The sequence below is a fragment of the Bos indicus x Bos taurus genome, chromosome 2 (genome assembly GCF_003369695.1).
Source record: "Bos indicus x Bos taurus breed Angus x Brahman F1 hybrid chromosome 2, Bos_hybrid_MaternalHap_v2.0, whole genome shotgun sequence".
In the NCBI taxonomy this organism is placed as follows: Eukaryota; Metazoa; Chordata; class Mammalia; order Artiodactyla; family Bovidae; genus Bos; species Bos indicus x Bos taurus.
In genome coordinates, this window is record NC_040077.1 from 4,201,435 (window position 1) to 4,345,613 (window position 144,179).

A 144,179-nucleotide genomic window follows, 5' to 3' on the forward strand; every position below is an offset into this window, starting at 1 on the left:
TTTTGTTTTAACAGCAGTAGAAAACTAGATGCATACTAGAGAGCACACAACCAAAGGAAGAGCTGAAGGCGTGGATGGGGCAGAGGGGTGGGGGTGGGAGCAGGAGCCCAGGCACCCCAGCTTTCTGTGTACCCCTGAGGGGTTGCCATGAGTGACTGGGCTCCATGCAAGTCTCCAGTTCATGAGAAAGGATTCACTCTTCCAGTGCGGCCCACACTCCTCCTTGTGGTCAGGGGCCAGGGCCAAGTGATGGTCAGAATTACACTCAAGGGTTGTGAAGATGAGTAGTTTCTAACAGGAAGGAATATGGATCAGTCTGAAACCCCAGTTGCTCACTGCAACATTCAACCATGGTTCTTAACTGAGATTTCCAAGTCCACCCAGGCCTGGGAACAAAAGCATTGTTATAGTAATGGTCATGAATTATTAGTTCTTATAGTCTGGCTTCACCTCTTTGTAGGGCAGGTTTTTGTACGTATGTAATGGTTCCTAAGGGTGGCAATGGACCTGTTTTGTTGGGCTCTGCACACCTAGCCTCTGTGGAATCCCTGCCGCTCAGTCTATTGGTACAGTGAGTGGGTGATTCTTCCTGTCTGCTCCATGGGACATGTGCCATTGTCTTCACCTCTGGCTGCTAGGATAATCTTTCTTGTCCCTGCTCATACCACAGGCAATAACCTAGGCTCTGATGTGGGCACGCTCGGCTCTGATCTGGCAGCCATTCTTGGGAATGGGTCCCAGGACGCTGCTCCAGGACACAATGTTCCCATGTAGTGGTTCCTTGATATCTCAACTTCCCACAAAGTCAAAGAACTCTCTACCTTTTGTGTTTATTCTATCCTTTGGGTAAGGTCTGGACTTCTCTGGTGCCTCAGACAGTAAAGCATCTGCCTACAATGGAGGAGACCCTGGGTTCAATCCCTGGGTTGGGAAGATCTCCTGGAGAAAGAAATGGCAACTCACTCCAGTATTCTTGCCTGCAAAATCTCATGGACACAGGAGCCTGGTGGGCTACAGTCCATGGGGTTGCAAAGAGTCCAGCATGACTGAGTGACTTCACTTTCACCTTAGGTAAGGTCTATGCAAATACTACTGGTTGCCTGCTGCTGCTACTGCTGCTAAGTCACTTCAGTTGTATCCGACTCTGTGTGACCCCATAGACAGCAAACCACCAGGCTCCCCCGTCCCTGGGATTCTCCAGGCAAGAACATTGGAGTGGGTTGCCATTTCCTTCTCCAATTCATGAAAGTGAAAAGTGAAAGTGAAGTCGCTCAGTCGTGTCCAACCTCAGCAACCCCATGGACTGCTGCCCACCAGGCTCCTCCATCCATGGGATTTTCCAGCCAAGAGTACTGGAGTGGGGTGCCATTGCCTTCTCCGACTGGTTGCCTACTCAATAGCAAATCTTCCCTCCTTTCTCAAAAATAATATCTTCACAAATGAACATATTTACAAAACAGAAGCAGACCCACAGACTTCAAGTATGAATTTATGGTTACCCGGGGCTGGGGGTAGGATCAGGGAAAGGGATTGTTAGGGAGTTCAGAATCAGCATGTACACACTGCTATATTTAAAATGGACAACCCACAATGACCCACTGTATAGCACAGGGAGCTCTGCTCCATGTTATATGGCGGCCTGGATGGGAGGGGAGTCTAGAGGAGAATCGATACGTGTATACGTATGGCTGAGGCCCTTTGCTGTGCACCAGAACCTATCACAACACTGTTGATTGGCTATTCTTGCAGGTTCACTTGCTCAGTCATATCTGACTCTTTGCAACCCTATGGACTGTAGCCTGCCAGGCCATTCTGTCCATGGAATTTTCCAGGCAAGCATACTAGAGTGGGTTGCCATTTCTTCCTCCAGGGAATCTTCCCATCCCAGGGATTAAACCCGCGTCTCCTGCACTGGCAAGCAGATTTTTTACCATGGAGCCATCCAGGAAGCCCCAGTCAGTCCTTATTATTTATCTCTTTTATATATAGTACCTAGATACCTTTAGAATGAGGGGTAGGGACTTTCAGCTGCCCAGCCTTCAGGGAAGAAACGACAGCTGGAGATTGAGTTCAGTCACATAGCCAATAACTTAATTCATCATGCCTAAAGTGAAATTCCAGTAGAGACTCTATAAGTTCAGAGGAATTTCTGGAATGGTGAAAACACTGATGTGCTGGGAGCATGATGCACCCAGTTCTATGAGGAGAAGGCATGGAAGCTCTATGCTCCCTCTCAGACCTCACCCTATGCGTATCCTTTATAATAAAACTGTAATAGTAAGTATAGTGCTTCCCTGAGTTCTGTGAGTCATTCAGGTGAACTATTGAACAGATTCATGGCTGCAGCCAGTGAGCCAGAAGTATAGATGGCCTGGGGAGCCCCTGAGACTTGTGGCTGACACCTGAAGTGAAGGGCACCCTGTGGAGAACTCTGTTCTCAATCTTTGGGCCTGTGCTAACTCTGGGTGGTTAGTATCAGGACTGAACTACAGTCCACTCAGCATTAGACCATTTAGAGTGGAAGCAGAATAGATGGCTGGAGCTGGTGCTGCCGACTTGGGTGATGAGGCAGTAGGTGAGATTTGGCAGAGCAGAAGATAGTAATCCCATTCTGGAGAGAATTGAGAAGGTTGGTTAATTGCATCCTTTCTAGTTTGGACAGAACTTTCCTTCCAGACAGCCTGTAGTAAGAACAGCTGCCCTAGGATCAAATGCCATCCTACTCTGGGTGTATTAGTTAGTTATTGCTGCATAACAAATCACTACAAACTTAGCACTAAGAACAACACACACTGATTATCTCACAGTTTCTGTATGTCAGGAGTCCAGGCATGCTTTAGGTCAGTCCTCTGATCAGGCCTCACATGCTACAATTAAGGTATCATATGGACTAGGTTCTTATCTGGAAGCTCAATGAAGAAAGAATCAGTTTCCAAGTTCACTCAGGTCGTCGGCAGAACTCATTTCCTTGATGTGTGGAACTGAGGGTCCAACTTCTTGCAGGTGTTTGGGTGGAAGCCACCCTCAACCGCTAGAGATTGCTTGCAGTCCTTAGAGGCCACCCGCGGTTCCTTGCCATGTGAGCTGCACAGCTGCCTCCTCAGGCCAGGTATGAGAACCCCTAGACTGTCTTGCAGCAAGAGAAAGTTTTCTACAATGTAACACAGTCAAGGAAGTGACCTTTGCCATATTCTATTTATTAGAAGAGTCACAGGTCCTGCCACATACAATGGAAAGAGATTACAAAAGGACATGAACGCCAACAGTGGGATCATTAGAGGTCGTTCAAGAGTCTGTCTGGGTTTCCCTTGTGGCTCAGCTAGTAAAGAATCTACCTGTAGTGCAGGAGACCTGGGTTCCACTCCAGTATTCTGGCCTAGAAAATTCCATGGACTGTATAGTCCATGGGGTCACAAAGAGTCGGACATGACTGAGCAACTTTCACTTCACTTTTAGCATCTGTCCACCATACTTTGGAGGAGACAGAGTCTGAGTTTGGCTTGGGTAACAAACCAGATGAAGGTAATAAAAACAATGGTTGGGAGTAAGCTCACATCCTTCACGTCCTTTATGTGTGTAGCCTGGAGGCTTACAGTCCATGGGATCGCAGAGAGTTGGATACGACTTAGTGATCAAATAACAACAACGATACTCTCATTTTTCAGATGAGTTAACTGGAAGAACTATACTTTATTGGCTGGGGGGGTTGGACCAAAGAGAGTATCTAGACCTACAGGAACCAAAGAGTCATATCATCAGACCCCACAGGGTGGACTGAGAGCCAACGGGGTTCAGCGCCAGAGGCCAAAGACAGCTTCACCAGTACCTGCAGACCAGAGGGTGCAGATCACCCACTGACACTTGACTGACCACTACAGAACACTTGTACTGAGAATCTTCCTTCTTTGTTACCAGAGAACCACCCAGCAGATGTGGTGCCTAATGGTGTCTCTGTTTAATCCATCCAAACTACTTTCTTCAAGAACCCAAGATACTAATAAGCCCCTGCAACTGGCAGGGGGTGCTTGAAGACCTGCAAAGTGTAGAAGGTTCAACCTGGATGTGCTACACAGAGGCTGTTTTCAGCACACCAAGTTCAGTGAATGGGAATCCTAAACCCTAGCAACTCAACCAGGGGTGAAACATCTATTTTCCTTCAAGTATCCATTATGTGAAGGGCCAGAGACATAAATGAATAAAGCAGTAACTAATGAAAATCTAGATTTCATTCATGTACTATGGATGTGTTTGGGATTATACTTAGCAAGTATTTATTGAATCCTTCCTGTTGATGGGAGATATAAAGAGGAATAATTTATCTCTCTGCCTAATCCAGGAAGAAGACAGGGTAGATATATTAGTGCTATAATAGTGGTACTGAAGAAATATCTAAGGAAGTATCCCGTAGTGTATGGGAAAGAGAGGAATTCAAGGAAGATTTCTTGGAGAAGATAAATCCTTTTTTTTCCCACTCAGGCACTGTAAAATGGGCAGCACTCTGCTATACGCCGCCTGAAAGGTGGGGCCTGCAGAAGGCAAAGCTTGAGCAAAAGCTTGGAAGCCAAGCTGTGTGGAGAACAAGTGGAAATTATGGTTGAGACAGTACTCAACCATACGTGAGAGGCAGGAGGGACTAAACTCAGCCTTTGATTTGGGTTTAGGGATTTGGAATATTAATAGATTCTAAAGTCACTGGAACATCATGGATAGGAATAACAGATTCAGAGGAATGCTTTAGAAAAAGAACTCTATGGAGGACAGGTTGGGGGTAGGAAGAGGTCTAAGTGGAGGCAACACTAGTAAAGTCCAGACAGGAATTAATGAAACGTTGAGCCAAGTCGATGAATGCAACAGGAAAGGAAGTACAGAAATCCACAGGCTGACTCTGGAAGATGGAAGAGTGGAAACCAACAAGAATAAAACCAAAGGCAGAAAGGATGGATGGTGATGCCATTGCCATTAACCAAACCCAGAAATCAGGAGGAGTACAGAGGTGAGGCAAATCAACGAAAGTGTCCAATATGTTAAGTCTCAGAGGTTTGTAAGACATATTTATTGAACTGTAGGTGTACAAATCATGAGAGAGGTCACCAGGTCAATCAAACTGAATCATTTTTCAAAATGATATTTGAAACTGTAAGGGTGCATTAAACTAGTCAGGAAGATGGCACAGCATTGATAGAGGGCTGGAGCCTTGGAGAATGTTGTACATGTGAGAAAAGACAAGGCGTAAAGGAGCTTAATAGAGACAGAAGTAGCATCAGGAAAGAGTGTGTTTCTGGAGACCAAAGGAGTTTATAATTGATTTACAGTGTTGTCAGATTTTTTTTTTTTTTTTTTTTGGAGTATAGTTGATTTACAATGTTGTGTTAGTCTCAGGTGAACAGCAAGATGATTCAATTACACATATACATGTATCTATTCTTCAGGATTCTTTCCCCATAGGGAAGAAGATTTTAAGGAGGAACTACTGTTGGTAAACTAGACAAGCTGAGAGGTGAGAGGGTCACTGGAAACTTAGGGGGAGCAGTTTGAGAAGCAGTGGCAGAAGCAGAATCAACTGCCTAAGGAGAGGAGGCTAAGGTATATCACATCAGTTACTTTTAGAAGAAATTTGAGAAGGGAAGAGAGTGAGAAACGAAAGTGGCTTGAGGAAGGACAGGGGTATTTTAGGTTCATTCTTGTAGCCACAAGCTACGCTCTTCTTGGCAAGAACATAGCTGTGCATGAAAGGAAGAAGGATGTGAGCCCTTTTTATTTCTTAACACAAAACTCCAGACCTAAATTACCATCTGGGAAGGAAGGAGGGAAACATGATCTCTATTTATCAGACTTAGATTTTGCTTCGGCAGTTTTGTCTAAGTCTTGCACAGCCGTATAAACGCCATCCCTCCACTCTAAATAAAACAACAAACCACCACCACTCCCTCCGCTTCTTCGTAATCTGGAAAAACCAAGCAGGTACAACGTGTCCTAGTCCTTCGCCTCTCCGAGCCGGCTTTAAACCTGAGAGTGCTCAGCTCAGCTCTCTGGTGGGTCCGGCCCGATGAGCAGCTCCTGACGCAGAGTCCAGCGTAAACCCAACAGAGTCGCTCCAGTTTCTTGCATCTGATCCTCCCACGACGCTAAGGCTTCGCGGGCCATGGCCTCGGTGCGAACATCAAGTACAGTTAGAAAACCCCTCGGCCCTGCCTGCAGCTCCTTCGGCCCACTGTAGTCGGCCTCCATTACTCTTTTCCCGCGAGGCACCTCCCTCGAGAAAATGAAACCTGGTGCCATCAGCTGAAGCAAAAGGGTGGGACCTTTTTACTAGGCACACGGAAAAGCTAGAATCGACTTCAGACAGCAAAGGGGTGTGCTGCCCGGCCGGGTCACCAGGACGCCCCGCCCAGGCCCGCCCTCTACGCATCAGGGACTACATTTCCCAGAGGCCTCAGCGGCCCCGAGGGGCTGGCCGGTCCGCTCTCCGCTCACACTGCGCGGTGACTGGCTTCCTCGGAGGAGGGCGGGGCCTAATCCAGCCAATGGGTGAGGGGCTCGTTACGGCGGCGGAAGCAGCGGCGCTGGGTTGAGGGGTGGGGGGCAGAGTGCTAGCGCCTCGGCGGTGGCGGCGGGTCCCGGAGCCCGAGGACGTCGGCTCCACAGGCGGAGAGCGCACGGAAGCAAGCTCGAAGTGGCGCGGCGGCCACTTGGCGCAGCACTCAAGTAATGGCGGGACGGGCGCCCAGGAGCGAAGGGGAGGGGAGGAGACGAGGGGGCGGGGCGGCCGAGCCGGGCTGCAGCGTCCGTCCCGCTGCGCGTCCCCGGGGAAGGGCAGCGGTGCCTCGTCTCTGCGGCGTAGACCTGGGCTCTTTCGCGAGCTGAGCATGGCAGTTGGCCCGGCGGCAAAGGCCCGGTGTCCTGCGGCAAGGAAAGGAGAGGCGTCGGGAGGGCTGGGCTGATCCGGGCGTGGGGGCGTGGCGGGCGTGGGCCTTGGCGGGGAAGCTGAGAGGCCGGGGGAGCGCGGGCGGGCGGGCGGCCCAAGGAGTTTGGCTCCTGGAGCAGTTTAAAGTGACTCTCCACATCCGGGCCCTGCGCCCGCCGCTTTCAGACCCCGACCGAGGCGGGGCCTCCTAGCTCCCCGCCCCTTTTGCCGGCAGCGCTTGTCTTCCTCTGCTATTGGCTCAGCCTCGAGGGCCTTGGGCTGCCCCGGCGAGGCTCGCGCCTGATTGGCTGGCAGTCGGCGGGAGGGTGGGGCGGGATCAGAGCTGGCAGACCGCGGTGGATTGGTCTGGGCACTGGAGTGACGCGCCCGGCGTGGGGCCAATGGGCAGACTGGGGAGGTAGGGGCAGGTTCGGGGGAAGAGGACTGGAGCGGAGCGGTGGCCGGCTGGCCCGGGTGAGCGGGGCCAGAGGAGCTGGACAGCGGCGGGCTCGAGGCGCGCTGCGGCGCAAGCCTTCCCGGCGACCTCGGACCCCAGCGCTGCCACCGAGATGGGTCCTCCGCGGCCCTCTCAGCCTGGCGAGGTGGAATCGGGAGGGGCGGGCGGCGGGCGGCGGCTTCAGGTAAAGAGGCGTACTGGTCCTGAGCTCCTCAGAATGCCTAACCCCTCTCCGGAGAAGTCTTAGAGACCCCATGTGTCTGGAGACCCATGTTCTCCGATCTTAGCTATGGGCTTCTGGGTGGGGGTAGGATTGCGGGTGTATCGAGGATATCGGCAGAGCTTGCTTGGCTCCTGAGAGGAAAGTGAGGGTAGATTTTAGGGAAGGTGGTGAAGGTCTCGGTTCCCTTTGGCTCGATGGCCGTCTGTGAAAGGGGTGGGATGAAATCCGTCACTGAAGGCCTGTGCAGAAAAACATGAGAATTCCTTTTGGATCCGGTCTTGATGTAAGGTTTCTGGTCCTTTCTTAGGACAGGGCATCTGCCTCCGATTCCTCCTTTGACACACTGATGACAGTTTTGTACACCTTGGTGTGAGGTTTGGCTTTCAAAGGCACAAGCCATTTGTCATGAAACTTTACAGAGAAATATATGTATTGTGTTAATACATGTCATGTGGCTGTTGCGCACGATGTAGTGTCGACTTTTCCGTTTGGCAATTCACAAGTATTTGGGGGGGAGTCATAATATCCCTCAGTATCATATAAGTGATTTTACCATTAATTGAACCTATGTACATGGAAAACTTAAACAATTTAGACCATTTCTGCACTGTATATTGAACACAAGTATTATTTTCAATCAATGATGCTGCATTTGCTTTCCTAAAAGAAGGTATAGGTACTAAAAATGTTTTAATTTCTCATTATTGGTTCTAATCTCAGAATCCAGTAATAACCATGTGACTATGCACTGCAGGTGGAAATGAGTTCTCAACAGTTTCCTCGGTTAGGAACCCCTTCCACCGGGCTAAGCCAGGCTCCTTCACAGATAGCCAACAGTGGTTCTGCAGGATTGATAAACCCGGCTGCAACAGGTGAGATGTGTGATATTTTTCTGCATTGCTTTCTGCTTTTAAAATATTGCAGGTTTTCCAACTTAAAAATTAGCAAATTCTTGGTGGGGTTTTAGTAAATACTAGGTTATTGAATTTGAAGAAAGGATATATTACAATACTAATGTACATAAGGCTTTTTTTCCATCCTGTTTTAATCACTTGATTCACATGTGCCAGAGTATAGGTGAAACTTAAAGCATGCTTACAAGATACATTTTTTAAATGTATTAATGTGTTGTTATTTAACTAAGGCCCAGAAGTATAATAATAGTGCCATGAGGGTGGGCAGAGGCATAGGAACTTATAGGAACTTAGCTTTTAGAAACTTGCCTTTTAGGAACTTACTGTTTAGGAAAAGAGATTTTTCTAAAATGTGTATGCACACATATATGCAGTTTGGGTTTTAACTGTATGCTCTGAGTGCTGTAGATCAGTGAGTGGCCTCAGCTGGTAATGATTCGGCTGGCCAGGGAATGTTTGGCAATGTCTGGATACAGTTTTAGTTGTCACAGGTAGGGGTGCTACTGGCATCTGATATTTATTTAGAGTCCCTGGATGATGCTGTTGAATATCCTACATTATGCAGGACAGCCCTCCCCACCCCCAACAAAGTATCAGTCTAATCAGCAGTACTGAAGTTGATTACTCCTTCAAATAATCTGTGTATTATATATATCAAGTAAAAAGTATTATTACTTCTGTGTTGGCAAAGTGAAATAAAGTACTCCCTTTTTCTATTCCTTTCTTTAGTGCCTGATTTCTGTGCTCCTTATCATGGTATTACTCCTACTTAACAGTAGCTGCTGACATTTTCTGAATAAGCAATAAGTTCCCAATTTTCTTGACCTTGGGACTTTACATAGTCTGGTTTTTGTGCTTTTTGTTTTTTGTGGTTTTTTTTGGCTACAGTCTTACTTTTTCCTCTCCACACTTACTTATCTGGATATTCTTTGTTCTTTCCTGAGGTTTTATCTCAGATATCACTCTTCTTTGGGAAGTCTTTACTGACTTCATCATCCACAGCAAGCAGTTCAGGGTAGGACCTCCTCCTCGAAAGAAAGCCAGGACTTATCTGTCCATATTCCTTTGCATGTGCTATTCTTGCTACAGTGTAGACATCAACAAATTATTATAGAGCTGCCTCAAGTTATTACTCTTTAACAAATATTTTGACAGTGTTTTCTCTGGTATAAATTCACAGCAGAATTTTTTTTTTTTTGCCGAGCTGTGTGGCTTTCGCGATCTTAGTTCCCCAACCAACAATTTAACCTGGGTCATGGCAGTGAATACACTACGTCCTAATCACTGGACTGCTAGGGAATTCCCGAACCAGAATAATTTAAAGGAGCATAATGAAGAGAATAGTTTTGAACATCAATTTGTAAGAATTATACTGCTCATTAAGAAGGATATCAATTAGCAATAATTGCCCTCAGATTTTGTTGAGAAGGAAATCATTGACTTAGGCCAAAATTGTGTGTAATTTTACTTCTGAAACGTGTATCTTTTTTCCTTCAATTGGTCTAAGAAAGAAAACAAAAGTTTTCCTTACGTGGTTAGATATCTTTCTGTAGTTCCTGTTGCATTTATTGAAAGAAGTAATTTGGGATCCTAAGCATGTCAGGATTTTAAGTACATGTTCATAGTTCAAAAGTATAGATTACAATCAGTTGTCTTAACTACTGCTTGAAGAATTTTTTTTTTCTTTCTGATGAAAATAACTGCAAATGCCTGGAAGGAAACAATAAATGGTTTCAAAAAGAGCTTAATGGAAAATGATCAGTGCATTATAACTTAATGAAAGTGTTAAAAATCAAAGTCTTCCTGGACAAATAGGTTTGGAAGAAAGTTATGAAATTGTCCATTTTCTTTAAAATTTTACTTAGAGGAAAATCTGGGTAGTCAGGAAGGTTAAAAATCAATTGAAAATGGAAAGACAGAAGTAAAGTGGTCTTTATTCACAGTCATCGTATATACAGAAAATACTAAAGAATGTTTTAAAAAGCTGTTAGAACTAATAAGTGAAATTAGTAAAGTTGCAAGATAAAAGTTCAGTGTACAGAAATCATTATATTTTTAAATACTAGTAATGAACAGTGAAATTTTTAAAATGTCATTTACAGTGGCATTGCTGCTGCTAAGTCACTTCAGTCGTGTCCGACTCTGTGCGACCCCATAGACAGCAGCCCACCAGGCTCCCCCGTCCCTGAGATTCTCTAGGCAAGAACACTGGAGTGGGTTGCCATTTCCTTCTCCAGTGCGTGAAAGTGAAGTCGCTCAGTGGTGTCCTACTCCTAGCGACCCCATGGACTGCAGCCTACCAGGCTCCTCTGTCCATGGGATTTGCCAGGCAAGAGTACTGGAGTGGGGTGCCATTGCCTTCTCCGACAGTGGCATTAAAAAAAAAACCTAAAAAATACTTAGGAATAAATTAACAAAATATGTGTATGACCTTGGGTTAGAAAACTATGTGAAACATTGCTGAGAGAAATTAAAGATCTAGGTAAAGAAAAGATCTGTCACGTTTATAGATTGGAAAACTCAGTATTTTCTTTTACCCAGAGAGACCTGTAGATTCATATAAATCCTAATCAAATTCACATCAGGTACTTTTCCAAAAACTGACAGCTGAATCTAAAATTTATGTAGAAAAAACCAAAGGATCTAGAATAGCCAAAGCAATTTGGACAAAAAAGAAGAAAGTTGCCTTTTCTCTGCTGCCTTACTTCAAGACTTGGTATAAAGCTGCACTAATGAAGATATTGTTAAATTGGCATAAATCACTGGATCATTGGAACTAACTAGAGGATCCAGAAATAAACCACAATGGTTTATTAACCACATAATAGTTAATTGATTTTTGATAAAAGTACATAGAGAATTCAATAGGGTATTGACAAAAATAGTATTAGAACCCTAGAATATTCATATGAAAAGAAAATGAACCTTGACCTCTATGTCCACCATGCATATAAATTAACTCAATGTGTAATTGTGAACCTAAATATAAAATTTAAAATTTATAAAAGAAAACATAGAAGAAACTACTTGTTACTTTGGAGTAAGTAAAAATGGCTTAGGACACAAAAAATGCTGATTATAAAGGAGACAACTAATATGTTGTACTAAAATGACTGCTCTGCAAAAGACATCATTAAGTAAGATAAAAGGACAAGCCACCAAATGAGAGAGAACATTTGTGATAAATGTGTCAACAAAGAACTTACATCCCAAATATGTTAAAAACTCCTGTAACAACAAAAGCAAAAAGACAAACAGCCGGTTTGGTTTTTTTTTTTAATGGGCAAAATATTTGAAGAGACACTTCATCAAAGATGCTGTATAAAAGCCAAATAAACACATTAAAAAAATTAAACTATTAATCCCAGGGCAATGCAAATTAAAAACAATAGAAACCACTGTACACCCACCAGAATGACTAAAAAAGACTGACAATACCAAGTTTTGACATGTTTGTGGAGCAAGTAGAACCCATATATTGGTGGGAATGCAAAATAATTTAGCCACTTTGGAAAACAGTTTGATACAGTGTCTTAAAAAATTAAACAAGAGCTTACCATACAACCCAGCAATCTCATTCCTAGGTATTTACCCAAGATAAATGAAAATATGTATCACACATACAGTGATCTCCTCAGTGGTTCATAGAAGCCTTATTCATGATAGCCAAACACTGGAAAGAACCCAGATTTTATCAACTGGTGACTGGATGAGCAAAGTTTGGTTTGATCCATACAGTGGAATTCTACTCAGTAATAAAAAGAAGCAAACTAGCATTACATGTAATAAAATGGAGGAGTGTCAGAAGCATTTTATTGAAAGAAAGAAGCCAGACCCAAAGGACCACTTATTGTGTGGTTCTATTTATGTGAAATTCCAGAAAAGACCAAATAATAGTGATAGAATGCAGATCAGTGGTTTCTAAGGAGTAGGGATGGGCGGGGAGGGAATTGACTGCAGAGGGGCATGAATGAACTTGTTAGAGTAATAGGCAATGTTCTATGTTGCGATTGTGTTGTGATTACAGTACTGAATACGTTTATGTGCATTTAATTTTATAGAACAAATTAGTAGATTTTATATGTAAATTATACCTCAGTAAGGCCGATTGATTAAAAAAGATCTAGAGATATGAACATATATTTCCCTTTGTGAAATATGACCTGTGATCATATAAAACGAACTTCAACATGGAAATGTTACTTAAAACCACAATAAGATACCCAGTACACACCCACTAGAATGTCTGCATATCAAGAATTGGTGAGGATGAGGAGCAACTGGACTACTAATATGCTGCTGGTGGAAACTTCAGATGAGTCAACCACTTTGGAAAGTAATTTGACAGTTTCGTATAAAGTTTACTATTTGACCTAACCAATCTGCTGATTTGTTGGTGAACGCGTGCTAAATCACTTCAGTTGTGTTTGAGTTTTTGCGACCCTATGGACTGTAGCCTGCCAGGCTCCTCTGCCCATAGGATTCCCCAGGCATGAATACTAGAGTGGGTTGCTATGCCTTTCTCCAGAGGATCTTCCGACCCAGGGATCAAACCCGTTTCTCTTACATCTCCTGCATTGGCGGGTGGGTTCTTTACCACTAGTGCCACCAGATGTTGGTGAGAATGTTTAAAAAAAAAACACTGAACTCTCTTAGAATAGCTGTTTTATTGTATGCAAATTATACCCCAATAAAATGCTTAAAAAAATTTTTTTTAATCAAAATTTTTCAAAATCTAGGAGAAAAATCAATATATAACAAAATATAAAATACACTTTAATCTTTTCTCCCAGCAATCTTGATTCCAGCTTGTGTTTCTTCCAGTCCAGTGTTTCTCATGATGTACTCGGCATATAAGTTAAATAAGCAGGGTGACAATATACAGCCTTGATGTACTCCTTTTCCTATTTGAAACCAGTCTGTTGTTCCATGTCCAGTTCTAACTGTTGCTTCCTGACCTGCAACAAATTTCTCAAGAGGCAGGTCAGGTGGTCTGGTATTCCCATCTCTTTCAGAATTTTCCACAGTTTATTGTGATCCACAGAGTCAAAGGCTTTGGCATAGTCAATAAGCAGAAATAGATGTTTTTCTGGAACTCTCTTGCTTTTTCCATGATCCAGCGGATGTTGGCAATTTGATCTCTGGTTCCTCTGCCTTTTCTAAAACCTGCTTGAACATCAGGAGGTTCACGGTTCACGTATTGCTGAAGCCTGGCTTGGAGAATTTTGAGCATTACTTTACTAGCGTGTGAGATGAGTGGGGCTGTGTGGTAGTTTGAGCATTCTTTGGCATTGCCTTTCTTTGAGATTGGAATGAAAACTGACCTTTTCCAGTCCTGTGGCCACTGCTGAGTTTTCCAGATTTGCTGGCATATTGAGTGCAGCACTTTCACAGCATCATCTTTCAGGATTTAAAATAGCTCAACTGGAATTCCATCACCTCCACTAGCTTTGTTCGTAGTGATGCTTTCTAAGGCCCACTTGACTTCACATTCCAGGATGTCTGGCTCTAGGTCAGTGATCACACCATCGTGATTATCTGGGTCATGAAGATCTTTTTTGTACAGTTCTTCTGTGTATTCTTGCCACCTCTTCTTAATATCTTCTGCTTCTGTTAGGTCCATACCATTTCTGTCCTTTATCAAGCCCATCTTTGCATGAAATGTTCCCTTGGTATCTCTAATTGTCTTGAAGAGATCTCTAGTCTTTCCTATTCTCTTGTTTTCCTCTATTTCTTTGCATTGATCGCTGAGGAAGGCTTTCTTATCTCTTCTTGCTATTCTTTGGAACTCTGCATTCAGATGCTTGTATCTTTCCTTTTTCCTTTGCTTTTTGTTTCTCTTCTTCTCACAGCTATTTGTAAGGCCTCCCCAGACAGCCATTTTGCTTTTTTGCATTTCTTTTCCATGGGGATGGTCTTGATCCCTGTCTCCTGTACAATGTCACGAACCTCATTCCATAGTTCATCAGGCACTCTAATCTATCAGATCTAGGCCCTTAAATCACAAGCTGGAATCAAGATTGCCAGGATAAATATCAATAACCTCAGATATGCAGATGACACCACCCTTATGGCAGAAAGTGAAGAGGAACTCAAAAGCCTCTTGGTGAAAGTGAAAGTGGAGAGTGAAGAACTTCGCTTAAAGCTCAACATTCAGAAAACGAAGATCATGGCATCCGGTCCCATCACTTCATGGGAAATAGATGGGGAAACAGTGGAAACAGTGTCAGACTTTATTTTTTGGGCTCCAAAATCACTGCAGATGGTGACTGCAGCCATGAAATTAAAAGATGCTTACTCCTTGGAAGAAAAGTTATGACCAACCTAGATAGCATATTCAAAAGCAGAGATATTACTTTGCCAACAAAGGTCCGTCTAGTCAAGGCTATGGTTTTTCTAGTGGTCATGTATGGATGTGAGAGTTGGACTATGAAGAAGGCTGAGCGCTGAAGAATTGATGCTTTTGAACTGTGGTGTTGGAGAAGACTCTTGAGAGTCCCTTGAACTGCAAGGAGAACCAACAAGTCCATTCTGAAGGAGATCAGCCCTGGGATTTCTTTGGAAGGAATGATGCAGAAGCTGAAACTCCAGTCCTTTGGCCACCTCATGCGAAGAGTTGACTCATTGGAAAAGACTCTGATGCTGGGATGGATTGGGGGCAGGAGGAGAAGGGGATGACAGAGGATGAGATGGCTGGATGGCATCACTGACTCGATGGGCATGAGTCTGGGTGAACTCCAGGAGTTGGTGATGGACAGGGAGGCCTGGCGTGCTGCGATTCATGGGGTCTCAAAGAGTCGGACACAACTGAGCGACTGAACTGAACTGAATCTTTTCTCCTAGCACATTTTTCCTACAAGAAAAAAATTTCTAATTTTTTCCTGAGCAGGTCATCGAATAAGGGCTCAGAGTGCATGTGGTTATTTATTCCATAGTCATTGATAATAGCAGAAATTTGGAAATAACCTAAAAGCTCGTCCGTGATATAAGGGTTTAAAAAACTATAGTACAACTATACAGTGGGCATTTAGCCCTTTTAAAATGATACAGTATATGTCTATTACTCAGTGATTTCTCTCTTAGGTATATATATGTATTTAATAGAAATGATATGAATGTTCACCAAAAGACGTACATGAATATTCCTAGCACTCCTATTCATCAATAGTGAAAGAACTGAAAACTAACTGCCTGCTGGCAGTAAAATGGATAATTTGTGATTTATTCAAGAATTGGCATACTGTACTGAGAAAGAAAGATCTACAGCTACGTGGAGTAACATGGATGAAGTCTCATACCTGTAAGTGAAAGAGGCAGGACACAACCGTTTGGTACAAGTGTATTTATATAGAGCTCAGAAATAAGATAGCAGTAACGTGTAGTGTTAGAAGTCAGCATAGTAAGTATCATTGGGAGGAGCAGTGACTGGAATCGGGCTGAACAGGGGGTTTCTGGGGAACCAGTAGGATTCTGCTGGTTGATCTAGGTGCTGGTAACTCAAGTGTGTTCAGTTTGTGAAAGTTCACTAAGCTATAACATTAGTATTTGTACACTTGTCTTATGAAGGTTGTAGTTAAATAAGGACTTCCTTGGCAGCACAGTGCCTAAGATCTGTTTTCCACTTCAGGGTTCACGGGTTCAGTCACTGCTTAGGGAACTAATATCCCACATGCAGTGCGGCACACCAAAAATAAATAAAAACCCACCTAAAATTAAAGAGCCGAGGAGTGTCTGAGGTTTTACCAAAATAGTAACTTGGAGCTTTTAGGGGATAGACTTTGGGAGCAGTTTTACTTTCTGTATAGTTTTCCAAATAATTAAAAAAAAAATTTTAAGTGTAATCTTTATATTCAGAAAAACAGCATTATTTTAGGAAAATGTTAGTGCAAATTAATATCTTCACGGTCTCTCCTCTTTCATTTACTTTAGTTCCTTGATTTTGTTTTAACTTTTAAATACGTTACAAGTTCTCATGGTCCAAAATTCCAAAAGAAAAAGAGTACACACTAAAGAGTATCTCTTCTCCCTGTCCCCCACTCACCGCTTGCTTTCCCTTCAGACAACCAAGGTGATTTGGAGGTACATGATCACTGTTCAAATATAAATGTGTTCATGTTTGTGTGTATTTTATTTCTTCTCTATGCTATACCTGGCTATTTTCATGTATCTTTTTCATAATAGATATTATACATTTTTTCCATAAAAGTACCTAAAAAGTTTTCCTGCTTTGTTTTTATATTTGCATGCTAGTGTAGTGTGTGACTATGTCATAATTTATATAACCAGATCACTGTTGATGGACATTTAGGTTTTTTCAATTTCTTTCCTGGTATAAAAATGTTGAAACAAATAACTTGTACCCGGCAACGCACTCCAGTACTGTTGCCTGGAAAATCCCATGGGCAGAGTAGCCTGGTGGGCTGCAGTCCATGGGGTCCCTAAGAGTAGGACACGACTTTGCACTTCTCACTTTCATGCATTGGATGAAGGAAATGGCATCCCACTCCAATGTTCTTGCCTGGAGAATCCCAGGGACAGGGGAGCCTGGTGGGCTGCCGTCTGTGGGGTCGCACAGAGTCAGACACGACTGAAGCGACTTAGCAGCAGCAGCAATTCATTTTATATATATGTTCTATATCTATAAGATATGTTTGTTTCATGGTATGCACACTCAAAATGATAGCTGTGTAAATTAATAAATATGTTAACTATCTTCACTGTAGTAGTTATTTCAGAATATACCATATATTAAATATTCATGCCCTCTACCCAAAAAAAAAAAAGATACATCCCTACAAGTTGAAATGTTGAATCTCAAAGAGTGCATGCATTATAGTAACAGTAGAGCTTTACTTGTTCACTCTGTAGGGAAATTTGTTTTTAAATATTGTATGTTCTTAGACTTAAGAACTAAAGTAATCTTTTTAATATTAAGTTTTTATAACTTTTTAAATAAATATTTTAAATGAAATTGTCTTACGTCTCCTATTACAGTTTCAGCTACTTGAGTTCATTCTTTCTCCTTCATGTCTTCACTAGTCAACGATGAATCTAGTCGAGACGCTGAAGTCGCTGCCAGGGAGCACATGGGTTCCAGCAGCTCCTTACAGTCCCGTGAAGAGAAGCAGGAACCTGTTGTGGTAAGGCCCTACCCGCAGGTGCAGATGCTGTCTACACACCATGCTGTCGCCTCGGGCACGCCTGTCACAGTGGCAGCCCCACCAGCACACCTGACGCCAGCAGTGCCACTCTCATTTTCGGAGGGACTTATGAAGGTAATGGAGAGGTTTAAAATTTCACACTGAACCGCAGCTAAAGACTGGCTAGTATTTCTGACAATGCTCACAAAGTCTTAGGCTAGAGCCTAGGATTGTAGCCTTTTCTTGTTGACCCATCAGTCCAGCTCCTGCCTGTAACTCAGAGTTTCGCCGTTCTGCAGTGCCTAGTGCCCTGCTGCAGGGCACTTGGCATCACAGGATCTTTTCTAGTATCCATATTGACATAAATTTTATTCACAAGTTATGGGCATACTAGTGTAGCTTTTATCTTGGAGTGGCATTCTTTTCCAAGATTTTATTTGCTAATTTGGGGATATCTGAGAACATCGCTTTGTGTGTATTACCTTGTGGATATGTTTTAGTTACTGGGAATTTTGTTTATTTCCATCCAGACTTGGGGAGGCAGCACAGTATAGAAGAAAGAATGTGGGCTGTGAGCCATACAGATCTGGGCTTTATTCCCATTTCTTGTTTTTACCATCTGTGTGGCTCTGAGCAAGGAACTTAGCCTTGCTTTGTATGTTTGCACATCTGTAAAATGGAAACGGTAGTACTTCAATGGAAAGGCTGTGATGCTAAGAGATAAAATATACAAGGCTTCTAGCATCTTTCGTGGCATTCTCCAGGTTTGATTTGTGTGCGTATATAGAATGAAATGCATCACTAGTAAAAAGCTATTGATATGTTTCGTGTGGTTTTCTGTTTGCAGCCGCCCCCGAAGCCCACCATGCCTAGCCGTCCCATTGCTCCTGCTCCACCTTCTGCCTTGTCACTTCCCCCCAAGGTTCCAGGGCAGGTTACCGTTACCATGGAGAGTAGCATCCCTCAAGCTTCAGCCATTCCTGTGGCAACAATCAGTGGACAACAGGTTTTCTTCCTCTTAATTTGCTGATTTTCCAACTGAGATGCCAGAGTGTTGATCATTATTTATTGAATGCCAGCAGTACATTAGGCCCTGGACTAAGTTAAAAAATTAACTAGTCACAGTATCTGCAAGGGGACGAGAGTAGAATTGACAGAGAGGGATGGCATAGGGAGTAAGGCCAACACGCACAGTGGTCTTGTCATTTAGCCCATACGTATTGAGTATCTGCTCTGTGGAAGGTTCCATCCGCAGTGTGAGAAACAAACCTAGATAAGACAGCCCATGACTTTGAGCTCAGAGTCCATTTGTGCTTGGTTTACAGGTACAGAACTGTAGTGGGTTAAGAACAGCCTCACAGTAGCAGTGCTTCTCTAGGTTATTCTCTGAGGAGCGTAATGTGTATCTTTTGGGGAACTAACAGGTTCCCTCAGCAGCCTACCAATCGTGAACATTTATTTTAAAGTCTCATATTTAGCTTCATTTTTAAAAATTGTAATCCTCCTCCATGATATGCATTTTATTTCTTTAAATATTTTAAATTACCAATGAAAACTGAATCTCAGAACTTCTCCTTAAAGTTTACGAGAAAAAAATCGGTATTCCAAAAAGACGCACTGTGGTTTTTTCATTTTGTCACACTGCTGAATACTCCCAGAAGTGTTGAAACGTCCACCTGAGAAGCACTGGCATCAGGGTTGGGCGAGTGTGAGGAAGGGACACTGAGGGTTGAGCTGAAGAACTCGCAGGGGAATGCCCGTTGGATATTGACTCAATTTACTTAGAAATCCTGGCTGGCATAAAGAATGCGTGAATTTAGTGGCATGCAGAGGAAATAGTGAGAGTAAGAAGAAGTAAGCTATTGGCCAAGATAGAGAAGATAGAACAAGATAGAGAAAACAAATAGAGAAAGACTACTGCTGGCAACGCGGGTGTCTGCAGGGATTCGGTCAGGTGTGTCATCAGTGACAGGGATGTAGCAGCAGCTAGACCCGAGGCAGCCGATGGGTCCCCCGTCACCACGTGCCTGCTGGCCCAGGCCATCGTGCAGTGTGCTGTGTAAAGAAAGCTAACGTCCTATCCCTTGGGTGCTCACTATCTACAAGGAGCAACCCAGCCCATGTTTAGAGGTAGCTGGCTTCCCAGAAGCAATGTCTAAGCACTCATGGCTAAGACCAGACACTTGGAAATAACATCCCATCCTGTTCTTTGAAGGGACACCCCAGTAACCTGCATCACATCATGACCACAAATGTACAGATGTCTATTATCCGCAGCAATGCTCCTGGGCCCCCTCTTCACATTGGAGCTTCTCATTTACCTCGAGGTAAGGCTGCGTGTTTTGTTGAAACTCTTGAAAGGCAATGACAGGTGTACATTTGGTAAAAAATACGGTAACACAAAGCATATCCAGAATGAGCTTTTTGAAGCTGCAGGACAGGAAAAATAAACTTAGATAAATGCACATTTTTAGCATGGTCTAATAGTTGCTTATTATAGTAATAACAAGTATGTGTCTGTGTGTAAACTTAAAGCAATTCAGGTTTTTTATGGTCTAAAAATTGTCCTTTAGTAATGAGGAGCTCCTAAAAGCTATGGTAATCTAAATGTGGTCTTCCTTTTTAATAAATAACTCACAAATGTTAATACTGAGCATTTTTGAAGTTTAGTGGAAATGGTTACTCAGATCTCTTTGTTCATCTGGCAATAAGCTGAATTTGTTCTTACCATTACATTCTAATAGTTTCTACAGTATTAAGTTTAGTGAGAGTTTTCAGCTACTTGGTCAGAAATTGTCACCGCCTATGAGAGAGGATGAAATTATTTTGGCAGAAGCATGCTAGTGGATGCTCTCTCTTAACATACCTTAGTGGTTCTCAGGATGAAGTTCAGATACTGCAGGGGAGGCTGGTGAGGTCAAAACTAATACATGTGCCCTCTCTGTGCTGACGTGGGCACTGACGGTGCAGGGCGGTGGTGGTTCATGCAAATGCAGCTGCCCGGTGGTTTCCCTGCCGGAGCCTCGGCCTGAACCAGGGCAGCAGCACCTGCCGGAGCCTCGGCCTAAACCAGGGCAGCAGCACTGTGCTGTGCTGCACTGCTGAACACCTGTAGTTAGACCAAAAAGCCGGTTTCACTGAAGAACATCCTCAAAGAAGCAATACAGATTGTTAACCTCAACTTCGGGCCTTGACTGCACATTTTCTTAATAATTTCTTACGTGATGAAATGGGAAATACACATAAAACACTCAAAATACTGACCTACTGAGCTTCTGGGGGATATAATTGCAGCTGTTTAAATTGTGAGCCCAGACGCCATACTAATGAAAAACTGCTCTTTCTCCAGGTGCAGCTGCTGCTGCAGTGATGTCCAGTTCTAAAGTGACCACGGTCCTGAGACCCACTTCGCAGCTGCCAAACGCTGCTGCAGCTCAGCCAGCAGTGCAGCACATCATCCACCAGCCCATCCAGGCACGCCGGGGCTGCGGGGAGTCAGCCAGCAAGTGTTAAGGGCCTGCTCTGAGCTATTCGCTCTGCTGGGCACTGCATGAGTCCTTAAACTTTAAGTGACTTTTGATCTAGTTGCCAGGATGTAGAGCAGGCTGAATTATATACAGTGTCATGTGGTCTGCTGTGAGAATTTAGGAGAGAGGTAGGGAGGCCAGGCTTTCTGTTGGGATGGGTGTGGCAGTGGGGATTCAGAGAAGTGAAGAGGGAGTGAAGGGAGCAGTGTTCTGAACAAGGCAAGAAAGCTGGTGGTTGGTTGTACACAGTGTGGAGTAAACACTAGTTAGAACTAAGTAATTCTAATTTGGATAGGGATATGTGAACCTGTAAACTTTTTAAGCACATTTTTATGCACATACGTATCTGTTTTGAAGAAGACGGTCCATGCCTTTCCACTTTTTTCAAGGAAATCTGTGGCCTCAGTACTACTGAAATATACTGTGTGGTACCATGTCTCTAAATTTGAGACTCTTAAGAGTATAAACTTGGTTTTTTACACGGTAGAGAGCTACTTCATTTTTTAAATACAGTGATAGATGATCAAAGAAATATCTCTGAAAGTTTAATCTGGCTGAACTATATACAGAACATGGAAGTTCAGTGCCTTTAGGGGCAAGGCTGGCAGCATGTGTGAAACAGCTTTAAGATAGTGCAGGAAAGTGCTGATTAGAAGGTGGGGTAAGCGATATCTAGCCTAGAGCATTCACATTAAAACAAAAGGTCTTGCTGGCTAATGAAAAACATTTGGAGACTAGACTAGGGCCCCAGAAGTATATGTTAGGAAGGATTGGAAAAAGAAGAGAACCAAGGTAAGGCGCTCGCTAGTGAGGAAGACAGTGCAGCAGACCCAGTGTGAGACGACAGACCATAAGAGCAGCGCTGTGGGCGCAGGCCTGCAGGTGAGGAGCAGAGCAGGAGTGAGAAGACAGTGCAGCAGACCCAGTGTGAGACGACAGACCGTAAGAGCAGGGCGGTGGGCGCAGGCCTGCAGGTGAGGAGCAAAGCAGGAGTGAGAAGACAGTGCAGCAGACCCAGTGTGAGACGACAGACGGTAAGAGCAGGGCAGTGGGCGCAGGCCTGCAGGTGAGGAGCAGAGCAGGAGTGAGAAGACAGTGCAGCAGACCCAGTGTGAGACGACAGACGGTAAGAGCAGGGCGGTGGGCGCAGGCCTGCAGGTGAGGAGCAGAGCAGGAGTGAGAAGACAGTGCAGCAGACCCAGTGTGAGACGACAGACCGTAAGAGCAGGGCAGTGGGCAGAGGTCTGCAGGTGAGGAGCAGAGCAGGAGTGGACAGAGCCTGCCTGGCTGCCTGCACGTGTCAGGATCGGGAGAGAGGGACTGCTCTAGAGCTCAGCTGATGGAGCTGACAGCAGACAAGGGCAGTCCAGCGTGGAATTAGTCTGCAGGTGAAGATTTGACACTCGGACGTAGGAGTAAGGGAAGTATATCCACATGAGAGCATCTGGGACCTGCATCTTCCTCGGGTAAAGAATGCTGTTTCCAGGTACTCACTTTTAGCGTGCGAGCCAGCAGTTCCATCTAGTTCTGTGAAGGATTGCATAGTCATGAAAAGTGTCTACTCTCGGACCAGCACCAGATCTGTGGTAACCAGAGCTGAAGGGTTAGCTTCCAGTTTGTACTAATAGTAGGACAGAATTTTGAATCTGGTCATATTGGAAAAGGAGGGACTTGTGTACTGTCCAGTCAGAATTGGGTTTTTTTGGACAATTCTGACTGTTCGCCTTCTAACAGCCTATCTCTTAAAAAGAGTTCCTTAATGAGAATGGTTAGAGTTTACTTTCATTTGGATATAAACACACTTATTAGAGGCCCAGGGTTCACATTATACTTGTAGTGTTTGGCATACTTTATTTCGCTTTTTAAGTGAAGTATTTTTTTTTCTCTTCTCTTGGTAGTCTCGTCCACCTGTGACCACCTCTAATACCATCCCTCCTGCTGTGGTAGCAACCGTGTCAGCCACCAGAGCTCAGTCTCCAGTCATTACTACGACAGCAGCCCATGCCACTGATTCCACACTTAGGTATATTTGGGGATCTGAAGATCAGCCATCTTGTCATCTTCCCTTCTTATCTCCTCTTTTCTCTTCCTTTTTTCGTTCCTTCATTCTACTCAATATTTATTGAGTGCTTTTTTTTTTTAATGAGCCATGGTAGTGTTCTCCATACTGAGGTTAAAGCCATGAACAAATAAAAAGAAATTCCTGCCCTTATAGAGTTTCTCTTTTTGAAACTGTGACTGGAGACATGCAACTGAAAAATATATGTTTTTTCAGGTGGCAGAGAGTGCTTTGGGGAAAAATTAGGTAAGGCAAATGGGATTTGGAGTGACAGGTAGGCAGTGCAAAGGGGCTTACTATTTCATATAAGGTGATCAGGGAGGGCTTTGTTGATAGGGATACATTTGAACAGAAAATGGAAAGATACGGTAAATGAGCCGTCTGGGATAAGAGTGTTCTAGGCAGTGGGAGCAGTAAAAGCAAAGGCCCTGAGACAGCACAGGGAAGCCTTAGCAGAGTTTGGAGCAAAGCATCACCATAATCTGAATTAGTTGGATCAGCCTGGTTGCTGGAGAGAGTAGGCTGCGAGGAGGCCAAGTTAGAAACATTGTTTAGAAGGGGATGGCAGGAATCCAGAGAGATGATCGTTGGAGGTGAGAAGACATAGATTCTGAATAGAATTCTGCAGTTAGTCAAGAGGGTTTCTGAGGAATTACGTATGGGGTTATGGGAGAATGAGAACAGTCAGGATTATGGCAGCACTGGTTGGCTCTGCAGCTGGGAGAGTGGAGTTGCCTTAACTTGAGATGAGAAGCAATGTGAGGAGCAGGTTTGGGGCAGGAATTCCAGACTTTGATTTGGGGCATTTTACATTTGTGCTGACTTCTGAGCCCCCCAAGTGGAGATGTTGAGAAAAGTTAACATGTGAATCTGGGGTCCATGGAAGAGTTCTGGACGATATAATTTAGGAAGAAAGCGTGGATAAGGAAGAAGTTTTTGAGAGAGAAAATGGCTTCCAGTTGAGAGGTCTTTTGAGGGAGGCGGTGTTCTCAAAGGAAGACCAAGATTCATTAGGGCAGGAAGATAGGGGATATATTCACAGAAGAGGTTGAGGATATAGGGGATTTCGCTAAAGACCAATTGTGAGTCCAGAGGGTATAGCGGAAAGATTGAATGTTTGAAAAATGAAGATAGTACAGTTGATTTACAGACCATACGGGAAAGAGTCTGGTCAGTGAGGGATGCCCACCAGTGTTTTTTGTGAATGACTCAGTAGGGATAAGACACGATGTTATTTGTCCTCACAGCCTTCACCATTAATATGCTTGGAGGGCCATGGGGGAAGGCAGCAGGGTGAGTCTTCCCGGGAGCATGCAGAATTCTAGTGGTCTTTCTTGATTCTTGCCATTGCTTATGTGGGTGCCAGGGAAGGGGCTTTCGACAGTGTAAACAAGAAATGATTCGCTGAACAAAAGAAGGGGTAGTGGACGTGTAGAGCAGAGCTGTCAAGAACTAGAGACCATCTGTAAGACTTGTCTATCAGTTGGAAACAGTTTGAGGTGCCTTCTTGGTTTCTTCCTTGTTTGACCAAGTAAATGAAAAGGAGGCAAGGGAAAGAAAGCAGATTTTAGAGAGAAGGTTGAGTTTTGGGATACTGAGTTTATCTGTGAAATGATTAATCAAGCGGCTGTGGCAATAGGTTATTGAAGAGATGTCTTTGCCTGAGATACAGGATTTTGACGTCATTAATACAGGCTGTAGTGAAGCTTTAGGTAACTGAGTCTATCCAGGGGGAATAAATACAATGAGAAGAGGGCCTGGAATAGAACTCTGAAGACAGTGACACTTAAATGCAGGAAAGTGCCTAGGACTTAACTTCAACCACTAGCTCTGTCATTTGCTAGTTGTGTCATTTACTAGTGACTTCTGTGTCAGTCACTAGTCGTGTCTGACTCTTTGTGACCCCATGGACCGTAGCCCACCAGGCTCCTCTGTCCATGGGATTCTCCAGGCAAGAACACTGGAGCGGATTGCCATTTCCTTCTCCATGTCTAACCTTCAGCAAGTTTTAAAGTTAATCTAATCCTTAGTCTCCTTTTCAATAAAATGAAGACACTTTACTTTTTGGTAATAGACTATATTGTCTGAGGTACAAAGAGATATAATTGCCCACTATAAAATAGACTATGTGTTATTCATGTTAACTTTATAGCACCTTTAAAAAATTAATACATTCAGATGGTGTGATGAAATTCAGGGTTAGATTTTTTTCTTCAAACTATGTTGAATTATCTGTCTTTTCCAGTGTATTGTGTTTTTACTAAAAAAATGGATGTTGAACTTTGTCAGGTATATTTTCAGCATATAACACTATCTCTTCACTCATAAAACAAATATGTGTTGTATACCCCCTCTGAGCCAGTCACTACTCTAGGCATTAGAAATGCACTAGGGAGTTAAACAGACATAAACTGTAATGATCAAATGATTTTTTTCTGTTTAAATGATCCATAACTATGATAAATTTCAAATGTCTCAGTTCAGTTCAATCACTCAATCATGTCCGACTCTTTGCGACCCCATGAACTGCAGCATGCCAGGCTTCCCTATCTATCACCGACTCCCGGAGTCCACCCAAACCCGTGTCCATTGAGTCAGTGATGCCATCCAACCATCTCATCCTCTGTCGTCCCCTTCTCCTCCTGCCCTCAATCTTTCCCAGCATCAGGGTCTTTTCTAATAAGTCAGCTGTTCGTATCAGGTGGCCTAAGTATTGGAGTTTCAGCTTCAACATCAGTCCCTCCAATGAACACCCAGGACTTATCTCCTTTAGGATGGACTGGTTGGATCTCCTTGCAATCCAAGGGACTCTAAAGAGTCTTCTCCAACACCACAGTTCAAAAGCATCAGTTCTTCAGCGCTCAGCTTTCTTTATAGTCCAACTCTCACATCCATACATGACCACTGGAAAAACCATAGCCTTGGCCAGACGGACCTTTGTTAGCAAATCAATGTCTCGGTTGCTTTTTCATATGTCTAGGTTGGTCATCACTTTCCTTCCAAGGAGCAAGCATCTTTTAATTTCATGGCTGCAGTCACCATCTGCAGTGATTTTGGAGCCCCAAAAATAAAGTCAGCCACTGTTTCCACTGTTTCCCCATCTATTTGCCATGAAGTGATGGGACCAGATGCCATGATCTTAGTTTTCTGAATGTTGAGTTTTAAGCCAACTTTCTCACTCTCCTCTTTCACTTTCATCAAGAGGCTTTTGAGTTCCTCTTCACTTTCTGCCATAAGGGTGGTGTCATCTGCATATCTGAGGTTATTGATATTTCTCCTGGCAATCTTGATTCCAGCTTGTGCTTCTTCCAGCCCAGTGTTTCTCATGATGTACTCTGCATAGAAGTTAAATAAGCAGGGTGACATATACAGCCTTGACGTACTCCTTTTCCTATTTGGAACCAGTCTGTTGTTCCATGTCCAGTTCTAACTGTTGCTTCCTGACCAGAATACAGATTTCTCAAGAGGCAGGTCAGATGGTCTGGTATTCCCATCTTTTTCAGAATTTTCCACAGTTTATTGTTATCTACACAGTCAGAGGCTTTGGCATAGTCAATAAAGCAGAAACAGATGTTTTTCTGGAACTGTCTTGCTTTTTCGATGATCCAACGGATATTGGCAATTTGATCTCTGGTTCCTCTGCCTTTTGTAAAACCAATTCTAATGTCTAATTCCCTTTAAATTCTAGAGATAGATGGTGGACTTCCCTGGTGGTCCAGTGTTAAAAACTCATCTTGCCATGCAGGGGATGCACGTTTGAGCCCTGGTCAGGGACCTAGAAGCCCACATGCTTCAGAGCAGCTAAGCCTGCACAGCACAACTGTTGAGCCTGTGTGCCATAACTAGGCAATGAAAGATCCACATGATGCAATGAAGGGCCCACGTGCCCCAGCTAAGACCCGACTCAGCCAAATAAACTTAAATTCTAGAGACAGAAAGTTTAAACAGACCGATTTCCATAGAAAAACATAGAAAATTTCAAAGCACTATCTCCCAGAAAATCACCTGGCCCAGATGATTTCATTGAACTCTACCGTACTCTAAAAGATCCAATAAACAGAAGATAATTAAATTAGTTCAAGAACTGGAAAAAGAAAGGAAATTTCCAAAGAAATTTAAGTGGTATGTCTTCATCTGTTAAATAAATTCAGTCCTGTCTGCCAGTTCTTTGATCATTTTTTTGTTGTTCTTCATCACTTACTGGAACAAAATTTATTCTCTTTTGCCAAGGGCCGAAAGGATATTGTATCTGTAGATCCAATATTTTGAATTTTCACATGCTCTAAATTGTTTCCCAGATGAATATCCTTACACTTAAAAAATAGTTTGGCAGATAAAGAACTTTTTTGGTTCCTGTGTTATTTTTTCTTTTAAATTTTATTTACTTGTTTATTCATTTTGGCTGTACTGGGTCTTCATTGTTACACATGGACTTTGTCTAGTTGGGGCTAACAGAGGCTACTCGCTAGTTGGGGTGCACAGGCTTCCCGTTGCTGTGGGTTTTCTTGTTGTCGAGCACAGGCTTTGGAGCGTGCGGGCTGCAGTAGTTACAGCTCTTGGGCTCTAGAGTGTGAGCTCAGTAGTTGTGGCAGATGCGCTTGGGTGCCCTGCAGCATGTACAGTCTTCCCAAAGCGGAGGTTGAACCTGTTTATCATGCAGTGGCAGGCAGATTCTTAACCACTGGACCACCAGGGAAGTCCTGGTTTCTGTATTTTTTTCCATGAGTATTTTCATGAGATATTTTCCCTCTGCTTTCTAGAGCTGCGTAGTCTATAGCCTGATTTTTTTTTAACCTTGTTTGTCTTTGAATTTCAAGAACTTTATTAGGACATGTTTCACCATTACCATTATGTATCGGTTTGTTCTGGAATATGATGTGCCTTTTTAATCTACACCATAACACTGTATTTATGAAAGTTTTTGTGAATTGTATCTTTTTATATTTATTCAATTTTGTTCTATTTTTTGGGGTGGGGAGGAACATCTGATGATGTGCTTGTTGGATCTTTTTGCATGACTTCCTTGTCTAACCCTTTTATACTATTTTTTTCCTCTCTTGACTGCTTCCTCTTCTCATGGTTTTTCTGCCCCTTACCAAACCCTCAGCACTGTGTCTCAAGCTCTACTGCTAATTCTGCCTTCATTCCTGACACAGCTGAATGTTTTTTTTCTGGTTCTCTCTCAAGTGCTGCCCTTTTATTTTGTCTTCTGTTGTCTCGTCGTCACTTCCAGTGAGCTCCTAGGTCTCTGCTTTGCGTTTTCATTCCATAGTAGCAGGTATGTCATTCACTTCCTTAATTCATGGCACAGTTTCCATCTGCCTGGTGAGAACATTTACAGTGGACACCCTCACTTCTGTCCACCTTTTTTCTTGCACCATCTTTAAGTAGATACTGTGCTGCTGCTTTTCTGAATCCTAATCTTTGAATGAACTTACTCTGGACCAACCAACCGTCTGTAGTTGGTTCTTATAGGCAAGCTCTGTACTGGGTTAGAAGTTTTCCTGAAGACTCGGGATGCTGTTTTGAGGGGTTTTGGCCATTACTTCTCTCTTGCCAATGAAAATACACTGCTGAAAATGGCAGTTTCTCTCTTCCTGAGTTTCACCACACAGTTGCCCTGTGGAGCTTATCTGTATCTGTGCAAGTCCTAGTTCATGCCTTGCCTCTTGGATCTTGAAACTGGTCAGGGTCCAGGTTCTACTTTAATGTCATCTCCCACTATTACAGACCATTTTGGTTTACTGGGTCAGAGTATACTCCTCACTTTGAAGAACTATACTGGATCTTATCTCTTAAATTCAGTTTGTAAACCCATTCACTAATATCCCACCAGGTCTGATTTTAAAGCATTTTGAGAGAGGATCCCTATGGTGAAACCATTGCTTAGTTTGGATACATGAGATCCCAGTCACATCACCTTTACAGCTTAAATTTTCGTGTTTTCTTCCTCCTAATCTATATTCACATGGTTCCAAAAGCATAAAAAGGTGTGCAGTAAGGAGTATCACTCCTCTATCCCCCATCTGCTAGGTTCCTGTGATCCTTTCCCTTTGCCTTTGTAAGGTAACATGTTAATAGCTTTGGGGGTATCCTTCTAGTGTTTCATAACTGCAGTTGAACTCAAATGCAGTTCTTAACTTTTATCCTTTTACCCCCAAAATTGTATAATTCATGGATTCCTAAGCTGCTCTCTTACTGCAGCTAGCTGCGTGTGAGTCTCATAATTCATATATTCCTCTTTGGGTTGGTTTTTATATATATATATATATATATATTTATGGCAACATATATTGAAACTTTTTTTCAGTATGTGGAATTTCATTGTTCTTTTAGGACCAATATGATGATCCATTGTATAAAAGGATTTGAGGTTTGTTTCCTGTCCTATACTATCATAAATAATATTACAGTGAATAACTTTATACTTAGGTCCTAATGCATGTGTGCAAGAAATCTGTAGGATAAATTCCCAAAAGTGATCACAAGGTGAATGTGATTGTAATTTTGATACCTCTGTCTTAATTGCCTTCCTTAGGGTTTGTACCAATTCACACTGCCTCTAGAATATTTAAAATTTCCTGTTCCCTTACAGCTTAAACAACAGAGTACACTGTGAGTTTTGAGGATTTTTGCCAATCTGATAGGTGAATGATGCTATATCAGTGTCTTTTAAATTACATTTCTCTTCCTCTGATTAAGACTTAGAGTCTTTGCACTTTGTTAAGGGGCCATTTTTGTTTTCTTTTTAGCAAACTGCCTACTCATATCCTTGGCCTCTTTTTTTATTGGACTGTTATTTTTCTCTTGGATTTCTAGGAGTTGTTAGTATATTAAGATTACACTTTCATCTATGAGTCTTTATGATACTTTGCTTGTAGTGTGTTTTAGGAGGTTTGCTTATTTGTTTAGAGTTAAGTTCATTGATCTTTTATAGCTTTTGGATTTTGAGACCAAAAATCTCAAATTTTTGTTAGATTGTTAGAAAGCTCTCCCCAACTCCAAGGCTATAAAAAAATTCTATATTTTTTTCATGTGTATGTTTTTTTTCCATTAAACCTTTCATTATTTTCATATTTATCCTGGTGTATTGTGTGAAGGTAGGGATTCAGTCTTATTTTTTTCAAATGACTACATAGTCTTCCCAGCATCATTTATTAAATAGCCCATTCTCCCTCTCTCTAATTGGAATTCAGCTTCAATTATCTTACCATTTTTGTAATTTCAGTAGCTTGCTGCCACTTAATTTGACATGCTGTCTGTGTTGATATCCTTTTCAATTAGGTATTCATAACTGTAACTTTATCATGTGGTAAGGGATGATATAAAACTGGGGGAAGAAAGAAGTGCTTCAGGGATCAAGGTTAAACTTTTAATCAGGGTTTTCTGTAATCTTCTCTCATAACAGTTAGAACCTTATCTTCACTTTGTTCACAGAGTGAAGTGTGTTTATTATAATAATACTTGCTCGAGATTGTCAGAGAGTGTTGATTATTAATGTTGAAGATACTCAGATGATTAAGGATTAATTTATTTGGTTCGTGGGCTTCCCAGGTGGTGGTAGTGGTAAAGAACCCACCTGCCAGTGCAGGAGACATAAAAGATATGGGTTTGGTTACTGGGAGGGGGAAGATCCCCTGGAGGGAGGGCATGGCAACTGAGTGCAGTATTCTAGCCTGGAGAGTCCCATGGACGGAGGAGCCTGGCGGGCTACAGTCTATAGCATTGCAAAAAGTCGGACACGACTGAAGCGACTTAGATCGCACACATCTTGATACCTTTCCAGATGAAAGGTTATGGCAGTTTAAAGAGAGAAAATCGATGGACAGTTAAGTTTATTGGTTCACCTGTGGACTTCATAGACATGTGAAAAAGTAAAACTCTGACTGATCTTACACAAGACTGCCTGCATTATGTCTGGAGAAAAGTCATAGATTGTCATGTCTTTTCTGTCTTCCCAGTCGGCCAACTCTGTCTCTCCAGCATCCACCGTCTGCAGCAATTAGTATTCAGCGTCCTGCCCAGTCACGGGATGTGACAACAAGAATCACACTGCCATCTCACCCTGCGCTGGGAACACCAAAACAGCAGCTGCATACCATGGCGCAGGTAAAACCAGAGGTGAAGAGCCATCTGTATACTCTGTGGGTTAAAACCAGAATTGTGCAAGTCTGGCTTAAAGCCTGGCAATATTGAAGGGAATGGTTGCTTTTAAAGGAGATTGAGTGGGAGAAGTTCTTGTTTATAATTGTGTTGTGGGCTGTTCCACACACAGAAAACGATCTTCAGTACTGGCACACCAGTGGCTGCAGCAACAGTAGCTCCTATTTTGGCAACCAACACCATTCCTTCTGCAACCACGGCCGGTAAGTCAGCAACCCTGCTCTTTCTGCCAGGTAAGGAGGAGGCATAAGTTGTGGGTTCCATTTTTACTTCTCAGTTTCAGGCAGAGAATGAGAATTAGGCTAGAAAAATTCTCTTAACTTTTCCCAAAATCTTGGGATTTTGAGAGTATGTAATAAATGCACAGAGGCCATTGTTGAAGAATTTCCCTTTCTCTCTTGTTCCAGGATCAGTATCACACACACAAGCTCCAACAAGTACAATTGTTACCATGACAATGCCTTCACATTCGTCACATGCTACTGCCGTGACCACCTCAAACATACCAGTTGGTAAGTGTCATGCAATGTGCAGACAGACGCTTACAAGGAATTTTTCAGCCCATCTGACTGGGTCTTCATATAGATGGTTAGTGTTGACTTTTTTTTTTATTGTTAATTTTCAAAGCAACGCTGACTTTTAACTTTGAATATTATTTGACATACAGATTTGGCATTTTGATGGTAGAGCAAGAAAAGGTAACAGTCTTTGAGAGCTCAAAATAAACTATTTTAACTCCACTGTGGACTTCCTCATCAAACTTTGCCTCTTCTATGTGTACCTTTTAAAAAATAAATTAACTTCACTGGTAAAAGTTTGAGAGGAACAATAGGAAAAGCAAGAAAGAAGCAAAAATCAGGAATGGAAGGAACTTGTACACTAATAGGTTGTTCGGGGAAAATCTCTGGGTGATGCAACAGTGGGAAGAATGGTAAACCTCAAGTCACTTCCCCAAGATTCTTGTCTTGAGTGACACCCAGAGTACTTCATGACCACCCTAAAATTCCTTCCAGGCTTTGTTTATTCCCCCTTTAAATATGTGTATATTTTCATTATTAAGAATCTTTGAGCGATTTCCCTGGTGGTCTCGTGGTTAGGACTCAGCACTTTCACTCTCAGGGCTTGGGTTGGATCCCTGGTCAGGAAATCAAGATCCTGTAAGCCATTCAGTGTGGCCAGGAAAAACATCTGTTAAGGTTTTGGCAGCCAGACTTGAGTGATGGAGAGAAGAGATTGGCAGGCTTTTTCCATAGGGCCAGATCATAAATGCCTCAGGTTCTGCAGGCCTCATAGGTGTGTACAGCCACCTAGCTATAGACAAGTGAAAGTGAAGTCGCTCAGTCGTATCCGATTCTTTGCCACCCCATGGACTGTAGCCTATCAGGCTCCTCCGTCCATGGGGTTTTCCAGGCAAGAGTGCTGGAGTGGATTGCCATTTCCTTCTCCAGGGGATCTTCCTGACCCAGAAATCGAACCCGGGTCTCCCACATTGCAGGCAGACGCTTTACCGTCTAAGCCACCTAGGTAAACAAAAGAGTGTGGTTGTGTTTCAGTAAGACGTTTAATGGGCATGGAAATTTGAATATCATATCATTTTCACCTGTCACAAAATATTCTTCTGTTTAATTTTCCCCCAACCGTTTAAAAATGTAGACCCATTGTTCGTTCATGGGCCAAAACAGGCAACAGCAAGGTTTGGCCCGCGAGTTGCCAACACCGGTCCTCAGAGCTGATAGCTCACTTCAGAGCTTCCAAAGCAGAAACTGTGGTGTGTGCGGCAGAACACGCCCCTCTTTAACCCACAAGTCACAGGTTTCAGGTTGGTAGTGTTGACTGTGCCCTGGTTCTGTAACAGTGAGTGTGCCGTCTTACTTCCTTCACTCCTAAAGATACGAGACAGCTGCTGTATTTATAACATGCTGTGCTTTTCAAAGTAGAGACCTGGTGACCAGACACACAAGTGTGACTCCCTAGCCTGCTGTGTCCCAGCTCTGAGGTTGGCCCTCCCTCCCCGCGTCCTTCCTTTGTGCATGTGACAGGCTAGAGCTTCCACAGCCCTCGTAGCAAACTTTGAGGGCACATTTCCAGAATATCGGTAGGACCCAGGAAACTTGCTCCGTTTTTCAGAGAAGCCAGAGTGCCAGCCCCTAAACTGGTGCTCAGCCCCACAGCACGCTCTTAGTGAGAGGATACTGTGGTCTTTCTCACGCTCCTGCTCACTGTGGCTTGGCATTAGAGAGCCCAAACTTCTTTCCCACCCCTCTGAATTTAACATCACTTCTGTGAAGTTTGGGGGTGGCGTATCTAGCATTAAAGCGCTTATGTTGAAGAAGATCGCTGACTGTTCCATGTTGCCATTTCAGATTATTTTCTGGCTGCACCTAACAGTGTCATCAGTCATCCTCAGCACTGTATAAAGTCAGAGCCAAGCCCTTTCTTTTCATTTTATAGTCGAGAGTCTCACTAGGGAATGTGTAGCTATGAAGAAAATCAGACCAGTAAAGAGGAGCTGTGTACCCTGGAGGGGCTCTCTGGTTGTGTCTTGAACCCTCTCTGTGAAGAATTACTTAGAGATCAGTTTTTATTAATGTCACTCTATCTTCCTAAGAGTAATATTGTGGAAGTAAACTCACCAAAAGTACTAGGAGACAAATTTCATTCATTTGGCTGAACCTACCAATTCTGCCTCTTCTGAGTATTTGCAGTTACATTCTCTAACTGTAGTCTGTGGTTATATTCTCTAGCTCATTTATCTTCGATGTTTCACCATTTACTAAATTCTAGATATGAAAATCATTTGACAGACGTGTCCAAACAGATTTAAACATCTGCCACTTAATGTGATTTTGTCTAAGTTCCATCAGGATTTTTGCTCTAGTTTTGTTTTCCTCTTGTGTAATAATCCAAATATTTGTTACATCATAATAGGATCCGTGTATAGAAGTGTCTCGATTCAGAAGGGATACCTGATAAGAACCCTCGGAGTATTGATTTTCAAGTTAGGGGCATAAGAGGTGTATTAAAGCCACCTGAGTGTTTTCTGTGTCACTTGCTTTCTCCAGGTGAGATTAAGTATTGGATTCAGCCATTGTTATTACTAGGAAAGTATTGGATCAGGGGAAAAAGTCTGATTAACCGTAAGCATAGGGTTCCTTCCTGCCATAAATGCCTGTTTCCAGTGGAATGACATCCTTATTTTTCTCTACACATGACAGTCGTCTCAGATTAGGTGATCATGGTGTTCAGAAAACAGGAATCATCTTTGAAAATAGCCCCAATTTATGAATTCTGCATTGTGATTTTCCTGAAGGGTTTTTCTTTTTTTTTTTTTTTTTAAATAATTGAAGACATTTTTAATTAGGAAAAAGTAAAAATATTTTTCATGTGTGTGTTTGTGGTAACCAACCTCTGCTTAGCTACTCTACCAAATGACAGGTACTTCCCTATTGGAAGCATTATTTTTTCTCCTCCCTTTTATGGGCATACTGACAAAACAAGGCTTAATTGCTTTTTACTCAGCACAGACTCTACTTATTACTGATGAAAAGCGCATCATGCCAACTTCTGTCTGCATTAGACATCAGGGCCATCCTCAGTGGTGAACTTGGGCATCCCACCGTCTTCCTGCAGAGACTCCCCAGCTGCCTTCCTTGGAAGCTAGTTGGGCATGGGTGCGGGGGTGGGGAGCTGGTGCTTAGTGTGCTGTTCTTTGGGTGATGTGCTGATGCCAGCCCAGTCTCCGCTGTTTGTGTGCCTGTCATTGCTGTGGTTGGGTCTTTATACAGGTGGAATTAAATTTGAAAACTATTATTTTTATTTTTGCCATAAAATATGCAAAATCACAGGACACTCAAAGAGACTTTAAAAATAAAGTGGTCATCTAAAGAAGACTTCCTCATAGATGAGAAAACTGAGCTTGAAATAATCTCATTACTAATTAGCTACATTATTACTAATTGGTTAAGGGCCCTGGAGAAGAATCAAAAGTATTTGCCATTTCTGTATTCACTTTTTTTTTTTTTAAGTCTTCTCCTTTAAAAAAAAAAAAGTTTCCAGGAAGCCAAGTCAGGGGGAAAGGGCCCGCTTGCCGATGTTTGTAATAAAGTATTAATATTTCTGGGCTCCAAAATCACTACAGATGGTGACTGCAGCCATGAAATTAAAAGACGCTTACCCCTTGGAAGGAAAGTTATGACCAACCAGATAGCATATTCAAAAGCAGAGACATTACTTTGCCAACAAAGGTTCGTCTAGTCAAGGCTATGGTTTTTCCTGTGGTCATGTATGGATGTGAGAGTTGGACTGTGAAGAAGGCTGAGTGCCGAAGAATTGATGCTTTTGAACTGTGGTGTTGGAGAAGACTCTTGAGGGTCCCTTGGACTGCAAGGAGATCCAACCAGTCCATTCTGAAGGAGATCAGCCCTGGGATTTCTTTGGAAGGAATGATGCTAAAGCTGAAACTCCAGTACTTTGGCCACCTCATGTGAAGAGTTGACTCATTGGAAAAGACTCTGATGCTGGGAGGTATTAGGGGCAGGAGGAGAAGGGGATGACAGAGGATGAGATGGCTGGATGGCATCACTGACTCGATGGATGTGAGTCTGAGTGAACTCCAGGAGTTGGTGATGGACAGGGAGGCCTGGTGTGCTGCAATTCATGGGGTCGCAAAGAGTCGGACACGACTGAGCGACTGATCTGATCTGATCTGATTAATATTGAACCCTGCTTTGACAAGTAACAGTTGTGAATGTATCAGTGTATTATCAGATTGAAATAATTCAGTTGAACCCATAGGTACTCATCTTTTCATTTTTTATTTTGATTAAGTATCTAGGCTTCTTATTAACATTTGCATTCTTAAGATTGTTCCTGACCGAGAATGTTTCAGCATGCCAGTAGAAGCATTTGAGTAGTAATGTAATTGGATGATACTTTTTTGTAGCTAAGGTGGTGCCTCAGCAAATCACACACACGTCTCCTCGGATCCAGCCTGACTACCCTGCAGAGAGGAGTAGCCTGATTCCCATTTCAGGACATCGAGCCTCTCCAAATCCTGTGGCCATGGAAACCCGCAGTGATAATAGGTAGGAGGGAATGTACCCCATCATGTCACCAATTGTTTTGATTTTTCAGTAAAACAAATTATCCCACAAATATGGCATATATTTCCTTATTTTCAAATTTACCCCTGAAAATCCAATACAGTATATGATTTCTTTAATTTTATGAATGAAGCTGTGCTGTATTTACTCATTCTCCTTCTGATGAATGTTCTAGTATTGTTGTTTTTTTTGCCTTGTGTATTTCTCGGTTTAATTTATTTTGAGCCATTTTGAATGTAAGGGTGACAGCATCATGACCCTTTTATACCTAAGTGTAATTTCCCATTTTCCTCCAGAGAACAAAACTGTTCTTATTTAACCACAGTATGGGCATCGGAAATGATCCTTTAGCATTCCAGTCTCTTTCATACATTGACATTTTAGAAGAGTATGGATTGGCTAGTTGTTTTTGCAGAATATTCTTCAGTTTGCGCTTGTTGGATTGTTCCGCATGGTTAGATTCAGCCTGTGCGTTTGGGGCTGAATGCCGTTAGGGGATAAGCTCTTCTCGTTGCTGTATACCACAGGGCTCATGCTCTCCTGTTCTCCCATCATTGGTTGTGTCAACACTGTTTCATGAAGTTGATGTTTGTCAGATTTTTCTACTGTAAAGGTATATCTTTCTTCTTTGTAAATAACTAATTTGTGTGGAAATACCTTGAGACTATAGACATCCTACTCCCCAGTAAACTTTTACACGGTAGTCTTTGCTTCTGTTGATTATTGGCTGGATGTGTTGATGCTTGCAATATGATGGTTGCAAGATAGTGATTTTTTTTTCTATCATTTCCTTTATGTTTATCGATTGGCATCCTCATGTAGAGAAATTTTATCAATCCTCATTTATTTCTTTTGTTTTGTATTTTATTTTTTAAAAATCCACATGGGCTCATGGACTTGGTTTTGTTTATCATAATTATAATCCATTACTGTCACCTGTATTAATGCTCAAATTGTCTCCAGGTTGGTCCTTGGGAGCCCCTTCGGACTAGTTCCTGTGGGTTTTACTGTCCTGGTCATTCTAGCCCTTCCTTACTTCTCACCACAACAAAATACTTGTAGCTCCTCTTGAACTTGATCTCTCTGAGCCCTGATTCCTTTTCATCATTTAGAACCAAGATCTAGGCATTAGATCTTTTTATCTTGACTGGATTGTCATTTCTTCTAGGCCCTTTAGCAGGAGAGGTAGGAAGTAGATAGCATTTTTAACACGAGTGCATCCGGGTGCCTCTGGTTCAACCCCACTGCCTCCCACGTTCTGTATTTGTGGTTCACGTCTCCTGCCTCACAGTGAAAACCAGGCAGAGTGTGTATGCAGTGATTTCATGATTGGATCCTTTTTAAATACTCGTGTTTGATTATTATGGTGTATAGAAATGCTTATTTTTTTATATTTTAAATTTTTGTATTTTTAGTTGAAGGATAATTGCTTTACAATATTGTGTTGGTTTCCAGCAAACATCAGCATGTATCAGCCATAGGCATACATATGTCCCCTCCCTCTTGAACCTCCCTCCCACCTCCCTCCCCATCCCACCCCTAGAAACGCTTATCAGCTTGGGGATATTTTGTTTTTATCAAGGTATGGTTGATTTACGGTGTTGTGTTAGTTTCTGGTATATAGCAAAGTGATTCAGTTATATGTGTATGTATACATTTTTTCCCATATTTTCCATTATGGTTTATTATAGAATACTGAATATGTTTCCCTACACTGCATAGTAGGGCCATGTTGTTTATTTTGTATATAGTAGTTGGTATCTGCTAATGCCAAACTCCCAGTTTACATCTCCTCACCCCTTGCCCCTTTTGTAACCACAGGTTTGTTTTCTGCCTCTGTGAGCCTATTTCTGTTTTGCTCCTTTGTATCATTTTAGATCCCAAATATCGATGATACATGACATTGGTCTTCTCTGACTTGCTTCACTTAATATTGATAATCTCTAGGTCCATCAATGTTAAAATACTACTTTCTCTAGGTCTGTGTCCTTTGATATAATTGTTTGGGACACAACTTGAGAAATGTTGGTAAGGCAGTTAAAAGTATGAAGAGTTTGTAGGCAACAGGACCATTTGAAGGGAAAGAAGGAAGTAGACCATTTTGGTTCATATTATCTGTGTTCCGTCTGTAGACCATCTGTTCCTGTTCAGTTCCAGTACTTTCTCCCAACGTACCCACCTTCTGCATACCCACTGGCTGCTCACACCTACACCCCAATCACCAGCTCTGTGTCCACCATTCGACAGTATCCAGGTATGAACCCCACTGTTACGGTGACTTAACATTTTAGTTTTTGCAAGCAATGAGATAGAAATTGATCAGTGGGTATTACTAGTATGAATTTAATGATTCTAGCTTCAATTTTCAGAGTCAGATAAGGCTGAAATCTAAAGCTTTAAGGTTGTAAATCACTATTTCTATGACTGTAAAAGGTTGTTACTTATTAGTGATATTAGCATGATTTTATCCCACCCTGAGGATAATTATGGTAAGTTTTGTTATCCCTTAAAATGGTAGTGCAGTTAAAAATGAATAAAGCTGTACTCTTATGGGTCATCTGTTTCATGGGTTATTTGTTGTATTTTTAATGTTAGCCCAGTTATGCTCAACATTCACCATCCAGTCTTGTTAATAGCGTTCTTTTTGCCAATCCAAAGTAAACAATGCTTAAACTGCAAGGTTTGTATAATCTTTTGCCGTGAGACCCTCTGCTCACTTTAGGCCTGAGAAAGCCAGGTTGTCAGACTATGGCCGTTGTCCTTCTCATGTGCCTCTGGGGCTGCAGCCAGGGCCGCCTGTGGCCATTGGGCATTTGAAGCCGACCTGGCACAAATGAAGAACTGAATTTTTTGTTTTAAATTAAAATGAGAGAAATTTCAAATATGTTTGGAACAACTTAGCAGTATGAAGCTACTTTTTGCAAAATTGCTGATTTTATGGAATCAAAATAGAAATCAAGTATTTCTGATAAAAATTTAGTCTCTGAATTGAAATGTGATTTGAGAGTAAAATATACCCTGAATTTTGAAAACATATGGAAAAGAGAATTTATAACACGTTACTAATAACCCTTAGTAAGATTGTTATTTTAAAATTATCATTTTTTGGACATATTGAGTTAAACGAGATGTGTCATAAAAATTAATTTGGCCTATATTTTATTAATGTGGCTACTGGAAAATCTAAAATTGCGTGTATTACTTATATTTTTGTTGGACAGCGCTAATCTAAAGCTTTCAAACACTGTGATGTTTAAACAGCTTTGAAAACAGGTTCCTCCACCTCTACATTTTTTGTGTGCTTTGATTTTTTTTTTTTTTGCTGAGGGTGGGGGAGGAAATGTTTGTTTTTAAAAATTTTCTTTTTAAAAGGAATTCATGACTGTTCTTTATTAGCAATCTTATAAAGTAAAATCTTGTTTAATTGATTGTTGCCACAAGTGGAATGCTAAAAGTATTGTAGAAGCATGTCTGTGTGTTACACTGATTGCTGAAAACTTTGAGTCTCTTTATCAGTAATATCACTTGCCTTCAGGTTCCTTCCTTCATCCACTAGCTCAGCCCATTGATACTTCCCTAACAGTGTGGTTGTTTCACGTTTCTGGAGAAGGCATCAATCATTCATGACCACTATATATTTCTCTGAACGCTAACCAACGGAAAAGAGCATGCAGGCTCTCTTGAGCTAGAGCTGACTATGCAGACACTATCACTTATGTATAAACTTTTATTGTAAAAATCCTTCATAAGAACACTGTCTGAAGTATTGGGGAACCTGCCAGTCATCTGTGTCTACATTATTCTTTTTTCACCCCTGCAGTAGCCTTGATGGACACTAACACAGAAAAATAAATAGCACAATCAGTACTTTGTTTCTTCCAGTATCAAACCATCCTTGTTGGTGCAGATGCGAGGTAGTGTAGTATTTGTCAAACGTGTAAGTCTGCACATGGATGGACACAGATGAATAAGTCATTTAGAAACCAGCTGACAGTATCCTGTTTTCAAGGACCGTGAATTTATTAGCTTATTTTAAAACAGATATTTTTAAGTCAAGAACAGAACAGGAAAATTTGTATATAATAGCCTCTGATCTTGCCAAATATGGATCACTTTACTGTATAGTTTATAGTAATTAGAACAGTTGTTCATGGTCTTGGTTGCTTTTACAGATGAGATCTTTTTGGTCTATTATAAGTTAGGTGGAAAGATGAATATATAAGTCTAGATATATAACTATATGTAACTATAGGGCTTCCCCAGTGGCTCAGTGGTAAAGAATCTGCCTGCATTGCCAGAGATCAGGTTCAGTCCCTGGGCTGGGAAGATCCCCTGAAGGAGGGTATGGCAACCCACTCCAGTATTTTTACCTGGAGAATCCCATGGATTGAGGAGCCTGGAGGGCTACAGTGCGTAGGGTTGCAAAGATTAGGACATGATTGAAGTGACGGCACATATATGTAACTGTATATATATGTGTGTGACTATAGGTACATAATCTATATATTTTGCAAGGAATTGATCCCTCTCATATTGTTCCTGAAAATTCACTTGTTGTAGAGGTGTTTTCCATTTCATTCATTCGTTTATTCATTCATGCATTTATTAATTCCACAAATATTTATTGAAATTCTATGTAAGATCCTATGCTAGCTCTGTTTTAAAATTGACTTATAAACAGATGTTGCTTTCAACAAGCTGAGAGTCTAGTAAGGAGATGAGATGTGAAAAGATACTGTAATATGCTCAAGCTCACAAGAGAGACTTGAGCAAAGCCACGCTGTTTCTGAGGTAAGAGGTTACTTCTACTTGAGAAGTCGGGTTGGAGGTCAGGAATGATTTCCTAAAAGAAATGACATTTGGGAAGCATCTTTCAGAATGGATAGGGCAGAGCCATGGTAGGACTGGAGAAAAGCACATTTCTGTCTGTGAATAAAGTATTAACTAAAATATGTGCTTGAAAAACCAGAGTGGTTTTGTTTTGGTGGAAGCATAGTGTGAGTAAGAATGCAAAGTGTGGAATAAGATTAGATCTCGCTCAGTACTGAAGAACCTTAATGCCCATGCAGGAGACACAGGATCAATCCCTGAGTTGGGAAGATCCCCTGGAGGAGGAAAAATGGCAGCCCACTCCAGTATTCTTTCCTGGAGAAACCCATGATTAGAGGAGCCTGACAGGCTATAGCCCATAGGGTCACAGGCTATAGCCCATAGGGTCGCAGAGAGTCGAACACGACTGAGCACGCATGCACACATGGTGTGGGTGAGAATATAAAGTGTGAAATAAGATTGGGTCTTAAAAAGGCTTGTAGTAGTAACTAGACTACAGGTTCTACAGCAGGCAAATGACCAAAGAACTATTGTGTAACAGAAATAACATGGGTACACTTCTCAGGAAGAAACTGTAATGCTCTGGAAATTGTGTATGTGTGTATTCTACAAAGGAAGAATGGTACTATAACAGTGACTTCTAAGTTTACATGTTCTATCACTTCATTATTCTTAATGCATAATAATAATTTACCTTTTTATTTGTCATTTATAAAACATTTTTAATTATATTATTAAAATTGAAGTATTTGTTGTTCAGTCACTAAATCGTGTCTGACACTTTGCCACCCCATGGACTGCCATGCCATGCTTCCCTGGCCTTCACTATTGCCCAGAATTTGCTCAAACTCATGTCCATTGAGCCATCCAACAATCTCATCCTCTATCATCCCCTTCTCTGCCTTCCCTCAATCTTTCCTAATATCAGGGTCTTTTCCAGTGAGTCAGCTCTTCACATCAGGAGGCCAGAGTATTAGAGCTTCAGCATCAGTCCTTCCAGTGAATATTCAGGATTGATTTCCATTAGGATGGACTGGTTTGATCTCCTTGCTGTCAAAGGGATTCTCAAGAGTCTTTTCCAACACCAGTTTCAAAGCATCAGTTCTTCGGAACTCAGCCTTCTTTATGGTCCAACTCTCTCACATCTGTACATGTCTACTGGAAAAACCACAGCTTTGACTAGATGGACCTTTGTCAGCAAAGTGTTGTCTCTGCTTTCTAATATGCTGTCTAGATTTGTTGTAGCTTTTCTGCCAAGAAATTCTAAAATTCCAAAATTGAGATGTAATTGACATACCTTAGTTTCACATGTACAGCATAATGATTCATTACTTATCTATATTGCAGAATAATCACCACAGGTCTAGCTGGCATCTGTCACTATACAGTTCCAGATTGGTTTTTTTCTTGTGATGAGAACTTTTTAAGATCTACTCTTAGGAACTTCCAGATTTACAATACTGTATATTTAACTATAATCATTATGCTGTGCATAATATCCCCATAACTTAATATCTTTAACTGGAAATTCGTGCCTTCTCACTACTTTAGCCTGTCTCACCTGCCCTCTGCCCTTGCCTCTGGCACCACTGGTCTGTTTTCCCTATCCAGGGGCTCAGTTTGTGATTTTCTGCATTTTAGATTCCATATGTATGTGAGATCAGATGATGTTTGTCATTCTCTGTGTGACTGACTTCACTAAGCATAATACCTTTATGATTCATTCATATTGTCACAAATAGCAGTATTTCAGATTTTTTCCTTTTTAATAGCTGAGTGGTACTCCATAGTGTGTGTATATACCATATCTTCTTGATGTACTCATCCACTAGTGGACATGGCTTGTTTCCATATCTTGGCTATTGTGAGTAATGCTGCAGGGAACATGGAAGATACATATATCTTTTTCCAGATTTGTTTTCTGAGAAGAAAAGTCTTTTGTTTGTTTTCTTTCCACAAATAGTGAGAAATCTCTTCTTTTTTTGTTTCTTCCTGGGAATGTTTGTGTTTTCAGTTTTGTTGTTGAGTCAGTTTTTAATGTACACAGTAGATGATTGAAAAAGGACAGGTTGATTGTTCTCTTAAGTGCATATTTTAGAATTTAAAATTAATAACTACTATATTTCAGAAATTCCTCTGATAGTGGTTCTTCTATCAATTAAAGCAAAGATTCTTGACTAGGAGGCATGGATAGATCGCAAAAGTTTGTATTAATTATTCACATAGTTGCCTGGCTCACATTTGGCTTTTAATAAATGATTGCTTTTTTCTCATTTTAATGCTATTTCTATAGAAAGATCATCTCAAATTAATAGAAAGTAAGGTGGAGAAAACGTCAGTGTTTAGAGATTTATATAGCACTTTTTTAATTGAGAGTTTAGATCTTGAACGTGGAAAAATTGTTTTGATTTGAGTGTTTTTCTCCTTAGGTCGATCAGAGCTAACATTCTTGTCACTTTCTGCATCATTTGTAGTTTCAGCTCAGGCTCCAAACTCTGCTATCACAGCTCAGACTGGAGTAGGGGTGGCATCCACAGTCCACCTGAACCCCATGCAGTTGATGACAGTGGATGCATCTCACGCTCGACATATCCAAGGGATCCAGCCAGCCCCCATCAGTACACAGGGGATCCAGCCAGCCCCCATTGGCACCCCGGGGATCCAGCCAGCCCCCATCGGGACACAGGGAATTCACTCAGCAACCCCCATCAGCACCCAAGGACTTCAGCCTGCACCAATAGGGACCCAGCAGCCTCAGCCGGAAGGAAAGACTTCAGGTACTTTTAATTTTTTACATGGAATTTGGTATGGAGAGAAAAGATACATAGGGTTTATATCATGGTTCTGCCACTTGCTGGTTTTGTGGTCTCAAGTAACCTCACTAAATCTTAGTTTCCTCTTTGGAATGTGAGTTGCTTAGAACTTACCTGTCAGGATCATTGTAAGCATTAGAAACTACATATGTAAATAGCTTAATACGCATTTACATGGGGGGGGAAGCGCTCTTAGTTGAGAGGGTACATTCACCCTTACAAAGGTAGTATTTACATTCCATTTTAGGATTTTCTTTTTCATTTTAATTTTTTTGGGTCACTGCGTAGCTTGTGGGATCTAGTTCTTCAACCAGGGATTGAATTCAGGCCCTAGCATTAGAAGCACAGAGTCCTAACCGCTAGACAGCCAAGGAATTTCCTAAGATTGTTTTTGGAGTTGTTTGTAAAGCATAAAGTTAAGATAGACTGGAATGTTAGTACCCTTAAGGAATTGAGAAGCGGTGATATTTTACAAAAAATCTATAGGAGAACATTTCTTGAAGTATGGTATGTACTTTATGTATCTTATTTATTAGTAATTATGATTGTAGAGCAAAGAAAAGTGGGTTTTGATCAGTAGGCTTTATAACTTCTCCCATTTTGCCATCTGCTTTTGTTCTTATCCCTCTGCTTGAAATTGGAAAGTCCTAACATGGGTACTCTTCAGTGTGGTAGTCTAATCATTGTTCTTTGTCTTGTGTGACATTTTAGTAATGTTACTTCTGTTTCCTTCTTCTCCTTGTTCTCTCCTGCCCCCTCTGTGTCCTCTAGCAGTGGTGTTGGCGGATGGAGCCACAATTGTAGCCAACCCTATCAGCAACCCATTCAGTGCTGCTCCAGCAGCAACAACTGTGGTGCAGACTCACAGCCAGAGCGTGAGCACCAACGCTCCAGCCCAGGGCTCATCCCCACGGCCAAGCATACTCCGAAAGAAACCTGCCACAGATGGGTGAGTAGACTCAGAAGTGTCAAATGACACCTCTAGTTCTGGATATCATTGGTATAAACCGTAGGCACTAATCCAGTGCTGTAGCAAACTCAATTTCTGCCAAAATAACTTGCCGACCAGGTTGTTCAGTAGAGCCTTACTGAGCTCAGACTGTAAGATGGTAAGAATCCAGGGTTCAGTTGGGTGTCAGTTTGTAAACATCTGTTGCATATTAATTACTTTGAGAGTTCTCTGTGGTTCTGAGAGTTTAATGCTGGAACCCCTAGCTTGTACTGAATTTTTCGGGCCTATCTAGTTAGGCACAGTAATGTGTGCTGTCTGTTTTTTCCTCGTTATCCTAAATGAATTGTAGCTTCAGGCAAGCAGTGTTCCAAGTAAGTGTATTAAGGGTCAGATTTAGTAGCAGATAGTGTTCCCTGTTGTCATAGAAGCTTCTGAGTTGGTGGGTCGTCGGCGAGAAGATACGTGCTCTGCTGTGAAACAGAGATCCAAGTCTTTGTCTTTTAATAAATACTAAGTCTGTTCATGATAAAGTAACCTTATCAAGGAAAATGCAAGGCAGAGCCTGTAATGAAGATGGCAGATTGAACATGCTCTTCTTAATTTCTCCTCCTGTCAAAACCCCACAGAACTTTTAGTAAAGAGGCTTTTTTAAAAGATCATAAATATATAGGGATGGGGAGAATAGGAGAAGACTCAACAGCAATAAGACTTGGAGGCTAGAAAGCAGATAGGCAAGCACTCACTCACTCCCTTAGCAGTGAGAATGGTGGATGTTAAGTCTGCAGAGAACAATTGAGAACCATCCTCATTTAAATTGTAAATCTTCAGAAGAACCAGAAACAGGAAGAACTGAGGGTGAAAGGAAGCTCGGCTGAAATCTTCTGAAAAGTGGTTAGGGCCCTGCCTTGTCTGCCCACACAACAGATCTGTGCTGTGCGTCCTCCCCAGCCCCACCCCCCACCCCCCCCCCCCCCCCCGCCCCAGGGAACTCTGCAGGTGGCCCGCTAGGATCAGCCAGCGCAGCAGAGGACAGGGCACTGTACCAGAAGCAGACTAGATGGCCTGGACAGCATGGCGTGTTGAGACTGCCTGTCCACTTCTCCCATTTGGCTGCCACAACCCTGGCAATTAAAGAGAAATTGAGACGAGGACTCTACTCTCCTAGGGCCCATCAGCCCGATGGGAAGGATCTAAAAATACCTACACTAGGGATTTAAGGACCCTTCAGACAGGGATCAGGTCACCCTTAAGGTAGACAAACCCTGCCACAAGCTCAGAGCATCCCATCAGCTTTTTAGTCCTCCTCCATCATGAGCATGCAGCCCAGCATATGAGGTGCCTGCTGGGGATTCTAACAATACAAGATAGAAACCACTGAAAAAGACAGTTTGAAAGATGCAAAGGCTAGGCAAAGAGAATAAAACTAAAAACTTAAGAAAGCATGAACAGAGACAGACACCGTCAGTGCCATCTTCAAAGGACAAAAAAAAACTGCATCCATCAGACGGGAAGGCCATGATTCTCAAAGGTAACAGTCAGAGAACAAGAGTGTGTCCTGAACTTAGAAGTGTGAGAGCAGAAATTGAAAACTCAGTAGAGAAGTTGAAATGTAAAACTGAGGAGATCTCTCAGTAGAACAGAAAGACAAAAGGGGAGAAAATACCAAAAAATTAAAGCACCAGTTGAGGAGAATCCTGCCTTGGAAGAGGAGGGATCATAGTAAATTACCAGAACTGAAGAGTAAGCGTTTCCTGATTTAACAAACCACAAAATGCTTGGCGCGGTATGTGCAGTAGACACACACTGGCTCCAGGATAAAATATTTAGAAGCTTCATAACACGGGACGCAGGAGACCTGCCTTTCTCCCACGCTTTGTCGTGTCCAAAGGCCCTTCTTCTGCACCTTCCGTGATGACCTGTTACCATCCAAGCCCCCTGCGGCCTGGCTTCTCTGAACGTGGCTTTTTGCTCTAACTGGGTCCTGGCTCTTCTCTGGGGTCTCAGTGGCCTTTTCCTCAACTCTCCCCAGAGTGGTGGCTGTCTCTTCCTCCCCATCCCTCCCTGTCGCTCGCTGTGCCTGGAGATGGGGTGACGGTCCTCTTGGCGCCTCGTCGCCACCCTCAGTCCACTCCTCCTCATCAGCAGATATGCTTCCTGGTCTGTATTTAAATTTCATAAAATTTGCTATTGAAAAAGTAGTTTCACATAACCAAGTTCATCTAGACACACTGAAAAGTTTTCCAATAAGTGGATCAAATACCAGTTTTAATTTTTTATGTTTTTTTTAATGTTTCTTTTATTGTGGTAAAAGTCACATAATACAAAACATACTATTTTAACCATATTTAACGTACATTTCAGTGGCATTAAATACATTCACATTGTTGTGCAGCTCTCACCATTATCCACCTCCCCGATTTTCACCTTAAACTGAAGCTGTCTCCACTAAATACTAACTCCCCATTCCCCCTGTCCCTTCACCCTTACAGTGCCTTCACCTCCTGGCCCCTGGCATTACCAGTGTACTTTCTAACTCTGTGAATTTGACTGTTCTAGTCAAATACCAGCTTTTAAATTCAAATTAACTTCAGTGAAACATTCTTTACCGTCTGAGCCGCCAGGGAAGCCCCAAATGAAACTTTCTTAAAAGTCCTGCTGGTCACTTGCATTTACTGCCTTTCAAGTGTTTAGTGGCCCCATGTGACTGGCAGCCACCTTGTTGGGACAGAGTCAGGTTTGATTTAGAGACTGTGTGTGTCCTTCAGAAGGTACCTACTGGCTGGCTGTCATACTTTCTTTAACATAAAGAGAAATTTGACATTTCCCAGCTCTGTGGCCTCTCCGTTGCTTGAATGTGTCCCTTGCATCCACCCTTCCGTAGCAGAGCACCCCCAGGAGCGCAAGCATTCCACAGCTCAGAAGTTTAGCAGCATTTTCTGTACCCCAGTGGCCCACAGCCTGCCTCCTTCCACGCCCCTGGCAGCAGAACTGTGACTCAACAAGACCCAGCTGGGAGCCTGCAGCCTCTTGGTCCTTAACCACCCTTTCACTCTTCTAACTGCCTTTCCTGACATCTTTGTCTGCTCTCCCTGGTTCAGAGTCTGTGGTCCGTTGCAGTCATTCCCTTGCATCCATCCTCAGGTTCCTTACCCTCCTCTTCGCTTTGTCAAAACCAGAGTTAAGTCCTGATTTGTGTTAGGCTGCCTGCATATGTGCAGCAGTGTGTTAGGGAGCACCACACTGCCTGGTCCTGCCTAACGTCACACACTTCCACTGGGATCTCATGGTGGACCAGCACTGTCTGCTTTCTTCCACCGCCCTTCCAGACAACCAGGTATCTCTGTTCTTTTCCAGGCTTCCACAGCTTCTCCCCACATTCACTAGTAGCTAATGAAAGTGCCACCTACTTTCTTGAGAAAATGGCAACAAACGCAAGAGAACTTCATAAACTAGCTGTCACATCCTACCTGCCAGCCTCTTCTCCCCACTCCACCTCCATTTCCCAGTACAGGTGGGCCCCAGGAGTGTCTCTTCAGAGCTCTCGTCACAACCTTTGTCACCTCTTCCAGCTCCAGCTCTTCTCTCTCTATCCTCCTTCATTGGTTTTTTCTTGCACATCCCACCTACCAGCCTCTTTCCCCACTCCACCTCCATTTCCCAGTACAGGTGAGTTCCAGGGGTGCCTCTTCAGAGCTCTGATGACAACCTTTCTTACCTACTCCAGCTCCAGTTCTTCTCTCTCTTCCTTCATCAGTTTTTTCTTGCAAGTGGGTTATTCACATAAAAAGTATAATCTTGCTGTCTGTTCTTCCATCTTAAAAAAAAAATTCTTCTATTAGGCCACTTTCCTCCATTCTCTACCCCATTTTATTTCTCCTGTTTGCAATGAAAATAAAGGAGTTGTCTCTGTTTGCCAGCACTACTTCTTCCAGTCTCTCTCTTTCTCTTTCAGCATTTTCAGTGATGTATAGGAAACTGTGCAGATAATGTATGTACAGTGTAATGACTTAGCACAAAGGGAACCCAATGTACATCTGTGTGATTACCAGTACTTCCTCCCAGAGGTTACTAAGCAGTTTCTCTTCTTACCCTCTTTTGCCTCTTTCTGAGTTCCCATAGAATCATATATGTATTTTTGTGACTCTGTCATCTTTCACTTGGTTTTGGACAATTCATCCATGTTACTACATGTGATTGTAACTTTTCATTGTTGTTTAAAATACCCTTATATAAGAATAGCATCATTTATCCATGGATCTTTGGGTTTTTTCCAGTTTGGGGCTGTAATGTTATCCCAACATCTTTGTACATCACCTTTGATGTGTCCATAAATGTGGTACCCCAGAAGGGATTTGCTGGGATGTAGAAGGCAATGGCACCCCACTCCAGTACTCTTGCCTGGAAAATCCCATGGGCGGAGGAGCCTGGAAGGCTGCAGTCCGTGGGGTCGCTGAGGGTCGGACACAACTGAGCGACTTCACTTTCACTTTTTACTTGCATGTATTGGAGAAGGAAATGGCAACCCACTCCAGTGTTCTTGCCTGGAGAATCCCAGGGACGGGGGAGCCTGGTAGGTTGCCGTCTATGGGTCGCACAGAGTCAGACACAACTGGAGCGACTTAGCAGCAGTAGCAGCAGCAGTCTGTGCTCATGTTCAGATCTAACAGGTAACGCCAGCAGTTTGTTGAGGTTTTATACCCATTTGCACTCTCACTAGCAGTGGAATCATTGCCTTTGTCATCACCAACACTTGTTATTTGGCACCCTTTGTAAGTTTGGGCATTCTGTACATTTATAGTATATCTCTTTATGGGTTTGCAGGGGGAGTTGTGTGTTTTCTGGGGTGAGTGGAGTTGGTCTTGCTTTTTTATTTTTATGTGGAAAGTTTAAACATAATACAAATTTGAACATAAGAATTTATTCCCATAATCCAGCTTCAGTTATTAACTTAGTCCGTGTTTCATCTGTATGCCTATCCACTCCCTTTTTTACCGGCTCTTTTGTCCCATGGAGTTTTCCCTTTCCCCCGCCATCTCTTTCCCTGAATTTGTCAGTTGTATCCCCATTGTATTAGTTTCCTTAGGGCTGCTATAACAAATTATCACAAGTTTGGTGGTTTGAAACAACGCAAGTTTATTCTCACAGCACGATGCCTAGAAGTCCCTTCTCAGGGAAATCCACTCTGCCTCTTCCCATTGTCTGCTGGTGGTTGGCAGGCCTCTGCGTTGCTTTGCCTGTGGATGCACCACTCCAGTCTCTGTTTCCATATTCACATGCCCTTGCCTCTGTCTGTCTCAGATCTCCATCTCCTTTCTGTTACATCAGTCATTGGATTTAGGACCAGCCCTATAACTTTTTTGTTGTTCAGTCGCCAAGTTGTGTCCTACTGTTCGTGACCCTGTGGACTGCAGCACGCAAGACTCCTCTGACATCCACTGTCTCCCGGAGTTTGCTCAAATTCATGTCCATTGAGTAGGTGATGCCACCTAACCATCCCATCCTCTGTTCCCCCTTCTCCTTTGACCTACAGTCTTACCCAGCATCAGGGTCTTTTCTAAAAGACTCTAAGTCTAGAATGATCTTATGTCAAGATCCCTAACTTAGTTACATTTGCAAAGACCCTATGTTTTTATATTCACAAGCACCAGGAATTAGGACTCCAGTGGCTCATTTTAGGGAACACAGTCCATGCCCCCCTCTCCCATCGCTAGTTTCACTTATTCTCCTCCGCGTTTTCCAAGTTGTTACTTTAATCTAAAGGCTTGGTTTTTCCCCCCGTTTAGCAAAATTCCTTTATAAGTTGGCAGTTTAGTGTTTTGTTGTTTAGTTGCTAAGTCACATCCAACTATTTTTGTAACCCAATGGACTGTTGCCCACCAGGCTCCTCTGTCCATGGATTTTCCTAAGCAAAAATACTGGAATAGGTTGCCATTTCCTTCTCCAGAGGATCTTCCCGACCCAGGAATGAAATCCACATATCCTGTGTACAGGTGGATCTTTGTCCCTGGCCACCTGGGAAGCCTGGTGTTAGTATTATACCAGGAGAAATATGCTGTCTGCCGTTCACCCTTTTTTGAGATATTAACAGTCTTGATGATCATTATCTGAATTCATTGCATTGCAGAATGGTATGTTCTCATTCTAGACGTGTTCTCTCAAACCAATTCTCTTCTAGCATTTGCTTCTACCACTCTGCCAGAATTACACATCAGGATCATTGATGATTTCCATAGCACTAAGCTGTGGTCTGAGCCGCATGTGGCCTCTCTACTACATTACACATTTGATCACTAACTATCTTAATTGACTTTTTTCACTCAGCTTCCATTAACTTGCTTAGGTCAGTATGAATACATAGGTGTAATAATGATTGTGAATACTAAACGAATTTAAATTTTAAGTACAAAGGAAATGTGTAGGTAGAAAGTAGAAGAAGTAGGTAAGAATCAAAATAGTTGCTTCCTGAAGAGAGACAGGCAGGAACTGATGAAGGATGGGAAAGAGATCGGCTGTGTTTTGTTAAAAGCTCTTTAGTACTATTTGACTTTTTAAATAATGTGCCTTTACTACATTGACAAAACTTTTCAATCCATTAAAAAGTACCTGACAACATAGTGCTTTAATTTTACCGTAGATCCATGTAGCAGATGTGTCATTCTTATCCTTCGAATGCCCTCAGACTCTTGTATTCTGGGTTTGTCTCTTGTCTCTTCTAGAATGGCAGTGCGGAAAACCCTCATTCCCCCTCAGCCTCCTGACGTGGCCAGCCCTCGCGTGGAGAGCTCTATGCGGAGTACGTCTGGGTCGCCCAGGCCTGCAGGGTGAGCACATAATTGAGGACAGGACAGTCTAGTAACATGCGACAAACTTCACATAATTTGTCTGTGTGCATCTGAAAAACCCATTTTCTAAGCTGTGTGATCTGGACACATTTCTCAACCTCTCTGGTCCTTAATTTCCTTATTTATGAAATGGGCATACTTATAACATCTTCCTCATAGGATTCCTGTGTATTCACAGCACTTAGAATAGAGCCTGCCTCATAGTAAGCACCCAGTTCCTGTTGCTATCAAAAATGGCATTAAGACGACAGTTAATACATGCTATTTTATTTATCTTCTTAATTCTAAAAGTAGTATTTTGGAAAAGAAAATGAGACAATATAAAAATTAAGTATAAAGTAAAAATCTTTGTCCCATTCTCCACTCACCTCTCTAGTCCCACTCCCCAGAGTAATTTGTTACTGTTTTAGCCTCTGAGTCTTTGCAACCCCATGGACTATATAGCCTGCCAGGTTCCTCTGTCCATGGGATTTTCCAGGCAGGAATAGTGGAGTGGGGTTGCCATTTCCTTCTCCAGGGGATCTTCCCATCCCAGGGATTGAACCTGCATCTCCTGCATTGGCAGGCAGATTCTTTAACACTGAGCCACCTGGAAAGCACCCCCAGAGTAATATTAATTGGTTAAAGTTTTGTTAAGTATCTTTCCACATACGTGTGTAGATAGGCTGATAAGTTCTTAAAAATAAGATTTTATTGATTGTTTATTATATGGCATTTTTTACTTATATCAGTAATATCTTACTGTGTTAATATATTTAGATCTACTTCTTCATAAAACTCATTCAAAAAATTATGAATGCCGTGTGTGTACTAAGTATCATTTCAGAATCCAGGGAAGTAAAAGTGACTGAAACAAAGGGTCCATTCCTTAAGCTTGCCGTCTTGTGAATGTAGAGAAGTAATAAATATGTGAAGAAAAAGAAACCAATGTAAAAGGAATATAAGTGATGGGAGAAGGGGTGATGACTTACAGGAAGGCTTCTCTGAGCATAGGTTTTAAGAGCCACGTGTTCCCTGATGTAAGACTGTGTTGGGCAGAGGAAAGAGCCGAGACCTGGTCTTTGATGTAGGAGTACTTGCAGTCACCATTTTGTACATTAGTGCAAAAATGTACAAATAACCATGTAATCAGAAACTGTACATGGTTACTTATAATTTTTTTGTGACCTTAAAAACATTTGTGAAAATATTAAAAACGCTCTTCCTATTTCTCTAGGGAATCTCTGTGGCCTAGGGATCAAACCTGGGTCTCTTGTGTTGCAGGCAGCTTCTTTACCATCTGAGCCACTGGTTCAGTTCAGTTCAGTTCAGTCGCTCAGTCGTGTCCAGCTCTTTGCGACCCCGTGAATCGCAGCACGCCAGGCCTCCCTGTCCGTCACCAATTCCCAGAGTTCACTCAGACTCACGTCCATCAAGTCAGTGATGCCATCCAGAGAAGCCTATAATATATAGGGAAATAGAAAAAAAAATAATAATAAAACTAAAATTTACTTAGTACACTGTAATTTGAACATCAGAAGCACTGAGACATTAGAACATTAAAATGTTTTATTTCTTTGTAAAAACTCATCAAGAGTTCACCCTCTGTATCCGAGGGTATAAACACATGCTGAGCATCCACAAGTTTGGTATCTGGATTTTCATATCCCCTGGGGGATGAGTACTAAGGGACTTAATTGGAATTCAACTTAATTGGAACAGTGCTTGCCTTATTCACATTATATAATTTGTGCAAGAGTCCTGTGCTTTAGTGAATTGTCATATTGCTTTCTAAATTTGGATCTGCCCTGACATTTTATCTTTTGTATTTTCATTATTGTAAATTTTCTCCATGAGTTCCTTTAATGTGAGGTTTTTGCCAGTATCACTTACAGGGATAGCTTATCTACCTTAACTAATCCTTGGAATCTTTGTGCACATTTCATAGTAGCATCTTTATCCTTGCTAGTGCAGATAAAGATTTCTCTTTGGAGAAATGTGTATTTAGGCTGTTAGGTGTTTTGAGCTGTTAGTAAATTTTGCGATGTATCAGTCGCATCGTTTGCAAATATTTTCTCCCAGTCTGAGGGTTGTCTTTTCATTTTGTTTGTTGTTTCCTTTGCTGTGCAGAAACTTTTGGGTTTAAGTAGATCCCATTTGTATATTTTTGTTTTTACTTCCATTACTGTGGGAGACAGATCAAATAAGATAATGCTGTGATTTATGTCAGAGAGTGTTCTGCCTATGTTTTCCTCTAGGAGTTACATAGTGTCCAGTTTCACATTTAGGTCTTTAACCTATTTTGAGCTTATTTTTGTGTATGGAGTTAAGGAATGATCTAATTTCATTTTTTAAACATGTGTGTCACTGTTTTCCCAGCACCGTTTGTTGAAGAGACTGTTTTTCCAACGTTGTGCACTCTTGCCTCCTTTGTCATAGGTTAATTGACCACAGGTGCGTGATCTTATTTTTGGGTTTCTGTCCTGATCCATTGATCTGTAATTCTGTTTTTGTGCCAGGACCTTACTGTTTGGATGACTAGTTTTGTAGTATAATCTGAAGTCAGGAGTTTGATTCCTCCGGCTCCATTTTCTTTCTCAAGATTGCTTTGGCTATTCGGGGTCTTTTGTGTCTCCAAACAAATTTTGAGATTTTTGTTCTAGTTCTGTGAAAAATGCCATTGCTAATTTGATAGGGATTGCATTGAATCTGTAAATTGCCTAGAGTAGTTCAGTCATTTTGACGATATTGATTCTTCCAATCCACGATCATGGTATATCTTTCCATCTGTTTATGTCTTCTTCAGTTTCTTTCCTCAACATCTTATACTTTTCCGAGTACTTATACTTTTGTTTCCTTAGGTGGGTTTATTCATAGGTATTTCATTCTTTATGAGGTGGTGGTAAATGGAATTGTTTCCTGAATTTTCTCTTTCTAATCTTTTGTTGTTAGTGTATAGAAATGCAACAGATTGCTGCGTGTTAATTTTGTAACCTGCAAGTTTACCAGATTCATTGATGAGTTCTAGTAGTTTTCTGGTAGCATCTTTAGGATCTTCTGTGTATAGTATCATGTCATTTTGTCAACAGTGACAGTTTAACAACTTCTTTTCCAATTTGGATTCCCTTTACTTCCTTTTCTTTCCTGATTACTGTAGCTAAGACTCCCAAAATTATGTTGAATAAAAGAAGTGAGAGTAGAATCCTTGTCTTATTCCTGGTTTTAGAGGGAATGCTTTCAGCTTTTCACCACTGAATATGATGCTAGTTGTAGGTTTGTCGTATATGGCCTTTATTATGTTAAGATATCGGAGAAGGCAGTGGCACCCCACTCCAGTACTCTTGCCTGGAAAATCCCATGGACGGAGGAGCCTGATAGGCTGCAGTCCATGGGGTCGCTGAGGGTCAGACACAACTGAGCGACTTTACTTTCACTTTTCACTTTTGTGCATTGGAGAAGGAAATGGCAGCCCACTCCAGTGTTCTTGCCTGGAGAATCCCAGGGACGGGGAGCCTGGTGGCCTGCCGTCTATGGGGTCACACAGAGTCGGACATGACTGAAGCGACTTAGCAGCAGCAGCATGTTAAGATATGTACCCTCTTTGCCCACTTTCTGGTTTTGGTATTAGGGTGTGATGGTGACCTCAAAAATGAGTTTGAAAGTGTTCCTTCCTCTGCAGTTTTTGGAAACAGTTTCAGAAGGATAGATGTTAACTTTTCTCTAAATGTTTGATTAAATTTGCCTGTGAAGCAATCAGGTCCTGAACTTTCATTTATTGGGGGGTTTTTAATCACAATTTCAATTTCGTTGCTTTTGATTGGTTTGTCCTTTTCTTCCAGGTTGTCCGTTTTGTTGGCACACTGTTTCTCATAGTAGTCTCATGATTCTCGGTATTTCTGTGGAGTCAGTTGTAATGTCTCCTTTTTCATTTCTAATTTTATTAATGTAAGTCCTCTCCCTTTTTTTCTTCATGAGTCCTACTAAAAGTTTATCGATTTTATCTTTTCAAAGAACCAACTTTTAATTTCATTGATGTTTGCGATTGTTTTTGTCTCTATTTCATTTATTTCTGCTATGATCTTTATGATTTCTTTCCTTCTGCCAACTTTAGATTTTGTTTGTTTTTCTTTCTCTAGGGGTTTTAGGTGTAAGGTTATGTAGTTTATTTGAGATTATTCTTTTTTTGTGAGGTAACATTATACTGCTATAAACTTCCCTCTTAGAGCTCCTTTTGCTGCATCCCATAAGTTTTGTGCTTTAGTTTGCATTTGTCTCTAAGTATTATTTTATTTTCTCTAAATTTCCTCAGTGATCCCATTGCTTGTTTAGTAGCATGTTGTTTAGCTGCCATGTGTTTGTGTTTTTTATAGTTCTTTTCTTGTACTTTATTTCTGATTTCATAGCAGTTGTGATCAGAAAAGATGTTTGATATGATTTCAGTTTTCATAAATTTACCAAGGCTCACCTTGTGATCCAACAAGTGGTCAGTCCTGAAGAATGTTCCATGTGCACTTGAGAAGAATGTGTATCTGCTGCTTTTGGTTGGAATGCTCTGTGAATATTAATTAAGTCCATCTGATCTAACGTGTCGTTTAAAGCCTGAGTTTCTTTATTAATTTTCTACCAGATAATCTGTCCGTTGTTGAAAGTGGGGTTTTAAACTACCCCACTATTGTTGTGTTACTGTCGATTTATCCCTTTATAGTTGTTGGTATTTGCCTTACATACTGAGGTGTTCCTATGTTGAGTGCATATGTATTTATAGTTGTTATATTGTCTTCTTGGATTGAACCCTTGAACATTATGCAGTGTCCTTCTTTTTCTCTTATAACAATATTTGTTTTAAAGTTTGTCTGATACAAATATTGTTACTCCACCTTTCTTATGATTCCCATTTGCATGGAATACTTTTTGCCATCTCCTTAATTTCAGTCTGTAAGTGTCCCTAGGTCTCACATGGGTCTTGTTTTTATTTTCATCCAACCAGTCTTTTGTCTTTTAGTTGGTGCATTTAATCCATTTACTCTAAGGCAATTATCAATATATATGATTCTATTGTTGGTTCAGTAGCTAAGTCTTGTCTGACTTCTTGAAACACGATGGAATGCAACATTCCAGGCCTCCCTATCCATCACCAACTCCCAGAGTTTACTCAGATTCATGTCCCATTGAGTCGGTGATGCCATCCAACCATCTCATCCTCTGTCATCCCCTTCTCCTCCCACCTTCAGTCTTTCCCAGCGTCAGGGTCTTTTCAAATGAGTCAGTTCTTTGCATCCGGTGGCCAAAGCATTGGAGCTTCAGCTTCAGCACCAGTCCCTCCAGTGAATATTCAGGGTTGATTTCCTTTAGGATTCACTGGTTTGATCTCCTTGCAGTCCAAGGAACTCTCAGGAATCTTCTCCAGCACCATATTTTGAAGGCATCAGTTCTTCGGTGTCAGCCTTCTGTATGGTCCAACTCTTAAATCCATACATAACTACTGGAAAAACCATAGCTTTGCCTATACTGACCTTTGTCGGCAAAGTGATGCCTTTGCTTTTTAATATACTGTCTAGGTTTGTCACAGCTGTCCTTCTAAGAACAAGTGTCTTTAAATTTTGTGGCTGCAGTCACTGTCCTCAGTGATTTTGGGAGCCCAGGAAAATAAACTGTGCCACTATTTTCCACTTTCTCCCCCTCTGTTTGCCATGAAGTGATGGGACCTGATGCCATGATCTTAATATTTTGAATGTTGAGTTTTAAGCCAGCTCTTTCACTCTCTTCTTTCACCTCCATCAAGAGGGTCTTTAGTTCTTCTTCACTTTCTGCCATTGGAGTGATATTATCTGCATATGTGAGGTATTTCTCCCAGCGATCTTGATTCCAGCTTGGTATTCATCCAGCCCAGCATTTTGCACGATGTACTCTGCCTATAAGTTAAATAGCAGGGTGACATTATACATCCTTTATGTACTCATTTCCCAAATTTGAACGTCCATTGTTCCATGTCCATTTCTAAGTGTTGCTTCTTGACCTGCAAATAGGTTTCTCAGGAGACAAGTGTAGTGGTCTGGTATTCTTTAAGAATTTTCCATAGTTTGTTGTGATCCACACAGCCAAAGGCTTTAGCATTGTCAGTGAAGCAGAAGTACTTTTTTTTGGAATTCCCTTGCATTTTCTGTGATCCAGCATATGTTGCCAATTTGATCTCTGGTTCCTCTATCTTTTCTAAATCTAGCTTGTACATCTGGAAATTCTTGATTTATGTGGTGTTGACGCCTAGCTTGAAGGATTTTGAGTATTACTTTGCTAGCATGTGAAATGAGTGCAATTGTATGGTGGTTTGAACATTTTTGGCATTTTCTTTCTTTGGGATTAGAATGAAAACTGATCTTTTCCAGTCCTGTGACCACTGCTGAGTTTTCCAAATCTGCTGGTATATTGAGTGCAACACTTTTTAACAGCATGGTATTTTAGGATTTAAAATAGCTCAGCTGAAATTTCATCACCTGAACTAGCTTTGTTCATAGTAATGCTTCCTAAGACTCACTTGACTTCACACTTCAAGATGCCTAGATCTAGGTGAGTGATCACACCATCATGGTTATCCAGGTCATTAAAGACCTTTTTTGTATAGTTCTTCTGTGTATTTGTGCCACCTTTTCTTAATCTCTTTGCTTCTGTTAGGTCCTTGCCTTTCTGTCCTTTATTGTGCCCATCTTTATATGAAATGTTCCCTTGCTATCTCTAATTTTCTTGAAGAGATCTCTAGTCTTTCCCATTCTATTGTTTTCCTCTGTTTCTTTGCATTGTTCACTTAAGGCTTTCTTATCTCTCTTTGCTATTCTCTGGAACTCTGCATTCAGTTGGGTGTATCTTTCACTTTCCCCTTTACCTTTCACTTCTCTTCTATTTTCAGCTATTTATAAGACCTCAACCAGTTTGCCTTCTTGTACTTCTTTTTCTTTGGGATGGTTTGGTCGCCACCTATTGTACCTGGTTACAAACCTCCATCAATAGTTCTTCAGGCAGTCTGTCCTTCAGGCAGTCTGTCTGTCAAGTCTAATCCCTTGAATCTCTTTGTCACCTCCATTGTATAATCATAAGGGATTTGATTTAGGTCATACGCCAAAGAATTGATGCTTTTGAACTGTGGTGTTGGAGAAGACTCTTGAGAGTCCCTTGGACTGCAAGGATATCCAACCAGTCCATTCTAAAGGAGATCAGCCCTGGGATTTCTTTGGAAGGAATGATGCTAAAGCTGAAACTCCAGTACTTTGGCCACCTCATGTGAAGAGTTGACTCATTGGAAAAGACTCTGATGCTGGGATGGATTGGGGGCAGGAGGAGAAGGGGATGACAGAGGATGAGATGGCTGGATGGCATCATTGACTCGATGGACGTGAGTCTGAGTGAACTCCGGGAGTTAGTGATGGACAGGGAGGCCTGGCATGCTGTGATTCGTGGGGTCACAAGGAGTCGGACACGACTGAGCGACTGAACTGAAACTGAACTGAACTGAATGGTTTAGTGGTTTTTCCCTACTTTCTTCAATTTAAACCTGAATTGTTCAATAAGGAGCTCATGATTGGAACCACAGACAGCTCCATGTCTTGTTTTTGCTGAGTGTATAGAGTTTCTCCATCTTTGACTGCAAAGAATATTATCAGTCTAATTTCAGTATTGACCATCTGGTGATGTCCATGTGTAGTCACCTCTTGTGTTGACGGAAGAGGGTGTTTGTTATGACCAGTGTTTTTTCTTGGCAAAACTCTGTTAGCCTTTGCCCTGCCTCATTTTATACTCCAGGGCCAAGCTCCTGTTATTCCAGGTATCTCTTGGCTACCTCCTTTTGCATTCAAATCCCCTACAATGAAAAGACTTTTGGGGGGGTGTTAGTTCTAAAAGGTCTTGTAGATCTTTGTAGAACTGTACAGCTTCACTTCTTCAGCATTAGTATTTGGGGCATAGACTTGGATTACTGTGATATTGAATGGTTTACTGCCGGGGTCCAGCCCCGGTGGATCCAGGGGTTTCGAAGGGGAGACGGCTTCGGCAATCAGGAAACAATAGCTTACTTAAATGTTAATTAAAGATATAAAGAGTGGTTAAATAAGGATAGCTCAGTGAGGAAATTCAGTGGAGAAAAGAGGCTGAATAATTCTGCCAGAAGGTGAGAGAAAGAACGACATGGGGAGACCAAGTTTCGGTGAACAAGGCCCGCACTTTATTTTCCAAAGTAGTTTTTATACCTTAAGTTATGCATAGAGGATAATGGGGGAAGGGGTAGAGTCATGCAGTATGCCAGGCTTTCTTCCTGCAAACTTAACATATGCAAAAGTTTAGGTGATTTGCATCATCTTCTGGCCCAGAGGCCTGTTAAGATTTTAAGACCCTTTCTTCAGAAAACTTATTTTTCTCTAAAGGTGCTTGACTAATTCAAGCACCACCCTCCAAAAGCATTGGTGTGGTGGGCTATAACAGGGCAAAGGTGTGGTGGGCTATAACAAGAAAAGAATTAACTCAAGGGTCCAAGGTCACAAACATTAAAGCTACTACTTACACCAAAATCAATACACTGCCAGGGACACAGCAGGTAAGGGATATGGAAACTTAGCAGCAAACATTGGCCCAACAAGTGAAAAACCCTTCACCAATACAATTTCTAATCAATCTTTTAACTGCTCAAAGGAATCTGTATTTAGACAGTTTAGAACATCTCATGCCTCTCACAGTTGGGAGGCTCCGAACAATCACATGTGGCCAGAAAAACCTATTCATGCAGGCTAGAGGACTTCCAAAGGAGTTTATAGGTTGAAACACTATCACACCCAGGAACTTTATTAACTGGAGCTATAAGTTGACCTCAGAGAGAGGTAGTGGGGGACAGCCCCCCATAAAGTCAGAGGTGTAGGTGAGAGCACAAAGCAGAAAGTAGGCAGACTCTGGTTTTGGGGGGTAGATGCTCGAGAATTTCCAGGGGGGAACTCCTGAGGCTTGATCCCGCCTTTGCATATGCCGAGCCTCCTTCCTCATGACCATTGCCATGAGTGGAGCTCCTCACCGCCAGCTCCACCGGCATTTCCCCCTTTTTTATTTTTTAAAACAGCCAGATGCAGCTCAGTCATGAGCTTCTGAATGTTCTGCCGAAGAATCCTGACAATACAAGGAAGAATGATTATGAGAAGCAAAATTAAAGCACCAGCAGTGATATAACCAAGGATATTAGACAAGATCATTCTGTCATTTTTGAGATTGCACCCAAGTACTGAATTTCAGATTCTTATTGACTATGAGGGCTACTTCATTTCTTCTAAGGGATTCTTTCCCACAGTAATAGATATCATGGTCATCTGAATTAAATTTGCCCATTCTGGTCCATCTCCTGCTTGACATGTCCAGTTTACCTTGATTTATGACCCTGACATTCCAGGTTCCTATGCAGTATAGTTCTTTACAGCATCAGACTTTACTTTCACCACCAAACACATCCACAACTGAGTGCCATTTCTGTTTTGGCCAAGCCTCTTCATTCTCTCTGGAGCTGTTTCTCTGCTCTTCCACAGTAGCATATTGGACACCTACCAACCTGGGGTGTATATATATATATACACACACACACATCTTCCTGTGTCGTATCTTTTTGCCTTTACATACTGTTCATTGGGTTCTCGAAGCAAGAATACTGAAGTAGTTTGCTGTTGCCTTCTCCAGTGGACTATGTTTTGTCAGAACTCTCCACCATGACCTCTCCACCTTGGTTGGCCCTGCATGGATGTCATGGCTCATTGCTTCATTGGGTTAGACAACGCTGTGATCTTTGTGATCATTTTTGTTAGCTTTTTGTGATGTGGTTTTTGTTCTGCAAGGTGTGGTATTGTGGCACTTGATTCTTCTGTCTGCCCTCTGATGGATAAGGATAAGAGGCTTGTGCAACCTTCCTGAAAACTAGGTCTTACTCTGATGGGCAAGACAATGCTCATTAAATCTTTAATCCAATGTCTGCTAGTGGGTGGGGCTGTGCTCCCTTCCTGTTAGTTGTTTGGCCTGAGGCGGGCCAGTCCTGGAGTCAGACAGGCTCTATGGTAAGGCTAAAGGCTACCTTCCAAAGGATCTGCCCCAACATATACCTCCCAGGACTGCTGCTGCCAGTGCCCTGTCCCTGCGGCAGGCCACTGCCAATGCATGCCTCTGCAGGAGACCCTCAGATACTCACAGGCAGGTCTGACTCGAGTCTCCTGTGGGGTCACTGTTCCTTTCCCCTGGGTCCTGGTGCGCACATTGTTTTGTTTGTGCCCTACAAGCATCTCCGTTTTCACCAGTCCTATGGAAGTTGTGTAATCAAATCCCACTTTCCTTCAAAGTCGGATTCCCTGGGGATTCCATCCCTTTGCCAAATTCCCAGGTTGGGAAGTCTGACGTGGGGCCTAGATCCTTTGCAGTGGGAGAACTTCTTTGGTATTGTGGGTCTCCAGTCTGTGGGTCACCCACCCAGCAGGTATGGGATTTGATTTTATCATGATTGCGCCCCTCCTGTCGTCTCGCTGCAGCTTCTCCTTTGTCCTTGGACATGGGGTATCGTTTTTTTGATGCAAACGTCCTCTTGTCAGTGGTTGTTCAGCAGCTAGTTGTGATTTTGGTGTTCCCCCAGGAGATGAGTGCACATTTGGAAATCACCATTCTGCTTTCTTTTACAATGAATTTGACTACTCTAGGTACCTCATATAAATGGAGTCCTACAGTACAATCACCCCTCGATATCCCTGGGGCATTGTTTCCATAACCCACACCACTGCAGATACCAAAATCCATAGAAGCTCAAGCCCCTTATATAAAATGGCACAGTCTTTGCATGTAACCTATGCATCTCTGGATTACTTAAATACATACAGTGTCGTTGCTGCGTAAGTCATAGCGAGTATGCAGCAAGTTCAAGTTTTGCTTTGTGGAATTTTTTTTCCCTGAATATTTTCCATTTCCTGCTGGTTGAGTCCGCAGATGTGGAGCCTGCCAGGTATATAGAGTGCCAACTGTCTTTGTCTTTGTGATTGGCTTATTGTACTTAATGCAGTGTCCTGAAATGCACCCCTCAGATGGTTTTTTGGTATTTTTTTTTTTCAATCTGTGCCTAGTTTTTTCAACCTTTTGTAATGGTCTTTAGCATAGCAGACTTTTTGAATTTTGATGATGCCCAATTTATCTGGTTTTTTTTTCTTCTATGAATTATGCTTTTAGTATCATGTCTAAGAACTCTGATCATGAAAGTTTCATGGTTTTACATTTTTGCATTTAGATTTCTGATTCCTGTTTAGTTCATTTTTTGAGGTCTCAGTCAATATTGAATTTTTTGCCTATACAAGTCCAATTGTTTTTGGCCTTGAGCTTGAGTGTATTATCTTGTGTTGCTTTTGATACTTTTGCATTTTCAGTAGTAGTAATATAAATAGGCAAACTTTTACAGCTGTTAAATGAAATATTTGACTTAAAAAAATGTTTGAGAAGAATTTGTAAGGACATTAATTTTGTCGTATAAAGCTGACAAAAATCAATACATTTTTGAACAGTATATTTGTAGATGTCTGAAGTATCTCTGATGAAACATATACTGGAAGGTTATAAGAGTGGTGCCTGTGGGTAGAGGGCTGGGTATGCAAAGTGGAGGGAAGTTATTCTCAATTTATATTGTTTTGCATCTACTCAATTTTTGAAGCTCCCAAGGCAACATACACAGTAACAAATTCTTGGAGGGAAAAATACACTACCTTGATGAAAACTGAATGCCTTTCAGTGAAGTGACTTTCAGTAATTTGTTTAAACTGCTCTTTGTTTTCTAAGTTAATTTTATTACTGCCTATAAAAACTTGATGGCAATGGTTCTAAAACTTGAATTCCCTGTAAAAGTTACCTTAAAGTTCAACTTCTAAAATCAAGGAATAGAGTTTTAGTTGTACTGTGTGTTGGACAAATATTCACGTCTGAGATAATCCAGGTTAAGTAAATTTTCTGTTGTTTGCTACATCATCTTTGCTTTTATTTTTCAGTGCCAAACCCAAGTCAGAAATCCACGTATCAATGGCCACTCCAGTCACTGTGTCTATGGAGACCATGTCCAGTCAAAATAGTGATCAGCCCACCATTGCAGTCCCACCCACCACTCAGCAGCCTCCACCAGCCATTCCAACTATGATTGCAGCAGCTAGTCCCCCGTCACAACCAGCGGTCGCCCTTCCAACCATTCCTGGAGCAGTTCCCATCACTCCACCCATCACTACCATTGCCGCTGCCCCTCCACCGTCAGCAGCCGTGGGTGGCAGTCTATCTTCTGTTTTGGGCCCTCCTGTACCAGAGATAAAAGTTAAAGAAGAAGTGGAACCAATGGACATCATGAGGCCAGTTTCTGGTAAGTTCATTTGTAGGATACTCTTTGCTGGCAATTGCTTCTTCCCCTTTTCTTACTCTCCTCGAGAGTCCAAACTCTTGTATGACCCTCAGTCTGGAAGCCTGACTCCTAGATTCCCACTTGAAATTTCCATTTCATTAGTTTTTAATAAATAGAAGAAAGCATCCTTTTCCAAACTTAAAACCATATTGCTGCCATTTTTGTAACTAATTTTATTCCTCACCCAAATCAATGAAAAGATTGTTTCCCCAAGAGTATTTTTAAACATAGCTTCTTATATTCATTAAGGAAGTATTACCATATAAAGAGGATCACAATACTGTCAACTTAAAAAATAGTCATAATCTAAAAATTGAGAGTTATGTTTTATTCAGTGGAAATTTTTAGGACTTTTAGCCTGGGAGACAGCATCTCAAGTGACCCTTAAAGAACTGCTCTAAGGAGGCAGGGGGAGGAATCGGGTTATATAGAAGTTTGCAACACGGGACAGGTGGTCTGAACTGTGAAAATATTTTTGTGAATTGAAGAAAACCAGATATCTCAAGTTAAGGAATTTAGCGCTTTTCTATGTGTAGGAAGATCAGAGAGTCTGGGCTCACTGAAATCGTTCCTTTCATACGTATCTCAGCTCTCTCTGGCCAGGATCCTTCATTTTTCCTCAGTGCTCACCACAGGGAGTGGCTGCAGCCTAACGGCTGCCAAACCACAGATACAGTTCTCCTTCCTGGTTATCTTGGAGAGCTAGGTGAGTGTGACATCCTTGTTGATTGATAAGGCAGATGATACTCCATTTCTCAGTGTGATTATAGCTAAATGCTGGTTAATTTATGATTGATTACCTCCCAGTATGCTTTGCCTTTGTTTATGTAATAAAGTAAGATTTGCATTGTTAAAATTAGTCTCTTGATAAACATTTATGATTAGTAAAATCTCAAAAGTACCACTATCCCTTTTTGTTTTCTTCTCAACTCTAAACTTCCAGTTTGTAGAAAGGCAGGTCACTTGAGAGGCTTGCTTTCTGTTTGCTTGATTTTCCAGGCATTTGTTTGTTTGTTGGGTTCTTTGTTGTTTTGGGGCGGGTTTTTGGCTGTGACCCTTGGTTAGGCATATGAGATCTCTGTTGTGGCACTCAGGGTCTTCATTGTTGCCTGCCAGATCTTTCATTAAAGCACATGGCCTAGTTGCCCCGTGACATGTGGACTCTTAGCTCCTTGCCAAGGGAACCAAACCCATGTCCCCTGCATTGGAAGGCAGGTTCTTAACCACTGGACCACCAGGGAAGTCCCTGTTTTCTGTTTTTTTCATAATTTATTGTGGAGTCTTATTTTTCCTGACTATAAAAGTAACATTCAGTGTATGAAATTTATGTAATACAGACAAAGCCAAAGTGAAAAGCAAGTCACTTTGTGCTGTAGTTACCTACTATTACCCTCTACCATTTTGGCATGAAGGCCCCCACCTCCCATAACATTCGTTCAGTTAAGAGGCGTAGTCATACTGTGCCTACAGTTTGTAAATCTGCTGTGTATTTATTTGCTTATTTATTTTCATTTATAATGCCATGAAACATCCTATGGTAACACCCTATGATACTTCAGCACTTCTGTTGAAAGATGCTATGGGTCACCCCGGAGGGGAAATGAAATGCTGTTCATCTGCTCTGTCACCCTTCTAGACAGTTCCTCTTACCTTCCCATACTAGGAATCTGACCCTAGTTCTTCCTCAAATTGTAGGGCTCAGCACCAGCCTTGGTTCTGTCAGGCTTTTCACCAAGCACTTTGTACAGATCATGCACATCTCCCATCTTCTTGAAGATTACATTCTAGTAAGAGTTCAGTTCAGTCGCTCAGTCACGTCCAACTCTTTGCGATCCCACGGACTGCAGCAAACCAGGTGTCCCTGTCCATCACCAACTCCCGGAGTTCACTCAAACTCCTGTCCATCGAGTCAATGATGCCATCCAGCATCTCATTCTCTGTCGTCCCCTTCTCCTTCTGCCTTCAGTCTTTCCCAGATCAGGGTCTTCTCAAATGAATCAGCTCTCCGCATCAGGTGGCCTCAGCTTCAACATCAGTCCTTCCAATGAACACCCAGGACTGATCTCCTTTAGTGTGGACTGGTTGGATCTCCTTGCAGTCCAAGGGACTCTCAAGAGTCTTCTCCAACACCACAGTTCAGAAGCATCAATTCTTCTGCACTCAGCTTTCTTTACAGTCCAACTCTCACATCGATACATGACCACTGGAAAAACCATAGCCTTGACTAGACAGACCTGTGTTGGCAAAGTAATGTCTTTGCTTTTGAATATGCTATCTAGGTTGGTCATAACTTTGCTTCCAAGGAGCAAGCATCTTTTAATGTCATGGCTGCAATCACTATCCGCAGTGATTTTGGAGCCCAGAAAAATAAAGTCAGCCACTGTTTCCACTGTTTCCCCGTCTATCTGCCATGAAGTGATGGGACCAGATGCCATGATCTTCGTTTTCTGAATGTTGAGCTTTAAGCCAACTTTTTCACTCTCTTCTTTCACTTTTACCAAGAGGCTCTTTAGTTCTTCTTCATTTTCTGCCATAAGGGTGATGTCATCTACATATCTGAGGTTATTGATATTTCTCCCGGCAATCTTGATTCCAGCTTGTGCTTCTTCCAGCCCAGCATTTCTCATGATGTACTCTGCATATAAGTTAAATAAGCAGGGTGACAATATACAGCCTTGACGTACTCCTTTTCCTATTTGGAACCAGTCTGTTGTTCCACATCCAGTTCTAACTATTGCTTCTGACCTGTATACAGGTTTCTCAAGAGGCAGATCAGGTGGTCTGGTATTCTCATCTCTTTCAGAATTTTCCACAGTTTATTGTGGTAAAAAGTAAAATAAAGGACAAAATGTAAGGGAAAGTTAGGGCTGGAGGTGTGATTTTTTTTAAGAGTTTTAAAGGGAAAGCTTTACTGAAGAAATGATCTTTGAGTAGAGACATTGAAGAGATGAAGTGCTGGCCATGAGAGTATCTGGAAAAAAAGCATTTCAGACTAAGAAAGCAGTAAATGTAAAAGCCTAAGATAGTAATGTGCCTCTTGTGCTCAACACAGCACAGAGGCATTGACAGATGGAGCTGAGTAAGCGAGGGCAGTGGGAGAGAGAAGGCCAGAGATACGGGTCAGGACTGTGAGAGCTTAGGAGCCTCTGGAAGGACTTTAACTTTGCTGAGGGAGCTGGGAGCTATGAGAGGGTTCTGAGGAGAGGAGGAACTTGAGTTCACTTCTGTTTTTAATAGACCACTCTGGTTACTCTGTAGAAAAAAAGACTGGGAACAAGATTAGAATTAGGGAGATGTGTTTAGAGGCTACTGCTTTAACAGCAGGGACCAGTGAAGGTTTCAGCCAAGGAAGTAGCAGTACCAGTGGTGTGACGTGGTGAGAGTATAGATATTTTATTGAAGAACTGAGAGGATTTCTTTAAATAGGGATATTGTGCATGAGGAACAGCATCAGAGGAAACTAAAGATTTGATCTTAGTAACTAGAAGCATAGGACTTCCCAGATGGCACAGTGGTGAAGAATCCACATGCCACTGCAGGAAGCGCAAGAGACACAGGTTCGATCCCTGGGTCAGGAAGATCCCCTGGAGTAGGAAATGGCACCCCACTCCAGTATTCTTGTGTGGAAAATTCCATGGTCAAAGGAGCCTGGCAGGCTGCAGTCCGTGGAGTCTCAAAAGAGTCAGACATGACTGAGAGACCGAGTACAAACACAAAACTGGAAACCCTCATTTTCAGTACAGCAGGGGGACTCCATTGTGTAGGGAGAGATTAGGAGTTAGTTTTTGCTCTGGTGAGTTTGAGTTAGACTTTCAAGTGGACATCAAGTAGTCTGATCTGTAAGCCTAGCTTTTAGAAGAAAATTAAGTTGCCGGTGTAAATTGGGGAGTTGCCATTATATGTATGAATTATGTTTAAAGCCATGAGCCTGGCTGGGTAATGGATAGGATCATCTGAGGAATGAGTGCTGATAAGAAACAGAAGTAGTTGTAAATTGAACCCTGGGGCACTGCACCATTTTCAGAAGGGAGGAGTCCAAAACCAGCAAAGAAGACTAAATGGACAGGCTGGAGTGATAGGAATAAAACGTGGAGTGTGTGATGTCCTGGAAAGCCAGGACAAGGGTTACAGCTGCTGAGAGAGAGAGTAAGGTAAGCACTGAGCAGCGACCATTGGGTATAACAACATGAAGGTCATGCAGATCTTGAGAAGAGCATTTGCCACGTAATCATATTGGGCCACAGCATGGTGGGGTGTGGGTTCAGGAGAAAGCTGGGAGATAACTGTGAGAGACATTGAGTATAAACAGCACTTGAGGCACTTGTTATAAAGCACCAGAAAAAGGAAGGCCAATAACTGAAGGGAAATGATGCCAAGTTTTCTTTTTGGCTACACTGGGTCTTCGTTGCTGCACGTGGGCTTTCTCTGGTTGCTGTTCTTCATTATGGTGCCCAGACTTCTCACTGTGGTGGTTTCTCTTGTGGAGCACAGGCTTTAAGCGTGTATGCTTCAGTAGTTGTGGCAGGTGGGATTTTCCCAGACCAGGGATCGAATTCATGTCCCCTGCATTGGCAGGTGGATTCTTAACCACTGGGCCACCAGGGAAGCCCCAAAGTTATTTTTAAGACAGGACAAATGAGTTTTGTATGTTAATGGGAATGAGCCAATAAAGAGGAAAGAACTGATGATGCAGGAAAAAGATGAATTCTTGCGGCGATGTCTGAGGAGATGAGAGTGGGTGGGACCTACCTTGAAAGTGAAGGAATCTGCCTTTCCTGAAAGCACAGAGAGAAAGGAAGTGCCTGGTCACCGTGCAAGTGAGTGGGTATATGTGGTGGGAATTTATGGACGTTTCCTTCTGATGATTTCTGTGTTTTTCTGTCAAATAGAAAGCATAGGCATTAGCTGAGGGAAAGGGCAGTATGGGAAGTGTGGAGGGCAAATGGACCTGGCAGATGCGGGAGGATCTTCCAGCAGCAGTGCCGGCCTGCTGTCAGGAGGCCTGTTTGCATTGCTGTGTGTTTTCCTCTGGCTGCCCTCAGCTGCATAGGTGTAGACTTAGTTGGAGAGTTGGGTTTAACCTGCTGTGCTTTTTGTTCAGTGAGTGCAGTATAGCATGAGAAGGGACAGTAAGTGAATAAATAAAATTGATAGGAGAGCTAAAACCCGATGATCAGAAAGAGAAGATATTACAGGGATGAATGACAGCAAAAAAACTACTATGGTTAATGGAAAATAGTTCTTAATGGTGTATAAGAATTGTTGGAGGTGAGTTGCTAAGAGAAATGACCTGGAAAGAGAGTTGCTTTTGACTGGAAAGTCAGATGTTAGAGATTGAGATTAGATGACAGAGTTGAGGCTGTGACTGTTGGGAATGGATGGCTGAGGAATGGTAGAAGGAAAGGACGGACCAAGGATACAGTAGAAGAGTTGAGGTGAGCTTTTATCATGAATTGCAAGTCACCAGATATATGACCCATACAAGCCCAAACAAACGCTGTTGGCTTTGTGCTTAGCATGCTCTTTGTCTGGAGGCACTGGACTGGCTGTGCTCTGAAGCCAGACCGCCTCTCTCACCACCCAGCTCTCCATCACTCTCTGTGCGGTGTGTGCCGCATTTCCCATCATTAAGTTGAGGGGCAATACTGTCCGCTTACCCAGATTATTATTGAAGCCTATATGAGGTGATGGGTTATCTCCTAGAAATTACTGTTGAAAGACTTGAAAAATAGTGGCTTGAACATGTAAGTTTTTATTGTTTCTCTTGAAGTGAATCCTGGGGCAGACAGTCCAGCCATGTTATGTGGATTCCATAAAATCTTTAGGGATCCAGCCTTCTACCACCCCTAGAATTTGACCCTAATGCTCTTGACTCAAGATAGCTGCTGGAACTCTAGCTATCCCATCTGAGTTCCAGGGTCACAGGAAGAAGACACGGAGTGGGTAAAGCCTTCGTTCTTTTAAGGAAAGTTCTTAAAATTTCTGCAAAGCACTAGAATTTTCATTTCAAATAGCCATACCATACCGTAAGAGAAACTAGTAAATATAGTCTTTCAGCTGAGTGGCAGTGTGCCCATTTCAGGGTGAGGAGCACCTTGTACTAAGGGAGATGAAGGTGTGAGGCGTCAGAGAGCAGCGGGCAACCTCTGCCGCAGTTAGCGTGCTTTAGCAGCGTCCTGGGCACGTGTAGATATTGGCTGTCTTTTCTGTCTTTGTTAACGCTCTCTCTGATGGAAGTCAGCTGACACTCTCCACCGTGTTTGGGTTCTCATACACGTGCACCCTGTTTCCTATGACAGCAGTTCCTCCTCTGGCTACCAACACCATGTCTCCGTCTCTTGCATTGCTGGCTAACAACCTGTCCATGCCTACAAGTGACTTACCCCCTGGTGCTTCGCCAAGGAAAAAGCCTCGGAAGCAGCAGCATGTGATTTCAACAGAAGAAGGGGATATGATGGAGACAAACAGCACTGATGACGAGAAGTCCACTGCCAAGAGTCTTCTGGTGAAGGCAGAGAAGCGCAAGTCTCCTCCCAAGGAGTATATTGGTAATGCTCACTTGAGTTAACTTTGGTCATGGAAAGCTTCCCACTTAAGCTAGGAGTTTATCCCTGAGGCTGTTTACAGTAACTATTTCACTTACAGCTCATCTGCAGAAATTGTACCAGGAAATATTGTTGCAAATATATAGTAAGCTATATAATGTTTTCTTTTTCTTCTCGTTTAAATAGATGAAGAAGGTGTAAGGTATGTCCCAGTGCGTCCAAGACCTCCCATTACTTTGCTCCGTCACTATCGGAACCCCTGGAAAGCTGCTTACCACCACTTTCAGCGGTACAGTGATGTCCGGGTCAAAGGTCAGTTTTGCCAGAAATGGTTAGTGTTGACTCATGCAGTTGGTTTTTCATTCAGCTGTGTTAAAGTCACAGTAGAATGAAAAGACAGAATCACAGTTTTCCAGCTTCAAAAAGAACCCCGTCAGTTTTGTTATAAATTTATTGTTTACTCTTAAGCATAATATACAGTTGAGCATAAAATTTGGAGAATTATCCTTTGCTGTAGAAAGCTATATGTACTTTACTGAGAACACAGTCTAATGAATAAGACTACTGTGTTGCCACTCCCCAGGTAGTGACAGATGACCTCCTTAGCCCCTAAAGTAGTTGAGGAGGAGCTATACTAGATTGTTATGGGACATAGACCACAGTAGTCCCGGGCTGCTCAGATGTACATTCAGCATAAGCCCTAGAAAGTGTATTTTCCAAAAGGCCTTTTGTTTAACATATGTGAAACAAAAGATCTTTTGTTCAACATTTGTTCAAACATATGTGGGATGATCTAGTGTGAGCACACAGTAAATGTTTTTGTGGTTGTTGAACTTGAGAATAACATTCTAATAAACACACTTACAGTGAAAATGGATGATAGCAGTTTGCTTGAATCTGCAAATATTTCTGTGGATAGACTTTAAGTGTTATTAGTCTCAAATATAATCATTGCATAGAGAAGTGTGAGTTTTCAGAGAATTGGCCATATTTCCTATTCCCTCAAATAAATTGTATTTAGAAGCTTCTCCGAGGGTTCCCTTGAAGCCTCAAGATGAGTCCAAGTTAGATGGTGCAGACTAAAGCCCATGAGCAGGAGTGAAGATCCTGACAGTTCAGTCTCTGAATGGGAGCACAGAGGTGGCTGCACTGCCCTGCTTTTCTTCCTCGTGAGTGTACCCTGAGTTTAGAAAAGAGGGTGAGACTTCCAAAGAGAAATCAGAGGCTGTGGGCCTTTGGTGAAAGTAGGATATGAGCCACCAAACATTTCTTCACATCACAGAATTCCATATTGTAGCAGGAAAATATTTACAGTTTCCCTAGTAACATTTTAAGGCTTATAAGAAAATACCTATTGCTTATTGGAATTCACTCTTCATAAGCTATCTCAAGGTAATTTGACAGCTGAAAATATTGATGATTCCTAAATCTGCTGTTCAAATATGTATGTATTAATCATTTTGTGCCAAGTCTCTTGACTATTAAACTTTAATTGAACTGTTTTGCCTAAGCTGTAAAGTCATATTCGTATAAACAAGTAAAGACAGAATACTGAAAACAGGTAATTCACTTGAAGAAAAGGAAAAAAAGAAATGGCAAGAAGCACAGGAAGCAAACAGAAAACAAATAATAACCTGGCAGACTTAGCCTTACATATCAGTAATTATCTTAAGTGTAAATAATCTAACATATCAATTAACACACAGATTGGCAGAGAGAATGAAAAAAAGATGCAACCATATTCTGTCCGTAAGAAGCTTCAGATACAGTGTATCATAGAGTGACAGTAAAAGGATGGAAGACCAAACGTTGCAAACGTTGATTTTAAAAGAGTGGTTATATTAATATCGAATAAAATAGACTTCAGAGGAAAGAAAATTACCAGAAATGAAGAAAGGCATTACATACTGATTTAAAAAATAGTCAGCAAAACCCAAGAGCTTCAGAAATATGAAGCAAAAACAGCTGAAAGAAATAGTAGGCAAATATGTGGTTATAGTTAGAACATCAACATACTCGTCTCAGCAATTGATAGAAGCACTTGATAGAGAATCAGCAAGAATATGCAAGAAGTGAATACCACAAACCAACATTTAGTAGACATTTATAGGACACTTGAACTGCAGCAGAATACATATTCTCTCAAGATGCACATAGACCTTATTTAGGATCATGCTGCTGCTGCCGCTGCTAAGTCACTTCAGTCGTGTCCGACTCTGTGCGACCCCAGAGACGGCAGCCCACCAGGCCCCGCCATCCCTGGGATTCTCCAGGCAAGAACACCGGAGTGGGTTGCCATTTCCTTCTCCAATGCATGAAAGTGAAAAGTGAAAATGAAGTCACTCAGTCATGTACGACTCTTTGGGACCCCATGGACTGCAGCCCACCAGGCTCCTCCATCCATGGGATTTTCCAGGCAAGAGTACTGGAGTGGGGTGCCACTGCCTTCTCCATTTAGGATCATAAACCTCAACAATTTGGAGAGAGTTGAAATCATGTAGAGCATCTTCAGTGAAGGCAATGGCACCCCACTCCAGTACTCTTGCCTGGAAAATCCCATGGATGGAGGAGCCTGGTAGGCTGCAGTCCATGCGGTTGTGAAAAGTCGGACACGACTGAGTGACTTTACTTTCACTTTTCACTTTCATGTATTGGAGAAGGAAATGGCAACCCACTCTGGTGTTCTTGCCTGGAGAATCCCAGGGACGGCAGAGCCTAGTGGGCTGCCATCTATGGGGTTGCCCAGAGTCAGACACGACTGAAGCAACTTGGCAGCAGCAGCAGCAGAGTATCTTCATTGGCCATGATAGACTCAAACTAGAAACCAATAACAGATAACAGAAAAACCTTCAACCCATGGGAATTAAACATGGGGATGGCCGTGGTTCACTATAGGGACAAAGATACTGGCGGCAGCAGTTCTGGGGAGTACTCATTGGGATAGCCCTCCCAGAAGCTGCCATTAGCTACCCCCAGCAACCTCTAGGCTCCAGTGCTGGAATGCCTCAAGCCAGATAACCAACAGGGCAGGAACACAGCTCCACCCACCAGCTCATGCTTGTGCTAAGTCATTTCAGTCCTGTCTGTGATCTGATGGAGTATAGCCCTCCAAGCTCTTCTGTCCATGGGATTCTCAAGGCAAGAATGCTAAATTTGGTTGCCATTTCCTACTCCAGAGGATCTTCCTGACCCAGGAATCAAACCTGACTCTCTTGCATCTTCTGCATTGGCAGGCAGGTTCTTTACCACTAGTGCCAACCAGCAGACAGCTTAAGTCTCTGAGCACTGCCCTGACCACCAGAGAGACAGAACCCAGCTCCACCCACCCCTTGGCAGGAACCAGGCCCTCCCATTAGGAAATCTGCACAAACCTCTTAGCCTCATCCACCAGCGAGCACATAGCAGAAGCAACAACCACAGTACTGCAGCCTGCAGAATGGAAACCACAATCACAGGAAGCTAGACAAAATGAGACAGCAGAGGGACATGTCCCAGACGGAGGAACAAGATAAAACCCCAGAACAACCAAGTGAAGTGGAGACAGGCAGCCTACCAGAAAAAGAGTTTGAAATAATGATAGTAAAGAAGATCCAGCACAGAAAAAATACAGAGGCATAGATTAAGAAGATACAAGAGATGTTTTACAAAGACCTAGAAGAACTAAAGAACAAAGATGAACAACACAGTAACTAAAATGAAAACTACACTAGAAGGAATCAATAGCAGAATAACTGAAGCAGGAAAACATATGAGTGATCTAGAAGACAGAACGGTGGGAATCACTGCCGTAAAACAGGAGAAAGAAAACCGAGTGAAGAGAAATTAAAACAATCTGAGAGAGCTCAAGACAACATTAAATGTACCAACACTCACATTAGAGGGGTCCCAGAAGAGAGAGGGAAAGGACCTGAGAAGATACTTGAAGACATAATAGCTGAGAACTGCCCTAACATGGGAAGGGAAATAGTCACCCAACTCCAGAAAGCAGAGTCCCAGGCAAGAAAAACCCAAGGAGGAACACACCAAGACATAGTAATTTTTGTCAAAAAGACAAAAATAAAACATTAAAAGCAACAAGGGGAAAACAACAGGTAACATACATGGGAATTCCCATAAAGTTATCAGCTGATTTCTCAGCAGAAACTTTGCAGGCCAGAAGGGAATGGTGCAATATATTTTAAGTGTAGGAGGAAAGAACCTACAACCAAGAATACTCTACCCAGCAAGGCTTTCATTCAGATTCAATGGAGAAATCAAAAGCTTTACATACAGGTAAAGGCTGAGAAAATTCAGCACCACCAGACTAGCTTTGCAACGAATTCTAAAGGAACTTCTCTAAGTGGAAAAGACCACAACTAAAAATAAGAAAATTGCTAATGGAAAAGTTCACTGGCAAAGGCAAATGTACAATAAAGGTAGGAAATCACATCCACACAAATATTATATCACAACCAGCAGTTGTGAGGAGACCACAAATACAGGATATTGGAAATGCATTTGAAATTTAAAAACCAGCAGCTTATTAACAATCTTGTCTGTATATAGACTGCTGTATCAAAACCTCAGGATAACCACAAAGTCGACAGTAGATACACGCTTAGAAGAGGGATCCAAACACAACGCTAGTCACTAAATGACAAGAGAACAAAAGAAGACCTGCGAGAAGACCTGTGAAGAAAAAAGACTAGGAAAACAATCCAAAACAACAAAGTGGCAGTAAGAACATACATATCAATGATTACCTTAAATGTAAACGGGTTAAATGCTTCAACCAAAAGACGTAGACTGGTGAATGGATACAAAAACAAGGCCCCTGAGTTTGCTGTCTGTAAGAGAACCACTTCAGATCTAGGGACACATACAGACTGAAAGTGAAAGAATGGAAAAAGGTATTCTGTGCAAATGGAAATCAAAAGAAAGCTGGAGTACCAGTACTCATACCAGGCAAAATTAGACTTACAGAAAACAAAGGACACTACATAATCATCAAAGGATCAATCCAAGAAGGTGTAACAATTGTAAATGATACATGCACCCGACATAGAACACCTCAATATATAAGGCAAATACTAACAGCCATAAAGGGAGAAATTGACAGGAACACAATAATAGTGGGAGACTTTAACACTCATCTTTCATCAATGGACAGATCATCCAGACAAAATCAATAAGGAAATACAGTATTAGAAATACTAATAATGCCACATGCTGCTGAGGATGTAGAGAAACTAAATTTCTTATACATTCCTTTGAGCATTTTGATTGTTACCCCACTGCCTTCTAGACTCCACTGATTCTCCTGAGAAGTCAGCTGTTGATTTTAATGGGATTATATTGTAAGTGATGCATCATGTTTTATCTTACTTCTTTGAAGATATTTTTAGCTTTGACTTTCAACATTTTTACTTTGATACATCTGTATGCATGTATCTTCTTTGGAGTTAGCCTTGAGCTTCCTGATATATACATTACTGTTTTTCAGTAAATGTGAGAAATCTTAAGTCATTTTTTCTTTGAATATTTCTTCTCCTTTATCTCTTTTCCTTTTGGTACCCCATTATACATGCATTGGTGCTCTTCAGTTCAGTTCAGTTCAGTCACGCAGTCGTGTCTGACTCTTTGCGACCCCATGAATCGCAGCACGCCAGGCCTCCCTGTCCATCACCAACTCCCGAAGTTCACTCAAACTCATGTCTATCCAGTCAGTGATGCCATCCAGCCATCTCATCCTCTGTCGTCCCCTTCTCTTGCCCCCAATCCCTCCCAGCATCAGAGTCTTTTCCAATGAGTCGACTCTTCGCATGAGGTGAGGTGGCCAAAGTACTGGAGTTTCAGCTTCAGCATCATTCCCTCCAAAGAAATCCCAGGGCTCATCTCCTTCAGAATGGACTGGTTGGATCTCCTCGCAGTCCAAGGGACTCTCAAGAGTCTTCTCCAACACCACAGTTCAAAAGCATCAGTTCTTCAGCGCTCAGCCGCCTTCACAGTCCAACTCACATCCATACATGACCACAGGAAAAACCATAGCCTTGACTAGACAGACCTTTGTTGGCAAAGTAAAGTCTCTGCTTTTGAATATGCTATCTAGGTTGGTCATAGCTTTCCTTCCAAGGAGTAAGCGTCTTTTAATTTCATGGCTGCAGTCACCATCTGCAGTGATTTGGGAGCCCAAAAAAATAAAGTCTGACACTGTTTCCACTGTTTCCCCATCTATTTCCCATGAAGTGATGGGACCGGATGCCATGATCTTCGTTTTCTGAATGTTGAGCTTTAAGCCAACTTTTTCACTCTCCACTTTCACTTTCATCAAAAGGCTTTTTAGTTCCTCTTCACTTTCTGCCATAAGGATGGTGTCATCTTCATATCTCAGGTTATTGATATTTCTCCTGGGAATCTTGATTCCAGCTTGTGCTTCTTCCAGCCCAGCGTTTCTCATGATGTACTCTGCACAGAAGTTAAATAAGCAGGGTGACAATATACAGCCTTGATGTACTCCTTTTCCTATTTGGAACCAGTCTGTTGGTGCTCTTAACGGTGTACAATTTCTGTCTCTATGTTGATACTCTGTTTAATGTGACATGATTATCATCCCTTCTTTTACTTCTTCACTCATACTTTCTTTTCATTCTGTGAATTTATTCATAATGGCTACTTTGAAATCTTTTAAATATGACATCTGGTCACTCTTATCGAGCATTTTCTGCTGCCTATTTCTTTTTCCCCATGTATGGGTCATACTTCCCTGTTTGTTTGAATGCCTCATAATTTTTGTTGGAAACTGGACATTTTAGATAATGTAGCGACTCCAGGTACTGGTCTCGCTGCCTCCTCAAAGACCCGCTATAGTTATTTGCATTTTTAGCTGTTTAGTGACTGGCTGGATTCTTTTAGTGAAGTCTGATCAGCTCCACCCCACCAGCACCACCAAGTGGTAAGCCTCTGATGTTACTCCTTGGGAGACAGAGCTTTGAGTATACCCACAGCCACCGTGGGAGGACAGTGGCATGGGCAGGCTTCTCTCCTCCTGTTCCCCTGACCACGTTCAACTGATAACCCCACTTATTGCTTGCCATTTGGTCTATTAAGAACACAGTGCTGGAATTTGCCCTTAAACACAAATTCCTCTGCAAACTAATCCAGTCGTATTGTAGCTCCTTGCCAGAATGGTTTCTGAGGTCAGTGTTTGATAATCATTCTGACCCCAAGGAGAGCTCCTGCCAGCTCTCTTGCTCTTTGTTCTCTCCTGCAAATGGGTCAGCCCACAGTCTAGGCTGTGTCTTCACTGTGTCTGCACATTTCCTCCCACTTGCCTTACCTACACCCTCCACTGCTCATGGGAGCACCTTTAGGTTTGAACTTCACACTCTGTTGAAATTGGAGCCAGCTCCTTTGGGAAGAGATTAGAAGCTTCCTGTTTTATGGCCTGTTTGTTTCTCCAGGCAGAATGTCTGAGCCTAGGGTTCTGGAGGTGGGGGTGGGCCAATGGCAACTTAGCAGGTGAGTGCTCGTTGGAGGGGAGATGGGGAGCAGCCTGTCTTCCACGTGGCCTGCCTCTCCTAGGGTGATGCACCACTTCACAAGCCAGGAGAAGGGCTCCTGGGCCCCAGTGTTCTCAGCTCACCTTGCCTAAGGTACAGTCTCCCTTCTACAAGTGGGGATTAAGCAAAAGAAGGGAACCCCCACATGTCGACTAGACTCAGGACCTGAGACTTAGCCTCAGCAACAGGGAGCAGGATGGGAAATGCCCTGTTCCTTTTGGGAACTGGGGAAGAGGGAACCCTGTGCTTGGGGCTATAGCAATCTGGAACAGAGTCTCCACCTTCCAAGCTAGAGGGAGAAGGAGATAGGGATCAGTCTTGGTTCAAATGCCACAGACCTACTGGTCTTTCACCTTTTAGTAGATTTGTTTGAATAGATGTTTCTGCCTTGCTGTTTGCCCTTAGGACCTTTTTCCAGAGGTTTAAAGGGTTTTTTTTAATTTCTCCAGTTCCACTGGGGAAGCTGCTTAGCAGAACATTGTCGTATTGCAATTCAGCTGTCTTTTACACATTACTGAGCTACCCTGGAAAACAGTTTGGCAGTTTCATAAAAACTAAACATACACTTACCATATAACCCGACAGTTGCCCTCCTGGGCATTTATCCCAGAAAAATGAAAACCCTCTGTCCACACAGAAATCTGGATAGAGGTGTTCATAGCAGCATCTCTGGTAATAGCCAAGAGCTGGAAACAACACAGATAGTATCAAACAGTTAAACAAACGAGCCGTTGACTCTTGTCAGCAATGGACAGGAAAGAACTATTGATTATGCAGCAGCTTAGGCATTGTGCTTAGGCTTACGGGGAAATCAATTTTCAAAACATGCACCCTCTCCCTTCCCCGGAAAAAAGACACATACCGTGCGACTCTGTTTATATAATCTCAGAGTGACAAAGTTATACACATAGAGAAGAAATGAGTGGATCAAGGGTTAATCGTAAGCAAGGGGTGGTGTGACCATGAAGGTGTGGCACAGGAGGTCTCTCGTGGTGGTGAGTAGCTCTAAACCTCGATTGACATAGCAGTTACATAAATGTACACGTGATATATGACATATACTCACTTTACATCAGTGGCAATTTCCTGGGTGTGATAACTGTACTACAGTTACTAAGATGTAAACAGTGAGGGAAAACTGGGTAAAGGGGAATACTGGACCTCTTGTTACTATCTTTTTTCCCCAACAAAAGCTTTAGTGAGCTATAATTCATGTAGCATGCAATTAACCTATTAAAATGTACAATTCAGTGATTCTTAGTGTATTCACAAAGTTGCGTGTTTATCTCTACATTTAATTTTAAAACATTTTCATTAGCCCAACAAGTACAACCCTTAACTATTAGTACAACCCTTAGCTGTCATCACCAGTCCTGCCGTCTTCACTCCTCTCTACCCCCAACCCTAGGAACCTCTTTTATCTACTTGCCATCTCTTTAAATTTCCCGTTGCTGGACATTTCCTATGAACAGAATCATATACCATGCAGTCTTCTGTGACAGGTTTATTTCACTTAATTTAATGTTTTCAAGAGTCATCCGTATGGTATGTATCAGGACTTCAGTCAATTTTCCTGCCAAATAATACTCTATTTTATGGATGTATACCACATATTATTTATCCATTCATCACTCAGTAGGCATTTGGGTTGTTTCCACTTTTTGATCATGAATACTGTTCCTATGGTCATCTGTGTCTACATTTTTGTGGGAACATTTGTTTTCATTTCTCTTGTACATACACCTAAGAATGGAATTTCTGGGCTGTTTGGTAACTATGTTTAACATTCTAGGAACTCTGAGAGTATTTTCCAAAGCAAATACATTTTACTTTCCCACCAGGAATGCATACGACTTCTGATTTTTCCACATCCTCACCAACACTTACTCTTTTTTTATTATTATTATGGCATCTTAAGGGGTTTGAAATGGTACTTACTGCAGTTTTTATTTGCATTTCCCTAACGCCTAATGACGGAGAAGGCGATGGCACCCCACTCCAGTACTCTTGCCTGGAAAATCCATGGACGGAGGAGCCTGATAGGCTGCAGTCCATGGGGTCGCTAAGAGTCGGACATGACTGAGCGACTTCACTTTCACTTTTCACTTAAATGCATTGAAACAGGAAATGGCAACCCACTCCAGTGTTCTTGCCTGGAGAATCCCACGGACCGGGAAGCCTGGTGGGCTGCCGTCTATGGGGTTGCACAGAGTCGGACACAACTGAAGTGACTTAGCACCAGCAGCAGCAATGCCTCATGATGTTGAATATCTTCATGTTTGTTGGCAATTTGTATATGTTTTTTGGAAAAATGTGTGTTTAGATATTTTGTCCTTTTTAATTCATTTGTCTTTATTGTTGAGTGGTAAGAATTCTTCCTATGTTCTAAATACAGGTCTCTTACCAGATATATCTCTATACTATCTTTGCAGCTTCTGTGAATCTAATTATTTTGAGCTGAAAAGTTTTTTTATAATGCTCGTAACAACAGACACAAGACCATGTAAAACTGATGAAAGCTGAAGAGAGTCAGTGGACTTTGTCAGTAGCATGGTTGTGATGTTACACTGCGGTTTTGCCAGATACTACCACTGAGGGAAACCAGATAAAGAATACATAGGACCTCTCTGTATTATTTCTTACAATTGCATATGAATCAATAATTATCTCAAAAAGTTTAAGATTTTTAAATTACTTTCTTGCTAATCTTTGCCTACCAGATAAGTTTGGGGGTTTTGTGTTGTTGTTAATTATTCTAGGAAGTAAAGTTAATCAGTTTTAGGTTCACAGCAGAATTGAACGGGAGGTAAAGAGATGTCCCGTGTCTGCCCCCCATCCCCTGTCCCCACACACGCACAGCCTCCCTCACTCTCAGCGTCCCTCACCGCAGTGGCACATTTGGTGAGCCTACACTGAAATAATCATCACCCGGAGTTTATCATTTACATTAAGGTTCAGTCTTGGTCTTATGCATTTGACAAATATATAGATAGGATTTTGTCAAGATTAATTTTTTAGGGACTTCCCTGGTGGACCAGCGGTCAAGAATCTACCTTCCAATGCAGGGGATGAGGGTTCAGTCCCTAGTGGGGAACTGAGATCCCACATAGCACGACAGCCGAGCCCACGCATTCTAGAGCCCATGCTCTGCGACTAGAGAAAGTCTGAGTGCCACAGCAAAGATCCAGTGCAGCCAAAATTTTAAACAGAAAACAATATTGATTTTTTCAATAAGGTAATTTTTTTAAAAATAGTTTGTGATTATCCATGTAATGTGTAAATCCATTTTAAGTCCTGGTGAGCAGTAATGTTAAAACTTCACAGATATGTCTAAACTCACCTCTGACAGGTGCCCCTCAGTCCTAGTTTGTCTTTCCCCAGTCTAAATGATAAAGTTCATATTTATTTTACTACAGTGCTGATTTGTGGACTTTTTCACCTGAATTTAAATGTTACTCAAGTTGGAGTCCTATGATTTCTTCCAAGATCTAGATAACACCACAGAGCTTTTAAGCTTAATGCCCAGACTCTCCACATGCTTGGAGACATCACGCATGAGCAAGGCTCCAACCCACTAAAAACTGTTTCCCTCACTTAAAACCTTAGAGTATTAGCTTACTCTCTTTTGAACTCATTAGATTAGCAAAGTAAGTCTTATTTTGCTGGAGTGAACCAAAAGAGCTTTTATTGATATTGTGACTTACATTCACAGTGACTTTTATTTATTTATTTTTTTATGGTTCCAGAGGAGAAGAAAGCTATGCTGCAGGAAATAGCTAATCAGAAAGGAGTATCGTGTCGTGCTCAAGGCTGGAAGGTTCACCTCTGTGCAGCCCAGTTGCTACAGCTGGTAGGTGGCACTCTAGCAGTTGTTAGTCCTGATGAGGACATCTGAGTTCATAGAGCATTTTCTTTAGGGGTGATTGTGAAGCGTTCCCAGTTAACATGGATCATGGTGGAGTTTTTATGCGTGCAAGACCTACAGTTAAGGTTCATATTATGTGTTGCTGTGACATCTGAAACAGAGGGGGCCTGTCAACCCGTTCTGACTGCTCCTCACTGTGGGAGTAAGGCATATTAGCACTTCTCCCTAAGCAGTGGGCTTCAGTTCTCCTCCAGCTCGAGACACTCAGATAAGCCAGTGATGTCCTCCTGGGGGCACCAGGGGGCGCCACGTACTCTTGCACTACGGAGCCTGCCTCCTGCAGCCCCTACCTGTTCCCTCTTGCTCTCTCTGTCATGGAGGGCACCCCACTGTGGTTCAGCATGACATGCAGTGTCCTCCTCCCCTGGGCCGCGAGCATACTGAAGAGTAAACTGCTGTTGATCTCATCTGTCCAGTGCGCTCTGTGTTCAGCCCTTTCCATAACCCCTGGGCAAGACTCCTTCCTTCAGCAAGGTAAAGAGGAGCCGAGCAAAATAATCTCACGAAGTCTTTCTGTCTTTGGAGTAGCCATGATCTGAAGAACATGGTCTTTTTTTTTTTTTAAGTAGTGCCATGGCTAGGTTTAAATTTAGCATAAAAGCATATTTTTATGGAACTTATGGACATGTTTTTCAGAGAAATTGGGAATTTAGGGGAGAATTTAAAAGCCATCCTTGGACTTCCGTGGTGGTGCAGTGGTTAAGACTCTGAGCTTCCACTGCAAGGAGGTCAGGTTGGATATATTAGGGAACTAAGATCCCACATGCTGCGTGGTGCAGCCAAAAAAAGAGTTATCCTAGAAGATACTCTGAATTATGGCCAATTGTGATGTAAATTGTTGATTAACTTTCCTTACTGTACTGTATCTTAGTCATTGGGAGAAATGATTTTATAACCCAGACAGACCTGATACCAGTTTACACAGGTGATTCAAGGTGGGTTTTTTGCCTGCGTTTGATGAAGAAAAGTATTTCTGAGGTCATGATTCCCTCCTTCTTGTTTGTTGCAGACAAATCTAGAACATGATGTTTACGAAAGACTCACCAACCTGCAGGAAGGGATTATCCCAAAGAAAAAAGCAGCAACTGATGATGATTTACACCGAATAAATGAACTAATACAGGTTTGAAAGAGCCCTTTCCCTCCCCTTATTTCTCCCTTCCCCTCTCTCCACTAATATCTTTGGTAAAAACCGATTATTTTCTTCAGCCTGCATTATCCAGAAACAGTAAAGTGTTTTTTTCCTATGTGAAAGCCTCAAAATGGCTCAGTTCAAAGGTGAGAAGCTCTTTAAAAGCCACGCTGTCTTGAAGATTGCTGATGGATGGTGTCATGTCTTTTGTTTCAGGGAAATATGCAGAGGTGTAAACTTGTGATGGATCAAATCAGTGAGGCCAGAGACTCCATGCTTAAAGTTTTAGATCATAAAGATCGTGTCCTGAAGCTTCTAAACAAGAATGGGACTGTCAAGAAGGTGTCAAAATTGAAGCGAAAGGAAAAAGTCTAGACCCCGAATCAGGACTTTGGAAAAAGAATTTATGGAGAATGATGTTGGGGGTGGGGGAAGGGTTGGTTATTTTCAAAGTGGAACATTGAGATGAAGGAAAGCGTTCCTTAGTTCACACGTGAAAGCAGAGGGACACAGAACATCCAGTGATGTGGAAGGGTCAGAACTGATCCGACAGTGGACTCCAGTCTTCTTTCAGGCGTCTCCCTCTTATGCTTACTGCATCGTGCCTGACTTCTGTTGCAACAGGGTCTCCCGGTTGGAATCAGTGACACAGGTGACAGGCTGGCGTTTTTCAGCCTTCCAGTTGATAAACTATTTATCTGATGGATTCCTGCAGGACCCATACTGAGCCTGAACTGAAAGTATCCACTTGGACCATCTGTTCTCTCTGTACACTGAAAATCAAACCTCTTCCCCTCGCCCTAGTCGGTTCTTACTCTGTCTGACCTTCAGATGCCCACGCTGGCCTTCTAAAGCAGTGCCATGGCACTTGAAAGACCTGCCACATCTCACTCTAAAGGGTTTGAACTGCCAATTCTTGTCATTTTCTAAAGAACCATTTCAAAGTGAAATTGTTATATTGTCTGTCCTGCGTGTGTCAGAGTTGGGTTTTTGTGGAGGTGCAGAGCAGGCAACACCGTAAGTTGCTCTGAGATCCTTGTTCCGAAGTACATTCTTGGTTATCTGTACTTCTGTAGCTGGTGTGATGCTGTTAATTATACGTATGGCACATCCCCAAATGTTAATAAAGGACTCAAAGAGGTTTTGTACATAAGCAGTTTGCATCATTTTATGAAGCTCATTGTGCTGCACTGCACATCACTTGAGTGTTTACCCTTCTGGCCTTTCTCTCACGTTGTTGAGTCTACTCTGACAGTTTGGTTGCTCCACACAGGTTCCACTTACCTTGGTATCTTGAAGATGTCGCAGATGGTGAAGCCTGTGGGCTTTTGATTATCTTAAATATGAGACTACATTGTACCTCATTGCAAATATACATTGGTCATTTTATAGTACAAAAAATACGGCTGTGGTGACGGGGGAAGGACTTCCAGGAGAGTGGATTTTCTTTGCGAGGTTGCCTTCTGTGACCTCGCTGGAGTGGGAAGGTAGCCCAGGCTTGCTTTCCCCTTTTTCGTCTGCGTCGGGTCTGAGTTGTAGCACGGGGGCTCTGTTACGGGGGATCTCTAGTTGTCGTACACAGAGTCTAGTCGTGGTGCACAGGCTTAGTTGCCCTGTGGCATGTGGGATCTTAGTTCCCCAGCCAGGGACCTGACCTGCATCCCCTGGAGTGGAAGGCAGACTCCTAATCACTAGACCACCAGTAAAGTCCCCAGGCTGGCTTTTTGCCTTGTCCTAAACAAATCTGAGAGTCTATGCCAAATTTGATCCAGTCTTTGGAACCAATGTTATAAATTGGTCATATTATAGGAGTTAAGGCTGTGGTAATGGGGGAAGGACTTACAGGAGAGTGGATTTTCTTTACGAGGTTACCTTCTGTGAACTCGCTGGAGTGGGAAGGTAGCCTAGGCTTGCTTGCTTCTTTTTTTGGCTGAGTCAGGTCTTGCTTGTAGCACGGGGGATCTTCATTGAGATGCACAATCTCTAGAACCCTGGCAGGGGAACTAAGATCCCACCTATCACAGGGCAGCTAAGCCTGTGCACCACAACTGGAGTCTGGCTCTCCTGAGACAGCCTTTCCTTGAACTGGAGTGGTAAACTCTCATCTGGTATAGGACTGGGGAAGAGAAACGAAGCAGGCTTTCTGCCTTCTTCCGGTGTGGCCGCATGGTCTGCATAGTCTAGGCTAACGAGGTCCTCAGAACAGTCAAGGCTGCTTCACTAGAGTGTTCTGACCTGAAGCCGTTGCTGATGTGTGCTAGACTCCAGAGTAGTGTTCTATGTAATCCAGTGACGATGTTAGAACAGGGCTTCTTTGCCTCTGTTTCTCATTGTATATGTTGCCTAGCGATGCTTGGTGCACTGGCTTGTGAAGGACAGGACCCAGGTATTTGGGATCCTATATCAGAGATCTCGTCTCTCTACAAGTATTGTGTGTGTGCTCAATCACTCAGTTGTGTCCGATTCTTTGCCACCCCAAGGACTTGTTCATTTCAGTTGAGTTCAGTCGCTCAGTCGTATCCGACTCTGCGACCCCATGAGTCGCAGCACACCAGGCCTCCCTCTCCATCACCAACTCCCAGAGTTCACCCAAACTCATGTGCATCGAGTCGGTGATGCCATCCAGCGATCTCATCCTCTGTCCCCTTCTCCTGCCCCCAATCCCTCCCAGCATCAGGGTCTTTTCCAATGACTCAACTCTTCACATGAGGTGGCCAAAGTATTGGAGTTTCAGCCTCAGCATCAGTCCTTCCAATGAACACCCAGGACTGATCTCCTTTAGGATGGACTGGTTGGATCTCCTTGCAGTCCAAGGGACTCTCAAGAGTCTTCTCCAACACCACGGTTCAAAAGCATCAATTCTTCGGCGCTCAGCCTTCTTCACAGTCCAACTCTCCCATCCATACATGACCACAGGAAAAACCATAGCCTTGACTAGACGGACCTTTGTTGGCAAAGTAATGTCTCTGCTTTTGAATATGCTATCTAGATTGGTCGTAACTTCCCTTCCAAGGAATAAGTGTCTTTTAATTTCATGGCTGGAATGTTAACTTCTGTTTAAACAAAACTTCAATAATTCAATAACCCTGGTCAAAGGAAGCTTGTCAGTGCAAGCTTTGATGTCAGGGCAGATGAGAACAGTGGTGTTTTCTGTCTTCCCTCACCTGATGAGGACTGTGATCAGAAAGTGGAAAGGGATGGAGGAGGGAGTGAATCATCTATGTATACACTTACTTAAAAACAGCTTTATGGAGCACCGATTGACATACTAAGCACCTTAAAGGATACAACTTGATAAGATTTAGTCTATGTAAATACCCATGAAACATTCACCACAGTCAAGAGAGGGAAGAAATCAGACCCAAAAGTTTTCTTGTGCCTCTGTGACATCTTGCCTCTCACCCCTACCTGCCCTCCACCCCTCTCCAGGCAAACACTAATCTGCTTTCTGCCATTCTAGTGTGCATTTTCTGTTATTTTATATGAGTGAAATCATACATTATTTTTTGAGGGAGGGAGTCTGGCTTCTTTTACTTAGTATGGTGGAAATTTATGCTGAAATTTACTCCTATGGCTTATTTCAATAGTTCGTTGCTTTTTATTGCTAAAGGGCAAGCATTTTGTCATCTGAATATGTATATTCCTTCCACAAGTTGCTTCTCTGTCCATCTGTAGAAAGACATTCAGGTTGTTAGATTTTCATTATTACAGATGTATGAACAAATTTTGGTATACAACTTAACTGGTGATTTTATCTCAGTTGTATTTTCCAGGGATTTATGACCAAGAGATGGTGCTGATAAGTCCAGACACCCAGTGGCTCATGGTCGAGAAAACTATTACTCACAAGTTTATCATATTATTTTTTAAAACCTGAGTATTAAAAAAGATCTTTAACTAGAGAATACCTTATTTTTTAATCATAGTAATTAAAAGTCACAGTTTGAGAGTTTAAAGTTACTTTAGAGGTTATATAGTCCAACCTAATCTGTGATGAAAGGGACACCTTTGAAAGGATGTACTTTTTTATTATAAAATTCTCCCTGGTGGCTGACAGTAAAGTGTCTGCCTACAATGCAGGAGACCTGGGTTCGATCCCTGGGTCTGGAAGATTCCCTGGACAAGGAAATGGCAATGCACTCCAGTATTCTTGCCTGGAAAATCCCATGTATGGAGGAGCCTGGTAGGCTGCAGTCCATGGGGTCGCAAAGAGTCGGACACGACTGAGCGACTTCATTTTCACTTTGACAGCATAGATAAAAGTACGGGAAACAAATATATAGCCTTGTAAGATCAACAACTTTGAAATGATCCCCCAGGGTAAGAAATATAAGTTTGCTAGTCACAAACTGCTGTATCCCAATCACAGCCCTCTTCTTCCCTCTAAAATAACCATCTTAACTTTTACTCCAAAATAATCAACTTTATTGTGGTATAATTACAGAGAGTTAAATACCCGCATCTTAAATTTACAGTTTTGTGTATTTTGACACATACATTAAACCATGGCAAAGATCCAAATAAAGAGCCATGGCATTACTGTATAACTGTAGAAAGAGTGCTCCTTTGTAGTCCATGCACTTCTGCACCCACCCCCAACCCCCAAGGTAAACACTGATCTGCTGCCCCTTGTCATATATTGGTTTTGTCTGTTCTTGAACTTCATGTAAATGGTATCATACAGCATGTACTTATTTGTATCTGGCTAATTTGATCAACATAATTTGAGGTTCTTCCATCTGCTAAGTGTATCCTGAGTTGTTTGCTGTGTGACTAGGCCGCAGTCTGTTTACCTGTTATCCCACTGAAGGACGTCTTGGTGCTTCAAGCTCTTGACTATTATGAGTAAAGCTGCTGTGAGCATTCAAATTCAGGTTCTCATGTGGAAATAAGTGTTCAGATCAGTTGGGTAAAAACCTAGAAATGTGATTGCTGGGTCATAAAGTAAAACTATGTTTAGTTTTATAAGAAACTGCCAAACTATCTTCTGAAGGAGCTGTACCACTTTACATTCCCAGCAGCAGAGTAAGAGTTGCTGTTGTTTCACGTCCTCACCAACGTTTAGTGTTGTCACTGTTTGCATTTTAGCCATTCGAACAGGTGTGTAGTGATCTCTCATGACATGATGTTGAGCATTTTTTTCAAATGCTCATTTTCCACCTTTATATCATTTTTGATGAAGTATTTGTTCACATCTTTACCTGTATTTTAACTAGCTTCTTTGTTTTCTGATGGAATTCTAAGGGGTTTTTTTGTGTATTTTGGATACCAGTCCTCTTTCAGGTAAGTGTTTTGCAAGTATTTTCTCCCTGTCTGTGGCTTATGTTGCCATTTACTTAATAGTACCTTTTGAAGAGCAGTTTTTAATGTTAATGCTGTACAACATCAGTTTTTTCTTTTATGAATTGTGCTTTTGGGTTATATCTAGACTCATCGCCAAACCCACAGTCACCTAGATTTTCTCCTGTGTTTTGATATAGTAGTTTTATAGTTTTGTGTTTTACATTTAGGCTATCATGATCCATTTTGAGATAATTTTTGTGAAATTTGTAAGATCTGTGTGGAGTTTTTTGGTTTGGGTATGGGGGGTGCACATGGATGTCCAATTGTTCCATAACCATTTCTTGAAAAGACTGTTCTTAATTAAATTGCCCCTGTTCCTTTGCCAGAGGTCAGTTGACTGTAACTGTGGAGGTTTTTCCTCGGTTCTGTATTCGGTCCCATTGGCCTATGTGTCTGTTCCTTTGCCAGTGCCACTCTGTTTTGATTACTGTAGCTTTACAGTTAGTTTTAAAGTGGGAAATATCAGTTCTCCAACTTTGTTCTTCAGTATCGCATTGGCTATTCTAGGTCTTTTGTCTTTGCGTATAAACCTTAGAATCTGTTAATACCTACAAAAAGCTTGCTGAAATTGTGACTAGTATTACATGACTCTATAGATCAAGTTGGGAAGGAATTGCTGTCTTAATAATGTTGAATGTTCTGGTCCGTGAACTTGGGCTATCTCCTCATTTATTTAGATCTTTGATTTCTTTAATCACTTTTGTAGTTTTCCTCATGTACAGCCTGTACATATTTCATTAGATTTATACCTAAGTATTTCATTTGTGTGTGTGCTTTTGTAAATGGTGCTGTATTTTTTATTTCACTTTTTTTTGGGGGGGGGGGCTATGCCACACTTGTGGGATATCAGTGGGATGGCTTGTGGGATGTTAGTTCCCCAGCTTAGGATTGAACCCAGGCCCTTGGCAGTAAAAGCACAGAGTCCTAAACATTTGGCCTCCAGGGAATTCTCTGTTTCAGATTTTAATTGTTCTCTGGTGGTATATGCGAGAGCGGTCCACATTTATCTACTATTAACCTTGTGTGCCGGAGAAGGCAATGGCACCTCACTCCAGTACTCGTGCCTGGAAAATCCCATGGATGGAGGAGCCTGGAAGGCTGCGGTCCATGGGATTGCTAAGAGTCAGACACGATTGAGCGACTTCACTTTCACTTTTCACTTTCATGCATTAGAGAAGGAAATGGCAACCCACTTCAGTGTTATTGCCTGGAGAATCCCAGGGACGGGGGAGCCTGGTGGGCTGTCGTCTATGGGGTCACACAGAGTCGGACAGGACTGAAGCGACTTAGCAGTGGCAGCAACCTTGTGTGCTGTGATGTTGCTATGTTCACAGATTTTTTTTGTTGATTCTTCAGAACTTTCTACATAAACAGTGATTCTGTCTCTGAACAAATACAGCTTTATTTCTTCTTTCTCTGTTTGTATAGTTTTTATTTCATTATACTCTGCTGTGCTGTGCTAGTTCGCTTCAGTCATGTCCAACTCTGTGACCCTATGAACCTTCCAGGCTCCTCTGTTCATGGGGATTCTCTAGACAAGAATACTGGATGGGTTGCCATGCCCTCCTTCCAGGAGGTCTTCCAGTGAGGTCTTGAGTAGGAGTGGTAAAAGGGGATATGCTTGCCTTGTTCTCAGTCATAGGGTAAAGGTCCAGTTTCTCACCACTAAGTATAAGATTAGCTGTAGGGTTTTTTAGTAGATGTTCTTTATCAGGTTGAAGTTATTCCCTGTTCCTAGTTTGCTGAAAGTTTTCAGTTATAAAATGAATGTTGGATTTTGTCATTCTTTTCTGCATCACTAATATGATCATATGAGTTATCTTCTTTATCATGTTGGTATCTTAGATTACATTAATTAATTTTTTACTATTGAACCAGCCAAACTGGCATACTTGAAATAAATCCCACTTGGTTATGGTGTATAATTCTTTTTATACATAGTTAGATTCAATTTGCCAACAATTCATTGCATCTGTGTTCACGAGAAGGACTGGTTTGTGCTTCTTTTTTGTACGTCTTAGTCTTATATTAATGTCTTGGTAATAGAATGAGTTAGGGAATGTTCTCTCTCTTCTGTTTTCAGGAGAGGATTGCAGAGAATTGATACAATTTCTTCCTCAAATGTTTGGTCAAACTCAGCAGTGAAAGCATCTGGCCCTGGTATACTCTCTTTGGGGGGAATTTGTTAATTATTGATCCAATTTTTAAAATAGACATAGGCCTATTCAGATCATCTCTCCTTGTGTGAGCTTTGGTAGTTTCTATCTTTCCAGGAATTGGAGCATTGCATCTAAGTTATTAAATTTGTGGGCATAGAGGTGTTCCTGGTATTCCTTAATTATTCTTTCCTTGTCTATGGGAACAGTAGTGATAATCTTTGGTTTCATTTTTTAAAATGTGTATTAAGATAAAACTCACATAACATGCAATTCACCTACTTGAAGTGTGAAATACAGTGACTTTTGCTATATTCACAGAGTTGTGCAGGCATCACCATAATCAGTTTTAGAATATTTTCATTGCCCCCCAAACAAGCCCTGCAGCCTGTAACCATTACTCCTATTGAGGTGTTTAATCTGTTTGGAGTTAATTTTTATGTATGAAATGAAGTAGGGGGTCCAGCTTCATTCCTTTTTTTAAAATTGAAGTATAGTTGATTTATAGTATTATGTTAATTAAGTTACAATGATATGTTAATTTCTTCTGTAGAGGAAAGTGATTCATTTATATATACTCTTTTTCATATTCCTGTCACAGAATATTGAATACAGTTCCCTGTGTTATACTGTAGGACTTGTTTATTCAAGTATACTGTATATTATACTGTATATAGTAATTTGCATCTGCTAATCCCCAAACTCCCAATTCATTTTTCCTCCAACCCCCTCCCCCTTGGCAACCACAATTCTGTTCTCTATGACTGTTAATCTGTTTCTCTTTCATAGATAAGTTCATTTGTGTCATATCTTACATTCCACATATAAGTGATGTCACGTGGTATTTGGCTTTCTCTTTCTGACTTAGTATGATAATGTCTAGGTCTATTCATGTTGCTGCAAATGACATTATTTCATTCTTTTTGAGGGCTGAGGAATATTCCACTGGATGAGTGAAAATTGCTCGGTTGTGACCGACCCTTTGCGACTCCATGGACTGTAACCCACCAGGCTCATCTTTCCATGGAATTCTCCTGGCAAGAATACTGGAGTGCATTGCCATTCCCTTCTGCAGGGGATCTTCCTGACCCAAGTATTGAACTCAGGTCTTCTGTACTGCAGACAGACTCTTTACCATCTGAGCCACCAGAGAAGTCCATTCCATTGTATATGTATACCAAATCATTTTTATCCATTCATCTGTCAGTGGACATCTAGGTCATTTCCAGGTCTCAGATTTTGTAAACAGTGCTGCTGTGAACATTGGAGTGTATATATCTTTTTGAATTATAGTTTCCTCCAGTATGCCCAGGAGTGGGATTTCAGGATCATATGGTGACTCTACTTTTTTGAGGACTTCCATACTATTATCCATAGTGGCTACACCAATTTACATTCTCTCCCAAAAGTATACACACCCACACCCTCCACATCCTTTCCAGTATTTGTTATTTGTAGACTTTGTAATGATGGCCATTCTGAGCAGTGTGAGGTGGTACCTCACTGTAGTTTTGATGTTAATTTCTCTAATAATTAGTGGGGCTTCCCAGATGGTGCTAATGGTAAAGAACTCGCCTGCCAATACAGGAGACATAAGAGACATGGGTTTGATCTCCAGGTCAGGCAGATCCCCTGGAGGAGGGCACGGCAACCCACTCCAGTATTCTTGCCTGGAGAATCACACCGACAGAGGAGCCTGGCGGTCTACAGTCCATAAAGGTTGCCAAGAGTCAGACAGTACTGAAGTGACTTGGCACACACACAATAATTAGTGATGTTGATCATCTTTTTATGCGCCTAATGGCCATCTGTATGTCTGCTTTGGAGAAATGCCTATTTAGGTCTTTTGCCCATTTTTTGATAGAGTTTTTTTTTTATTATTATTGAATTGTATGAGCTGTTTGTATATTTTGGAAATTAAGTCCTTGTCAGTGGCTTCATTCACAAATATTTTCTCCTAGTCCATAGGTTGTCTTTTCATTTTGTTTATGGTTTCTTTTGCTGTACAAAGAAGTTTGATTAGATCTTATTGGTTTATTTTTGCTTTTATTTCTGTTGCTTTCGAAGACTGACCTAAGAAAACACTGGTACCATTTATGTTGGAGAATGTTTTGCCTCTATTCTCTTCTAGGGATTTTATCGAACTTTATTCTTTTGCACATACCCAGCCAGTTGTCCCACTGCCATTTGTTGAAAAGACTATTCTTTTCTTTTTTTTAGGTTAATTTATGGAGGATTTATTTGTCATATTTTAACTTTTTATTGGAGTATAATTGATTTGTAATGTGTTACTTTCTGCTGTACACTAAAGTGAATCAGTTCTCTATATACCTATATCCACTCTTTTTTGTTTGTTTTGGTCACACCACATGGCATGTGGGACCTTAGTTCTCCAACCAGGGTTCAAACTTGTGCCCCCAGCAGTGGAAGTGCAGAATCTTAACCACTGAACCATCAGGAAAATCCTTTCCCTCTTTCTTAGGTTCCTTTCCTTATTTCCCTGTCCATAGAGGTCATTACAGAGAATTGAGAAGAATTCCCTATGCTATACCATAGGTCCTAATTAGTTATCCATTTTATATGTTAGTGTGCATATGTCAATCCCAATCTCCCTATTTATCCCTCCCCCACCCTCCAAAAAGACTATTCATTCACCATTAGAGAGTTCTGACAAAACATGGTCCACTGGAGAAGGGAATGACAGACCACCTCAGTATTCCTGCCTTGAGAACCCCATGAACAGTATGAAAAGGCAAAAAGATATGACACTGAAAGATGAACTCCACAGATCAGTAGGTGCCCAATATGCTGCTGGAGATCAGTGGAGAAATAACTCCAGAAAGAATGAAGAGACAGAGCCAAAGTGAAAACAACACCCAGTAGTGGATGTGACTGGTGATGGAAGTGAAGTCAGATGCTGTAAAGAGCAATATTGCATGGGAACCTGGAATGCAATGTCCATGAATCAAGGTAAATTGGAAGTGGTCAAACAGGAGATGTCAAGAGTAAACATCACCATTTTAGGAATCAGCAAACTAAAATGGACTGGAATGGGAGAATTTAATTCAGATGACATTATATCTACTACTGCAGGCAAGAATCCCTTAGAAGAAATGGATTAGCCCTCACAGTCAAAAGAGTCCAAAATGCAGTACTTGAGTGGAATCTCCAAAACAACAGAATGATTTCTGTTTGTTTCCAAGGCAAACCATTCAATATCACAGTAATGCAAGTCTGTGTCCCAACCACTAATGTGGAAGAAGCTAAAGTTGAATGGTTCTATGAAAACCTACAAGACCTTCTAGAACTAACACCGAAAAGATGTCCTTTTCATTATAAGGGACTGGAATGCAAAAGTAGGAAGTCAAGAGATAACCTGGAGTAACAAGCAAGTTTGCCTTGGAGTACAAAATGAAGCAGGACAAAGGCTAACGGAGTTTTGACACTGGTCATAGCAAACACCCTCTTCCAACAACATAAGAGAAGACTACATGTGGACATCACCAGATGGTCAATACCAAAATCAGATTGATTATATTCTTTGCAGCTGAAGATGAAGAAGGCTCTATACAATCAGCAAAAACAAGGCTGGAAGCTGACTGTGGCTCAGATCATGAACTCCTTACTGCCAAATTCAGACTTACATTGAAGAAAGTAGGGAAAACCACTAGACCATTCAGGTATGACCTAAGTCAAATCCCTTATGATTATACAGTGGAAGTGACACATAGATTCAAGGGATTAGATCTGTTAGAGTGCCTAAAGAACTATGGACAAAGGTTTGTGACATTGTACAGGAGATGATAATCAAAACCATCCCCAAGAAAGAGAAATGCAAAAAGGCAAAATGATTCTCTGAGGAGGGCTTACAAATAGCTGAGAAAAGAAGTGAAAGGCAAACTAGAAAAGGAAAGGAATACCCATTTAAATGCAGAGTTCCAAAGAACAAAAAGAGACAAGAAAGCCTTCCTTGGTGATCAATGCAGAGAAATAGAGGAAAACAATAGAATGGGAAAGACTAGAGATCTCTTCAAGAAAATTAGAGATACCAAGGGAACATTTCATGCAAAGATGGGCTCGATAAAGGACAGAAATGGTATGGATTTAACAGAAGCAGAAGATATTTAGAAGAGGTGGCAAGAATACAGAGAAGGACTAGACAAAAAAGATCTTCATGACCCAGATAACCAACAGGCTGTGATCACTCACCTAGAACCAGACATCCTGGAATGCAAAGTCAAGTGATCCTTAGGAAGCATCACTATGAACAAAGCTAGTAGAGGTGATGGAATTCCAGTTGAGCTCTTTCAAATCCTAAAAGATGATGCTGTGAAAGTGCTGCACTCAGTATGCCAGCAAATTTGGAAAACTCAGCAGTGGCCACAGGACTGGAACAGTTCAGTTTTCATTCCAATCCCAAAGAAAGGCAGTGCCAAAGAATGTTCAAACTACTGCACAATTGCATTCATCTCACACGCTAGCAAAGTAATGCTCAAAATTCTCCAAGCCAGACTTCAGTAGTACGTGAACCGAGAACTTCCAGGTGTTCACATAGCTGGATTTAAAAAAGGCAGAGGAACCAGAAATCAAATTGCCAACATCTGTTGGATCATTGAAAAAGCAAGAGAGTTCCAGAAAAACATCTACTTCTGCTTTATTGACTATGCCAAAGCCTTTGACTGTGATCACACTGTGGAAAATTCTTAGAGGTGAGAATACCAGACCACCTTACTTGCTTCCTGAGAAGTCTGTATGCAGGTCAGGAAGCAACAGTTAGAACTGGACATGGAACAACAGACTGGTTCATAATTAGGAACGGAGTACATATATTGTACTCCTTTATATATCAAGGACATATATTGTCAGCCTGGTTATTTAACTTATATGCAGAGTACATCATGAGAAACACTGGGCTGGATGAAGCACAAGCTGGAATCAAGATTGCAGGGAGAAATATCAATAACCTCAGATATGCAGATGACACCACCCTTATGGCAGAAAGTGAAGAGGAACTAAAAAGCCTCTTGATGAAAGAGGAGAGTGAAAATGCTGGTTTAAAACTCAACATTAAAAAAACAAATAAGATCATGGCATCTGGTCCCATCACTTCATGGCAAATAGATGGGAAACAAAGGAAAAAGTCACAGACTTTATTTTCCTGGGCAAAATCACTGCCGATGGTGACTGCAGCCATGAAATTAAAAGACACTTGCTCTTTGGAAGAAAATCTTATGACAAACCTAGATAGTATGACAAAAAACAGAGACATTACTTTGCTGACAAAGGTTCATATCAAAGCTATGGTTTTTCCAGTAGTCATGTATGGATGTAAGAGTTGGACCATAAAGATAGCTGAGTTCTGAAGAATTGATGCTTTTGAACTGTGATGTTGGAGAAGACTGTTGAGAGTCCCTTGGACTGCAAGATCAAACCAGTCAATCCTAAAGGAAATCAGTCCTGAATATTCATTGGAAGGACAGATACTGAAGCTGAAGCTCCAATATTTTGGTCATCTGATGAGAATAACTGACTCATTGGAAATGACCGATGCTGGGAAAGATTGAAGGCAGGAGGAAAAGGTGATGACAGAGGATGATATGGTTGAATGGCATCATCGTCTCGATGGACAGGAGTTTGAGCAAGCTCTGAAAGTTGGTGATGGACTGGGAAGCTTCGCATGCTGTAGTCCGTACGGTCACAAAGAGATGGACACAACTGAGTGGCTGAACTGAACCGAACTTCTTTGAATTGTCCTGGAAATATGTCAAAGGTAAGTGAGTTGTATTTGTAAAGGCTTATTTCTTGACACTTGAGTCTATTCCACTGATCTAGCCTTAGGCCACTAGCACATGTGTCTTATTTACTAAAACTTTACAATAAGTTTTGAAATTGGAAAGCGTGCGTTCTACATTTAGCAATTATTTTTTAAGATTGTCCTGGCTGTCCTGAGTCCCTTGAATTCCCAGGTGAATTTAGAAACAGACTGTCAATTTCTACAAGGAAATCATCTAGGATTTTGGTAGGTATTGTATTGAATCTATAGATAAATTTGGAAAAATTTTCCCCTTCATATTAAGCCTTTCAATCTATGAACATGGACTGTTTTTCCATTTATTTAGTTCTAATTTAATTTCTTTCAGTTCTGTAACGTTCAGAGTAAAAGTTTTTCAGTTGTCAAACTCATTCCTAACATATTCTTTTCATCCTACTATAAATGGAATAGCTTTTTTAAAAAATGTTAACTATTTATTATACAACTCATTTAACACATTCAGATGAAATTATAGTCTAAGATACAATCCTTTTCATAGGAGACTTCATATCATTGCAGCTTTCTGCCCTGACATATAATTGCTGACATCAGTAAGTATAGGAAAAATGTGATCTGTTCCATATAGCAGAAATATTTGTGGCAGGCCCCTTCAATTAGTTTTATTTTTTTATTTTATGACTTAAAGATGGTGGAGTAGAAAAGGCAGAGGAACCAGAAATCAAATTGCCAACATCTGTCGGATCATAGAAAAAGCAAGAGAATTCCAGTAAAACCTCTACTTCTGCTTCACTGACTATGCTAAAGCCTTTGACTGTGTGGATCACAACAAACTGTGGAAAATTCTTCAGAACACCTTACTTGCCTCCTGAGAAATCTGTATGCAGGTCAAGAAGTAACAGTTAGACATGGAAAAAAGGACTGGTTCCAAAATGGGAAAGGAGTACGTCAAGACTATATAATGTCACCCTGCTCGTTTAACTTATATGCAGAGTACATCATGAGAAACGCCAGCTGGATGAAACACGAGCTGGAATCAAGATTGCTGTGAGTAATATCAATAACCTCAGATATGCAGATGACACCATCCTTATGGCAGAAAGTGAAGAGGAACTAAAGAGCCCCTTGATGAAGGTGAAAGAGGAGAGTGAAAAAGCTGGTTTAAAACTCAACATTAAAATGAAGAAGATCACGGCATCCGGTCCCATCACTTCATGGCAAATAGGTGGAGAAACAATAAAAACAGTGACAGACTTTATTTTCTTGGGCTCCAAAATCACCACAGATGATGACTGCAGCCATGAAGTTAAAAGACTCGTTCTTTGGAAGAAAAGCTGTGACAAACCTAGACAGCATATTAAAAAGCAGAGATGTTACTTTTACAACAAAAGTCCATAGAGTCAAAGCTATGGTTTTTTCAGTAGTCATGTATGGATGTAAGAGTTGGACCATAAAGAAGGCTGAGTTCTGAAGAATTGATGCTTTTAAACTGTGGTGTTGGAGAAGACTCTTGAGAGTCCCTTGGACCACAAGGAAATCCAACCAGTCAATCCTAAAGGAAATCAGTCCTGAATATTCATCAGAAGGACTGATGCTGAAGCTGAAGCTCCAGTACTTTGGCCATCTGATGCAAAGAACTGACTCATTTGAAAAGACCCTGATGCTGGGAAAGATTGAACGCAGGAGGTGAAGGGGATTACAGAGGACGAGATGGTTGGATGGCATCACCGACTCAGTCAACATGAGTTTGAGCAAGGTCCCGGAGATGGTGAAGGACAGGGAAGCCTGGCTTGCTGCAGTCCATTGGGTCACAAAAAGTTGGACACAGCTGAGTGACTGAACAGTAACAACAACATTTTTTTTATTTTATCATTTTTATTTAGGTATAGTTGATTTACAATATTATATGTTTTAGGTATACTGTATTATGATTCACAATTTTAGAAGTTATTCTTAATTTATAGTTATAAAACACTTGCTATATTCCTGTGTTGTACAATATATCCTGGTAACTTATTTATTTTATAAATAATAGTTTCTGTTTCCTAACCCCCCGCTTCTATCTTGCCTCTTCTTCCCTCTCCCCAGTGGTAACCACTAGTTTGCTCTCTATATCTGTGAGTGTGTCTTTTTTGTTGTCGTATTTACTAGTTTTAATTTTTAGGTTCCACATGTAAGTTGTATCATACGGTTTTTATCTTTCTCTGTCTGGCATATTTCAATACACATGATACCCTCCAAGTCCATCCATGTTGTTGCAAATGGGAATAGTTAGAACTACTTCCTTAATTTCATTTTTTGATTGCTCATTGCTGCTATACAGATACAATTGATTTTTAGATATTGTACTTACTTATTTAGTTTGGAACAGCTTGACAAATATAATTCACATACCATACAATTCACTCAGTGTATAATTCATTGTTTATATATTAAATTATTAATTTTTAAATTGTAGTAAGTAATATATAGCATAAAACTTGCCATTTTAAGATACAATTCAGTGGCATTAATTACATTCACAATGTTATGCAAACTTCACCCCTATTTCCAAAATATTTTCTTTACCCTTTTGTCAGCCTTAAGTGATAACTCTTCAGTCCCCCTTCCCCAGCCCCTGGTAATCCCTAAAGTATTTTCTGTCTTTGTGGTTTTGCCTGTTTTAAGTGTGTGCTTGCATGCTCAGTCGTATCCGACTCTGCAACCCCATGGAGTCCTCCAGGCTCGTCTGTCCTTGAGATTTTCCAGACAAGAATACTGGAGTGGGTTGCCATTTCCTCCCCAACATGATCTTCCTGACCCAGGGATTGAGCCCACATCTCCTGTGTCTCCTGTACTGGCAGGCAGATTCTTTATCCCTAAGCCACTGGGGAAGCCATCATATAAATGGAACTGTAAAATATTTGTCTTTTTGTGTCTGCATTATTTTGCTTAACATGAGTTTTTCAAGGGTCATCAAGGTTGTAGCAGGCATCAGAAGTTCTTTCCTTTTTATGTCTGTAAAATATTCTGTTAAATATACATAACACATTTTATTCTGTCCACTTGTCTATTGGTGAACACTTGAATCATTTACAAATTTTGCCTGTTATAAATAATGCTGTAATGAAAATTGATGTAAAAGTCTCTGTTCAATGCCTGGTTGCAGTTCCTCTGGATATTTATTTAGGAGAGGAATTTATGAATTGTATGATGATTCTGGCATTAGCTTTCTGAGGAACCACTAAACTAGTTTCCACAGTGGCTGTATCATTTTACATTATTAACTAAGTATTTTATTCTTTTTGAAGCTATTGTAAATGGAATTGCTTTTACAATTTACTTTTGACTTGTTCGTTGCAAGTATATAGAAACAAAACTGATTTTTGTGTGTTAGTTTTGTATCCTAGAGATTTGCTTAATTTATTAGTATTAGCTCTAACAGATTTTTGTGAAGTCATTAGGTTTTTCAATATGTCATATCATGTCATTTGTATGACATGATATGAGAGAGAACTTTACTTCATCCTTTCCATACCTTTTATTTGTTTTTCTTGACTAGTCGTTCTGGTTTGAACTTCCAGAACTGTGTTGAATCAAAGTGGTGAAACTTGGCACTGTTGCTTTGTCCGTGATCTTGGAGGGAAAGCTCTCAGTCTTTCACAGTTGAGTATGATGTTATCTGTGAGTTTTCCACATATGGCTTTTATCATGTTGAGGAATTTCCCTACTATTCCTCGTTTATTGTTTTTACATTAAGTTTTATTAAATGCTGTTTCTGCAACAACCAGGACGATCATGTGGGTTTGTTCCTTCTTTCTAATCGTGTGATTTACTGTATTGGTTAATTTTAATATATCAAACCATACTTTCATTTCAGAAATAAATTCCACTTGATCCTGGGATGATCCTTTTCAAATGCTGCTGAATTTGGCTTGCTAGTATTTTGTTGGATATTTGCATCTGTATTCATAAAGATTTTCATCTGTTGTTTCTTTCCTGTAGTGCCTCTGTATAGTTCTAGTATCAAAGTAATGCTAGCCTCGTAGAGTGAGTTTCAGAAATGTTTCCTCTTCTTCAATTTGTTTGAAGAATTTGTGAATAATCGATATTGAGTCTTCTTTAAACATTTGGTATAATTTTCCAGTAAAGTCATCTGTTTCTGGGATTTTCTTTGTTGTGAGGTTTTTCATTACTAATTCAGTCTCCTCACCACTTACATGCTATCTTAATTTGGGCTGCTGTAACACATACCCTAAACTGGATGGCTTAAACAACAAACTTTTATTTCTCATAGTTCTGAAGGCTGAGTCCAAGATCAGGGTGCCAGCATGCCTGATGTCTTGGTGAGACCACTCTTCCTGGCTTGCCGATGACTTCTTGTTCTATCCTCACATGGGGGAAAGCAGAGAAAGAGGAAGCAAGCTCTCTCTCATGGAGATAAGGACACTAATCCCATTCATGAGGACTCCACTTTATGACCTAATTACCTCTGAAAGGCCCTACCTCCTAATACCATCACATTGCTTGCTTGCTTGCTAAGTCACTTCAGTCGTGTCCAACTCTGTGTGACCCCATAGACGGCAGCCCACTAGGCTCCCCCGTCCCTGGGATTCTCCCGGCAAGAACGCTGGATCGGGTTGCCATTTCCTTCTCCATCACATTAGAGGGTAGAATTTCAACATACAAGTTTGGGGAGGACACAAACATCCAATCTAAAGCTCTTACATTTAATATGCTGCTAAGTCGCTTCAGTCATGTCCGATTCTGTGCGACCCCATAGACAGCAGCCCACCAGGCTCCCCCGTCCCGGGATTCTCAAGGCAAGAACACTGGAGTGGGTTGCCATTTCCTTTTCCAATGCATGAAAGTGAAAAGTGAAAGTGAAGTTGCTCAGTCGTGTCTGACTCTTAGCGACCCCATGGACTGCAGCCTACCAGGCTCCTCCATCCATGGATTTTCCAGGCAAGAGTACTGGAGTGGGGTGCCATTGCCTTCTCTGATGATTACTGATATAAAGGGTTTACTGTTTTCTGTGTTTCTTCTATGTTTTTTGTTCATCATTTCCTCCATTACTGCCTTTTTTGTAGTAAGTTTTTTTCAGTGTTCGATTTTGATTCCCTTCTTTCTTTTTCTGCATATTGTTAAAGTTATTTTCTTAGGAATTGCCATGGGGATTACAATTAACATAAATTGTAATATGTTTTGAATAATAGTTCTATTATAATAGTATACACTCTGCTCCTATACATCTCCTCTCCTCCCTCTCTATGTTGCTATGTTGCTATTGTCACAGATTACATCTTTATATATTATATACCCATTGTCATGTATTTATAATTATTTTATGCATGTTTCTTTTAAATCACATGAAAATGGAGACACTGTAAATATAAACTAAACCAAAAGTACAATAACGCTGGCTTTCTTTCTTTACCTATGAAGTTTTACCTTCACTGGTGTTTTTTAATATTTTCTTATGTCTTTGAGTTACTCTCTAGTGTTCTTTCATTTCAGTCTGAATAATTCATTTTAGAATTTCTTGTAGGGCAAATTACTGGTAATGAACATCCTCGGCTTTTTTTTTAATCTGATAATGCCTTATTTTCTCCTTCATTCTTGAAGGATAGTTTGGCCAGATATAGAATTCTTAGGTGACAGGTTTTTATTTCAGCACTTAAAGAATGTCTTCTCATTGCCTTTTCACCTTTATGGCTTCAGGCGAGAAATCTGCTGTTAACCTTATTGAAGATGCTTTGTACATTAGGAGTCACTTCTGTCTTGCCGCTTTCAAGATTCTCTCTTTGTTTTTGAGTTTTAGCAATTTGACTATAATGTATCCCTTACAAAGGTACGCATTTCATTAAATTTACCCTGTTTGGGGTTTGTTGAGCTTCTTGGATGTATGTATTCATGTCTTTCATCTGATTTAGGAAGTTTTGGCCATTATTTCTTCAAATATTTCTTCTGCCCATTTGTATCTTCTCTTTCTGGAATTCCTATAATGTATATATTGTTCTGTTGCTAGTATCCACAGGTCCCTTAGACTATGTTCACTTTTCTTCATTCCTTTTTTTCTTTCTTCTCGGATTAGGTAATTTCTTAATGTCTTACCTTGAAATTCATTGATTTTTCTTTTACTTGCTCAGATCTACTGTTGAATCCCTCTGTGAGTTTTTCACTTATTGTACTTTTCAGCTTCGGAATTTCTTTTTGACTACCCTGTATAGTTTCCATCTCTTTATTGATACTCTCATTTTGTTCAGATATCACCTTACTAATTTCCTTTGGTTCTTTGTTCATGGTTTCCTGTAGCTGATTAACATTTAAGACAGTCACTGTAACATCTTTGACTAATAGTTCTAATATCTGGACTTCCCCAGGAATAGTTTCTGTCAAGCTCTTTATTTCCCAAGACTGGAACATACTGATCTATTTCTTCATACATTTTCTAGTTTTTGCTGAGAAGTAGATACTCTGAGCGTCATGCTGTGGTAACTTTCTGGAAATCTGATTTTCCCACTCACCAGTATTTGCTGGAGTTTCCTTCATTCATGGCTGGAGCCATCCTTTTGTAGCTTTTCCATACTATATTTTGCAAAGTATATATCCTTTGTTGTGTGTGTTCACTGCAGTTTCCCTTCTGTTGTCTCTACAGTCAGCCAGTGTCCTGACAAAGATTTCCTTAAATGATTCTCAGAGAGAAAGAGAGAGAAAATGTTTCTTCAGATTCTCTCATGTCGGGGAGGCACTTCAGCCTGAGGGTTGAAACAACATTCAGCCTCCATGGCTGCCAATCACTGATCAAAAACAACAGTCAGAACCGACAACTCCAAGTTTTGGAGGACAAAGCCTTTATTACCCACTCTGGGTCCAGCAAGCCATACCAGGAGTTTGGGTGGGCTATTTTCCATCACTGCCTACTCCAGGGCTTAAGAATGAGTAATAGTAGCCACCATGTCATTAAAGCTGAAATTGACAAAAACTACCAGCCTCTTCATCCAGCTCTCTCTTGGATGCTACAAGTGCTCTACTTGCAGCAACTCTATAAGGGAGTTGCTTCAGACAGTTCCTGGCAATTTGATGGTTGGGTCAGTGGAGGGATAGATTCCTAGAGCTTCCTACTCTGCCGTCTTCCTGAATATCACCCACAACACAATTTGTATTTATCTATATACAGTTTGTATATTGATCTTGTGTCCTACGAACTTACTAAACTTGTTTATTTGTCTTAACAATTTTCATTGCTTTCCTTGCTGCTGCTAAGTCGCTTCAGTTGTGTCCGACTCTGTGCGACCCCATGGACTGCAGCCCACCAGGCTTCTCCGTCCATGGGATTCTCCAGGCAAGAACACTGGAGTGGGTTGCCGTTTCCTTCTCAATGCATGAAAGTGGAAAGTGAAAGTGAAGTAGCTCAGTCGTGTCCGACTCTTAGCGACCCCATGGACTGCAGCCTACCAGGCTCCTCCATCCATGGGATTTTCCAGGCAACAGTACTGGAGTGGGGTGCCATTGCCTTCTCCTTGGTTTCCTTAGGATTTTATATATACAAGATCATGTCATATCCAAAGAAAGATCATTTTCCTTCCTTTTCCAATGGACACCTTTCTTTCTTTTTTTATTTTTTATTTTTTTGTCTGATTGTCCTAGCTATAACTTTCAGTAACTATTGAATAAATGTGGTGAGAGAGAACATCCTTGTCTTGTTCCTGATCTTAGGGGTAAAGCGTTTAGTCTTTTACCATTATGTATGGTGTTTAATGTGGATTTTTCATAGATGCCATTTAAAAAATTAAGTTCCCTTCTAAGTTTGTTGAGTTTTTTTTTTTAATCATGAAAGGGTGTTACATTTTGTCAAATTCTCTTTCTACATTTATTGAGATGATCATGATGTGATTTATTAATTTTTTAAGGTTTTTATTATATATTCATTAAAGATATTGTTCTGTACTTTTTTTGTTTGTCTATTTTGGTATCAGGGAAATAGAGGCCTCAGAATGAGTTGGGAAGTTGTTCCCCACTCTCCTTCCTTGTGGAAGAATTTGTAAAGGACTTCTATTTATTCTTCCTTAACATTTTTTAAAATACACCAGTGAAGTCATCTGGTCCTGTGATTTTCTTTGAGGAAAGTTCTTTGATTGTTAATTCAAATTTTATTTCTTACATATCTATTCTTAAACAATTTTTGGTTTTGTTGGTTTTTCCCTGTTGATTTCTTGTTTTCAATTTCATTGATTTCTGTTGTTATTTTTATAATTTCTACTGCTTAATTTAGGTTTAAATAGCTTTTCTTTCTCTGGTTCCTTAAAGTGGAAACTTAGATTATTGATCTTCAATCTTTCTTTTCTTTTTTTACTACATGTATTTAGAGCCATACATTTCCTTCTAAACACCATTTTCATTTAATCTTGCAAATTTTGAAAATTTGTATTTCATTTTCATTTAGTTCAAAAATATTTAACTTCTCTTGAAATTTCTTTGACCCATGTGTTGTTTAGAAGTACATTGTTTAATCTCAAAATATTTTGGAATTTTCAGTATTCTTGGGCTTCCCTTGTGGCTCAGCTGGTAAAGAATCCTGCAATGCGGGAGACCTGGGTTTGATCGCTGGGTTGGGAAGATCCCCTGGAGAAGGGAAAGGCTACCCACTCCAGTATTCTGCCCTAGAGAAGTCCATGGACTGTATAGTCCATGGTGTCACAGAGTCAGACATGACTGAGTGACTTTCACTTTCCGTTATTGATTTCTATTTTAATTTTACTGTAGTCTGAAAATGTTCTTTATATGGTTTCTGTTCTGTTACATTTGCTAACATGTGTTTTATGGCCCAGAATGTGATTTATCTTAGTAAATCAACTCTGCTATTAATGGACTCCTCTATCTTGACATTTATACTAATCACAGTTTTGCATTTGTTTATGGTTTTAATAAATTTTGTCTATCTAAACATTACAGTTTATCTTGCTTATATTCTTATTGTCTTTGATATGCCTTTTAAATCTTCAATCTATAGATGGGCTTTCTGTTCTTTTTTTCTTACAATTTGTTTAAGGGACTCAATTCTTTAATTTTTAGTTTTCCATAGTCTAATTTTTGCCAGTTATGCTTAATAGTATAGTAAGACATGATTCTCTATTTTCTGGATCCAGAATCTTGGTCACATCATATTTGAATTTTTATTTTGGTAGGACTATGTGCAGTGTTGTATTCTCTCCATAGGAGTTACTTACTGCCTAATTTTATCTCTTTTTATAATGTTAGCAGGCAGTAGGAGTATCTTCAGGTTGACTCCTAACTCTTTGTTATCATTTTGCTCTCTGGTATGGCAAAATATTCCCAATACATCTTGTATATTTCCTGCTTCTCAAACTGGTCATTTCTCTGAGTCCCTGGTTTCAGTTTCTGGAAAGTGGTGCTTAAACATCACAATCTAGGCAGTGGGGTGATTATTGCTATTGAGTATGTGATTGTCTTTAGGACTTTTTAAGTAGACAGGTATACAAACACATGTTTTATGTGTAGTGTGTAATTGTAAAGTTAGCCCCACCTCCTTTTCATTAGCCACTTTTTGGAAACAAGTCCCTAAGTATAGCCCACATTCAAGGGATGAGGGACTAAGCTCCAGCTCCTTGAGGGGTCTCCCCTCATTTTTTAAATAGCTGTGCTCTTCCTGCCTTGTCAGAGCACATCAACAGCAGGGGGCATACTACACTCTCCCTGTAAACATCAGTATTAGTTCAGTAACTATGCATTTAGTGCTTACCTCCAGTCCTTATGTCAACGTCTTTTTTCATTTTGTTGTCTGAAACTTGTTCTCTAATGAGTTCCTCAGGAAGGACTCAAGGTACAATATTCCTTCAGTTTTGTGTATATCAGTAATTTTGTCCACACCTTTTGTGATTGACTGTTGGTCTGACTGATTTTAATAAAATTCTTGATTCACATACAGCTTGCCTTTTTGTTTTACAAAGGGGAAATGGAAACTTTACAAGGAACGCGTATATAGTCTTTTCATTCAAACTAGCATAAAAGTGTTTTAAAAGGCTTACTTATCAGTTAACTTCTACCATTTTAATAGCATGTGATTGGTGCTTTTAAAGTGTTCTCAGGGATGTGTGGCTATCAGGGTGCTACAGTTATTGCATTCAGGATGTGAATCATCCCTGCTTTTTCTTCTCATTACATTTGTACACACTTTCATAGTTTTTCATGGCGCATGATAAATTGCCACAAACATTTAAAAGCAGTATTATTTCAGTGTCCATGCTCAGGGACCCAGCAGAGTATATAGCTGCAACCCTATAGGGCCTGGTTAGGGCCTCATGAGGCTGTAGTCATGGTATCCACCAGGGGTAGATATCATCTGAGTCCTCTTTCAGTCTCATGTGGTTTTTTGGTAAAATTCGTTTTCTACTGAACTCACGATGGCTTGCTCCAAAGGCGGGCTTTTCTGGCCTCATAACTCCAGAAGCCAGGTAGGCATAGTTACCTCAGTAGACAACAGAGACAAAGAAACAATCTTTATAGTTTGACTCACTCTAGTGCACAAATCTGTGGCATTTGCTTGTTAATCATGGGGTTACTGAACATTGAAATAGGTAGGAAACCTACTACATTCTTAATTGATCTGTATAAGCAGGAAAGTTCTGGACTTCCCCAGTAGTCCAGTGGTTAGAAATACACCTGCCAGCGCAGGGGATGCAGTTCAGTCCTGGGTGCAGGAAGATCCCACGTGTTCCTGAGCAACAAAGCTGAGTGCTAGAGCTACTGAGCCCGAGTTCTAGAGCCTTCAAGCTGCAACCACTGAGCCTGTGTGCTGCTTGAAACCCTAGTGCCCTCGAGCCCATGCTCAGCAACAAGAGAAACCACCGTAATGAGAAGCCCATTCACTGCAACTAGAGAAAGCCTGCGTACAGCAACAAAGACCTAGCACAGCCAAAAATAAATAAAATTTTTAATTAAAAAGAAAAGTTCTAAGTCAAGTGAAAGAAGGTCTAGCTCAAGTCATAAAGTAGAGTCACACCCACTTAATCAATTCCCAAATGAGCCAGTTGACAGACCCAGAATCTTTTGAATGAAGGTGAAGCAAGACCCCTTGAGGAAGAACCCCAGTACACCACCAAAAACATATACTGTTAATCTTACTCCCAGCTTTCCCAAAGGGACCTACAGTCTTTTACCAGATCATCTATGCATTGACGAAAAGGAAATAATCAGACCTTTCAGGGACACTGGCTATGAATAGGCATTGATTTCAAGAGACCCAAAATGTCATGTGCCCTCCAGCCAAATTAGAAGCTTATGGGGTTCTGGACATCAATGGAGTTTTAACTCAGGTCCATCTCACAGTGGGCCCGGTAAGTCCTTAAGCCCATCCTGTGGTTACTTACTCAGCTCCAGAATGCAGAATTGGAATAGACATACTTAGCAGCTGGCAGAATACCCACTTTGGTTCCCTGACCTTCAGAGTGAGGGCTATTATAGTAGGAAAGGCCAAATTAGAACTGCCTCATCCTAGGAAGCTTCCCTTGTGGCTCAGTTGCTAAAGAATCCACCTGTAATGTGGGAGACCTGGGTTCGATCCCTGGATTGGGAAGATCCCCTAGAGAAGGGAAAGGCTACCCACTCCAGTATTCTGGCCTGGAGAATCCCATGGACTGTATAGTCTATGAGGTTGCAAAGAGTCGGACATGACTGAGCAACTTTCACTTTCACTTTCACCCTAAGAAAATGGTAAATTAAAACAATGCCACATCCGAGCAGGGATTGCAGAGATCTGTACCATGACTAAGGACTTGAAAGTTGAAGGGGTGATGACTCCCACTATATCCCCATTCAGTTCTCCCATGTGGCCTGTGCTGAAGACAGATGCATCTTGGAGAATGAAAGAGGATTATCACAAGCTTAACTAAGTGATGACTCAAACTGAAGCTGCACAGTGGATGTGGTCACATTGCTTGAGCAAATTAACACGTCCCTTGGTACCTGATATGAAACTTGTGGCCTGGCAGATGCCTTTTTCTCTCCCTCTGTCCATAATGCTTGTCAGAGCAGCTTGCTTTCAGCCTCCACTGTCCTACCGCAGGGGTATATCAATTCTTTGCCCTGTGTCACAGTTTAGTCCAAGGGATCTTGATCACCTTTCCCTTCCAGATGATATCACACTGGGCCATTACATTGACAACACTGTGCTCTTTAGACCTAGTAAGTAGGAAGTAGGCACTATTCAGACTTCTCAGGTGGCTCAGTGGTAAAGAATCCTCCTGTAACACATGAGACACGGGTTCAGTCCTTGGGTTGGGAAGATTCCCTGGAGGAAGAAGTGGCAACCCACTCCAATATTTTTGCCTGGAGATTCCCCTGAACAGAGGAGCCTGGCAGGCTACAGTCCATGGGGTTGCAAAGAGTTGGATGCAACTGAGAACACATGCACAGGTGTAGGCACTACTCTAGACGTATTGGTGAGACGTGTGTCAGAGGATAAATATAGCCAATTAAAATCCAGTATCCTTCTACCTCAGTGACATTGTTAGGAGTCCAGTTGCATGCAGAATGTCAAGATACCCTTTCTACATTAAAGAATAAAGCCTCTGCTATAACCAAGAAAGAGGCAATGACCAGTTAGCCTTCGGAAGCAACGTAGTTCTCATTTGGGTCTGTTGTTTTTGATGACTAGTCACTAAGTCATGTCTGACTCTTTGTGACCCCATGAACTGTAGCATGCCAGAATCCTCTGTCCTCCATCATCTCCCAGAGTTTGCTCAAATTCATGTCCATTGAGTTGATGATAATATCTAACCATCTCTTCCTCTGTTGCCCTCTTCTCCTTTTGCCTTCAACCTTTCCCAGCATCGGGGTCTTTTCCTCTAACCCATTTACTGAGTGACCCCAAAGCTGCTGGCTTTGAGTGGGGCCCAGAACAAGAGAAAGTTCTACAACAGGTCCAGGCTGCTAAGCTACTCTGCCACTTGGCCTATGATCCATCACAACCAGTGATGCTCGAATGTCAAAAGTGGACAGGGATGCTGTCTGGAGCCTTTGGCAGGCACTAGTATGTGAAATACATCATAGGCCTTTAGGATTTTGGAGCAAGACCCTCCCATCCTCCATGGATAAAAACACTCCTTTTGAGACATAGCTCTTGGCCTGCCTGGTGGGCCTTAGTAGAAACTGAATGCTTGATCATGGGTCACCAAATTACTATATGACCTGAGCTACACCTCATGAACTGAGTGTTATCTGACACACCAAACCATAAAGTTGGGTGTGCACACAGCACTCCATCATCAAATGAAAGTGCTGTATCTATGTGATTGGGCCTGGGTAGACCCTGAAGGCAAAAATAAGTTGCATGAATAAGTCGCCCAAATGCCAATGGTCCCCACCCCTCTTACATTGCCTTCCCTTTCACGGCCACCTCTCTCTTGGCCTCATGAACTGTTTCCTACAATCAGTTGACAGGAAAAAGTCTCAGGCCTGAGCTAAAGATGGTTCTATATGACTTGCAGGCACCACCTGAAAGTGGACAGATGTATGATAGTCCCTTTATGGAACATCCCTGGAGGACAGTGGGGATGGTAAATCCTCCCAGAACTTCAGATAGTGCACCTGGCTGCTCCACTTTGCCTGGGAGGAGAAACGGCCAGATGTGTGATTACATACCCACTTATGGCTGTGGCCAATGATTCGGTTGGATATCAGGGACTTGGAAGGCATATGATTAGAAAATTGGTGACTAAGAAATTTGGGGAGGATGTATGTAAACAGACTTCTATAGATCTGTTTTCGGAGAAGGCAATGGCATCCCACTCCAGTACTCTTGCCTGGAAAATCCATGGACGGAGGAGCCTGGTAGGCTGTAGTCCATGGGGTTGCTAAGACTCGGACACGACTGAGCGACTTCACTTTCACTTTTTACTTTCATGCATTGGAGAAGGAAATGGCAACCCACTCCAGTGTTCTTGCCTGGAGAATCCCAGGGATGGGGGAGCCTGGTGGGCTGCCGTCTATGGTGTCGCACAGAGTCGGACAGGACTGAAGCGACCGAGCAGCAGCAGCAGCAGATCTGTTTTATGGATACCAGTCAGTCTCTCTCCCCAGTGAGACTGGGGAGATCTGTTTTATGGATACCAGTCAGTCTCTCTCCCCAATGAGACTGGGGAGACTATTGTCTCCCAACGAGCTCATGAACAAAGTGGCCATGATGGCAGGGATGAACTTTGTGCATGGGCTTCCACTCATCAAGGCCGACCTCGCTCTGCTCCTAGCATCAGGGATCAACATTGAGCCCCCAAGTGGCACCATCCCCTGGGATGACTGGCCAGCCACGTGGTGACAGGTTGATTACATTAGACTGTACAGTGGAAGGAGTAGCATTTTGTTCTTACTGTAGTAGATATTCTGGATACAGATTTGCCTTTCCTGTATGCAATGCTTCTGCCAAAACTGCCATCCGTGGGCTTACAGAATGCCTTGTACACTGTTACCATGTTCTATACAGCATTGCTTCAGATCAAGTAATTCACTTTATGGCAAAGTAAGTGTGGCAATGGGCCCATGCTTCCATAAGTCACCAGTCTTACCAAATCTTCCACTAACCTGAAGCAGCTAGCTTGATAGAATGGTGGAATGCCCTTTTATTTATATTTTTTTTTAAATTGAAGCATAGTTGACTTGCCATGTGTTAATTTCTGCCACCTAACAAAGTGATTCAGTTATATATATATATATATATATACAAACACACACATTCTTTTTTAATATCCTTTTCCATTATGGTTTATGATAGGATATTGAATATAATTTCCTGTGCCTTACAGTAGGACCTGTTGTTTATCCATTCTATATGTAATCGCCTACACCTGCTAACCCCAATCTCCCAGTTCATCCCTTCCCCAACTCCCTCCCCCTTGGCAACCAGAAGTCTGTTCTCTATGCCTGTGAGTCTGTTTCTGTTTTGTAAATAGATTTATTTGTGTCATATTTTAGATCCCACACATAAGTGATATCATACGGGATGTGTCTTTCTCTTTCTGACTAACTTCATTTAGTGTGATCATCTCTAGTTGCATTTGGAATGGCTGTTTGAAGACTCAGTTACAGCCCTGGCTATGGCAATACTTTTCAGGGCTAGGTCCAGGTTCTCCAAAGACTGTGTCAGTCTTCCCTGAATTAGTGTCCAGTATATGATGCTATCTCTCTGACAGCTCAGACTCACAGGCCTAGGGGTCAAGGGGTAGAAATGGAAGTGGCCCCACTCACTGCTACCCTTAGTGACCTGCTAGCAATGCTTTTGCTTTCAATTCCTGTGACTTTGCCCTGCTGGCTTAGAGGTCTTGGTTTCAGCAGGAGGAATGCTTACGTCAGGAGAGACAGCAATGGCTCCACTGAACTGAAAGTGAAGACTGCCACCTGATCTCTGCATTCCTCGTTACTCTGAATCAACTGGCGAGGCAGAAAGTTACTGTACGGATTGATCCTAACAGCCCAGAGGAAATCGGACTACTACTCCATGACGGAGGTAAGGAATTATGTATCTGGAATACAGGAGTCCTCTTAGGACATCTCAGTATTTCCATGCCTTGTGATTAAGGTCAATGGAAAACTATAACTCAATCCAGGCATGACTACTTATGGCCCAGACCCTTCAGGAATGAAGGTTTGAGTCACCTCAACAGGTAAAGAACCAGGACCAGCTGAGGTTCTCACTGAAGGCAAAGTGAATACAGAATGGATCGTAGAAGAAGGCAGCTATAAATACCTTCTACAACCACACACATACAAGTACTGATACATACAGTTTCCATGATTGAGGAGCTCAGGACGCATAACTGGGAGCCTGATCAGAGTCTCAAAGGCAACAATCATGCTATCATCCAGGGCTGGGATCTCCTCTGAGTCCTCTGCCAGGCTCCCTTTTTTGGGCAGAATTCATCCCTGCTGAACTCCCGGTGACTTGTCTCTTCGAGGCCGAAAGGCGTGTCCTGAGCCTCCTAAAGCACGGGTCTCCAGCCGTTCTGGCACCAGGGACTGACCTCCCGGTGATTTGTCTCTTCGAGGCCCAAAGCTGTCTCCTGAGCCCCTCGTAAAGCGCTGGTCTCCAGCTGTTTCAGCACCAGGGGCTGGTTTCGTGGAAGACAGTTTTCCCACAGACAAAAGGTGGGGGGTGGTTTCAGGATGATGCAAGCACAGTAGGGCTCTCGCTCCTATGAGAATCCGATGCTGCCACTGATCTGACAGGAGGCAGAGCTCAGGCAGTAATGCAAGCAACAGGGAGTGGCTGTAAATACAGACGAAGCTTCACTCACTCACCCACCGCTCACCTCTTGCTGTGCAGCCCAGTTCCTAACAGGCCACAGACTGGTACTTGTTGGTGGCCCAGGGGTTGCAGACCCTTGTCTTAAAGGGCTCCCTGATTAGGTTAGGACCACCCAGGATGATCCCCCTTTTCATTAACCTAAAGTTGATTGTTTAAGGACCTTAATCAATCAAGAGACGCGAAAAGCAAAGGAGAAAAGGAAAGATATAAGCATCTGAATGCAGAGTTCCAAAGAATAGCAAGGAGAGATAAGAAAGCCTTCTTCAGCAATCAATGCAAAGAAATAGAGGAAAACAACAGAATGGGAAAGACTAGAGATCTCTTCAAGAAAATTAGAGATACCAAGGGAACATTTCATGCAAAGATGGGCTCGATAAAGGACAGAAATGGTATGGACCTAACAGAAGCAGAAGATATTAAGAAGAGGTGGCAAGAATACACAGAAGAACTGTACAAAAAAGATCTTCACGACCCAGATAATCACAATGGTGTGCTCACTCACCTAGAGCCAGACATCCTGGAATGTGAAGTCAAGTGGGCCTTAGAAAGCATCACTACGAAAAAAGTTAGTGGAGGTGATGAAATTCCAGTTGAGCTATTTCAAATCCTAAAAGATGATGCTGTGAAAGTGCTGCACTCAATATGCCAGCACATTTGGAAAAGTCAGCAGTGGCCACAGGACTGGAAAAGGTCAGTTTTCATTCCAATTCCAAAGAAAGGCAATGCCAGAGAAGGCTCAAACTACTGCACAATTGCACTCATCTCACATGCTAGTAAAGTAATGCTGAAAATTCTGCAAGCTAGGCTTCAGCAATACGTGAACCGTGAACTTCCAGATGTTCAAGCTGGTTTTAGAAAAGGCAGAGGAACCAGAGACCAAATTGTCAACATCTGCTGGATCATCGAAAAAGCAAGAGAGGTCCAGAAAAACATCTATTTCTGCTTTATTGACTATGCCAAAGCCTTTGACTGTATGGATCACAATAAACTGTGGAAAATTCTGAAAGAGATGGGAATACCAGAGCACCTGACCTGCCTCTTGAGAAACCTATATGCAGGTCAGTTAGAACTGGACGTGGAACAACAGACTGGTTCCAAATAGGAAAAGGAGCATGTCAAGGCTGTATATTGTCACCCTGCTTATTTAACTTCTATGTAGAGTACATCATGAGAAACCCTGGGCTGGAAGAAGCACAAGCTGGAATCAAGATTGCCGGGAGAAATATCAATAACCTCAGATATGCAGATGATACCACCCTTATGGCAGAAAGTGAAGAGGAACTAAAGAGCCTCTTGATGAAGGTGAAAGACGAGAGTGAAAAAGTTGGCTTAAAGCTCAACATTCAGAAAACAAAGATCATGGTATCTGGTCCCATCACTTCATGGGAAATAGATGGGGAAACAGGGGAAACAGTGTCAGACTTTATTTTGGGGGGCTCCAAAATCACTGAAGATGGTGACTGTAGCCATGAAATTAAAAGACGCTTACTCCTTGGAAAAAAAGTTATGACCAACCTAGATAGCATATTCAAAAGCAGAGACATTACTTTGCCAACAAAGGTTCGTCTAGTCAAGGCTATGGTTTTTCCAGTGGTCATGTATGGATGTGAGAGTTGGACTGTGAAGAAAGCTGAGTGCTGAAGAATTGATGCTTTTGAACTGTGGTGTTGGAAAAGACTCTTGAGAGTCCCTTGGACTGCAAGGAGATCCAACCAGTCCATTCTAAAGGAGATCAGCCCTGGGTATTCTTTGGAAGGAATGATGCTAAAGCTGAAACTCCAATACTTTGGCCACCTGATGCCAAGAGTTGGCTCATTGGAAAAGACTCTGATGCTGGGAGGGATTGTAGGCAGGAGGAGAAGGGGACGACAAAGGATGAGATGGCTGGATGGCATCACTGACTCGATGGACGTGAGTCTGAGTGAACTTCGGGAGTTGGTGATGGACAGGGAGGCCTGGCATGCTGCGATTCATGGGGTTGCAAAGAGTCGGACACGACTGAGCGCCTGAACTGAAATGAACTGAACTGAACTGAATCACATCAGCAAAGCCCTTTACGTTTGCCATATGATGAAATCAAATTATGAATGTAAAAAAAAAAAATTATGAACGTAAAATCCCATCATATACACAAATCCCAGCCACACTTATGGGGAGAAGATTATAAGGGGCATACACACCAAGGGGAAGGAAACTTGGGGGCCATCCTAGACTTCTACCTAACACAAGTTGATTTTTTAAATTAATTAATTAATTTGTGCTGAGTCTTAGTTGAGGCATGTGGTATCTAGTTCCCTGACCAGGGATCAAACCCAGGCCCTCTGCATTGGTAGCTGGGAATCTTAGCTGCTGGATTACTAGGGAAGTCCCACAAGTTGACTTTAAAAAAAAATTTAAGTATATAACCAAACTGCATTTTGGAAAATATGTTGCTTTCTTTGGTCTTGAGTTTCTAATGTGAACAAGGTCTAAGACTAAGTCTGAGGACAGATAGAGCAAAGTGTGTTTGTATTTTCTGGCTGTTTTATCGCAGACTATGTATATCAAAAAGAAAAGCAGCAACAGACAGCAGCATATGCTAAGCAGTAGATCAGGTGTATAAAATAAAAGTGCTTTCAGGGTTTAGAGAAGGAAGTCAACACAGGATAGAAGTGACAGAATGAGGTTAACATTAACACTTGAACTAGATCTTGAAATTGAATTGAACAAATATTTATTAAGCCCTGAGTGACTGTATGAGGGTAGAAAGATGAATCAGACAGTCTCTGCCTTCCAGGAATATGTAGCCTGGAGGGAGAGACAAATATTGAACCAAATGAGAGTGGGCAGGTTAAAAATTGGTAGACTCGAGGTAGAATACATAGGGGAGAAACCCCATAAATTGTCAAGGATAGTCTGCAGAAAAGGGGAGAAACAAGAAATGGCAAAGCTGAAGGGGCAGGGTGCAAGGAGAAGGAGTGACGAGAGAGAAGACCAAGCCTCGGGGTCTTGTGCACCTTGCTACTTAATTTTCACTTATCCATAAGAGTCATGGGAATTCTTCAAGGGGCTTGGAGAGGAAGTGGAGAGCAATAAAGGCACAAAGCATGATTTTGTTTCCTGCATTTTTCTTCAATTACCCCTGGGAAGGCCGATTAATGTCTCTAAGCCTCAGTTGTCACATCTGTTTAGCTGGGATAATAGTAGTTTCTATTACTGAGGTGTTGATGAGACAATTAATGGAATATTCTGTGCAAAGCCTTGATAGTTCCAAAAGGCCAATATTCTGACAGCGATGAGTATTTAGCTACTTTGGTCATAGATGAAGAATCTTTAGGTCAAAAATTAGTAAAGTGTTGGGAGAGGGGAAATTGGGTGAAGAGGGTTAAAAGGTATAAACATCCATTAAGTCCTGGGACTTCCCTGGTAGTCTAGTGGTTAAGAATCCGCCCGCCAGTGTAGGGGACACAGGTTGGATCCCTGGTGGAAGATGGGGTAAGATCCCGCATGACATGGGGCAGTTAAGCCTGCTCACTACAATTACTGAGCCCATGCTGTAGAGCCCGTGAGCCACAACTGCTGAAGGGCGCATGCCGAGAGCCTGTGCTTTGCAGCAAAGACCCACTGCAGTCAAGAATTAAAAAAAAAAAAAAAGAGAGATAAGTCCTGGGGATGTAACTTTACAGCATGGTGACTATAGTTAACAATACTGCTTAATATATTTGAAAGTTGCTAAGAAAGTAGATTTTAAAAATTCTCATCACAAGGGAAAAAATGTAACTGCCTATGGTGATGGATGTTTACTAGACCTTTTGTAGTGTTCATTTTGTAATATTTACATATATCTAATCATTATGCTGTACACCTGAAACTCCTGCAATATTACATGTCAATTACATTTCAACAAAGCTGGAGGAAAAAATAGTAAAGTGTAACATTGCAGTGATGTTTTTGCAGGGAGGGAGACCCCTTCCAGGGCCTGAGGCTACGTAGATTCTCGTCTAACATTCGGAAATGAGTTGTCAGGGGAGACACACGTGCTGACAAAGCATGAGACTGCACTGGGAAGGGCTGACTGGGCAGAGAGCAGCAGGGTGAGGGCACCCAGGGAGACTGCTCTGCCCTGTGGCTTGCGGTCTCGGGTTTTATGGCGATGGGGTTAGTTTCTGGGCCGTCTCTGGCCAGTGACCTTGCTTGGCCCATAGTCTGACCCAAAGTCCTTCCTGGCTCATCTATCCGTCAAGATGGATTCCAGCGTGAAGGGTTCTGGGAGGTTGGTCATCTCCTCCGTCTTTTGGCCCCTCCTGAATTCTCCTAGTTAGTTTTTGGCAACAGCACCACGTTCCCTGTTGGGACCTCCTGTTGTAAGACAACTCAGGCGCCAGGGTCTGGCCGAGGCAGGTGGTTTTGGTCAAGTGTTCTCGAACGATATTAAGGAATGAAGTCACTTTTAAACGTGTTTAAAAGTATTTGAAAAACTGAAAGTGAAAACTTGTTAAAGCCATAATGAATTTAATATAAAATTATATATTCTCATTATTTAAAAAATATTCAAACTCAAAGAGGTACAAAGAAGAAATTAGTGACTCTCCTGAAATTCTACCACTTAGGAAAAAAATCAGTGTTAACTTATGGTGATCATAGTTCTGGACATTATTCCATTACGAGGAGGACATGACTTGGTGACAAAACCACCAGCCACCATGTGACCCAGCAATTCCAATTCTAGGTGCATACTCTGAAGGATTGAAATACATGTCCACACAAAACCTTGCAAGTGAAAGTTCATAGCAGCATATTCATAATAACCTGAAAGTTGAAACAACCCACATATCCATCAACTGATGAATAGATGAACAGAATGTGATACAGCCGTTCATACAGTGAAATATTATTTGAATTTAAAGTGGGACTGACACATGCCACACATTGATGAACCTTCAAAAGATCATGCGACATGAAAGAAGGCAGAGACAAAAGCCCACACACTGCATGAGTCCATGTATTAATACATATGAAGTGTCCAGAATAGACAAATCCACCATAGATAAACAGTTGCCACAGGACCTAGGGGAGAAGGAAATGAGTGACTCCGAATGGATGGGAGGTTTCTCTTTGGAGCAATAAAAATGTTCTGAAAGCAGATTACGGTAATGGTTGCAAAACTCTGTAAATATTAAAATCCATTAAATTGTACACTTTAAACAGGTGAATTGTATGGCATGTAAACTATATCTCAATAAAGCAGGTTTGGTTTTTTTTTTTTCCCCAAGAAAAAGAAAAAAAAAAGCAAGTTTCAGGACTTCTCTAGTGCTTCGACTGCAGGGGGCACAGGTTCGAACCCTGCTGGGGAATTAAGATCTCACAAGCCGAATGGCCAAAAAATAAAACAAAGACTTCTCCATGCCAAATTTGATAACAGAAAACTATAGGGCAATGTCTACAAAAGTCTAAGGGAAAGATTGACATGTGAATAGTATACACAGCTAAGATATCTCTTCAAATACAAAAGCAACAGAAAGGCTGCTGGAAAAGCTACCCAAAACGAAATCTACCCAAATAAGAAAGATTCAAGTGAAAGAATTCAACAACAGAGAAGTCAAGGTAAAAATATTGGAGGTGAAAATGGAATCAAGTTAAATATAGAACCAAAGACTGGCATGGGGAATGGGGGCAGGAGGGAGGCTCAAGAAGGAAAGGATATATATATTGCATGCATACATGCTCAGTCACTTCAGTCCTGTCCAACTCTTTGTGACTCTCTGGACTGTAGCCCACCAGTCTCCTCTGTCCATGGGATTCTCCAGGCAAGAATACTGGAGTGGGTTGCCATGCCCTCCTCCAGGGAATCTTCCCCACCCAGGGATCGAACTTGCATCTCTTATGTCTCCTGCACTATCTGGCGGGTTCTTTACCACCAGCACCACCTGGGAAACCCATTTATATACATATATGCTTAGAGCTAATTTGCATTGTTGTAGGGCGGAAACCAACAAAACATGAAAGCAATTATCCTCCACACAAAAAAGTATAGAAGTAAATCAGGCTGGGAAAATACAGGACCAAGATTAAACAATGTGGAAAGCATGATTTGAAATAAAACATAAATGTCACCAACCAGAGTTCTTGGCCTACTCAATCAGTAGAAACTGATTACAGGTCATACAAGAAGTTCAGGCAAGGCTTTATGGAGGGCTCTGCTGCAGCAAGAGGAGCGAAAACAAGTTAACAGCTTCCCCTGCTTGCTTGCTCACTTGGGGAGGGAGTGAAGTTCAAACTTCATCCTAATATGGGGTGATGTTAGGATGTGTCCAGGGGTCAGACTGGAGGGGTGGCTTAGGTGGCTTATAACACCATTAAATAGTGTTAGATGCACGGGGCATGCTCAGTACTCTGCTTTTGCTCCCGGATCCTCAGAAGTGGCAGTGGGGATATTTGCTCTCTGTAGCTCATTGTTCAGAATTTGTCCCGGCTGTGTATGCATGCGGTTATTTTTAGTCCCTTAGAGTTTCTTTGTATTTCTTTGCTCTTGCAGAGGTTTGTACAGGTGCAAGCACTGCAGCAAAGGGTCCCAGGTCCCAAACAAAGGAAGATCATGGACTCCTGTCTTTTAGAGATGATGAGAAAAATGTTAAACTTCCTTCCTCTTCCCCTCCTTCTGCCTTTTGACATTACTGCATGTGAGCATGCTCAGTCACCTCAGTCATGTCCAACTCTGCTATCCCATGGTCTACTCCAGGGGATCTTCCCACCCAGGGATCGAACCTGAATCCCCTGCATGCAGGCAGATTTGACTTTATTAATGTGTATGTATTTCTAAGGTGGTGAGCAGAGCCTCTAGGTTGGACTGTCTTTCAGAAACAAACAACTGTGTCATTTTAATGGCTCAGCGATGCAGGTATGCAGAGGTGCGGACTTTCCACACCCAACACTTGTTGTCCTGGGGCTTGGCTTCACACTGTCACCTAGAGACACAGACTAACCGAGGGTCACTGTCCTGTAGCCTCAGCACTGGGGACACCTGGCCCTAACTGTCAACACTCCAGGGAGTACGCTGCCGAGTGAGGCTCACACAGGCTCTGAAACTTAATGAAATTCACCAGAAGTGACCCCTATCACTTTGACTCCCAGGAGGGCATAATTTCAGATGTTCCTGGCAGAGAGGATTCAGGCAGGATTCAGGATTCAGACTGGATTCAGGCAGGCTCTAGAAGGGTCATCTGTGGCCTTGAAGATATCACTGAGATGCAAAGAGTCAGGGGTGGCAGAGACTCCTGCATCTCTAGTGTTCTTGTTTTTTAATTATGAAAGTAAGATAACACATTTACAGGAGACTTGGAAAATATAGAACAAGGTTACTTATAGTTCCACTGTAAAAGACTTTTAGTTGGCGTTTCAATATTAACCCTCAAAAATTAATAGAATGAATATACAGAGAAGTAGAATATAACAGACCTGAAAAGCACTGTGAACCAATTCAGCATAATTAAGATTTATACAGTTTTTATACAACTGTAGGACACAAATTCCATTCACGTTCCCATAGACTGTAAACTAGGAGACACTAAGGGCTTTCCTAGTGATTCAGTGGTTATGAATCTGCCTGCCAGTGCAGGGCACGTGGGTTTGATCCCTCGTCTGGGAAATTCCACAGCCAACAGGGCAACTAAGCCCCCACACTGCAACAGAGCCTGTGCTCTGGAGCCTGGGAACCACAAGAAGAAGCTACTGAAGTGAGAAGTCTGAGCATTGAAACTGGAGAGTAGCTCCCACTGGCCACAACTAGAGAAAACCTGCGCAGCAATGAAGACCCAGCATAGCCAAAAATAAATAAATAAATAAAAAACTAGGAGATTCTAGAACATATCCAGGGACATTAAACAAGGTGCAAAAATTTCATGGCCTAAAAGTGCTGAAATCACAGAGTCTGTTCTCTTATCATTGTGGAATTATGTTAGAAATCAGTATCAAAAGATATTTGAAAATAACTCACGTATTTTCAAGGGCAGTGAGCCATTTACCAAGAGAGATCTTCAACTTAGTCACCGAAAGCCTTAATAAAGTTAGACTAAAAAAAAAAATACACACACAGAGAGATTTCAGAGAAAAAAAGCATTTAAATGAAAAGTTAGTATCAAAATGAGAGATTAACATGAAAAAATACTTTAAACAAAATCCCATGTATTTGGAAATTAAATATCCACTTTTAAATGATTGATGTATCTAACATGACATAACATGGGAAATTAGAAAATATCTGTAATAGAATAAAACAGAAAAGAGAATTTGCCAGAATTGTTGCATGCAGCTAAAGTTGCTCAATGCAATTAACTACAATGTGGAGTCTTGAATAAGGGATGAAAACAAATTAGGGACATTAGCATAAAAGTTTGTGAAATTTGAACAAAATCTATATTTTATTAACTACTGTATCACTTGTTAACTTCCTGTTTTTGTTTTTTACAACATTGTATTTCTTTATAGTCTCAGAATTGGACTAGAAGTTTCAAGCGCCGTTCAAATTGTCTTGCACCTCTGGTGTTTTTGGAAGTCTTCCCTTTCCTGGGGTGCCAGCTCCTGAAGCCCTGACCCTGGGTGAGCCTTGGGGTCTCGGACCAGTCAGTGGCAGCCTTGCCATCCTCTCAGACCCTGTAAGAAGCTATATGACTGTGGTGTTCCCTGCACAGCCTGGGAACCCAGCTGCTCCTTTCCAAAGAAATCCATGTCTTTCGACAAAATTTTCACTTTCTCAAAGCAGCCCGGGTGGATTTTTGTTGCTTGAAATAGAGAGCACTTACTGACAGGGTACTGTTATGGAGATGGCAGTTAGATGTCTGGGAAAACGGCCCATTCTCATCAACTTGTTCTGTGTCGAATGGGTAAGTCCCATGATAGAAAAGCCTGATTTCTGGGCTGGGCATAAAAGATTTCACCCCCAGCCCCCAAATGGATCCCCTGCCAGAATTACCCCTGATAGTCTGGCTTTTCTGAGACCTCTATTTCCTTTAAAAGAAATAATGCATCCTAAGAGTCGGACACGACTGAGCGACTTCACTTGCACTTTATTGCATTGGAGGAGGAAATGGCAACCCACTCCAGTGTTCTTGCCTGGAGAATCCCAGGGACGGGGGAGCCTGGTGGGCTGCCGTCTATGGGGTCGCACAGAGTTGGACACGAAAGAAGCGACTTAGCAGCAGCAGCAGCAAATACGTAAGGACACATCCACACAAGCCCCATTTCTTTCTCAAAACTGAGGACTTGGGCTGTTTCTTCTATCCGTAATTGAGCACCACCTGTAGCTCTGCCAGCACTTCAGGCTGAAAGATAGGAATAGCTTCTCGAGTACTAAACTACAGATAACTGCCAAACAATTTTGTGAAAGAAAGTGAGGTGCCAAGCAGTTTCTCGCTATAAAAAGGGTGTCTACAACCCACAGACTGGGAGAGAATATTTGCAAATCACATATCTGACTTGTATCCAGGGTATATAAAGAATACTTACAACTCACAATAAGAAAGACAACTCAATTAAAATACGGGCAAAAGATCTGTATAGATATTTCTCCGAAAAAGATCTGCAAATCAAAAATATACACATTAAAAATATTACAGGAATGCAAATCAAAACCACAGTAAGATACCACTTCACACCCAAGTAGGATGCCTGTCATTTAAAAATAGAGACAATAACAAGTATCGTTGAGGATGTGGATTAATTGCAGGGCTCATACATTGTTTGCGAGAGTATAAAACGGTGCAGCCATTCTGGAAAACAGTCTGGCAGCTCCTCAAAATGCTAAACCTAAGAGTTACCATATGAAACAGCAATTCCTCTCCAGGTATATAGCCAGGAGAAATGAAAACACATGTCCACAAAAATACTGGCACGCAACTGTTCACAGCATCCTTACTCATAATAGCCAGGAGGGGGAAATTATTCAGATGTCCATCAACTGGTGAGTGGATAAACAGAATGCAGTATATCCATACAATGGATTATTATTCGACTGAAGAAAAGAACAGAGTACTGATACAGGGAGGGACCCTGAGAACATCAGGCAAAATGAAAGAAGTTGATCACAAAGACTACAGATTGTATAATTCTGTTCATATAAATTGTCCCATCCAGAAGAGGCAACTCTATAGTGACAGAAAGTCGCTCAGTGGTTACCAGGACCTTGGGGTGGGGAGTTTGGGTGGGTGGGGAAAGAATGGGAAGTGGTAGTAAAGGATGTGGAGTTTGCTTGGGTGGTGAAAAGGTCCTAAAGTGAATTTTTATGTGTGTACAATGCTGAATATACTAGTAACCATGAGATTGTACACTGTAAAAAAGTCAGTTTTGTGGCCTATGAATTATATCTCTTTAAAACTTATTTTTTTAAAGTACACATAAAACAAACAACTATTTCGCTCAAATTTTTTTAAAGATTTGAACAAGTTTATTAATCTCATTTTCAGTTATTGAAAGTGACCGTGTGGGAAGAAAAGAGATCACCCTCTTGCCAGTAACAGGTAGTTAAGTTTTGCCTTGGGGAATAACATTGGAGCCTAAGTGAAAAGTGAAGTCGCTCAGTCGTGTCCGACAGTTGGCGGCCCCATGGACTGTAGCCTACCAGGCTCCTCCGCCCATGGGATTTTCCAGGCAAGAGTACTGGAGTGGGGTGCCTTTTCCTTCTCCAGGGGATCTTCCCAACCCAGGGATCGAACCCAGGTCTCCTGCCTTGCAGACAGACATTTTACCATCTGAGCCCCCTGGAAATCCCTATTCGAGCCTAAATCCTATTAAACTGATTCAGTGCTTCACTGCCCTGCCCAGGTCTGTCTCTCTCTCGAAGAAGCATTTTCCAAAGACCGAAGTGAGAGCCTAAGCACGCTGACCTACAAATGTGTCCAGGGACCTCAAACCCCCGTGCAACCACTGCCCCCGTGTGACCTGCAGTTTCAGGATGTGATGGGAGGGGCACATGCCCTCAGGGCTCCCTTCTCCCCACCAACTCTGAAGGCTCTGCTGCTGCTGCTAAGTCACTTCAGTCGTGTCCCAACTCTGTGCGACCCCGTAGACGGCAGCCCACTAGGCTCCTCTGTCCCTGGGATTCTCCAGTCAAGAACACTAGAGTGGGTTGCCATTTCCTTCTCCAATGCATGAAAGTGAAAAGTGAAAGTGAAGTCGCTCAGTCGTGCCCGACTCTTAGCAACCCCATGGATTGGAGCCTACCAGGCTCCTCCATCCATGGGATTTTCTGAAGGCTCTGCTGAAGGGTCTAATCTCAACTCGCAGCAAGGTCTCTGCAATGTATCATATCACAGCCATTCCACGTGGTTGGGCGGACTGCCTATGGCTAAAAGATGCTGCTTTTTAGCAAAGACAGCTTCTCATACCTTGGAACAGCACTGGCCTGGTGGTGTGGAGATTTTAATGGTACTCCTAATGGGGCTGGCAGCTCTGTTGTGGCAGGACAGGTTGCTCTGCCTTTGGGGCCTCAGCTTCCTTGTCTGTAAAGTGAAATGTTTGGACTGTATAATTTCTAACTCTTGGGTTACATTTCTTTTCTGGAATAGACACCAGTAGCTAATAAGACCAATATTCAAACATTGCATTTCCTTCTCTCCTTTATAAATATTTCTATTTCCTTATTTTAATAAACATTAATATCAATTCCAATTGATATCAATTAACTTATATTAACTTTTTCATATTAACTTATATTAGTAATACTTTTTTTTGGCTATATGATTTGTGGGATCTTAACTCCCCAGTGAGAGGTTTAACCTGGGCCCCTGGCAGTAGAAGCACAGAGTCCTAACCACTGGACTGCCTAGGAATTCCCAGGAATTAAGAATAAGTTGGTGCAGAATAATTGCAGAATAATTGCGGTTTCAAACTGTGAATTTTAAATCATTATAACTAGACTTAAACACATGTTAATTAAAATAGGAGCCATTACAATCAACACATTTTTGCCAACGAGAAATAAGTTTGTTTATTCCTGCAGCATAAAAATCTGTGCTTCAGGATTTGACGAACTCTTGGAAAGCATTTTGTGACAAAACATAGTTAGCCAGAGGAAACTGCTAACAGTTGCTATATATCCTTTTAGTCTTGTTTTCCAGGCAGTGGCATGCAAATAAACAAGCATACAGAGAAATACATGCATATATAGAAATATATCACAGAGTCTGTATGTTAATGAAAACAGGACTAAGGTTGGATTTTGGTGTGTGCTGCTGAGGTAGGAGAGAGACAGATGAACAGCTGCAACCAACCTCCTGTTGACGCTTCAAGATAAGATACTAGCAGGAGTGCTGGGCCCTGAGTGAGTGGAAGATAAAGCGACCACATTTTCCTCATTCTTGCGGTCAAGTGGATTTCCCATCCTGACGTGTACAGAGATGGTCTTCACTCTAGGGGAGAGAACAAGGAAGACAGGAACCACCAGCCCATAATATGTCCTGCCAACCCCAGAAACTTTCATGCTGGAATCCATCTTGACTGAGAGATGCACATGTACCACCAGGAAGGACACTGACTCAAAGCAAATACGGACACAAGCAGGATGATTGGCCAGAGACCACCCAGAAGACTATCCATGTATAAGCAGTCTAAGCACCCCTGTTACATACAACTCACCCTGAGCTTGCTGTGTGCTCTTCCACACATACTTAGACTGTAATCTAGTTCATAATCTGTGTCTGCTGAATTCTTTCTTCAAAGAAGACAAGGACCAGGATTTCCCTGGCTGTCCAATGGTTAAGACTTGCTTTCCACTGCAGGGGGTGCAGGTTCGATACCTGGTTGAGGAGCTAAGATCCTATGTGCCTCACAGCCAAAAAACAAAAACCGAAACATAAAACAGAAGCAATACTGTACCAAATTCAATAAAGACTTTTAAAATGATCTACATTTAACAAATATTAAAAAAGAAAGAAGATAAGGACCAAGGTCTGGCTTTCAGCCACATCACCCCCATGCCCCGAGACCACTGCCAAATCAGTTTCCCAAAAGGCTACAACACAACTCCCCACTTATCCACACTCCCCAACACTGACAAGTGGCAATAGTACTATATTGTACCAGTCTATAATCAGTCAGTGAGTTCAGTCAGTTCAGTCGCTCAGTCGTGTCCGAGTTTTTATGACCCCATGAATCGCAGCACGCCAGGCCTCCCTGTCCATCACCAACTCCCGGAGTTCCCTCAGACTCACATCCATTGAGTCGGTTATGCCATCCAGCCATCTCATCCTCTGTTGTCCCCTTCTCCTCCTGCCCCCAATCCCTCCCAGCATCAGTCTTTTCCAATGAGTTAACTCTTCACATGAGGTGGCCAAAGTGCTGGAGTTTCAGCTTTAGCATCATTCCTTCCAAAGAACACCCAGGACCGATCTCCTTTATGATGGACTGGTTGGATCTCCTTGCAGTCTAAGAGACTCTCAAGAGTCATCTCCAACATCACAGTTCAAAAGCATCAATTCTTCGGCGCTCAGCTTTCGTCACAGTCCTACTCTCAGATCTGTACATGACCACTGGAGAAAACATAGCCTTGACTAGACGGACCTTTGTTGGCAAAGTAATGTCTCTGCTTTTCAATATGCTATCTAGGTTGGTCATAACTTTCCTTCTAAGGAGTAAGCGTCTTTTAATTTCATGGCTACAGTCACCATCTGCAGTGATTTTGGAGCCCCCCAAAATAAAGTCTGACACTGTTTCCCATGAAGTGATGGGACCAGATGCCATGATCTTCATTTTCTGAATGTTGAGCTTTAAGCCAACTTTTTCACTCTCATCTTTCACCGTCATCAAGAGGCTCTTTAGTTCCTCTCACTTTCTGCCATAAGGGTGGTATCATCTGCATATCTGAGGTTATTGATATTCCTCCCAGCAATCTTGATTCCAGCTTGTGCTTCTTCCAGCCCAGAGTTTCTCATGATGTACTCTGCATAGAAGTTAAATAAGCAGGGTGACAATATACAGCCTTGACATTCTCCTTTTCCTATTTGGAGCCAGTCTGTTGTTCCATATCCAGTTCTAACTGTTGTTTCCTGACCTGCATATAGGTTTCTCAAGAGGCAGGTCAGGTGCTCTGGTATTCCCATCTCTTTCAGAATTTTCCATAGTTTATTGTGATCCACACAGTCAAAGGCTTTGGCATAGTCAATAAAACAGAAATAGATATTTTTCTGAGACTCTCTTCCTTTTTCTATGATCCAGCGGATGTTGGCAATTTGATCTCTGGTTCCTCTGCCTTTTCTAAAACCTGCTTGAACATCTGGAAGTTCACGGTTCACATATTGCTGAAGCCTGGCTTGGAGAATTTTGAGCATTACTTTACTAGCATGTGAGATGAGTGCAATTGTGCGGTAGTTTGAGCATTCTTTGGCATTGCCTTTCTTTGGGATTGGAATGAAAACTGACCTTTTCCAGTCCTGTGGCCACTGCTGACTTTTCCAAATGTGCTGGCATATTGAGTGCAGCACTTTCACAGCATCATCTTTCAGGATTTGAAATAGCTCAACTGGAATTCCATCACCTCCACTAGCTTTGTTTGTAGTGATGCTTTCTAAGGCCCACTTGACTTCACATTCCAGGATGTCTGGCTCTGGGTCAGTGATCACACCATAGTGATTATCTGGGTCATGAAGATCTTTTTTGTACAGTTCTTCTGTGTATTCTTGCCACCTCTTCTTAATATCTTCTGCTTCTGTTAGGTCCATACCATTTCTGTCCTTTATCAAGCCCATCTTTGCATGAAATGTTCCCTTGGTTTCTCTAATTTTCTTGAAGAGATCTCTAGTCTTTCCCATTCTGTTGTTTTCCTCTGTTTCTTTGCATTGATTGCTGAGGAATGCTTTCTTATCTCTTCTTGCTATTCTTTGGAACTCTGCATTCAGATGCTTATATCTTTCCTTTTCTCCTTTGCTTTTTGCTTCTCTTCTTTTTACAGCTATTTGTAAGGCCTCCCCAGACAGCCATTTTGCTTTTTTGTATTTCTTTTCCATGGGGATGGTCTTGATCCCTGTCTCCTGTACAGTGTCATGAACCTCCTTCCATAGTTCATCAGGCACTCTATCAGATCTAGTCCCTTAAATCTATTTCTCACTTCCACTGTATAATCATAAGGGATTTGATTTAGGTCATACCTGAGTGGTCTAGTGGTTTTCCCTACTTTCTTCATTTTTCCCACCACCTTCCCATCATCCTCCCAGCACCCTCCCATCAGCCTCCCAGCACCCTCCCAGCCTCTAATCCACCCTCCCATTCATTTTCCCACCCCTGTGGAGGAGGATGGAGTAGGATGAACCAGTTTTCTTATACATAAAATGGGAGGATCTAGCTCATCTGTGGTTTATAAACTTGACCTTTTGGAGCTCTAGGGTATCTAGGATTTATTGGCTTTCTGTGTTGTGATTCTGGGTGAGATTTCATCCAAAGAAAGATAGAGGGACACCATATGGCTTCCCTATCTGCACCCCTCTGGAAAAAGGGTCACTGTGCCGTGTTCATTATTGCATCACCAGGGTCTACTGCATCCCACAGTAGACCCTCAATAAATACTACATGGAAGGAAAGACAAGAAGGGAGGGAAGCAAAGTAGATGAGAGGGATGATGAGAGTGTGGGTGGATAGGAGAGATGGGAGGATGGGTGAGAGGATGGTGGGAGGGTGGATGGGGGGTGGATGGGAGGGTGGATGGGAGGATGGTGGGAGGGTGGTGGAGGGTGGTGGGAGGATGGTGGGAAGGTAGATGGGAGGATGAATGAGAGGATGTGAGAGGATGTGAGTGGATGGATGGGAGGATGGATGGGAAGGTGGTTGGGAAGGTGGTGGGAAGATAAATGGGAGGGTGGTGGGAGGGATGGTGGTTGCCTCGGGGCTCCTCTTGAGTTGCAATGGGGATCTCAGGGACCGGCTCGTGTTGCCTCAGAGAAGTCAGGTCTCTTTTCGAGTTGCGAGGGGCCCGTCGGGATTCCTCTCAAGTTGCTGCCGACTTAAATTCAATTTAAGTCTGAATTTGGCAATAAGGAGTTCATGATCTGAGCCACAGTCAGCTCCCGGTCTTGTTTTTGCTGACTGTATAGAGCTTTTCCAATTTTGGCTGCAAAGAATATAATCAATCTGATTTCGGTGTTGACCATCTGGTGATGTCCATGTGTAGAGTCTTCTCTTGTGTTGTTGGAAGAGGGTGTTTGCTATGACCAGTGCGTTCTCTTAGCAAAACTCTATTAGCTTTTGCCCTGCTTCATTCTGTATTCCAAGGCCAAATTTGCCTGTTACCCCAGGTGTTTCTTGACTTCCTACTTTTGCATTCCAGTCCCCTATAATGAAAAGGACATCTTTTTTGGGTGTTAGTTCTAAAAGGTCTTATAGGTCTTCATAGAACCGTTCAACATAGACTTGGATTACTGTGATATTGAATGGTTTGCCTTGGAAACAAACAGAGAGCATTCTGTCGTTTTTGAGATTGCATCCAAGTACTGCATTTCAGACTCTTTTGTTGACCATGATGGCTACTCCATTTCTTTGAAGGGATTCTTGCCCACAGTAGTAGATATAATGGTCATCTGAGTTAAATTCACCCATTCCAGTCCATTTTAGTTCGCTGATTCCTAGAATGTCAATGTTCACTCTTGCCATCTTCTGTTTGACCACTTCCAATTTGCCTTGATTCATGGACCTAACATTCCAGGTTCCTATGCAGTATTGCTCTTTACAGCATCAGACCTTGCTTCTATCACCAGTCACATCCACAGCTGGGTGTTGTTTTTGCTTTGGGTCCATCCCTTCATTCTTTCTGGAGTTATTTCTCCACTGATCTCCAGTAGCATATTGGGCACCTACTGACCTGGGGAGTTCCTCTTTCAGTATCATTATCATTTTGCCTTTTCATACTGTTCATGGGGTTCTCAAGGCAAGAATACTGAAGTGGTTTGCCATTCCCTTCTCCAGTGGACCACATTCTGTCAGATCTCTCCACCATGACCCGCCCGTCTTGGGTGGCCCCACATGGCATGGCTTAGTTTCATTGAGTTAGACAAGGCTGTGGTCTGTGTGACTAGATTGACTAGTTTTCTGTGAGTATGGTTTCAGTGTGTCTGCCCTCTGATGCCCTCTTGCAACACCTACTGTCTTACTTGGGTTTCTCTTACCTTGGGCATGGGATATCTCTTCACGGCTGCTCCAGCAAAGTGCAGCCACTGCTCCTTACCTTGGATGAGGGGTATCTCCTCCCTGCCGCCCCTTCTGACCTTGAACGTGGAGTAGCTCCTCTCGGCCCTCCTGAGGTCTCTAAGGCTGTCTTCATTTCTTTTCATTCTTTTCTCTATATTCTATTCTGTGGCAGTGATTTCCACCATTCTGTCCTCCAGGTCATTTATCCTTCCTTCTGCCTCAGTTATTTTGCTATTGATACCTTCTAGTGTACCATCTGTTTGTTTGTTTGTTTTTTAGTTCTTCTAGATCTTTGGTTAACATTTCTTGCATCTTTTCAATCTTTGCCTCCATTCTTTTCCCAAGATCCTGGATCATCTTCACTATCATTATTCTGAATTCTCTTTCTGGAAGGTCGCCTGTCTCAACATTATTTAGTTGGTTTTCTGGGATTTTATCTTGTCCCTTCATCTGGGACATAACTTTCTGCTTTTTCATGCTGATTAACTTTCTGTAATATGGTTTTTGTTTTAGCTGCTGTAAGACTTTACTTCTTCTTGCTTCTTGTTTCTGCCTTCTGATGGATGAGGCTAAGAAGCTTGTGTAAGCTTTCTGATGGGAGGGACTGGTAGTGAGAAAAACTGAGTCTTGCTCTGGTGGGCAGGGCCTTGCTCAATAAAGCTTTAATCCAATTATCTGCTATTGGGTAGGGTTGCACTCACTCCCTGGTAGTTTTTCAGCCTGAGGCAAACCAGCCTGCCAGTCTACAGGCTCTATGATAGGGTTAATGGTAACTTCCAAGAGGGTTTACTCCAAGGGGGACCTTCCCAGACTGCTGCTGCCATTGCCCCCATCTCTGGGAAATCCCATGGATAGAGGACAGCAGAGCCTGGTGGATTATAGTCCATGGGGTCGCAAGAGTCGGACATGACTTACTGCTAAGCCACCATAGCCTGCTGACTCACACCTCCACAGGAGGCCCTCCAACACCAGCAGGTGGTTTTGGTTCAGTCTCTTGTGAGGTCACTGCTCCTTCCTCTGGGTCTTGGAGTGTGCAAGGTTTTGTTTGTGTCCTCCAAGACTGCTTCTGTTTAGAGTCTCTCTTTCCCCCAGTCCTGTAGAAGTCTTGTAATCAAATCCTACTGGCCTTTGAGATCAGGTTCCCTGGGGATTCCCAGTCCCTTTGTCAGATCCCTAGGCTGGGAAGCCTGAAGTGGGGTTCAGAACCTTCACAATAGTGGGAGAACTTCTTTGGTATTATTGTTTTCCAGTTTGTGGGTCACCCACCCAGTGGGTATTGGATTTGATTCTATCATGATTGTGTCCCTCCTACCACCTCGATTCAGCTTCTTTGTTTTTGAATGTGGGGTATCTTTTTTTGGTAGGTTCCAGCATCCTCCTGTCAACTGTCGTGATTTTGGTGCTCTCACAGGAGAAGATACCATTGCATGTCCTTCTATTCCCAGGTATTAACTTTTTGACATGAAGAATGTTGAAAGTGTTTTTCTTAGTATAAAACTTTCTCTTTAGCTTTATTTGTCTAACAACTTTACTCATTTCCTTTCATTCACCATCGTGTTAGTAAGCATTTACTAATGCCTTGATGTTACCATCTCTGTATAAGATAAAACAAAACAAACAAAAACTAAGCTTTTCATTTGCCCTCTTTTCTACACTAAGTTCTCTTATGCCTGGATGTGAAACATTCATGCAAGTTAACATTGGCTTGGCTAGGAAGTTAACCAGACAATCTTTTCTCCTTGATCATTCAGGAACATTTATTCTGAACTTCCCAGTCTGCAGATCCTCTACCTTTCAAAGAACAGCTCTGGGGACTTCCCTGGTGGTCCAGTGATTAAGAATCCACCTCCCAGTGCAGAGGATGTGGTTTTGATCCCTTACTTAGGGAACTAAGATCCTACATGCTATGAGGCAACTAAACCTGTGCACCTCAACTAGAGAACCCACATCTGCAACTAGAGAAGCCCTCGCACTGCAACTACTGAGTCCATGTGCCCAAGCACCACAACAAAGACCAGGCACAGCCAAAAAACAAATAAATAAAAAACCAAAGAGCAGGTCTGCAAAGACAGAATGCAGGCATCCATAGGCAGCACTCAGATTGCACTCTCTACAAAGCATTTGTCTAGCTCTTAGCCTTAGACACATCTGCTTATTCTTGATATCTTTGATGTATAGATGCTATGAGTGTGCTATGTCAACCTCTTATACCTAGGACACAATGATGTGTGGTATTTTAGTCCATGCAGGGCCAAAGTGACATGGGAGAGAATTGGGGCTATAGTGGTTTAGTTGCTAAGTTGTGTCCAACTCTTGTGACCCCATGGACTATATAGCCCACCAGGCTCCTCAGTCCACAGGATTTCTCAGGCAGGAATACTGGAGTGGGTTGCCATTTCTTTCTCCAGGGGGATCTTCCCAACCTAGGGATCGAACCTGGGTTTCTTGCATTGCAGGCAGATTCTTTACCAACTGAGCCACCAAGGAAAGCCCCAAGGGGGGCTATAGGAGATGAGATTTCGTCTCACCAGTGTGCTGTGCTGTGTGCTTAGTTGCTCAGTTGTGTCTGACTCTGTGTAACCCCATGGACTGCAGCTCACCAGGCACTTCTATCCTTGGGGATTCTTCAGGCAAGAATGCTGGAGTGGGTTGCCATACCCTCTTCCAGGGGATATTCCCATCCCAGGGATTGAACCCAGGTTTCCCACATTGCAAGCAGATTCTTTACCAGCTGAGCTACCAGGGAAGCCCATTTCACCTTCAGTTCAGTTCAGTTCAGTTGATCGGTCATGTCTGACTCTTTGCGACCCTATGAATCACAGAACGCCAGGCCTCCCTGTCCATCACCAACTCCCGGAGTTCACTCAGACTCACGTCCACCGAGTCAGTGATGCCATCCAGCCATCTCATCCTCTGTCGCCCCCTTTTCCTCCTGCCCCCAATCCCTCCCAGCATCAGAGTCTTTTCCAATGAGCCAACTCTTTGCATGAGGTGGCCAAAGTACTGGAGTTTCAGCTTTAGCATCATTCCTTCCAAAGAAATCCCAGGGCTGATCTCCTTCAGAATGGACTGGTTGGATCTCCTTGCAGCCCAAGGGACTCTCAAGAGTCTTCTCCAACACCACAGTTCAAAAGCATCAATTCTTCAGCACTCAGCCTTCTTCACAGTCCAACTCTCACATGCATACATGACCACTGGAAAAACCATAGCCTTGACTAGACGGACCTTTGTTGGCAAAGTAATGTCTCTGCTTTTCAATATGCTATCTAGGTTGGTCATAACTTTTCTTCCAAGGAGTAAGCATCTTTTAATTTCATGGCTTGCAGTCACCATCTGCAGTGATTTTGGAGCCCAAAAAATAAAGTCTGACACTGTTTCCACTGTTTCCCCATCTATTTCCCATGAAGTGATGGGACCAGATGCCATGATCTTCGTTTTCTGAATGTTGAGCTTTAAGCGAACTTCTTCACTGTCCTCTTCACTTTCATCAAGAGGCTTTTGAGTTCCTCTTCACTTTCTGCCATAAGGGTGGTGGCATCTGCATATCTGAGGTTATTGATATTTCTCCCGGCAGTGTTAAATAAATCCTGGAAATTGCCGTTATGGGCATAACATGTGGATATGCCTACCATCATGTGTCTTATAGCAGGGCCTGAGCAAGTGGTGGCAATTAATACTGTGCATGTCAGTATACAGTTAACATCATGTTTCCATAGAAACTTAGTTATATGACTTTACCTCCTGAAATTCACAATATAGCCAAGCACAATTTTAATATGCACTGATACAATTTCTTACCGAGTTTCCTAAAATGTCCAGGCTGAGATGTAGGAAAGGCCAGGGTTGTCTCTTGTTGGCAATGAATAGACAGAAAGAGCTTCCGTAAAACAATAAATTGCCATTAGCTTAATTTTTTAAGGTCACTCAGGAAGACTGTATTTGGCACAACAGTCTTGGCACAGTTATTGTCAGCAAGAAGCTTAATGTGAGGACATGGCAACTGGACCTGCAAATGATTTCCTTGAAGGTAGATTGTGAACAGCTTTTCTTGGAAAGCTTCACTTTCCAGAGCAAAGTTGAAAGCTTCAGCTAATAAAAGCTTAGGATGGGGACTTCCCTGGTGGTCCAGTGGTTAAGAATCCGGCTTGCTCTGCAGGGGACATGGGTTTGATCCCTGGTTGAGGAACTAAGATCCCCCATGCTGTGGAGCCATTAAATTAAGCCCACAGGCCACAAGTAAGACCTGATGCAGCCAAATAAACAAATAAAGTATTTTTTAAAATAGAAAAGCTTAGGGGTTCATGGCCACTGGAGAATCTGTATCTCAAGCTGCCTGTTCATTCATTTTGTAGACTGCAGTAGTGTGAGGGCTTGGCTGGGCAAGGTTTCCTATTCATCATGTAATAGGGAGGAACCTTTTATCCCTATGACAAATTAATCACTAAAGAAATGTTTCCATAAGCTTAAATTGTACATAATGGCCCATCTTTGAGAACCCTACCTCCCAGGTAATTAGCTAAAATATCTTTGTTTTGCTCACAGGATCAGGCCCACTCCTGTGACATGATGACTGGAGAGAGGAAGCAATTAACACATCCCCTCCAGAGGCTGATGGGAACCAGGAAGTGTCTGACTTTAATTTCTCCCCTTTTAGTATAAAAGGAGTCTGAATTCTAACCCAGGAAAGATGATTCTCTGGGACATGAGTCTATCATCTTCTCTGTCTCCTGGCTCGCAAAGTCTCCCTTCCTGGCCCCAACAACCTGAATCTCAATTTTTTGGCCTGTTGTGCAGGCAGCAGTATGCGCTTGGAGTTGGTAGCAATCACCATCATGCTTACCGCTTACTGAGTGTGACTATGTGTGCACAGATCGAGCTCTAGGACAAGGCCTTTATGTATGTCATTTAACCTGGCCACTGTTGGACAGTTACTAATCAGATGAAAAGCTAAGGCTCAGAGAGGTAAAGTGACCTGCCTGGTAGGTGGAGGAGCTGAATTCAAACCACAAATCTGTGCAGTTTGCTCCGTGCAGCATCCTACTCTTAGTCATGGACTGGCGATCCTTTCCTCACCCACTCAGTTCATCTGCATACTTACCTGGCCTTTCATCTGATGAGCTGAGTTGGCTCATAAATCTGACAAGTGTGTCCTGTATGCTAGAAATTGTCAGGTGCCCTACACATATGATCGCTTAAACTTCACAGTTCTAAGAAGTAATTACCTTTGAACTTTTTGTTTGAATATTATCATTTATTTTTTAAGTAGCAAGTCAATATAGAAAAGTGCACACATCTGAAGTACACAGCCCAGTGATTTTCACAAAATGAACACACTTGTGTAATCATGGCTGATCAAGAATCAGAACAATATGTCTTTCCTCCCTTCCTCCCTCCTGCCAGTCCACTCTCTTTCTGGCTAACACATGCATCTCCGTGCAGCTCAAATGAGGATTTGGGGGTCTGATTCATAGAGGGTTGCAAATAATTAAGGAAATGGCACTAAAAAAAAAAAGGACAGGTTTTGTATCTTATAAACTCAGAATGAAATCGGCAAGTTAGGCCTCTCCTGTCACATAGGACTAACTTCAAAGTGAAAGGCACAGATCATAATTTCAAATGAGACTCTTTGGTAAACGTCCTACTACTTTTACTAAAATACCTTGAGTGTCCCATATTGCAAGGCATTTCAGCAGTACTTATTTTATTTACTTTAGTATTTTATTTATTGATTTGGCTGCACCAGGTCCTAGTTGCGACACGCAGGATCTTCTATTTGCAGCACAGTCTTGGGATCTAGTCCCTCCACCAGGGATAGAACCCAGGCCCCCTGTACTGGGAATGCAAAGTCTTAGCCATGGGACCACCAGGGAAGACCCACCAATACTTATTTTAAATCCACATTTCTTTTACAGGTATTGAGCATCTGATATGTACCAGATACACAATCAGGCCTGTCCACACTGGCTCCATTCCCATGGATGGTTCCTTTTGGAGCCAGAGGAAAGGCCACCTATAATTGTGGTTCTTTTTTAAATTATTTATTTCCTTTATTTCTGGTTGTGCTGGGTCTTCATTGTGGTGCACAGGATTCTCACTTTAGTGACTTCTCTTGTTGCAGAGCACAGGCTGTCCATGCGTGGTCTTCAGTAGTTGGAGCACTTGGGCTCAGTAGCTGTGGACCACTGACTTAGTTGCTCTGCATTATGTGGAATCTTCCCAGACTGGGGATCAAACCCATGTCACCTGCATTGGCAGGCAGATTCTTACCCACTGTACCACCAGGGAAGTCCTGTAATGGTGGTTCTGACACCAACTAGATGTCCAAAAATTCAATTCAATCCAGTTTGGACACTACCTACTCATGGTTAGGGGCAGACCCCACAGGTTTATGAAGTCATTTCCACAAGACAACCCCAACTTCAGATATAAATTGCAAGTCCTGGGGGGTCCACCCCTAATTCTGACAGATCAGCTACAGATTAAGGGTTCCCCCACCTCCTCCTCAGTTTTAGTAATTCACTAGAACTGCAAGGAGATCCAACCAGTCCATCTTAAAGGAAATCAGTCCTGAATATTCATTGGAAGGACTGATGCTGAAGCTGAAGCTCTAATACTTTGGCCATCTGATGCGAAGAACTGACTCACTGGAAAAGACCCTGATGCTGGAAAAAACCGAAGGCAGGAGGAGAAGGGGATGACAGAGGATGAGGTGGTTGGATGGCATCACTGACTCAATGGACATGAGTTTGAGCAAGTTCTGGGAGTTGGTAATGGACAGGGAAACCTGGCATGCTGCAGTCCATGGGGTTGCAAAGAGTCAGGCACAACTGAGCAACTGAACTGAGCTGAACTGAGAATGACTTACAGAACTCAGGAAAACACTTTACTCACATTTACTGGTTTATTAAAAAGGCTACATCTAAGGGACAGCCAGATGGAAAGTGCAAAGGGCAATGCATGAGGGAATGCATGAGCAGAGCTTCCATGAATGGATTTTGGAGAGACACAGTCACTCTACCACACCTCTTGTATGGTAATTTATTTTTAAACATCACTGCCTTCACAATTATTTGAAAAGGTGTTTAGTTTGGATATCTTGAGGCAGTCCTTGCTTCCTGCCAAGATTCTTGAAATATCTCACAAAAAGTGTCACTTTGTGATGAGAATTTGGGAGTAATTTTCCATCAAAATAGTTGAAGTCTCTGGGCCTTAATGATAAAATTGGCTAATACAGCTAGTTATAATACCTTGGGGTTTCCCAGGTGGCGCTAGTGGTAAAGAACTTGCTTGCCAATGCAATAGACTTAAGAGAGGCAGCTTGGATCCCTGGGATGGGAAGATTCCCAGGAGGAGGGCATGGCAACCCATTCCAGTATTCTTGCGTGGAGAATCCCATGGACCTGAGAGCCTGGCAGACTATGGTGCATAGGGTCACAAAGAGTCGGACAGACTGAAGCAACTTAGCACACACTCACATAATATACCATGATGTGAAATTCAGAGCCAGTACTAAGTTTCCCATGGGTGAGGTGACTGACTTTGAGCTTGGATGATTGATGTGTTACTTATACCTTAACCTGGCCCCACCTCCTCAATGTCTCATTCTTCTTGCTAAATATCAGGATCAGATCAGGGACCTGTCCCAGGGAAGACACAATCGCTCACCCTTCAGAGAAACAGGAACAATAACCAGGCCCCTGAAACCTGCTGCCTCCTTTGCACCTGCCAAGAGAAATGAAGGCTAACAAAGAAGGACCAGTTTCCTTGAAGCTGCTAAAACTGCATTCATGTCCCTTCTCCACGAAGTCTGGGATGTGGGAAACTGACACCCACCCCGCCATGCCCCAGTCCTGGCTCTCAGGAACAAAGAAAACATTACACCTTGCTTGTGGGTCACCTGTATTTTGAGTCTTTCTCTTTAGAGTCAAGGGGTTTCCCAGGTGGTGCTAGTGGTAAAGAACCTGACTGCCAAAGCAGGAGACATAAGAGATGCAGGTTGGATCCCTGGGTCGGGAAGATGCCCTGGAGGAGGGCAGGACAACCCACTCCAGTACTCTTGCCTGGAGAATCCCCATTGACAGAGGAGCCTGACGGGCTACAGTCCACGGGGCCACACAGAGTTGTACAGGACTGAAGTGACTTAGTAGCAGCAGCTTTAGAATCAAAAGAATCTGGTTCTGGCTCCATAGATGGAACTGGAGAGTTATTCCTTAATGAGATTGATACAAAACAGGATCAGAAAACTGGGTGACTGCTCCCGCAGAAATCTGATTTCTTTAGGATCTTCTGTTTTTGTGAGGATGGAAGATGGGGCTCAGGGAAGACAGAATAATTCTTCCCTAGCACACTCCCTCTTTCTGTAGACTTTAGGGTTTCAGCAACTCTCTCAGAGGCATTTTTGTTGCCTGCTGTCATTTGAACTGTTCCAAGGACACTTTATAGTGTCCTTTTAAAAAATAATAATAATTTTATTTATTTATTTTTGGCTTTTTCGTTGCTGTGCAGGCTTTTCTTTAGTTTCAGAGTTGGCGGGGGGCGGGGGGGCTACCCATTGTTGCAGTTTGTGGTCTTTTCATTGCAGTGGCTTCTCTTGTTGCAAAACACAGGTTCTAGGGTGGGTGGGCTTCAGTAGCTGCAGCATGTGGGCTCAATAGTTGCAGTTCTTGGGCTTTAGAGGACAGGTTCAATAGCTGTGATGGATGGGCTTAGTTGCTCTGCTGTATGTGAAATCTTTCCAGACCAGGGATCTAATGAACCTGTGTCTCCTGCACTGGAAGGTGGATTCTACCGCTGAGCCACCAGGGAAGCCCCTTGTTATTTCTTTTAATAGAAGACATCATCTATTGGCACACATAAATGATGAGTCTGGAGGTAGCTCCTACCTCCAGGCATGAACTGTTTCAAACAATACAGTCAACATGGTTTCTCTCCAGCTCCTCCAAGGTCATGAGCTACAAGGTGCCATGACCCCAGCCAGCAGTGCCAAGAGAAAGGTAAGCTGCCACTCTTGCTTAGCAACTGTCTTTGGCCTGAAATAGGTCATGGAGTCAGGCCTGACCACTCACTAGGATGAGAAGGATGAGATGTCAGACCTTGTCCCAGCCTGTCCTTACAGTGAAGAACAAAGCTGAGCCAACCTGAGGGCTGGGCAAAAGTGTGGTAAAGGTACGTTCCTGGAGATCTCACAATATACTACCCTAGGTCTTCACCCTTGAGCTCCCTCTGGCCAGGTCAGCAAGAGTTGGTTCATTTTTATGACTGAGCAGTATTCTACTTTTAGACTAGTACAAATGAAGCTGCTGTGACAGTTATATAAAGGTTTTTGTGAAGACATAACTTTTCATTTCTCTACAGTAAATATCTGCTGGTGCAATTGTTGGGTCCTATTGGGCTTCCAGGTGGCTCAGTGATGATCTGCCTGCCAATGCAGGAGACACAGGTTTGATCCGTTGGTTGGGAAGATCCCCTGGAGAAGGAAATGACTATCCACTCCAATATTCTCACCTGGGAAATCCCACGGACTGAGGAGCCTGATGTGCTACAGTCCATGGGGTTGCAAAGAGTTGGACATGACTTAGCAACTAAACCACCACCACTATGGAAAGTATACGTTTAGTTTTTAAGAAACTGTTGAACAATTTTCAAAATGATTGTACCATTTTACATTCACATCAACACTGTATGAGGGACCCACTGTCTCTGGATCTTTACCAGTATTTTGTATAACTACTACTTTTTACTTCAGCTCTTCTGACAGTTATGTAAGAACATTCCAGTACGGTCTTAATTTGCCCAGTGATACTGAATATCTTTTCATGTGCTTATTTTCCTTCCATATATCATCTTCAATGAAATGTTTATTAATTTCATTTTGACCATTTCCTAATTGGATAGTATGTTCTTTACCGTGCAGTTCTGAGAGTTCTTTCTGTATTCTAGATATGAGTCCTTCATTGAATATGTAACCTGCAAAATTTTTCTTCCTTTCTGTAGTTTGTCTTTTTATCCTTTTTGAGAAGGTCTTTCACAGAGAGAAAAAAATTTTGTGAAATCTATCACTTTTATTCTCTTATGGATGGTATTTTTGTCATGTCTGAGAACTGTTCGCCAAGCCTTAGATTCTGAAGATTTTCTGCTGTTTTTTTTCTTCTAAAAGTTTTATAGTTCTACATTGTAAAGTCTATGATTCATCTTGAGTAAACATCAAGTGAAAAAGCCTTCATGTCAGGTAAAAGTTGCGAGCTTATGCCAAGATTTGTTTTTCTTTTTCTTTTCTTGTTTTCATTTTGTTTGCCTAAGGATGTCTAATTACTCTAGCACCATTTGTTAAAAAGACTCTCTTTTCTTCCACTGAACTGCTTTCTCATCTTTTTGAAAGAAAACAGTTGGCTGTACTTCTGTAGGCCATCTCTGCTTTCTCTATTCTGTAATCTATTTGTTTGTCTCTTAGCCAATACCACGGTCTCTTTTTTCCCAGTTTCACTGAGAAATAACTGACATACATCATTGTATAAGTTTAAGGTACAGAGCAGATGGTTTGATTTGCATATATTGTGAAATGACCACCACAATAGGTTCAGCTAACACTCATCATCTCATATAGATACAATAAAAAGAGAGGTAAAAAGGGAAAAGAGGTTCTCTTTGAGATGAGCGCTCTTAGGACTTACTTTTAACATTGTTCCTTTATGTCAACCATGTATAAAGTGTTAACTATAGTCACCACACTGTGCATAATATCTCTAGTACTTATTTGTCGTATAGCTGGAGGTTTATACTTTTTGAGCACCTTCCTCCAATTCCCCCTTCTCACACCCTTTGCCTCTGGTAACCACAAGTCTGGTCTATTTTTCTATGAGTTCTTTTGTTTGCTTATTTTTAACTTCCACGTATCAGTGAGATTATACAGGGTTTGTCTTTCTCTGTCTGACTTGCTTTACTTAGCATAATGCTCTCAAGGTTCACTGGTGGTGTTCCAAGTGGTAGGATTTCTTCATATTTTATGACTGAATAATATTCCGTTGTCTACATACAACAGAACTGCTTTATTCAATTATCCATCTATGGATACTTAGATTGTTTTCATGTCTTGGCTACTATAAATAACACTGCTATAAACATGGGGGTACAGACATATTTTCAAGTTAGTGTTTTTGGTTCCTTTAGATACAGTCTCATGAATGGAATTGCTGGATCATATGGTAATTCTGGGCTTCTATGGTAGCTCTGGGAAAGAATCTGCCTGCCAATGCAGGAGACATGGGTTTGATCCCTGGGTCAGGAAGACTACCTGGAAAAGAAAATGGTAACCCATTCCAGCATTCTAGCTTGGGAAATCCCATGGACAGAGGAGCCTGGCAGGCTACAGTCAAGGGGATCGAAAAGAGTTGGACACAATTTAGTGACTAAACAATGGTAATTCTATTTTTAATTTTTTTGAGGACCTTCCATATTGTTTTCCATAGCAGCTAAGGACCCATTTATAATCCAATCCTTAGTTCACAAAGGTTCTCTTCTCCATCCTCCTTAGCAATTGTTTTCTCTTTTTTTTTTTTTTTAGGGTTGTTATGATGGCCATTCTAACGGGTATGTTAACTCATTGTGGAGTTTATTTTTTTTTAGCTATTATGGTTTTTAAATTTACCTATTTATTTGTTGGCTGCACATGGGCTTTCTCCAGCTGCACTGAGCAGGGTAGTTTTCAGTGGTGCATGATTGTGGTGTGTTGGGTTCGTTGCTCCAAGGCATGTGGGATCTTTGCATCAGACCACTGCAGCAGGGAAGTCATCACTGTGATTTTAATTTGCATTTCCCTAACAACTAGTGATGCTGAGTATCTTTTCAATAACTGTTGGCCTTCCATATATTTTCTTTGGAAAAATGTCTATTCAATACCACAGCCCTTGATTACTGTAGCTATATAAGGAAGGCTTAGTATCAGGTAGACTGAGTCATCCCATTTTACCTTTCTTTTTCAAAATTGCTATAGATATTCTAGTTCCTATTCCTTTCCATATAAATTTCAAATTAAGATTTTCTATGTCTACAAAAACCCTTGGTAGAATTTTTAAAGGAATTGCATTTAATCTTTATTTATATAGATTAACTTGGGGAGAATCAATATCTTTATTATATTGATTCTTCCAATCCATGAACACACTATGTCTTTTTGTTTTTTTAGATTTTTTTTTTACTTCTTTCATAAGCATTTTATAGTTTTCATTATATTGATACAAGCCTTTACATATTTTATTAGATTTATACCTAAGTGTTTGATTTTGGGGGGGGGAATTGTAACTGATATATACATATACAAAATATATATATGTTTTTACAACATATAATTTTTATATATTATATATTTTATTAATATTTGGCTGTGTCGAGTCAGTTACTAGACGCAGGCTCTTCCTTGAAGCATACAGGCGCTTAGTCATGGCATATGGGACCTAGATCCCTGACGAGAGGTCAAACCCAGGCCCCCTGAAGTGAGAGTATGCAGTCTTAACCACTGACCACCATGGAAATCCCTAACTGGTATATATTTTTAATTTCAGCTTTTATTGCTCGGATATGGAAGTATGATTGATTTTTGTGTATTGATTTCTTTTATCCTGTGGCCTTGCTTAACTCATTTATTAGTTCTAGTAGTTTTTCGTAGTCCCCTAGGGATGTTCTACATAGACAATCATGTCATCTACAAATGGAGGCAGTTTTCTTTATTGCCTTCCAACCTGTATCCTTTTATTTCCCTTTCTTGCTATATTGTGCTGCTTAAAATTTCCAGCACTGTGTAAATATATACTTCACTTTTTAAAACCCTGTTTTTGGCTAACAATAGTTTTTCTTCTCCTAAGCCATCTTCAGCGTGTTTATTTTTAATCCACCTGTTGAATATTTATTGTGCACACGCTATGTGCCCACCTGTATGCTGCAAGCTAAGGAGATAGAAGTGAAAAGTAGCCAGTTCTGTTTTGGAAAAGCTCTCATTCCAGAGAGAGAAAAAGACAAGGAGATACCAGTAAACCTCCTGGGAGGGACCGGCATCCGAGAGGGTGAGGAAAGCTACAGGTACAGGCACAGCGGTTGTTCAAAGGAGCCCGTGTCTCCTCCACCTCTGCCCCCCTGCTAGTCTGGGCAAGGGGGACTGGGGGGCATGGAAACCCGGGGAGAGGCCCCAGTCATTCCCAGCACCCAGCTTGGGAGCAGCTCTTCCTCCCAGCACAGTGGATAATGCAATCCAGAAGATCCAAAACCTCACTTCTTTAAGGTTCCAGCTGTATAAAGAAAATGAAAAGGAGAAAATTCAGTTCTCAAGGGGGATTTTTAAGTCCTCTCTGAGTAGGCAAGAGATAGAACTATATAGCGGAGGTCTTGTGTCTAAACTGGGCTGCTGGCAGAAGTGCAGCTGTTGTCGTCCTGTCAAGGTACAGCGTCAAAAATACCCATATTCACTCTCCAGTCGACACAGGGAGCAGAGGCCTAGCGGCATGTCCACCTGTTCACAGGTCTGCCCTCTTCTGCCTCCCCGAGCAGAGACGTGCTTCCCCTCCCCATCCTGGGCCCTTTCTGCTTGTTCTCTTCGCATCCTCCTTCCTACAGCTTTGTGGTTGGAAGAAAAATAATCATGAGATTGAGATGTCTGGGCTCTCTGCTTCTCTGGAGAAATGTGTGCCATGGTTCTAAGGCTCTAAAGCTTAGAGCTTTTCCATCAGTTAAGATCCTTGCCCTGAGAAGTAAGAAAATACTCCTAGCCTTTGAAATTCACTCACATATTCCCTCTTTTGGACGGACATGTTTGTGTGCCCAGTGCTGTAGTTATGTGGTATTTCATGCTTTGACGTATTCAACATACGAATTGCGTGGCTTCAACTGGAAAGCCTTCATGAATTCAACTGGAAAGCCTTCATGAATTCAACTGGAAAGCCTTCATGACAGAGGTCAGTGAGCAAAGACATTTTCAGGCATATTGAGCTGCTTTTACTCTGCCTTGGTGTGTACTCTC

General features: G+C 42.0%; 1 protein-coding gene across 9 annotated transcripts; it reads left to right on the forward strand.

Moving 5' to 3' along the window:
* The first annotated feature begins 6,526 nt into the window (after positions 1-6,526).
* On the forward strand, positions 6,527-84,619 carry SAP130 (Sin3A associated protein 130). Of its 9 annotated transcripts, none has more exons than XM_027554558.1 (21): positions 6,546-6,705; positions 8,339-8,456; positions 17,538-17,773; positions 18,486-18,644; positions 19,854-19,965; positions 20,988-21,112; positions 23,064-23,188; positions 31,186-31,345; positions 31,500-31,590; positions 31,795-31,899; positions 36,330-36,471; positions 38,622-38,743; positions 43,794-44,096; positions 44,907-45,081; positions 51,801-51,905; positions 63,929-64,287; positions 70,626-70,874; positions 71,058-71,183; positions 82,156-82,259; positions 83,344-83,457; positions 83,683-84,619. In XM_027554558.1, exons 2-21 carry the CDS (start codon positions 8,345-8,347, stop codon positions 83,839-83,841), a joined length of 3,183 nt encoding a protein of 1,060 aa, XP_027410359.1. In that variant the 5' UTR covers positions 6,546-6,705; positions 8,339-8,344; the 3' UTR covers positions 83,842-84,619. The 9 variants fall into 9 exon arrangements, with proteins under 9 accessions (XP_027410405.1, XP_027410359.1, XP_027410395.1 ...); XM_027554539.1 differs by having other exon boundaries at positions 6,548-6,705; positions 44,904-45,081; XM_027554566.1 differs by having other exon boundaries at positions 6,548-6,705; positions 31,186-31,333; positions 44,904-45,081; positions 83,683-84,607.
* Positions 84,620-144,179: the final 59,560 nt, after the last annotated feature.

Coding starts and splice junctions, on each gene's coding strand:
- SAP130 (XM_027554539.1), top strand. CDS start 8,345: ATGAGTTCTCAACAGTTTCCTCGGTTAGGAACCCCTTCCACCGGGCTA. Junction 21,113..23,063: donor TCATCCACCAGCCCATCCAG/GCACGCCGGGGC, acceptor TTCTCTTGGTAG/TCTCGTCCACCTGTGACCAC. Junction 51,906..63,928: donor GGGTCGCCCAGGCCTGCAGG/GTGAGCACATAA, acceptor TTTATTTTTCAG/TGCCAAACCCAAGTCAGAAA.